This window comes from Anser cygnoides, chromosome 4 (genome assembly GCF_040182565.1).
Source record: "Anser cygnoides isolate HZ-2024a breed goose chromosome 4, Taihu_goose_T2T_genome, whole genome shotgun sequence".
Lineage (NCBI taxonomy): Eukaryota > Metazoa > Chordata > Aves > Anseriformes > Anatidae > Anser > Anser cygnoides.
This window is the reverse complement of record NC_089876.1, coordinates 10,511,306-10,655,484: the sequence shown is the minus strand read 5'-3', so window position 1 is coordinate 10,655,484 and position 144,179 is coordinate 10,511,306. Positions and strand designations below refer to the sequence as shown.

Here is a 144,179-nt window from a genome sequence, read left to right as displayed (position 1 = left end):
TCCTTTGTGAATACCAAAAATAAATGAACAGTGAATGACAGTGGAACAGGCTCCATATACAATGAAGAAACAAATGAGCACCCACCACCATTATAATTTTGTGTGTAAATTTAAGCACCATACTGATATATATAAATATATATATATATTTCCATTAGCTTTGCTACATGACATTTGCTGCAGAACGGCAATAGAAACAGCTTTGTGAGCTAATAGTGGCACAGTCAATTGAAAAGCCCCATGGAAAAGAAGCTGTGTTAGTATCCAGTTGTTGAAAGATCCTTTCTGTAAAGCAGAATAGATTATTTATTCACTTGTTTAATCTGGCCACTTTAAACATTTGTGGGAGGCTACTGAAATTAAGACTGTTCAAGTGTTGAGGATAACATGGCACAGGCATTTCTACCAGCACTCACAAAGGAAAATGTAGCTTCTCTGTCTCAATTAATAGTAGATCATGGTGTCAGCTTACAGAAAACCTAATGATAGCAACACTGACACCAGGCTAGTAAAATAAATAATCCAAAATAAATAGTACAAGCACTTAGGAAGAAACCAAAAGGATGAGAGAATTTTATAGGCTTTCTCATTATAATGGCAGTTCCTTATTTTCACTGCTACTCTGTGCTCACAGTTGTCCTCATAAACCCTGGAAATCCCCATGAAAATCTGGGGTTCCTGACCGTTGCTTGGTGCCCTGCTTGGGCTTCCTCCACCATGTAGACAGTAAAGAGAGCTGAAGTGCCAGGGATTGAGGTGGGCACCTGGCTTAACAAAAGACTAAACCCTGTCCCTGGTGGGAAATGAGTCGCTGGTGGGCAAGGGGCCATGTCTCTCCACGAGGAGCCTCCAGTATGAATCCCACCAAGGATCTCCTGCCCTTGTTTAGAAAACAAGAAAGAAGTTACCAAATCACAATGCAAGAAGGAAGCATTTGCATGGCAAGGAAAAAACCTGTGTCAAGCCAACCCCCTGGTTAAAAGGGTAGAGAAGAAGAGCATGGCATCCTTCTTGCTGGAGCCTTTCCAGTTTGTATAAATAATTAAATCATCTTTGGAGCAAGGACTTGACCTTGCATCTCTCACATCCCAGGTGAGCACACAAACAACTGGGCAATAGAATCAATCTCTTGTTTTCCTCTCTCTGGCCCAATGAATATTTAATCACCTGTACAAAGTGAAGCAGCTCCAGCGGGAGGGAGTGAAAGCCAGGCACCTTGCAAAGGCTCTGCATCTCAATGGCCCATCTGCTTTTTCCACAAGCATTTGAGTCTCCATGGACAAAAGCCCTTGATATTTGAGAAGGAGGGTTGTGTTGTCTTGACTGGCTGCTCCCCTCCAGCAGAGAGTCCTGAGACAGAGAGAGGCAGCTCCTGTCTTCTGACTTTTACCATCCTCAATGAGTAGTCACCTACACTTTATTTTTTTATTTTTTTTTTTTTTACAGCTGATGATGCTGATGACCACCCTTTATATTTTTACCTAATGATTGGAAATAGTTGTCAAGGCAGGAGAAGACCAAGACGGTGCAGCTGCCAGGGCAAATGTTTCCCCTTCTGCCCAAGTTTGGTGAGAAAGCAGAAAAATGTAGTTGGATAGATGGGAAGGACCATACACCCACTGCTGAGAGCTTATGTCTTGGAAAGGTCTAGTATCCCACATTTTCTGCTTCCAGACCTAGATCCTTACTTTATCTACTGACTGATGCAAAACGCAATCCAAAACATCACAGCAGTAAAAAGCATAAAGAAGAGCTACAGGGAATAAGAATGCAAAGAATAAGGTCATTCTGCCTAAGGCACTTTTTCTTTTCCTTTTTTTTTTTTTTTTTTTTAAATAATTTCGCAGGAAACTAGGCCATCCAGTAAGGTTTTTATAGCTAATGCAGATTTTTAAATGAAAGCCCAACTGAGGGGTTTTTAAAAAATGTGCTGAGCCAGAAAAGAGACTACTCAGGTATTTCTGTAGCCTATCAAGGTCAGAGTGGAATGAGAAGTGCCCTCTGGGAAGAATCACTCCTAGTCTCACAGAATCCTGAACTGTCTCAGCAAATGTTTTCTTGGCATTTTTTTGCTTATAGCAGGCACAAAGAATGTAAAACAAACAAACAAACAAACAAAAACAACTGTTACTTGAAATTGCTCTAGAAACCCAATACTGGGATTGCATAGGAAAAAAGCAGGGAAGATATCTAAACAATTTAATGCAGATAACTGTTTATCTTAAGTCCTTAATTCTGCCAGCATGTTGCTGTATTTCTCCCAATAGACTTGGGAAATTTGGGTATCTATTGTCACTCAAAATAAATCAAAACCCTGCACAAGGTCCCTCAGCCATGTTCAGGGCATGGATCCAGCAGGCTGCAGCCAGGAAAACCATCTTGATTTTATGTTGCTGTGTACCGAATTAGCAAGAAGGCTTCTTGAATTCTGTTCGTTTCCATCGCCCCTGACTCTGGCCTTCTCTGTTTCTGAACACTGGATTGACATCTCAGGATTCCCTGCAAAGGATTCCCTGTCCTCCTGTCATGCTGATTTATTGCTTGGGAGGAGTTCCCAGAGTAACCCTTTCTAATGTTCATGTTGAATCAAGGACAAAGCTAGATGTAACCACAGACTGCTTAATTTGAAGTGCATTGCTTTGGTTTCCAAAGATATTTTAAACTGTCTCACCACCCTCACCGTGAAATATTTCTTCCTTATATCCAATCTAAAGCTACTCTCTTTCAGTGTTTATTATATGTATAATTCTGAGCAACATAGAAGTACAGCTTTGTTCATAGATGTCGTATTTATTTGAGCAGTCACAGCTGGGAGAGTGGAGAAAATGGGGAAGGAGAGCCCACGTACTAGTGTGTAGAAAGCACTTTCAACTTGTGATACTGCTACACAGACACAGGATGCCAGTCGCGTAAGTTGTCATTGTCCTGGCTGGGGGTGAAACACAGGTAAGGCAGCTTGGGCTTGCTTTGTGCAGTCTTTCACCTACAGGAGAGAAAAGCTAACATCCTCCGGTGCTGAGATGTAATACTACTCTTCTGGTAAAATCATTTGCACTATTTTGCTCTTTCCTAGATCTTGGTCTTTTGCTCAGGAAAATCTCATGATATTTTATGAATCTTTGTTGGTGCTGTCAGGGACAAAAGTCCTGCTGAGACAGCAGGGAGGTCGGGCACCATGGCGCTGCCTGAAGGACAATGCACACTGTGGCCGCACTCACCGGTGGCTACGCCCTGGCTCCAACATGCCCTCCGTGCACAGAAAATAACACTTCAAAAGCCAGCAGACTTCTAGAAAATAAAAGAACTAATTGCTGGGGTTGGAAGCATTCAGCCAGTCTCAAGCCATTAGGATCACGGCCGAGCAGGGAATGTCATGGAGCCAATTGGAGCAAAGCTGCCAGAGCTTTGCTGAGCTTAAGACCTAACCTGAGGTTACTCCTCCATCACACGCTGCAGCTCTGATGCTCACGGGTGAGCATCCCCCCTCACCAGGCAGCCCTTTGCTGCTTGGATGCAGCAATGAATACCAAGAATGCTGATTCCACAGTACTTCTGATCACAGACAGGCCAGGCTGTTTAATTTGCCTTCTTTTTTTTTTTTTTTTTTTAGAGGAATCAACAAAAAGACAACCTAGTCTGTCGTGAGATTTCTGACTGATTGTGGAGTAATTTGGGCAGAGTGGAATAGAGCCTGCTCAGTGGTTCATGAATGGCACTTATCCATACTCCATTATTTCCCTTTTAGTTTGCTTTACAAATTAGAAAAGGGCACCAGTGTCAAATTCTTGATGCAAGCCTCTGTGTGAAATGATAAGCTAAATCCTAAATTGAGGTCAAAGCTGTTCATGTGGTTCCTGCTGCTAATAAAAACGCTTTTCTTTGTTCCTCTCTGCTAAGAATGCCTGCCCCATTTATAAACAAGATCTTATCCCTGAAGAGACACCTCTGTGCAGATGTTAGAGGAAAATACGCTGCTTAAACTATATTCTGCTGAAAAATATATTATGTTTTGCGAGTTAAAAAGAAAGTGTCCTTGCATTGAGAGTAATTCATTTATATGACCTAAAATTCTGATTGTGTCTGCATGTGGCATTTCAGGAAATTTTTCTGAGTGGTTCACAATGCAAACCAATAATTGGCAGCATCACAGAATCATGTTCCAGAGACTTGTATTTTGTGAAATCTACATTTATTTTCAGTTCAGAGATGAACGGAATTTTCACCTTATTTTTCCTTCTTTCTTTTTACTTTATTTATTTTATTTTATTTTAATTTAATTTAATTTTATTTTAATTTTATTTTGTTTTGTTTTGTTTTATTTTAAATAGTCCTTTCTAAGTTCACAATAATAATAAAAATAATCATAAAAAGTGGTGATTCAGAACCAGCTTTTTCTACCTGCCAGAACCACTGTGAGATAAACTCTGCTGCCTTTGTGCTCTGCTGGAGGACGATAGAGTGATGTCCTACCTAGGCAGAGGATTTCATGGGCCCAACACTGGGGTGGAAATAACTCAGGAGAGGTTTGGTGTCCCTACCCGAGGAAAAACAGTCTGTCAGAAGGAGGAGGTTGCTTGTTTGGGACAGTTATAATTTTATCTTGAAAATCATTACCTAAAAATAATCATTTTATTTTAACATTTGCATATATCTCGAAAAGCCTTGTTTTCTGAATCTTAAATACTGCAAAAGACAGATCTTCAGTCTTACATTTTCTTTCTGTTTCTGTGAAAAAGGAAATCAATATACCTGTAAATCAAGAAATGCCATTAGTACATGTTGGGGTTAGACAGCTCAAAGTGCTCGTAGGAGCTCGGCATTCCGCAGATAGCAGTATCCATCCTTTTTCTTCCTCTTTTCTTTATCTCCCTGCTGAGCCCTTGGTAACCACAGTGAAATGAATTAAAAGTGTCAGTCTGAAATGGTTGGAAATGAGTATAAATTGGAACTGTCTTGGCTGGGAATTTGGATGAGATGGGATCCAGGCTAGAGGCAAGGGAGGTTGTAAAAGGGCATCACAGCGCACAGCGTGCTGGCTGTGTGCTTGCATGCATGCTCAAAGCTACTACCAGTGTAGTAGAACCACAGTCAGAAGGGTGGAAATCAGACCAGGAAAGTGTCTTTCCCTTTGGTTTATTTCTATGACGTAACTTTCTAATCAGATGTACAGTACTAATAACCTGACAATGCAAAGAATATGTATATTTGTAATGATTTATGCAAGAGTGACATTAGGAAGCAGTGCTCTCCTGCATTGCTCAGAGAATGTAAACTTCATCAACATTACTTTGAAATGGGCTGTCATTGTCACGTCACAGGGCCAGGGACTGCACTCCTCTGCCCTTCTCCCTCTGGAGGACAACGTGCTCCAAAGACAATGTACTCCATAGAAAACTACTGATTTTACTCACTCCAGGCTTGTGAAACATTAGCCTAGTAAAATAACCCAGCAGTGCAAACAGCTCAAGGCTAGATATTTCTGCATGCTCTGCACAAGGATAGCTAATGCTGATCCTCTGCTCTGAAATGTCAGGAGCATACAGCTCTGAAGGTGACAGGCATCTCAGAAAGGTCCATTTTCCCCAAATTTTCTTTAAAGAAGTCCCAGGTTAGTTCACCGCTGGGAATTTTTCACAGCCATAGTAAGTGTTATTTGCAGCACAGCGATGAGGCAGTACTGCTGTGCAAACAGCCCGTTTTCTCCCTGTTGTACTCCAGTCTTCTGCAGAGCATCCCACCTGAGCAAGCACAGAGAGGTGGGGGAGAGCAGCCGAGCAGAGCCCGAGCAGCCTGTCCTCCCCAAACAGTTTGAGCTGTAAAACAGCTTGAGAGTAAAACTCCCCTCACCTCCAGAGACTGAAAATGCCTTGCAGCAGTATTGCCTACTGTGCTGAAATCCCCGCGGGGACACAGGGCTGTCAGCTGAGGAAAGCTAGCCACGTCAGTAGTCCTGGTCCTGGGAGCAGCCCTGCCCAGCCTTCCCTGCTCACCTCCACCCAGCCCAGGCTCAGGCTCAGTGCAGGTGGTTTTGAAGACCGGTGTTAATGATTTTTAATACTGCTTAAACGGGCAAGTTGAGATGCTAGGGCTGAAATATCTTGAGGAGGAGAATACCTCTAGTCTTCCTGTTATCTGCCTTGCTACATGGAATCCTATTTTTTAGTGAACAGATGGAAGATTTTTGGTTTGTTGAACATTTTGTCATTACTATTCAGCACCAGCTAACCTGAAAAATGCACTTGAAAAATACACTGTGGCAGTCTCTGGTCCTTAGTTTTGCAAGAGCAACTTTCCTACTTTGTTCCCATGAATCAAAAGAACTATTTTTTTTTCCTGCCATAAGATCCAAAGAGTGTTCTCTGCCTGTATTAACCAAGATATATTGGTCTAAGTGTCAAAAAAACACTCAAAGTAAGAAAAATGTGATCCTGCCAGAGCAAGAAAACTCTGGAATGAAACTAGGAGGGGCTGAGATTTCTGTTCAGGGAAATCTACCCTCTGTGAAAAATGATTGACAGCCAAAACCAGTTATGATTTATTTATTCATTTATTTATTTTTCCTGTTGGATGTGGTGGTCTCTATTGGCTTTTAAATGTAGAAGTACAAGGAAGCTTAGGTCAGGGACCCTGCTCAGCCTGCAAACTTCACTCATTTGCTTTCCTGATGAACCCATCAGTTTGTGCTCGGCTCAGGCACAGCTTCTGTGGGGCTGCTGTGTCCCTACCAAAAAGACAGGCTGCCTTCCATGAAGGACGTAAAAGACGGACCTCACATGGCTGCCTTCAGGAGGACATTTCCCTGCTGGATCACCATGATGGTTAAAACCTGTTTTCTTTGTATTTTGAATTTGTCTGATTTCATTTTCTGTTGCCGGGTGTTTTAGTTTTTTTTTTTGTTTGTTTGTTTTTGGTTTGTTATTCTTTTCATGATCTTTCCCCTTCCCCTGTTTTCTCCCCTCTCCAACTTTTCAGAAATCTTTTGATTGTGAAAACCAATTCTGGCTAGAGGATTTCTCTATTGATTACAGAACCTTACACACAGGTACAAATCACTCCCCTATTTTTATTCTCTGCTCCTTGGCCAAAAGAGAGCATGCCTATTTCACACATTTGGGTATGATTCACATTGTCACCCACACTCTTTAGAAAATCCAGCTATGTTTTACTACCAGCCTCTCGGAGACATAGCAATAGAAAAGGCTACTTTATAATTTTTATTTACTCTATTGTGACACTTACAATGTGTCAACACAGCCAACGATGGTTGTCTGTGTGTTTTCACATCTACACCTGTTTGAATTTGAGACTCTAAAACCAGCACAGAACTGCAGAGTTGCTGTCAGCTTGTTTTGTATGTGTCATCTGCTATACCTGGCTGTCCTCCAGATCAGGAAAAGAACAAGAAAGAGTAGGAATATGCCTCTAGAACAAAATGAAATTACTGCATTTTTCTAGCAATTTTTAAAAATTCTTTATAATATGCCCTTCGCCCTTTTCCTGATATCCAGTTTTTAAACATTCCTATGTATCTCAGAGTGTAAATGGAACAGGGAAAATAAAAAAAAAAAAAAAGAGGCACACTTTCTACCTTGCTTTGTTAAGACAACAAGGAGACAGTCTCAGAAGGAGTATTAAATGTAGCCTTTCCTATGTGACAGTAATCGTGAATAATCTCCCACTTTGTACGTTATGAGCCCTGAAGAAGACTTTCTCAGTGTTCCCCATGCTTCAGGAAGGCTAAAGAAAAGAATTTTATTTGAGGGGCTCTGTTACAACGATGATTATTTACAGGAAAAAAAAAATCATGCTCCTAAAGAAGTTTTTATGCCTTTTTTTTTTTTTGGTAACTGTCCCGTCCCTCCCCCCCCTCCCTAATTTTCTCTGTGATAAAGTCCAAGACAAACACTCCCATCCACTGCTCCCTGAGGAATAAGGGTGACATGACAGTTTAAGAAGTCTATGACTTAACTGTGAATTCTGATTATGTGAATTTCTGATTTTGCTTTATTTTGAGCATTCATAGAATTCCTGTGCAATTGGGGTCCAGGATATGAGGGCAGGACTGTGCCATATAATTCCCAGACTAGGAATGGTAGAAAATTATCAAACTTTGATACAATCACACAGGGGGGAGCATTCAGGACCATAGCGTGCCTCACTACAAAAGGCAAATTTGTCTGCAGGGACTGGGATTTGGGATTTTGAAGATCCCCATACAGCAACCCAGAGGAGGGGGAAGAGAAGAAAAAAAAATTAAAAAAAAAATAAATGCCAGGAGACACACAGGGTAAGATAGTTTCATGCCACAAAAAGGAAAAAAGAAGATTCATTCTCATTGAAGGTGAGTGAAAGCTCAGTTAGTTCACGATGAAACTTGAAGAGTTGGAAGAAAATATTCAGGAGGGTGACATTACATCTCCAGAAACCTGAATTATACTTAAGAAGTCTGCAGATGGTGAGAAAACTGGAAGGGAACTTCCCTTTCCTCTTTTGTGGCTGAACATTATGCATTTGCTCTCTCTACTGTCCAAATCAAGGGGCTACAGTGTTTAAAACTCTCTAAACCCAGGTGTGTCTGCCTCAGCTACCACACTAAAGAGAAGAACAGTAACCTTGAAATCTTCAAAAGTCTGAAGCTTCAGGAAAGAGTAACAGGGCAAAAAAACATGTCCAGGTAAAAACAGCAAAGTGACTCTGTAGGAACAAGGTGAACATTTATGCAGGATGTTTAAGATGTGATGATTTCAACACATGTAGCCCAATGCATCGGTGCACCAAACGTGTGCTTGGAAGCCACTCTACACCTCTGTGTATCGTCCTTATGGATAATCCTTTGATAGTCTTCAGGATCAGATTTTTCCAGTGTGTTTAACCTCTTTCAACATCTTCCTGAATTTTCCTAGAAATTCTTATTTCCCCATTGCTTCCACTGAGAATAAATAAAAAACTTCTAAGTACTTTCAGGTTTTTATTCAAGGATTTAGAGCTGGAGTCTTCTATTTTATGCAATTCAGAACAGAAAATACCAGATGATTTTAAATGAAAAAATTATTTTAAAGCAAGAAAGGCCATTACTGTAAACCTATCCACCTGAGAGCACAGACCCAAAACTTCATTCAGTAATTCAAATTCAAGTATATCCGAACATATCTTACTAAGTATTCTCTCCCCCAAATCAAGAACTTTAATTTTTAGCACATCTAAATCTGACTATTGCCAAGTTGAAAATTAAACAAATTGTTTAGTGAAATATTTCATCTAAAACTCAATTTCAACAAAATCAATATTCAGTGCAAGAGATTTCCAGTGTCCCTATATATAAAACAGGAAAATGTTTATATTTTCATTATATTAATTTTATTTTTATATTTCAGTTAAGATTATTTCTGTCATTTTTGAATAAGAAATGTAAAAAAATGACAATCTAAATTATTGAAACAAGATATTTTGTTCAACTTTGGTTGTTGTGGGAAGATTTCTATTTAAAAAAAAATGTTCTGATTTAGGTCAAAAACATTTTTCAGATCCATGAAATGCCTCTTGAGGAGTCTTACCAAATATTTTCCAAGCAGCTCCAGTTAAATGAAATTTTTGTTTTTAAATTCATATTTCTGTTTCTGAAATTCTCATTTAAATGAGCATTTGTTTGGTATTTATACTAGAAATGCGCCATGTGGTTTATATGTTTCTTATTATCACCATTGCTGTAGCACTGACTGCAGATGCATTAGGGGAATGTTCTCTGAGCCCAAATTTAATCTTACTTTTACCACTGTAAATATGTTGAGAAGAGATAAGAATTAATGAATCACTATACTCATAGATAAGATGAGAACAGATAAATGTTCTGTCTTCAAACAAAACGAATTAGTGTGTTTTGTTATGAAGATCATATTCCACAGATAGACGAGGGCCTTGCTGAAAGCTCAGTCGGGCAGTGTGAAACAATAGTCTCAGGGACTGAACTGATTTTACTTCTTCTTTTGTGGGGCCATGGAACAGGCACTTCATGAAAATAATTAGTAAATAAGCAGAGGCTGTGTGTCATGATGCCACTACCAGCCATTGCTTTGGGAAAAAGCTGTCCTGAACTCCACATATCCCAGCTGCGACACTGTAGAGGGGAAAGCTGCAAGCCCGGCTGCATTCAAGCCTTGAGTCACAGTCACAGAAGTTCAGAAAACTAAGGTGAATTGTAGTTTCTAAATTATTTTTGTATGGTCGTTTATTTTTATAATCACTAATGAAATTTGCCAGAATAACTGCATGAGGGGAAATTACCTTTATTTTCTGTTTGATTGAATTAATTATAAGTTTATTTGACCTGCATCATTTTATGTGTTAATTTGTATATCCAAGTGGAGGTTACGTGCAGAACTATAAATTATATAAACGTAAAACAGATAATTTACAAACATATCATAACAAATGTATTTAACTGGTTTTTCTTAGCTTTTTTTTTCCTTTTTTTTTTTTTTTGAGCAAGAAGAAGAATAAAACTGTATAAATTTCACTGTGACAACATTAAACATGGAAGGGTGAGCTGGAGTTTTTTTATTAAAATGAAGTACAATAAATCACTTAGATTTTGAGAGAGATTTATATTAATATTTCCTTTTCAGTCTAGTTTGACAGACTACTGTGGTCCTGTTAAATCGATGTTAACTGTCATGTTGGGGCAGGAATAAGAAAATTCTAAGACATTGTGTTGCTACTTAAGCCAGATTTTCTGTTTCCTGTAAGACAAGTAAATGCAAACACAAAGAAGAGGGGACAGAAATAAGGGAAACTTTATCTTCTCTCTCTCTCCATGCATCTTTCCCTCCTCAGCTACTGCTGGAGACCTGAGTCCAACCCATAATCAGTGCAAACCTGCCTCAGTTGTGCTGATTTTAGCTCTCAGGGTTGGTCTGCATGAACAGCACTGCTGAAGGACACAGTCTGGTAGCAGCTGACTGAAACAGCAAATTGGAAGGTAACAGCAACAACTACAAAATGTAAGGGATTAAAAAAAAAATAGAAACAGAAGAAAAGCAAAGAACTCAACTGTTGTCAGGACGCAGCCAAAGCCAGAGAGGAAGGGACTCCTTTTCTTTCATCTCCTGTCATTGCTGTCTTCAGAGTCAGGATAGGATCAGAGCCAACTGGGAGCTAGAAAGCAGAGAGGGACTGCAGGCACGATATGAGGGGCTGCTCTGAGTCTTCCCCCTCTGTTTTACCTCATCATATGCTTAAAGTTAAGCAATGAAGTAAATCAGGCCCACAATTGTGTCTGGCAGCAAATGGTTTTCAGCTCTATGGAAAATTATTCATGCAGTTTTCTCTGCTCCACTTCTTTATAAAGCTTTTGAAAATGCAAAGTTGCCCAAACGCTGGAAAAACACCATTCACCAAGTCATGGGGAGCCTCTGCTGGTCCCAGTGACAATCATGGAAACAGCTTGTCAGCAGCTGACACAGGCTCTTTGTTTCACCACTGTCTTGTTCCCAGAGAGGAAGGCTTTTAGCTGTCTTCTGCTCTTCTCCTGTCCAGTCTGTCCACGTAACACTGCATGGTTTTCAGAGCACCCTCCTAAATTAAGCTCGTAGGTGTCAAGAGGACGATAACCTTTCAAAGGAAGAAAAAAACAACCAAGCATGGCTTGGTGTCATTGGTAAATAGTGTCACTGCTAACAGTATAGCCTTTTTGATTCCTGGGAGCCAATGCCTGGCAAAGGTTTTGCAGGCAGGGAAGGTCTACAGAGCAGCTGTTCCTAGTTCTGCTTTTCACCTTCCTATTTCAGGGAGGAAACAATGTTTTCCCACTGTAAGGTGTCTAGGGGCAGCGTGCTGTGCCCAGGCAGCCACCCCAGCACCAGCACTGCCTCACTCTCCAGGACCAACTGGGAACACCAGGCTGCAAGCAGACAATGGCACAGGGTAGACTGCTTTGTTCCCCATGGGATACTAGTGCCAGCCCTAGGAGCCAAGGTCTTGTGCATCACTGCTGCAACGGTTACAAAGCTTCCTGGTACCACCACCAGGAGCCTTTCAGATTGCTGGGGAGGGACTTTTCTTGGGGCGAGTGCTGGGAGCTTGGCTCCCATGCCCATTACTGAATCCTTTGCAGAAACTGCCAGCAAGGATGGCAATTATGCTAATTGGGATTTTTTTTTTTTTAATATGTGGACACATGTCTACTGGGAACCTGAGTGGTAGACTGAGACAAATGACTCATTTTGCTGTTGCAACAAAGCAACTATTGTATAATTTGGGGTTCAAAAAAATAAACAAACAAAAACCCACAGCAGACCCCACCTTCTCCCAGAACAACCAAAGAGCTTTGCCATCACTGGAGGAGGGAGTTTTACCTTTGGATGTTGGGCACTTGACCTAGCAGTTAAGTATTGCATCACCTTTGGGTGCTCTTGTCCAGGAAGAACACCTTACTGGGCAAAAATATTGCCAAATTTATTGCTGCTGGTCTTAGCAGCACCTTAGAAACATATTTCAAGTTTTTCTTCCTTATGGTCTGTTTAAGGATACTTAGTTTGAGTTTTATGTCAGTACTGAAGCCAGTTTTCAACTATTTCATTCTTTCCAAACACCCACCTATCATTGATACATGGCAAGCTGAAGAGCAAAGCAATATATATGCTTCTCTGATGAGAAACCACTTGTACAGGAGGCAGCTGACAGCTCCATTATGAACTAGTCAGAAATCAGCTGCATCTAAAAAAGGACACCAGCCCCGGGTCTCCTCTCCAGCACGAGGCAGCCAAGGATCAAAGACAGACAACACACAGCAAAGGTGAGGGACCCCAAATGAAATTTTCAGCTGCTCATCCAGAGAAGTAGGTAGCCTGCCTAAGGCATCATTCTTGAACAATTCTGTCGGCAGGGAAACTGGTTTTGAAAAATGCTGCTCATTTGTTTTTTCTTTCCCTGACCTGTGGCCCTAATGTGTAGATCATATGCAAAGGCGAGATCAGAGATGACAGATCAGTTTTGCTCTCAGATACAGTCAGGTAGATGAATAAATTCAGCTCACTGAGTTTTAGCATTCAGGAGCAACAGCTGGAAAATTCCTTTTAGCACTTCCTTGACATACATGGTTGAAAACCAGGAGGGTTTTCTTGCAAGCTGATCGGCAGCACCAGTGCCTCCATTCAAGCCCCAGCTGCCCCCAGCCTGGCAGCACAGAGCCCAGCCTGCCCAGGGGAGCTACAGGGACAAATCTGATGCTTGAGTTTTCTCATGCACTTTGATTAGCAGAAGTTAGGAAGGGCTTTGGAAAATTTTCTGTTGTTTTTAAGCATTCTCTTTGTATCTATCACTTGATTTTTAATTTAAATGTAATATCACATACAGAAATCTAAGAGGTGTTCCTTGAATCTCACTTAATACCCCAGGAGAATGAAGAAGACCAGGCCACCTGCCTGGTCAGGAGACACTTTCACTCCATGGTCTTATTTCCTTGTAGCAGTGAGAATTGTTAAAGTAGGTGGGATCTGGCAATTTTTAAACACTAAACTCACTGGATCTTTTTCATATTTTCTATAAGGTTTGAAAGGTGTTCTTTACAACCAGAAAGGCTAGAAACACCTGTTACAAATGAAAATAAAAGGCTGAAGTTTCTCAAGTGATGTAGCAGAGACTGACAGACAAAACAGAGAGTGCTCCAACAGTGTCCAGTGGGATTGGGAAGAATCACAGATTCCAGTGCTAATTTTTCCTTCCTGGCTTGGTATTTCATCAGCAGAGGGGCTGCTAGTAGAAAGCAAACTGTCTGGTAACCCATAAACATCCAGGCACAAGAAGTTATAGTGATATTTCTCTACCCTTTGCCTGTCCTAACCCTGTCCCAGCCACTGCAGGTTGCTCCTCATAGACCTCTGCAGTGGTTCACTCTCTAGAGGGTCACCTCTGCTGCAAACAAAATAAAATATCTCCCTGCACTGCTACAATCCTTTCAAGCATATCATTCTTGTCTAAACCTAAGCTGGACTCCTGTCTATCAAGCCCCAGAAGGAATGGCTTTCCACTCAGGAATATGAAAATATTCTCTTCCTCTTATGAGCCTACTGGTCATGATATGACTTAATGATTCAAAGCCTGTAGGTCCAATGACTTGAAAGAAAAAGCATCTGGAAAAAAAATAATAAAGTTTGCATCCCAGTATAGTAGTTAGCCTTTAATAGATGCAGCTCTCTGCTTTGCTACATGTGCTGAAGCAGAGGAAGGGAGATGCTACAGGTTCAGCTACTAGGAAAAGGAGTGCCCACAGAAAAGGTCACCAAAGCAGGCATTTCTTTTCCTCTCATACGTTAAAAAAATCACGCTTATTTTTTTCTTACAAGTACCAGCTTGCTAATAACCTTGAAACATATTTTGCTGTATTGTTGGTGAACTTAAAAAAAATAATGCTAATTGTAAGATTCTTAGCAAGTCATCCATCGGAACAGACATTTTCTGACCATTTACTCTGGAACTAGTTGTTGATCGGTTGTTGCTAACTGCATTGTTTTTGCTAATTATACAGGACAACCTTGCCAAACTAGTCATGTCCCCCCCCCACCCAGATGATTCATGCACACGTTTATTGCATACATTCAGATGCAGCACTTAAAATGTTGTTTGCTTCCTGACATGGATGGCTTCCAATCCTGTCCAGTAATGAACTAGAATTAGCTATATGTATACCACAAGAAATCAGAGACTTTTCCTGTTTTTTAATCAGTAAGGTGTGTCAATGAAAGGTACTTTGTGTTTCTGTCTCAGTGCACTGAGCTGCCCTCGTGCTGGTCAACACTCCACGAGGGGCTTGGGCTGCCTGTCTACCGTGATGAAGAGCCCCACGCACAGTACTACTCTTGGCATCTATAAGGGACTCAGGAGATAATTCAAGGCAGAGGTGTGAACCTTGCTGAGCTGAACAAGATGTTCCAGTGCTCAGGTTGCCAACAGCTCACAGCATTTGGGAAATGCCTGGTGCAGCTCTTAGCACGCACAGGTAGGCAAGGGCAGCCCTGGGCAGCCCTTTGCCCATAACAGCTGGGGAAGGTCAACTGGGAGCCCCAGAGAGTGCACAGTGCCTCAGGTTCTTCTGTCTCCTCCTTGTCTTCAGCTTTCAGCAGGCACAAGCATTTTTTAGCAGCACTCAGATCAGTACCATCAGCAGAGCCAGAGCAGCCTCTACCATCTGTATGTCTCACCCATGACATTGCTCACGTGTGTGCTTTTCCTAAAAAAAAAGGAAAAAGAAACAGCTGCAGGCACACACAGTGCCTGCTCCTAAAGCAGCCACCTTCCTGGAGGTATGGCCACACATGTGCTTGGGTGCCAGACAGAGACACAAGAGCCGCTTGCTTCTTCAAGCCAGACCTGAGCCTGGGAACGGCATATACCCTCTGAGAACCACAAACACCCGTTTTCACTTGGTACAAGAAGCAGTCAGTGCATCATGACGTTCTCTCTTCCTGACGTCTGTTCACATTATCTGTAAAGTATTTCTGTCAGCGTGCCAAGGAAAACCTTCAGACCCCCTCTGCCTTTCAGCCTGCAAACCAGAGACAACTAGGCCTATGTGGCAACTTAATAGGTCTATCAGCTATTAGGCAAATGAGTGCGTTCCAGTGACAGACACTTGAGAGTGATTTGGGTGAGACAGGGCTGTGGTGCTATGGATTATGAGCTTTTGTGGAGTTTCTCTAATAGTGTTTCCAATAACAATATTCCAGCTTCACTATAATTAAGTTATTGATAAAGTGAAGTGGCTTCCATTGCATTATACACTGGCACGGTGACATGTTACTGCTGAAATACCACCCAGACAGACAGTAAATTGGAAGAGATTTCAGATTCCAGTGAGAACTCTGCAATTATTTAAATTGTTGAGGGAATAAACCGTGTTGTTTTCAAAGGAAAAAAATATCTTTTGAAGATCTTTTGATTTAAATTGCGATCTGAGAATGTTTTTACCTTCAGTTAAAAAATAGTTACCAAATTTCACGCTCACATAAGATATCCCAAAATGAAACTGCGAACTTGTATTATTTGTCATGCAATTTAAACACAAGTTTATCAGCTCTGTTATCTTTCTGTTGTTATGATAATGCTGGTTCCCAGCCAGCTTTTTCATAACATATTTTGTGTAGGATTTCAGTGGGTACTGAATTTATGAAGACCCACAAGATTGTATGAAGCTAAGGATTTGTCCCAAGTTCACTGAAGACCAGAGCATAAAGACTAAAAAAGCAGAAGCTCAGAGGGAAAGAGACGCTGTCTATAAACACAGCAAGGAATTAAGTATTGATGACAACTACTTGAGCCAAAGAAATTCCTTAACTACAGGAGGGAAAAAAAAAATATTGGCTGGCCATGACTATGCAGAGAGCAAACTAGATCTTTTTCTCCCTAGTCAATACATTTCATTTCCATGAAAAATATATTTTAAGCTACAAAGACGTGAACACAGGAACAAGTTGCCCAGAGAGGCTGTGGAGTCTCCATCCTCAGAGATACTCAAAACCTTGCTGGCCACAGTCCTGAGCAACTCACTGCAGTTGACCTTGCTCTGGGCATGGGGGCTGGACTAAATAACCTCCAGAGGCTCCTTCTAACCTTGATGATTTTCTGAGATAATACACATATAACTATATATAATTTATACAGAATAATGTGATCCCAATTTATAACCAGTATTCCTCAAACTCAGTATTTCAGCAATATTCAATCTGCTTTCATTAACATTTAGTAGAGAACAGTGTAAGAACTAACAGGAGGAAAAAAACAAACCAAATGAATTGAAAATGGAGAGAAGATCTCTGCTACAATGACAGACTTCACACTCAGGAGACCCTAGTTCCAGTCTTCCTCAGTTTTTGCCTTTAATTGTTCTCTCAAGGTAGAACAGTGGAAATCTCACCTAAGATCACAGCATAGTTAGGGGATGGAAGAAGACTTCAGTCCAGGCCTGTGCTACAAAATTGGTCTTTGACATCTTCAAAGGATTCTTTAATTGCTGAACAATCCATCAGCCATGTCAGATGTGACACATCAAGATAAAGGAGTCCCTAGAGTTATCCCATGTAGTATGGATTTTCAGGTCAGGCCTTCTCCTGAAATCTTCTAAAAAGAAGATGGAGGTATTTTCCAGTTCAGTTTGTTGCTCTTGCCAAAAATACATTTTTATTTTTTTTTTCCCTCCTGCGCGCCAGCTGGGAAACTTGAGACTCTTAGTTGTCTGAATCAGAAACTCCAAACCAATATAACAGTAACACCATAGGTAAATCCCACTAAGGACAGGCAGCAGGAGCTCCTGAGAGACAAGACTCCTTAGAGACAAGAAGCATTATTCTGCTTACTATCTCTCTCTTTACACAGACTTAAAAGAAATTTAAATTAAATGCTTAAATGTTAGCATTTGAATAATACCATTATAATTCAGAAGTGAGCTTAAAATCTTCATTGTCAATTTCAGAAATCAAAACATAGCCATCCTTTTCCCTGATTCTAGATCCATATACCACTAAAACAACAACATGTACAACAGTTTTAGGGTAACATGTAGCTTGTTTTGATATGTGGTCTTATCTGGTAGTACAGAAATTAACAGTCCACTTACCACCACATTTTGGTCCACCCCCACCTAACGTGTTTTAAAACATCCCATTTCAAGACAAAAACCAAGCTCTCAAGTCCAATTCTTTCCTTTTATCAGTACAGTTGCTAATATCCCAAAGATGCTCTAACTTACCAGCTAGGTAACCACAGCTGCAAGCACACTAGCCTAATCAGAGATATGTTCCAAAATAGATGATCTCTATAGATTTTTTTTAATGTCCTGTTTAAAACCAACACTAATTCTACACATTTATGTTTCCATGTTTTTTGAGACTATTAAATCTGACAATTAACCCATTGCTTCAAGTGCCGTTTCTCCCTGCCTGTCTACATTAGGTCATTGCGTGAGAAGGCTCCAGCACAGAAACCCACATTGTCTGCAAAATGGACAGCCCCGAGGTTTAAGAGATTATACTGGATCAGTCATTACCCAAGATATACTTCTGGCCAACTGTTTCGATAAGTAGTAATGCTTCCTCCAGACAAAAGTTCCCCAGAAACTGGCACCTCGACATTTCCTAGCCTGTCAACAACAGCCCCCAGCAAGCAATGCCACCAAGCACTGCCACCAAGAGCTGGTAAATACCAGGATTTACAAACAGCAGCGAAAGGGAGCTATAATGAGATCAATGTTGAGGATTGCAGCAAATGGCCTATAAAGCAATTTTTAAATGGGATTTCCTGCAACAAAAGCCAGCTCCCAATAACATTTCCCCATAATGCTAGGTGAAAGGGATTAGATTTGAATTGTAATACCCAATACTGAGGCATGGACAGAAAGCTTTGTATTCCCTTTACAGACGACTGCTCAGGCTATTTGTTAACCTCTCATCAGAGAAACCTTAGATCTGTACAGGTACATCGAAGCCCAAATTATTGTGCTGTGAGAATCCAGCATTGTACTAGATGACAAATCAAATAGAAACAATAAAGCCACAAATGATAGCAAGCAGTGAGCACAGACTATTTGTTCCCCTTTCTTTATTCTGTTGCAGATTGCAGTTCCCAAGGGGGAAAAAAATGTTATTAATAAACTTTGTGAAGTATATAACTGAAATAAACGTTTTTCTTTCACAACTTCCTAGGTAAGAGTGGCACACAGAGCAGCAGAATTTCCAGGCACTAAAATGCTCTTATTTAAGATTCGGCAAAAGATTTCTTACCTGGAAATAAAAGCCCCTTTATTTCTCAGGGCCGATATTTCCCTCCGCCTGCAAACCCGCTCTTACAGCCAAATTTTTGCTGCTGCTCCCAGAGGGCAGGGAAGTGGGGCACAAGGACACCAGCACCCCACGGCGCCTGCCTTGCGCGCAGCACAGAGATGTCACCGCCTCCCCTTCCAGCTCCCGGCCAAACACGGGGTTTGTCCCGCGGTATTAAAAAAATAAATAATAATAAAATTAAAAAAAAGCAAAGACACAGATGCCCGGCAGCCTCTCCAGGGGGTATAGCCGCTGCACACAGCACAGGTTCGCCCTGGAGTAGCGCAGCTCTTTGCGCTGTATTTTCAGAGCTGCTTCCGCCCAGTTGCGCTGCCGTTTTGCCCCATCTCTACGCAGTCACACATGTGCTAAAATCAAAATAGGTAAATAAATAAATAAAATAAATAAAGCTATTTCAGAAACTTTCTTTTTCCAGTTGTGCTTAAAAGGAGATTTTAGCGGAGAGAACAAGGCGCCTCTTTATGTACATCTGGTCATGATTTTCCGGCGCTGCGTTCCCATGAGACTGTAGTTAAAAATAAAATAGAAATCAAAGGCGGGGAATGCGGAGTAAGGAGTTTTCGCGTTTCGCTGCTGCCCAGGCTGCTTTTCTGGTAGTTAAACTGAATTTGTAACACTTGAGGATTTCTTTCCACGTGGGGGCTATTAGCGCGGTATTTAGGGGCTATCACCGCGGGGTTTGTTCTTGTTAACGGTAATGCCAATTTTAAAAAATACTTGTGGCTTCACAAACTTTTAAATTGCTAATCTCTTTTTTGCAAAAGGGGAAAGGTGCCCTTTGGAAAAGTAACTACCAGTATTCCCTGCTGTAGGGCTTTTCTGCTCGATAGCGGCGTGCTGCCCGGTGGTGATAGGGAAGTGTAAATTCTGGAAGAGCCTCAATTCCAAACGTTTGGGGATGTATATATATACATATATATTACTTGTAAGAGGAACGAGTGCCTGGATTGTACCAATGGGTAGGAAGTTTTCAGGAAAGTTATCGAGGACTTACCACTGCTGTCGATATTGCTTTGGACAGTGAACTAACTGCAAAGGCGAGCAGCGACAATTTGAGCATCCGAGCTGGGTCCCTCTTTCAGCCCTGCCCACTGCCTTCACTGGGGTCGGGGGGGTTGCTTGGTTTTAGATTTCACCCTACTTGAACTCCCCCGGGTCGGTACATCTCAGGGAGCGGCCGGAGCCTCTTTTTTAACCGGTCACAAGCAGCGTGGTGTTGTCCACTGGTGTTGTCCCTGCTGTCCCCTGGGAAACTTGGGGCTTCCTAGGGGTGACCCTGGTTCTTCCTCCTTGCGTTTCCCTGGTCTGTCCGGACTGTCCCTTCGTCTAGGTGCCCCCTAGGATGGGGGCACGGGTTGACCTGAATCTCTGCTAATCGCTCCTGTGGCTGCTCTGGGAAAGCATACAGGGCAGCGAGGGGATGGGAGGGGGGAGAGGACAGGTTCTTCCCTGGGAAATAGCTGGGGATGCTAAATTTGCAAAGTGGGAGCATTGCCGGACCCGGGGAGCCTGCAAAGAGCAGGGTTGGGCTCCTCCGCCCCCCCAGTCAGCGGGAACAATCTCCCCTATGCCCTCTCCCTCCCCGACCCGCTTGAGGATGAGCAGTATGGATGGGGCAGAAAGGGGTTGGGGGTGGCGGGGAGGTGGAGGGGACCAAACTGGTCATTAAAGTGCCTTCAGAGTCCGTCACCCCGCTGATCTGGCCCCTCTGCTCCTCGGGGGGAGGCGGCTGCCCCAGCCCCCGGCTTCAGCCAGGGACCCCCGTCGGTGGCTCCGGCACGGCTGCGAGGACCAGCAGGCAGGGGCAGCTGAAGCCCCCTTGGGACATTCTCCCTGCTCTGCTGGTGCAGTCCCTGGCTCCCCCCCTGCCATGTGTGTGCGCTGGTGCGGACCCTCGCCAGGAGAGCCCTTTTTAACCAGAGCAGGGCGAGCACAAGGGAAGGGCTGCAAGGCAGCGCGGCGGCGGTCCCAAACCAAACCAAACCTTTCCCCTCTTGGTTTCAAGGCAGGATGCCGAGAAGCGCCACGCTGCTCCCCCTCCGCGGAAACAAAGCAACGAACCCCGGCACTAAACAAACAAACAAAACCAAAACAAACACAGGAAAACCAAACCAAACCCCGCTCAGCCCCAGATTTATAAGGTGCTCAGGGACGCAGTTTCTTTTTTCTCTTTTCTTCATTTCTTCCTTCCTTTCTTCCTTCCTTTATTTCTTCCTTTTATTTTCTTTTTCTTTTCCTGTTTTTTTTTTTTCTTTCTTTCTGTCTCTCTGTCCTTCTCAGTGGCGTGTTTGCGGCACGCTGGTGCTACAGATGCTCTCCCACTCACGGATGTGCGAAGAAGCCGGCGTATCGCTGCGGGTGTTCCCAGGGACGCCAGCAAGCACTTGGCTGCCGTTTTATTCCCCTTTCCTGAGAGGAAGGGACTATTTATATTTATTTATATTGTCCTTCCTTCCTTCCTTCCTTCCTTCCTTCCTTCCTTCCTTCCTTCCTTCCTTCCTTCCTTCCGCCCCCTATTTTCTCTTCCTTTTTCCCTCCGTTATTCCTTCCTTCCCTCCTTAGTCTTCCTCTTCCTCCCTTCTCTCTCCCTTTCAGTCTTTCACCCTCTGTCTCATTCTTCTTTCCAGTCGGTGGCTCTGGCTGAAGGAGATGTGATGTGATTAAACTCACAGGGCGTTGGAGGGCAGAAGTAAATTAAGCCGAAGCGACAGAAAAGATGAAAGAAGCTTGCTCAACTCGAGTGCCCGAGGACAGCTGCCTTCCTCTGTCCTCCTCTGGGTCATGTAGGCTCCCCGCCACCTCACCCGGGATCCTTCTCCTGCCCGGGCAATGCTTCTTGCGACGACACCGAGAAGGATTCATTTATTTGTTCCCCTTCTGGTTTATTCATTTATTTGTTCCCCTTTTGGTTACTTCTTGCGCAGAGGGGGGAAAGAAGGGGTAAAAAAAAAAGCGAGAGGCGGCCGGACTACAGTTTTGACTTCGCTTAAACCCAACTTAAATCTTAACTGCTATTAGCGCAGGAAAAAAGAATAATAATAATAATAATAATAATAATAATAGCACGGACCTATTCCAATTTAATATTCCAATTTAAATTTCCTTCTTATATAGAGACCGTGTTACCGAAGTCCCGAAATGCAGCGACGGAAAAAGACGAAGCCGGTTGCTAATTTTGGTGGGTCCCTGTTTGCCTTTTGGAGAATCACGGGAAAAGCCCAAATGACAGGACGAACAGCTGCAGTCCCGAGCAGTGAAGACCCGAGGCATAAATAATTTTCGGGGTGCTGGCACGGCGATGCAAATTCATCTAAACGGACGGGAGGCTGAATTTTAAAGTTGGTCGGTGCGCAGCCATCTGCTGAAGTGCTCGCAGCTTTGCAGATAATCCGAGCTCTGTTCGTTTCCCCAAAATAATATATGAGACAGGGCGTGAGTTTTTTTTTTTTTTTTTGTTGTTTGTTTGTTTTTTTTTTTCCTAGACATAACGAAATCAAGCTATCGAAGAGAGAGAACCGTGTTAACCAGGGGCGCTGGGATACGTGAGAGCTGATATCAGATAATAAAACTGCCGTGCAGCAAAATAGCGGGCAGTTATTTAGAACAACAACAAAATTGCAAATTTTGAGGAACAAAAAGTACAATGCAAAACAAACAATACAGTGCAATACAATACAAAGTTAGCAGCTACTTCCCATCTTAACGGCTGCATGTTTCAAGCGACGGAAGGAGAAGTTGCACATGGAGCGATCAATTCTGTGTTAAAACAGCTCGGGCAGAGAGCTCTGGAGGACTGAGCTATTTGGGTTGTGTCACTAATGTGTTTTAATCGGATTTTTTTACGAGGTAAATATGCAATATTTTATTTATTTTATAACAATTGAAGAGAAATAATTAAACAAATACAAAATAGACCTAACTCTTTAAATGGAAAAACAAATTAGTTGGGTGTGGAGTTGTTCATATCTTGATTTAATTCTGAAGAATCATTTCTCCAAAGAGTGTTAAATAGGAAAAAAAATCAGGTGGATTTTCCCCAGTGAAAGAAGGTCTTGAGCTCCACTCCCGTGTCAACCCGCCCCCCCAAATGCAGGGCTTTTCTGGCTGGAAACCCATGTGTGATTTACAGCACAGCCACGGCTCTCTCCTGGTGACTGCTCCCTCCCTGCCTGAGTCTGCTTAATTTGTAAATAAGTTTCAGGGCCTCTTTTCACAGAATCCAGTTGAGCAGGTAATTTGTTGTTAGTGCTTGTTTAAATGTTGTGAACCATGCACTCAAAAATTGGAAAACTATACACAAAAGAAGCAAACATGGGAACACAACTGGAAATTATTGAGTTATAAAAATGTCAAAGAAGAGCAATTTGCAAAGAGGCATCAGTAATTGTAATCTACATTAACGGAAATGATTTGCCAAGCCCAACCCTTTTGTTCTCCCCAGGCTGGACGGGCGCTTCGCCATCGACCTCAATGGGACTGGATCAGGCCCTTTGCATCAGGCCCTCAGCCCAGGGAGGTACTCCCAGGCCCTGGAGCCAGATCCTGCCGTGGATTGCATTCCCTGAGAGGGTTTTCAGGACTCTCCAGTGGATTTATGGCAGGCTGGATGGGAAGAAAACGCAGATATCTGTGTGGGAGCAGAAAGCAGCCCCAGATTTGAGGGCATCTCCCAAGGATTCAAGAAGAGCACCATCAGCTGTGTTAATAACAGTGATGAATGGAAAGCACAGTTTGTTGAATGGGCTCCAGCAGGCCTGGGAATGACATGCTGTGGCCCCATTCTCACTGGCATGGGGTGATGTGCTGTGGTCAGTCCAGGACCCCTGGGTGTTCCTACTACCCAGAAAAAAAGAATGCAGGAATATTTTAAAAAGTCCATCCCCTGCTATTGAGCTCTATCATCTTCCTCAAACTTTATCTCAGAAATGAACAACCATTACAAAGCTGGGCTAGCTTCTCAGCCTGCAAAGATCCCTGTTCCTTTCTGGAGCATGGTGAAGTACCTGCTAGTGCTCACACAGGCTTCCACCACTCTGTGGGGCTCTATGGGGTGACACAGCCTCTTCTGCCTTATTTAGGGCACCTTGAACTTTAGATTTGGTGGGCTGGGAGAAAACCTCTCCCATTCAGAGCCATTAGCTCCAGGTTTTGCCTGACTGAATCTGCTCCCCTAGATTCAGGTTTTTGTTTGTGTCTCCCCCCCAAAAAAAACAAAAACAAAACCAAAAACTTTTGTTGCATCCACATAGTCTAAAAAGTAAACAAAACAAACCCCCAAAGCTAGAGGCTGATGTGGTCATATGGCTGCAAGTGCTGAGGTGGTTATATGCTGTATTTCTGATGAGGGTTTCTAATCATTCATGTTTACATCTGCAGGGCTCTGCCTGGGCCCTTCCATGTGTTTTGATGAGGAATATTTTGCACAGACTGGGAGACAGTAAAGTGTATCTGGGGTTAGGGCTACCAGAAAGATTTTATCTCAGATTTAATGTCAAGGGAAGAATAAAACCAACATCAATTATACAACACTGCACTGTAAAAAATAAAGCATATGAATGTATAATATACCAAAGTGCTATGATAGTTTAAAAGCAAAGCAACTTGTGTAATTTGTTGCTGGTGAGAGCTGCAGTCAAACCTCCTCTGACTGCACCCAAGTCAGAATTTTGGCTGAAATCTTTGCCTATGTTTTCATTGCTGGAGACATATCAACAAGTCTAACTAACCAACAGCTCCACGTATATTAATTTTCTAAAAGAGTGTGCATTTGCCTTCTTAATGCAAAAAAATGTGTATAAAATAAAACATTCAAAGTTCAGACATGAAGTTCCCTTTAATGACTGGATTAGTATCTGGTATGCTAACCAATTAAAAAAAATGTCATCACATGATCAAACTGCGTTGATTTCAGGTAGAAATCCTTTCCTTCCTTCTTCCTTCTCCCTTGCTGTGGATATTTTTCTAACTTAAAAGGAAAAGGAATATTTTACACTTATCCTACTGAGGATTTTTCTTTTAAGCTGATTTATTGTATCCCATGAATAGCATTAAACAACAAGATAATATGGTTTTTCCCCGCTGAAATTTATAAAGTGGGATTACAGGACTGCTTGGGTCCTGATCCTGTCCTGCATTCTTCAGACCGCTCTGCCTGGTACCAGGGAGCTGAGCAGTCGGTGAAGCCCCTGCCGAGCAGCCTCCAGCCCCGCAGCTGTGAGCCAAGAACTGCGCCGCTGGCCTCTGCAGCAAGCATCGCCCAGCCGCCCTGCTGCCAGAGCCCCAAACCCACCCGGAAACAAAAATACTGTCAAGAGCCTTGCTTAGAAGAAATGTGACGTGTTAATTTGCTTTGATTTGTGCTGTTCTGCTTAGGGAATTCACGGAGATCTCTGGATTTTGGTGGCCTCGCTCACAGATGCTGCACTTTGCCTTTCATCTGTTCCGGTGGGATGGTCTGACAAAAATTCCCGCGTACAAACGGGTGTGTTGTTCAGGCTGGACAGAGGAAATCCAGAAATGGGCTAGTAATTTTCAAGCATGTCCTTTGATATTCGGCACATGGGGAAAGTCAGCCTTAGTCAGGCTCACGGGTGTATTAGGCCAGGCATAGGTATTAGTGGGGGTAGCTGAGACAAAAGGAAAGCCAGCCGCGCATGGGTATGAAGACTAACTTTGGCTGACATTTCCCATTTTGAAACAACCTTCTGACCTGATGCTTGGAACTTTTGCCTGAATTTTACTTTGACAGAAAAGAAAAGGAATATCTTTTGGCAGGGAAAACAATGCATCGGATATTAACATACACAGTGAGGATTATTGCAGATGGCCAAATGTTTGCTGCGATGAAGTAGTTATTTCTGGGCAGACCATTCAGCTCCCAGAAATATTCCTCAAATAAAAATAACAGCAATAATTATATCTGTAATAATAATTTACAGCAGCAAGAATATCACTGCTACCACTGCTAGGAACCCTGTGCTCACACTGAGCAGGCAGGCAGCTCTCCCACACTGAGCAGTGCTCAACAGGTAAGAAAAATAAAGAAAAACAAATGTTCAAAAAAAGAATTACCTTGAAAACTTTTCTGAAGAATAAATTAATTATTTGCTAACCACTCTGTAAATGCAGATCAAAGCTTTATAAGGAGGCAAAGGAAATTAAGGGATTTAGACCCCATTGATATTCAATGGCTGTTTTAACTCCTTTAGATATCTTTGAAAGTTTTCCTGTAAATCTTGCAACAATGCCTCATGCCTCAGATAATTAAAATGCATCAATTACCAGTGGGCCCGAATTTGAAGAGAAACTTCCAGCTCTATAACAGTTTACTATTGATTTAAGAAACCAGGATTGAACCCTTCCCAGTGTGCCTCTATTTGTTTCAGATAGTTTATGAATTGACAGATACATTTAATGTACTGGTAGTGAGTATTAACTTATAGCACTTTTCTGTTTCTAAGAAAATACAACTGAATAAACTTTTTAAAAGATCTGAAACATGTTTAAGTGAATTCAAACCCTCTTTTAAAAGAAAATTTCACCATCTCTCACTGAGTTTGGTAAGGTGGGGGGAAAATAAATGTGATATATGTGTGGGCATGAGGAGGAGGAAACCAGCTATCTGCAGATCATTTGTTTAACATGGATTATTTTTTTTTATACAGTTATTTAAATTTGGATTTATAATTTGCACTCACTGATTGGCAGAACTGATGAATCCACTTACTTTGTTTTTACTTTTTTTTTTCTTTGTCTTTTTTTTTCTTTTTTCTGCACGTCCTTTCAAAAGGCTAGTCATCTCTTTTTTTTCCACCAGATTTGTTAAGGTTCGTTTTTTGATTTACCAGTTTGCCCTGTAGTCAGAGCAACTGAATCCAGCTGACAGAAGGAATTTCGATAGCATTGAGAGATTTTTAGGAGTTGTGGTACTACTGACATAATCCTCTGACAACCAGACGCATCTGATGATGAGTCAGAGCATGTCATGTCTCCTACCTTGTCTAATGATCAGCAGTAAATGTGCACATATTGCTGCCTTTCAGCTTGAGCCTGATAATCTGCAGTGATACAGCTGTATCTGCAAGATGCCCGTGTTAGGCTGCCATGGATATTTGCAGCAACCTATTGCTTCCATGTTACGTGAAGGTCTTGATGAATTTCTTTGTAGAAAGTTTGGCAGGAGATGATTATCAGGTAGTGGAAACAAACTGGGATGCTCTATATGGTCTATCTCACAATAAGGTGAAACTTTTGTGCTTAAATAAATATTCATGTAAAGTAAGGATACCTAGCATAAAATTTGCAGAGGTACTTTTTTTTTCCTTATAAACACATGCTCAATTTTAATGACTAAATGCTTTATTTCCCACTGATAATTTACATCTCTACAAACTCCACCTGACACCATAACTGTTTCATTCTTATTTAACACCATCCTTGCTAACAAAATCTCAGGTTTAGATAGTATAATCTAGAGCTGTAGAATGGGTGATTAGCATCCTATCCAACATCCTCAGCTGTGTCCTCATTTTACCCATTCCTGGGATGTCTCTAGGCAGTTATAATCTCCTTGTAAACTACCCTGAGAGCTTCACTTCCCTTTCTTTTTGAGATACATCAGTATTAAGCTCAGCAAGTATACTTGTGTGAATTGCAGGGACCAGGAGGTAAGCTAATTTTAAAATGCAGGAGTTCTTTTTCTTCAATCTGTCCCTATGGGAGACTGTACGTGCAATGGTCTGTCTTGAACTTTTATGCATCTTGTTTAGTCAATGTTTTTCAAAGTAAGGTAGTTGCATACAGAATTGAAGGAGTACGTATGCACTATAGGTTTATTAAAGTGAACACTGTACACTGAAATGATCCTTTCAAATATTTATGCAAATGACCCATCCTTTCCAGAGTGATAATAGCTGGGTCAGAGCTAAGCACTATGTACATTTACATGTTGATGTGCCTTTGCTTATGTATGTGTGTATATATAAAGTGTTGCATTGTTATCTATGTGCATGAGTTTTTATTCTTCACTTTCAAATTTGCCATTTTATTATCAAATCATTTTTATTAAAAGTGTTAAAATATACTTCTGAAATGTTTCATAGATGATTTTAATTCTGACCACTCCAGACAATTTCTTATCATCAAAAAACTGCTACCAGACTACTCACCTCCTTTGCAGACCTTTCACAAATATGTTGAACATCTGGATGCCTGTGGATTTCAGTAGTGATTGCTTTCTCCCATTTATCACTACTTTTTGTTACAAATCTTTTGAGTAGTTATTAATCCACAGGAGGATCTTCCCTCTTATCTCATTAAATCTTATCTGCTTTAAATGGTTCTGATAACTGACCTCATCAAAAGCTTTTTAGAAATTTAAGAACGTTACATCAAGTATGTGACCTTTACCCACAGGCTCATTTTCTGCTTTGAAGAACTTTACTACACTTAGGAGACATCTATGGCTATATGAAAGCATATCAACTTCAATTTCAATTTTTTTATCAATTTCTACCAAAGTCTGAGAGAGAAGTCACACACACTAATCTCTGATTTTCCAGTATGCAACAGACCCTTTAAACCCCTGAGTCCCTTTTCCTTCCTCTGGTCAAGGGGCTGATTTCGATAACTCATTTAGGAGTTTCAAATGTAAATTTCTTTGGGACTCTTGGGGGAACACTGAGTGTCCCAGAGATTTGCTACCATTTGCTGTATTGTCCTGTTCTGTAATTTCCGCTGGCTCTGAGAATGATCTACAGGCTACAGTTAGGTAACCGTGTACAAGGGAAGAAATGTGGTTTGAATTTCCTCAAACAGTTGAAGGAATGGGATGTGGATCTCCTTCCAGCATGAGAACCTTAATCCCTATTGACTAGCAGGATGTGCTACATTTTGCATTCTGCTGTGTCTGCCTAGATCAAACCCTTTGTGAGGTGGATAGGCTGAGGAACAGCTATTTTACAGCTCTTGACTGGGTGTAGGTGTAAGTTAAGAAGCCCAGTCCTGTGGAGGATGAGGTGATTCTGAGTGAGCACAGATACAGAAGCTCAGCTGTTTAGGGACTTTAATATTAAAAAATGATGTATCTGTAGAGTTTAGGAGTTGCACACTTGAGTTCTGCTTAAGTCTTCTATATATCTTTTACTTTATTTCTGCACCTGTAGTCAGCTGAGAGGAGTGGACTGACTTATTAAATGAAAAGATACTTTTTTTCACATGCTTTGGTAAAGCACATAGAAGTGGAGTAATGAGATTTTCATCATGAATATGCATCTCATACCCAGAACTTTACTGCTATGAAGAAACATATATCAATCACTCATTTCTACAAGAGTTCTTGTCAGATTCCTCTTGAAATCTGGCCTTTGTATTTGCCGTGCTTCACTACCATATGTAAATAAAAGCAGCAGAACATCATGACGTTCAGATGCTTTGAGTGTTGAAAAAGAAGCATTTAGATGTTGTGGATTATGTGGGGTGACATACTATCATTGGCAGGTCTGGGCAAACAGCAACAAGATGTTTTCAGTAAAACAATAAAAGGTGAAGAAACTTAAAATTTTTTGTTTGTTTGTTTGTTTTTGTTTTTGTTTCTGGGGTAGAGGGGAGAGAGGAAGGGAGAGGAAGTACTGGAGTTGCAATGCAGTATCACTGTCTACCCTACTGCATTATACCAAAATCAAATCCCATACATCTGTTGTTAAATGAAATTTTGCAATAATTATCTATGTGTAGCCAGGTATTGCAGGGAAAAAATAATAATATATATATATATATATATGTATTGTTGTTGTTGTTAAATGTTTTATTTGATTTCATATGAATTAAATTCAAGGTCACATTTCAGGATACAACACATTTAAGTGAATAAAAGTCACGGGATCATCTGTAATTTTATTTGTAAGGGGCAGTATAGACCAGTGGGTACAAACCAGCCAGACGGTGGATCCCGCTGGGACCTCCATGGAGCTACATTCCTGCCTGCTGCACAATTCCCATTTGTCACTCCACTTCTGTCAGCCCAGCGCAGATGGACAACTTCTACATTTTCAAACTGTGCAAATGATTGCAGATCACTGAAGGTGCCATTGTCAAATGTATTATTTCACTCTTGATCTTAATGTACATGTAAGAGTGTCTCTTAACATATATGTTTTAAAGAGCTTAATCTAAGAGACAGCTCATAACAACAGCTTTCATGGTCTCTATCTTGTAGTAGTTACTGTCACATATTTCATACCTTTTGTATTTTTTTCTAACTATGGTCTGTGTAATGATCTAATAACAAAATATTGTATTAACATGGTATTATAGGAACAGGACATGTTTGCAGTAATGGATTTTCATTTTAAAATATTGTGACCAAGGTTTTCAAAAGCAGCTAACATTATTTACCATTATCTGAATTCTGCCTTAGTTTCTTCAGGAATTAAGTTGTCATTTCCCTCGGAACAATCTTTACAGATTTTTCTTTCTGTCCTCTAAGTCTGGATGATTTTCTCATGATGTACTAAAGTGGTGGAAAAGGGCTTATGTCATCGAACCCACAAGGTCCACACCAGGCCCATGTGGGGACAGTTTTTCAGAGCACTATGACAACACAGGGAAAGCTGACATCAGGGGATGAGGTGAGGGTGCTGACAGAAGGAAGAGAAGTTTTATGCCCAGAAGTAGGAATTCTATTGTAATCATGATGAATCCTCCTCAGAGGAAATACAAACCCTATAACTACAGTTGTCCATGCTTCTGTCCTGCCTGAATCCCAAAACCCGAAGGCAGTAAACCTAGCTGGCACTTTACCCACGTGGGGAAGTCCCAACTTAAGGGTTGTTAAAAATATGGAGAGTCTCAATTTACACAGTACTTCACAGCTTCCTTTCTGAAGAGAATAAATCATGTAGTAGGTGGAATTAATTTGCATTGATTTGATTGAATATCTACAGAAACAGGATAGACCCAAAGCAAGAGGAAAAGTAAGTTTGGGCCTGAAGAGTTGAGAACTGGGCTAGGGAAACTACAATAAGTACAGACTCCAGTCAATCACTGTGTGTGAAAAGATTGGTCTCAGACCAAGAATGCAACATAACAAAGTGCAGAGTTGAGTCACTGCTGTGGAAAGTGAGAGGAAGGAAAACGTAGCTGTAGAAGTCCCTGTAGTGCCGCATTCCCATACATGGTGTATTGTGTGCAGAGGTAACTTTGCAGAAAATCCTGCAGATATTTGGGATATTGGAGTATTGGCGGTACTCCTTAGATCAATAGGGCTTTCATTCCATGCAGCACAAAATCATAGAAAAGTGGATGTAAAGGGAAATATTTATCTACCTCAAGTCCTAAACCACAGGCAGGGTAGATGTCTTTTGCTTATCTACAGGCAGGTAGCTAGGTAGAAGTCATAGGGAGAATTTTTTTGTGTACCAGTGTCAGAAATCAGGCAAAAAAATTACCTTGCTGTTATTCTGGGCAGAAGAAAAAGCATCTGATATATTCAGCTTGTCATGAATAATGTTCTGGGGAAAAAAATATCAGATGCTACTCACAAAAGCCACTTCAGCTTTGCATGTGTGGGTTAATTTTAATCTGACACACTGTAAAATGAAAACCATTACAGCATACTTGTATGCTGTTGAAACACTACCCTAATTCTTACAATAATTGATGGAAAACTGATTTCTAACCCTGTATGAACTCCTGACACTAAAGAGCACTAATACCGTATGCTACGGGTGAAGGAGGAGGCTATTTTGATATTTTCCTGTGTGATTCCCGAAAGGCAGAGCCAGCGCCATGCTCAGCTCCACAGAATAATGGGGAAGTTCGACAAAACAAAAATAAAATGCAGGCAGACATATAAGCAAATATTAAGGATCCCTAACTGAACAGCATAATTTTTAAGTGGTGAGATACCAATATACACCCACTAAAGTTGGGGATGGACATGTGTGCTCTGCGGTTTAGAGCAGAAAATATTTATTTATCTTAGAGAATATTAAAAATACAAAGTACTAAGATCCTTAAGACACAACCTGTCTGTTCCTCTGAAAATCTTGCCCTAAAACTCTTAACTTTGGATATATATATATATATATATATACATATATATACATATATATATATATTTTTTTTCCCTCAATCTTGACCTTACTGCATTCCAGGGACTCTTAGCAGTGGATTAAGGGCATATTTAGCTGTGACAAATCCATTACAGCTGAACTTCTGAGTTGGCCGCAGTCTCCTGACTGGTGTGAATTGATGCTTGCCAATGTAAATGTCTCCCTTCGTAACTTCTATTTATTCTGTGATGCTTATTGCCACTCTAAGTTTATTTCTGATTTATCCTTCAGGAAAGAAAATCTTTCACATGAATGATTTCCCATTTCCCCCCAAAATTTCTGAATTTTTATTGACTGAAAATACAGGAAGAAATAAGGTCATCCTCCTCCTCTGTCCCCCTCTTTCTTTTAAGCAATTTTTGCAATAAGAATTTTCTTTTCCAACCCATTGTCACTGACTTGTGTTTTAAAACATAAATTTTGGTTCACTTTGTTTCCAGCATTATCCTAAGCAAGAAAGACACAAAAATTTTGATGAAAACTCCTATAAAATTTGTAGACTTGTAGACTTTTGCTCATATAATTAATCATTTGAAGAGAGAAAATATATGGTATGTGATTTCCTAACCCCAAGATGTTCTTCTTGGTAGGTGAGTGCACACAGCCACAACACATCTGGCTTACAGATACATGCACTTTGTGAGTTTGGGGTAAGCTGGTGGGGTCCCCTTATCTGTTGCAGCTCGAGTGTAAGTGCATTATTTTCCAGGAAACAGAATCTGTGCAATTCTGAGGAAATGGAAATGCTTGAGTGTCCTTTATTTCCACTTGAAACCATTCAAGACCATAGAGATGTCTTTTTTTTTTTTTTTTTTTAATAAAAACAGGCATCCCCAAATCTTAGCACAGTTCTGATGGCCAGCCTTACTTTCAGTAAAGCTTAGGAAAGAAGAACGCCTGGGATATGGGTCAGCATGTGCCTTTCTTATGGAATGGCACTGAAATGCATCATGCTCTGTACCTTGGCACAGGTGAATTTGGAAGGAGAGTAATATTCACTAAAACGCAAATACAGTTGGTTGTCCCATTCCTAAGAGGATGAAAATGCATATTTTCTCACTGTCCTATAAGTAAATATTGCCAATGTCATCCCAAACAACTGCTAACACTCTAGAAAGAAAAATCTGAACTCCCTTTTTATAAATGGAAAATTTGCCTTCATTTTAAAGGGTTCAGGAATTAACAGATAATAGGCATTGTGCAAGCAGCTTATCTATTCTCTTATGTGTGTGTACCAGATACTGGTTATCAGATAAATGAAAAAGTCACTGGAATTAACTTGAAAATGGTCAATGTTCTTACTATTAGCTAAAAACAGAAGAAATAAATCCCTTAAAAATTTTCTTGCTCTTTACATTCACTCCTATATTTGCATTTCACATAATGAAAAGTAGCCAATTAATTATGAAAACACTGAAAGGATTTGTTATAAGACTCTTACATGTTTTCACGTCTTACCAGATCACTGGTAAGAACTGGTAAGAAACCATCACAGATGGTTTCCATCTAATCTCTCAGATGCAAGTCTTGATTTTGAAAAAATAGCAGAAATGCTTGTATTCACAGATTTCAGACACTCCCCAATAACTTGGGTGGTGTATGGGGTGAAGTATGCTGCTAGTACCCACAGAAATTCCACAGCCCCGTAGCTTTGTTGTTGCACTGAGCTGATCCCCTTCTCTACAACACTAATGACATCTAGCGGCTAACTGAGATTATTCACAAATTTAGCAAACAATAATTAAAAAGTTATCCTATCTGTTTCTACCAAATATTTGTAGGCACCTGTTCCCAATCTAAGAAACTGCTTTCACAATGGGTTCCGACAACGACCTGGCTACAAAGACTCTCCCTAAACTGGAGTTACTATGTGAAATTGCACATGATTTGTTGCATTTTTAGGCCAATAATGTCAAAGGAATATGTGAAGATGAAATCTGTGAAGATGAATGAATACATGGAGTTTAAGATGGTGCATTTCCCTCATTCAAGATTAAGTGCTACAATCTCATGGTGATCAAAATTTGTTTTACTGAAGAATAACTTGATCCCCAAAAAAGCAAGAGAAGGATGGATTAAGGACTTAAGCTAAAACCAAACATTTCTCCCTGAGAAGCTTTCCATATCTTCCACAAAAGCTACAGAAGCTCCAAGGGGAGGGCAGCAGGGAAAGGGGAAATGAGAGGGGGGCCAGACCATCTAACCACAGGAGAGATTTTAGAATCAGAGATGTCTGCCTCACTTGGAATTACCCCACTGACACTGCCTCTTCTGACCTCTTCTGCCTTTGTTGGTCCTGGCCTTTGTTGGTCAGCAAGGTAAGTGTGATGCTGTGATAAACAGAAAGAGAGGCACCATATCATGTCCAGTGGCTTGGACTATAGCCCTTCCTTTCTTTTTTACTGTGAATAAATTTAGAAGCAAAGCCCATCTAATTTATCTTTGCTATCCATCTGAGTATCTTTTTTATCTCCTTCCTAAATTACACTGTGGAAATAATTTCCTTACCCCTCTTTGTGGAAGTTCTTGTTATTAACACAGGAGCAGAGCCTTGGTGGCCTAGCCACAGACTGAGGACATGAGGTACTCTGTTAGCAGTGAAAAGCTGACCTACATTACATAGTCCAAGTATGAGTTTGATCTCTGGAAGACATCTTCCCAAAGGCTCCTCACGCTCACTGTAATGCATTTGCAGCCATCTGAGATCCATCAACTGTATTGAGCATTATTTGGCATACTCCTTAAAGAAGCATCTCTCTTGCCTTATTCTTGCTATAATCACAGTACCTAAGACAAGAATTTTATATATATATATTGACAGATAAAAGTATGAGGGGAGCAAAATAAAGTAACAGGGCAATTCTTTCAAGGTATAAATTATACTCTCTCAAAGTTTTCTGATAGATTAGGTTTTCTTGGCTTTGATTGAAATTAGTGAAAGAGAGTGAGTCATATTCATGCAATTTGACCCCAAAACACTTTGAAACACTATATGGCATAATTTCTACAGAGGAGATTGTGATGATGATATTCCCACTTTTTCGGGATTTCCCATTTGTTAGGTAATATTGACTTTAAATTTTTAGTTGGGGTGAAAGAAACATTTGAAGCCATCAGAATTTTCTTTGAAGTAGGAAACTTTAATTTCAGATGGACTCTACTGAAAATAATAGTGAATATAATGGCTATTTTGGATTTCCTTGTTGTGTTTTATAAGTAGTAGATCCTATTCAGTAGTAAGGATCTCCTCCTCTAGAACAAACTGATAACATCGGCTGAGATTCAGAACCATTTGACTCTACAGTATTTGCAAAAACAACAGATACCCAGGAAAGAAAAAGGAAGCATGATCTTAATGTATAGATCTAAGAGATCTTTTTGAAGATCTGCTAAAAACTGCTGTACAATTTTGAGTCCTGAGAGACTAATAAGATGATCTGCTGTGCCCAGTTCAGCAATGATCACTAACCTAATTGATGACCGAAGAAGAACAACAGCTCTCAAGCTTTACTGATTCATGTACTACTCCCAATAAATTGTTGTAAAATGAAACAGTGGAACATTAAACTCATCCATCATTATGAGCTCATCTACAGCAGCTTGCAAACTGCTGTAATGGAGTTGCTCTCAGCCTTCTCAGCACGATTTAAATGCTCAGAGCAGGTTCCTGTTGTTATGTGACCCTAGATAAAGAGTAAACAGGGAATTTCAGTCTGGAAAGTACTGCTGCTTCCAAAAAACCACCAGCAGCATCTCTCTACAGCAAGTAAGTATGCAGCAGCAGACCTGTCTCTGGGGTTCCCTGCACACAAGTAACTTGTGCTCTATATCTTCTGCAAAGCTCTCTCTTGGTTAGATTTGTACTCTTGTATTTTTTCCTGTCCCTCCCCAAGCTCTTCAAACTGCACTTATTGTCAGTGGCTTCACACAGTCCTGTAATCAAAAGACAAGGATAATATTTTTTAATTTGTTGACAAGTGTATGAGTAGAAATGGAATTATTTTTAGACTAGCAAAAAAAGAGGAGGAGGAAGTGATCAGACAAGATAAGCAATGGGCAAAAGTGGAATTTGAGCTGAGGTAATATACTTCAGTTCTGCACAGACTGTACCTCACTGCTGCATTTGAAGAGGGTCATGCATAGCAGGCTAGACAGGAGTCAGCACTGCAATCTCTGTTATTAAAAGTGAAATGTACTATGCTTGGAAGCAGTTTCTGAACTATAGCTACTCATTGGGAATGAGAGCTTGGGGTTATAGGATGACTTCAGCTTAGCATAAAGACATCTCCATTAATAGAGATCATTTCTAAATCCTTGTGATTTTGGCTCAGTACATGTCCTGCCAGCCACAGACATGGAGAACAGAATACCACCCCCCCCCCTTTTTTTTTTCAGTAGGCCTTTCCATACCTGAAGAGGTGTGTGCCTCAGTCTGTCTCTCAGTTCTCTTTCCGCTTGTAGCCTTTTTGAGTCTGTTTCCACACTTCTGAATAAATTTTTATTGTTTTCACCCTGACTGTTTTCTACTAGGTCATATTCGGTGCGGAAGAAGTACTCAAACACCAAGCAGAGCAGAATGTCCCCTGTAGATCTGGCTAGGTTGCTTACATACCTGGATGTGTTATTGATGCAGCAGGATGTGGTTAACTCATATTTGCTCTGTGTTTCACCATGATCCCATATATTCTTTTCCAGCCAGTTTTAACCACCCACTCCTTGTCTCTCAGAGCTTTGATCAGATCCCACTGAATTCTATCTCTGCCCTGCAACTTGCTGAAGAACTACAAGTTTGGGGCAGTCTGCAAAACATAGGCCTATTGAACAGAGCAGGAGCCAGGATGTGTGTATCACATTTTGACGATAATCTGCTGAGACATGCTTTTCCTGACAAGTAGTGTATCTACCCATGGAAGTTTTATCAAGATTAAATTTCCTTTTCTTGTTAGAAGAAAAATGTCATGTAATACAGTGACAAAATATCACTTTACTGCTTTCTTATCCACAAGACAATAACAAGTTCCACCATTAAAATAAACCAAACTGAATTATTACACAACGTGTTAAGATTCAAATGGTGGGAGGTAAGGAAAATGTAGGAAGTTGTATCCAAAGCTTTTTGTGCAGTAGCCAACTCTTGTAATCACAAGAAAATAACAACAGATACGTTAAGGGTATCACAGTGGCAATTCTCTTGTTACATCTGCTTGCACTTGTTACCCTCTATGACAAAGAGATGGACAATTATTCCTGCCTGTATTCTTTGCTTGAGCCCATCTCCAGAGTTTAGCTAGTGTACTTTCTGGTTGCTTGCACTATACTTGCAATTTACTGAGTATTTATCCTTAATAGGAGTTCATTTTCAGTAAGGGCTCCAGAGCCCAAACTGACTCAGCTCAATTAATTTATTGATGAGGACTATAAGGACCTTAATCAATCAGGCAGACAGTTGCTCATTAGAAATGCAAAAGGTGCTGGGAGTCTTCTCAGTAGCTGCAGCAACAGAGCAAGTTCAGTCAGGTTTTAACACCGTGCTTCTATAAAGGAACCAGCAGAAAATGGTTTATGTTAACAGAGTCTTGCAAAAATGGTGTTGTTGAAAGTACACAAAATTGTGGTGTAAGGGTTTTTGTTTGTTTGTTTGTTTGTTTTTTTTTTAAATTTCTTTTTACTACTACCATGCTAATCCAAAAATAGTAATAAGAATAAATTTCCATGGACATGTCTTTACTCTCTGGCTTACTCATATAACATATGAAAAGCCATCCCAAGCAAAATTAAAGACTCTGGCTAAACAGGCAAATATTAAATATTGCCACTTCTCATGCAGTCAGTATGAACGTGCTCCCGCAACTGGGCAGGACTTAGAGAGGATTACTACTGTGTTCTTTATGCCTGCCTTTTTGGACTGCTTGACGTGTCTGTACTTCTGTGCAATCCAGCTGTTGGGTAATCACCCTCGTTCTTTTGATTTGCCCCAATTTTGAAACTGTCACTAATCCAAAATTGGTATTCAGAATAATACAGGAATATTGGGTCAACACATAAGCTCGCCAATTTTTTCACTGTCTAGAGCACTACTTTTTCTCTGTTAATTTAGGTATATGCACAGTGCTCATACACACACACACACCATCTGTTTTCTAAGGTTAAGTACTTGCCTCATCTGAGGATACTGTATTATTTACTACCTTGTTGGTTCAGAGTAATTTCTAACATTGAGAATACTGTTCACAGGCCAAAGAAAGTTATGGACATGTGGCGTATTTATTAAGCAAGTTCTGTTGCTTCTGGGTCCTTCTTATAAAGTTTTCTGCTTTTGTTTTGTGCACAGGCAAAAACACAAAGCACAAGAAGATATCATCGTAAAAAAAAATCAACCTTTTTCATAGTTTTTATTTATACCAAAAATATTCATGACTAACTGAAGCGTTTGAGAGTGGTTTTACATGGCAATGGAGAACTGAGACCTTGGTCAAGGGCACTCATACAACACAAGTGAAAAGTTAATCATTGCAACATTCAGCTAACAACAGAAGAAAGTGCAAGAAGTGACTAAGAAGGTGAAGAGAAGCAGTAAGAGGTGAGTTTTCATATATTCAGCAAGTTATAGAAACGACACTTTCAGAATAGCAGATGGCTCTGAATATATTTAGTTTAGAAGAGTGAAGAAAGTATTGTCCTCATGCAAAGTGAAAATCAGAATCTGAAAGCTGGAGTTCATAGCCGCTGTACTGCCATAAGTGTGTTCACAAAAGACCAGAAAATGAAAGCAAGACTCTGCTTTTAAACTGAAAAGGTTAAGCAAAAAAATAAAAAAAATAAAAGGCAGTTCAAAGGGAAGAGTAAATTATAAATCATGAGCTATAGTGAAGGACAAATGACATGGTTTAACATAGAGTAATGACAAAGCAGTCTCTGATTAGATATCTAATAGATACCTAGATATCCCCAGTAACTATCATATCTTGCACCAACCCAACTATAAGAGGGCCAGTCACACACATTTATGGGCTTAGTCTGTGAAGTAGTGACCTTAGAGTGGAGGAATTTTCTGCAGCTGAGCAAAGGGCCGTTGGTGTCCAAAATGTTCTCATCCAGATGTCCACAGAAGTTCCTTTCACGTGACTGTATGCAGCTGTTAATGGAGTGTGAACGAAGAACTGAGGGAGCTGTGCCCAAAGGAGCTTTGTATAGTTCATTCAGTGGAAATTCTCTGGATTATTGTTGCTTTAAGCAACTTTGATTGATGGTTGACATGGGCAGATGAACTTGGCATCAGATGAACCACAGTTTTTATACTTTTTTCTTACAATAGAAAGTATGGCTACATCCTTAACAAACAGAAAAAACATTTGTTTTAAAACTGCTCTGAGCCTTCTCAGTTCTCTTTACTTTGATTTTCATCTTGTGTTTGGAAATCAATTTGTAAAATGTTAAAACCCAGTCATTTCTAGACTTCTTCTCTCTGCAGAATTACAAGCTTGTGAGTGGGAAAGATTTCAATGACACCTATTTAAAGACTTCAACAAAAAAAGCAATTAAGTAGGCGATGAGATTTTTTTTTTAAGGAATCAAACTAATTCCTTCTGAGCAATTAAAAAAGTTAAGTTTGATCTGCTCAGACAGGAACATTTCTATTTAATTGCAGATCAGCTATATTAGTTTATTAAATTCTGGAGAACAGATATTATTTAAGGATAATACATACTGTCCAGTGAGTAAATGGAACAATAAGCTAGAAAACATGGTAATTTTCAGGGTTACAGAAACTGCTCTACAAACAATTCTGTGTTTCTTCCTTAAAGAGAAAGCAGAATATATGATCCTGTTGGTACTAACAGTGCAGATTTTGCTGCTACCTATTTTCTAAGTATGGTCTGATAAACTGTCGTCGGAAGTACTTGAAAAGGAGCTATTGAACACTGACAACAACATTACATGGATATTCAGTCTTTGCATTAGAGTTTTATCTCTAAGTAAATGAACCAAAGAAAAGCACCTAAAGACTGAACACCTAACCCTACATTACACCTGGCGATCACTCTTCCTCACTGAAATCCTATTTTAAAGCAGGCACAAAGACTAGCACAGAGCAATCTCCTAAAAGGTACTTTTTCCTCTTGTCATTGAAATCAGTGCAAGATTTAATTGTCCAGACCACTCTGATTCTGCTCAAGAACTGACGTGTGCCAACCCCCACTGCCAAACAGAAAATTCAGGATCTTCATGTGCGTGCAGGACTCTCTGGACCTCTGTGCAGAGACGCAGTACCAAATTGAAATCACAATCCAAGCAAGGTCAAAGCTTTCAGCGTACGAACTGTGAAACAGAAGCAAAATGTTTGGCTTAAGAGATGAACAACTGTGGATGGATTTTTAAGGAAGCTCTTCCTGGATTTCAGGAACTGTTGTAGAAACCTTTAAAGACCCTTCTTCAACCACTATTCTTTTTCAGTAAGCTTGCACATACTGCAGTTTCAATAATGTCTCTGTGCTTTTGAGCAGCAGCTATATAAATATTAAATCCATCCATTAAATGTTCTGAAACAATACACTGGTTGGCTAATTATATCTGCTTTATAATGAGAGAATATATTCTTGCTTTGACAGAGGCTTAACTAAAAGATATATATATAAAGATATATATATATATATATTTGCCAAACTACTTTGCAATTAATTATTGTAAGAAGAATGGTCCTATCTAAGACAGATTGCTAACACTCATAAAAAGGGTGAGGAAAGCCATCACATCTTTGCCTCAACAGCTATAAAGCTGCTGTAGGCTACTAGTTTGTGCTTTTGAGAAGTCAGCAAGTGGTTTTCTGCTTCCTAGAGGTGGTATATGTATTATATTCTTAACTTATTGCTAAGAAACTTTTAGTTGAATAATTTTGCTTCCCAGTTCATAAAAAGTAAACTCCAGTGGTGACTTCGTTCATATACACTTTTCAATATGATAAAACCATGCAGTGTTATTTAAAACAATGTTATCTGTGATTTGCCTTGCGTAAGCCCCTGTATGAACAGAGCGCAATTATATGAAACATTACACAGACATAATAAATAACATTATACATTGTCCACAAAAACATACACCCATTAAATTGCTTTATATAAAGACATATTAACAAGTAGTAGGTGTGCACAGCTTCAAGCTTTTCACAATGACAATATCCGTATCCTCTCTAGCCAGTATTATCAAAATGCAAGATACACACCATTACAAGAGTTACAGTACAATGATTAAAACCTTAAGAAATAAATATCCAAACAGCTATACATGCCCTTAGCAAGGTTCTTGAAGACAAACAAAATTGTTTCATGTGTCATTTTTTAATATAAATGATCAATAGAGGGCAGCAAATTCCTTGTAAAATCCAGGAGTGCTATAGATTTAAGAGACTAGATATGGAAAAGTATATTAACAAATATGTTACTTAGATTCAAGAAGCAACGAGGGAAGTACATGATTTACAAAGTATCTGCTGTTAACTCAGCAAGCTCTCAAGCGTTTTGGTATATCAGCAGTCCTTAGCTGGTGAGGTATAAAGGCTCTAATTCAACACAGCACTTCCCGATATGCTAAATTTCTGCTCAGTGAAATTTAAGCTTGATAAAGTGTCTGTTTAAAGATAGATTCCTGAAACTGGGAAAGAGTGAAAATGTGGGAGGACTTTAGGGATTTAATGTTCAGTTTTGAGAAACATTCACTGGTTGTCATGGTTTTTGGAATGAAGTGAGAAACCTACCCCTGTCCAGCACCCATACCACCCAGCCCCAGCACTAGTCACTGTCTCCCCAGCTAAGCTCATGCAACAAATCTAAGTACCCATTTTTTAAAAATTAATTACTATTATTATTAATTTATTTAAGCATTTTAATGACTTGTATTTATCTATTCAGTTATGTCCTCCTGGCAGGCATCTCAGGAATGCTCACATTACTAACACAGTAGAATTTATTTACTTATTTATTCATATATTCATTTATTTAATTTTGTATTTCTCCTGCACAAAACCCAAATCAGGGATGTGGCTTGAACTTGTGGCTGCTGGTACCACTAGGGTACCACAGACTATTGCTCTAATACACCAGTTATTTAATAGCAGCTTTAGCAATCCATTCTAAATGCTACCTGTTGAAAATGCTGAAGATACTCTGACAGGATACCCCCAAGGAGAAAGATTGCAGAGCTAGCTTTTTTATTCCCTGTTCAATTCACTACAGAGATAGAAATAGCTTCATGTTTGCTGAATTTTACCATAAAGTTTATGTGATGAAGTCCAAACTACTCCCCTCTAAGGGTTTTGCTAAGTTGTTTGAATGGAGAGACAAGAAAATTCAGGAAATACTTCTATATCAGACCCTATCACCATTCATCTCCCCAAGCACCTTCGTCCCTACCCTGTTCCTCTTTCTATGCTGTGAGAGGGCTGCATCCCTCAGCATGTCCAGAGAACCCTCTTGCCCTTTCTTCTGCCCAATCAACATGCAAGAAAGCAGTACAAGTTTTAGACAAATTTGGGCAGCAACCCACACAGCTAGCAAAAATGACATGGAAGCAATAAGAAACTATTTAAACAGTCACTAGGAAGTTAAAGCAAACTTAAACGAAACTTTAGTGGGGAAAAAAAAAAAAGAAACAAACAAAAACCAACCCAAGAGCTAAATAAAGCATGGAGAAAGAAGGAAGAAAGCAAACATTTGGGAAGCATATTAAGTTAGCTTGTTTGGGTGAGGCTGCACGGAAACAGACTCAGCTTTGCTCCTGAGCTCTCCGAAAAACAGGATTGTAACAACCACATACTTGCCAAATCCTGCACAGATAACAGCTGTTAGGGACACTCCTTTACTCAAAGTGGAGCCAAGATCCGAGATCTGTTGAAAGGTAACACATTTATCTACTTCTGTATAAGAGAAATGCACAAATAAGCTCCTCTAACTGCGCTGTTGCTGAAGGTGGAATATTTATAAACTAATCATGAGGCATTTCCTGGTGAAAGGTCCTTCCCAGTTGAAAAATGGGAGAGTTAGGTTAGGTTATGTGAAGGTGATGTGAAGTCCTTTTTGGACTAGCTAAGCCAAGCTGGAACAACCAAGTACAGCAGGACCCAGCAAAAGTTCATCTCTTAAATAAGGGCAGGTGAACATAAGGGATTCTCTTTAGAGTGTAAAAGCAGGAGTGAATGGTTGATTGAGGAAGCCTGAGTTTTACTTTAATTTTACGTAAGGACACTGTGTAAAGCAACTATTTTAACAAGGAATTAGATCTGAGTTTTCTGACTTATGTGGATTAAAGTCATATAAAGAAGCTAGAATCCTTTCTAATGAGGTTTTTTTTTTTTGGTACCATCACTTATAATAGACAAAGCTTTTGTGATTGTACTTTAAATACTATAATTCAATTTCTTCCTTTCATTACTTAAAAACTGAACTTGGATCCCTATATTGTTGTTTTCTGAGGCTGACTTTCCTGTAGGCGAGTATTGGTTTGCACTTAAAATGGATGGTTTGATATGGAGATTTTTTGTATGTGTTGGTATATAATGTGGAAGACAGATTTTAAGCCACTGAAGTACCTGTGTTTGGCTTAGCTTTTTGTGTTTAACAATTGGTGACGTCTAGTACCTTTCAGTTATAGGGGGGCAGGGGAGAGACAGAAGGGTTGAAATAAGTAAACTAAAACCATGATCCAAGGGTCTTAAAGGATCTTTGAGCCTGCTTTAAGATATGATTTTTTTTTTCTTTTTTCTAGAATGTTTGAATTCTATCATATAACTATTTGATGTTTTTAATCATATCCTTCAACTGCTTAAATGATCATTCTCCAGGGAATGAAAGTTTTAGAAGAGAAACTTAAAATTATATCAAATGTATTCATCATAAAATCTGCTAACCTGATTAGCTCTTTTGACTGTAATGACTCATGTGTCACTTGACAGAGACTAGTGCTTTGGATCCTCACTGGTAAAGCAGTACCCATGCAATTCCTGATGTGTCTGCCCAACCTAAGGAAACATGCATTAAATGTACAATGACCTATGTTGGTGATTAAGGAAGAGTGAATCCCTGTTATAATTTTTCCTCTCTTCTGTGGGTAAGGTCTATTTGATTATGGTAATGTTAGAGAAAAAGGACAGTTGCATAGCCTACTTTCCTAGAAAATGTGATGAAATAGATTTCATGTCAGTGGAAGAGAGAGGAATCATGCTTAGAGTAACTAAAGAAAAAGGCAAGGGCAATTCTGTTTTCTTATGTTGATGTGGAAAACACGAGGACATGCTAACAAATATCTTTCTTATCTGGGTGACTGTGGTCACCCAGATATTGTTATTTATATGGTATAATGTCAGTGAAAGAAGTTATGGAGGTAGCACTGCCCCTAGTTCTGGACATCTCAGATGGTGCTTGTGACCTAGACCCACAGTTAGATATGGTAGGAACATCTCTGAAAGCTGTATTCCATCTTGGTCTAGTCAAAATATATTCTATTCCAGAAAGGGAAGGCATTGGGGTGGTAAAGCTGAGGGGACTGGCTATACATCCCTCTGAGCCAGACCTTGGATCTGTGTCCTCTACCACCTAGCTGTGTAGCTGGGCTGTGGACACCCTACTGTCCTGCTACTGGAACTGTGGAGCAGGGAAAGTAAGTTTCAAAGAGTAGCTGTTGTTTTCTGGTCAGCTGAAGTTTTAGCACCTTTCTGGAGTTCAGCTTGCTTAAGCTAGCTAAGCTGAGCAATAAGGATGCAACAACTGGGCACCTTATGTAGCTGCCAAAGGGGTAAGAAAAGAGATCAAATTTTCACAAAGAGTCGAGTAAAGGAGGGGTATAACTTTCTCCCCACTGACTGATACATCTCATGCAGATGTATTTGGTACCCTGTTGTATAAGGTAGTGCCCAATCCTGTATTTACTTAACCAGATACACCACATCAATGGCTTCTAAGTAGCATACCTTGAAAGACATGTTTCATGAGGAAAAAAAAAAAAGGAAAAAAAAATGTATAACATGGATATTTGATTATTTAACACTTATAAGAGAAAATGTCTAAGCACTCAACTATTTACAATGCAATTTCATTATCTTTGCCTTTTTGAAGATTGTTTACATTTGAAAACTCATTGTTGTGTGTTTTTTTGCTCTTTTTTTTTTTTTTCTTTTTTACTCCTGTGCCTTTCTGATCATAGGTATGTTTATCTGGATGGTAGCATATCAGACTGGTTGTTTATTGTGCAGGTGTTCTGCATGTGTGTTTTGAAGCCGTCATTTTTAAATAGCAGTTTTAAAGACTTCTCTTACTTCCTTTTAAATGTAACCATGTATAGACCTACATGACTTTGAGTAATTTATCCCATTATATCTGCAGGTTGTTGCTCTTCATTACTCAGGTTTTCAAGGATAAAGAACAAGCAGCTAAAATCAGAGTAACTGGATATGTTTCAGCTCTCTCTCTGGTGGTGAATGTAGAACAAATGATTAGTTACACTGCACTGTAGTTTAGTTCAGACCTTACGTTCAGTGCTAAAGTACTTTGTCTTAATTTAGACCTTGGGCATATAAGCACTTGAGCTTGTGTCTAGAATTACTTACATAAGTAAAGCTATTGACTTCAAAGTTATTGACTACCTGTATGAATAAAGTTCAGTTTTTATAAGGTCAAAGTTCTGGAGCCATTTTTTCTTGACTGTGCAATAAAAGGAGGCTCAGAAAGCTGTGGCTTTTTTACCATTAACAGATTTTTTAACTTTTTATTTTTCTCGTGGCTATGGATCTACAATGAAAATAGCTTTTTATGTTGTTATTCTGGAGATGAACAGAAGAGCAAGAATATCTTTCCCTTCCAGAAATCTCACTCAGTGTGTTCAAGTTACTCAATTTTTTTAGTAGTCTTGTGAAGGTTCTCCTCTGCAGGCTTGGCGGTTTGAAGTAGTGAGGCCTGATCCAAACCTAGTCAAAGCCAGTAGAAAGGCTTTTCCCTCGTTTTTTTTTTTTTTTTTTTAATATTTTTTTCTTTTTTTTTTCTTCTTTTTTTTCTTTTTTTTTCCTTCAGGGACTGTCTTCCGGGATAGACTGTGGTGCTTCCCATTCAAAATGACCATTTGGGCCTGGCCACCCAACCAGTTTGTAACCTAGCAGACAGTACATCTATCCAAGCCATGACCAGCCAGTTTCTCCAAGAGGAGGCTCTGGGAAACAGTATGAAATGTCTTCCTAAAGTCCAAGTAAATAACATCCACACCCTTTCCCTCATTGACTCAGCAGGTCATCTTCTTTTAAAAGGAGATCAGGTTTGTCAGGTAGGCCTTACTTAAACTCATGCTGACTGGGTCTGATCACCAGGTTGTCCTGTTGATGCTATTTGATGACCTTCCTGGCACTGAGGTAGACGACAGGCCAGTAAATCCCCAGATCCTCATTTCTGCCTTTTTTGTAGATGGGCATCACATTTGCTAACTTTGAATCAACTGGGACATCCTCTGTTATCTGGGACTGCTGATAAATTATTGAAAGTGGCTTGGTGAGCACTTCTGCCAGCTCCTTCAGTACCCTTGGTTGTACCTCAAATGTCCTGGTTGCATTGCTGACAGCTACCATCAAAGCTGGGAGGACTCTAACAAGTGCTGACCCTGAGCCCTCGCACCTACAGTGTAAGCTGCAGACATCCCTCCCTCACAATTCCTACTCCATGCTCTTGGCAGACCACTTGACAGCAGGACCTCTGGGTCTGCCCCACTCCTCGTGTGTCCTTCTCACCTCCTAGACAGAGCCATCCCAGCACACAGAAGGTCGGGGAATGAGTGTGATGAGGACTGGCCACCACCAGTGGCTGGTGGAAGCTCTGCTGCAGAAGTCAACTCTGAAGAGAGAGAAGTTCCCCAAAAAACATTACAGGGCTGAAAGTTGTGGTCTTTCTTCAGGTGACAGTTGATGGGAGAGGCTTCAATACCTTGATGAAGGCCTGAGTTGGAGAAACCACCTTAGAAAACTGCCATAGACAGGCATGTGGGGTGGGGTGTTACGTACTGAGAGTGTGGAGGGCCTTGTACACTGTTGAGCCTGAAGGTGGTAAATGGAGCTTTGAACAGAACAAGGAGAATGCTGTAATTGAGATGAAAGAGACATTCTGAAATAAAAGAAAACAATTCTTCAAATAACCAGATAGTTGAAGGAGTGAAATGTTTGTCTGTAATGGGCTTGTCCAGTCCCTGAACTAAGAAAAAATCAATGTCTGAAGTGAGTGCCAAAAAATATAATAAGGAACAGGCAAAGCATTAATCGTCTTTATTAAACGATATTGAATGTCTACAGTCCTTACCAGCCCCAGCTATACTGGCTGCTGAACTAACACAGACTTACCCGCCGTAGCTCACAGGCGGGTTCACTGCCACAGCAGCATGAAAACTCAATGAAAAGACTGCAAATACCTACAAGCACTACTTGGAAATGATTTAGTTTTCTTAGTCAAATCTCATCTTGAATCCATCACTTCATTTTCTTCATATCAATTACTTTCTCAAACAATAACGATGTTTTGCCATAGTAACTTGCTTACTCTGCAGCACAGACTAGCACTTTCTTCAGGATTTTTTTCCCTCTTGCAGGTGGTATTGCAGACACCCAATGCATATCCAAACTACCATGAGAACACAGGATGGCTGTTATAAGCCTTTTTTTTGTCCCTTTTTTTTGGTTTGTTTGGTTGGTTGTTTCATTGCATGTTCTATTCCTGATTTTAAAGTAGTTGAGGAGGTCTCCAGCTTGAAGGAAGGAGGTTTTGTACTTCATTGAACCAGAAAGCTACAGGAATGATGAAGTCTATCTTTAGTGGGGCAATATCAGCTTTTTAGAGTCCCATCCTGCTTAGCTGCTGTCTGAAAAACTTTTTTTGTGAGAGCATCTTGCACACTAATCCTCTATCACCTGAGCATAAGATTGTAGCAGGGAAGCTTTTTCTTCTCTGAATGAAAATCTGATAGAAGTAGACAGGTGCATGGGCACCAGTGAGAAGTTTACCACCTGAGAGGGACTGTGGCCTGTGCCCCTGAGGGACCAGAGCAGCAGGAAAGCCAGGAATCCTTACATGGCAGAAGACACTATCACACATACCAGCTCCTTTGCTGAATGTTGCCTCCTTCAATTCAGGAGTCTGGCTGGACTAAGTGTACCTACAGCAAAACCAAGAGACATGAAGCCTAAGTAAGGGGGAAGAGAGGTGTTTATGTTAGTGTCTTTTTGACTGTGTGTGTCAGTCATCTTCCCAACACCTAAATCAGTTATAAGACACTTGTGTTGACTGGCAGTAAATTACACAAATTTTTCATCTCAGGACTAGGTTATAAAATGGCATGGGATGACTCTAAGAAGTCCATCTGAGGTATCTACTGTTATCCCACTCATCTTGATACGGGCTTTTTGAGCTGGTTGAGTTACCATGCATCAATTCAGAAGTAAAAACACACGGAAATGATAAGTACATAACAAGAACTCCTATTTCTTGTGTTTGTTCCCTTCTAGCAGCAATGAGTTTTTGCAGACATGAAGCTTTTTCCAGTAGTTAGTTTGCACATCACAGTTCTTATGGACTTAAGTTACATCAAAAGAAGGCCTGATATGTACTCCAGCATGGCTTGTTTTTGTGGGTTTTTCTTTTCTTTCATGTTTTGTTATAGCTGGGAAGAAAAACGAAACATTATTTTGTTAAATGTAGACTTTGTTCTTGTAGGATCACCACTTCCTTAATTTTATCAGTTATTCTTTAAACAGATATTTTTACAAAGAAATGGCCTTTTTGTTTTGTTTTCTTTTTTTTTTTTTTCTTGTATCCTCTTTTCTTAATGTCACTGTTCTGTGTGCCTGAGTCACCATCAAAGGCATAATGCTGTTCTGTAAATTTGTTTTCCCTTTTTTTCACATGAACTTCTGGGAAGCCGGAAAAGTACTTGGGCTAAGAACTTCTATAGTCCAGCACTTTGTTCAGTGCACAGGGAAAGGAGGGCAGGGAAGTACATAAGAGGTGGTTATGTGACACTTCATTCCTTGTATTTGAGTGCATGCCTGTAGAAACACTTCACAACACAACACTTGTAGCTGGCGGTAGTGGCTCAGTCATATGACTGTAATGCAATCATCCAAACAACACACTGGATCTGAATCCTCTAATCCCATACATGATAGCCTTCCCCTAATCCCCATAATGTTATTTATGCAACAGAGTTGTACTCTTTCCAAAACTCTCCGTTTTATATTATATGTTTTGTTGTTGTTGCTCTTTGTTTGTTTTTCCCCTGTGGCTTTCCATTCACAGATTGCAAACTGGAATAACTTGGCTTTAATGTCATTGGAAGGACTGAAGTGCTGCAAGTCTTGAGCAGTCTTGATGGTGTTTCTGGTCAGTTGTGTTTGCAGGAGCACACAGGAATGCCAGCTTTTCCAGTTCATCTCTGGTGTCTTTGAGGAAAGTGAAAGCAAATGACAGAAAGTGTAGCTCTAACATGGATGGTGGGCATATCTGAGACAAACTTACATGGTGCAAACTATGTTCATTTCTGTATATATGTCTCTTTGCAGAACTTCATCCCCACAGGATGCAGTAGAAGGTAAGAATTTACTAAGAGAGGCTTATAGCAGAAAGCTGGAGCAGTTAATGGAAAACAAATCTACAAAAGGGTTGCTAAATGGAGGAAAATATCCATGTTGGGAAGTCAATGAGCTGAAAGTAGTTAGGGGCTGGGGGTTCTGAGGGAATACACCACCCTTGCTCTTCCCTTGGCATTCAACAGTGGCTCTAGGTGAAGAGGAAGGTGTTAGACTAGATGGGCCCTTGCTCTGACTATAAAGCTCGTATAATCTAAATATCAGAAAAAATATTGCAAGTACATTCTCTACTGCCAGAACAATGTTGCTGTCTCTCGATATTTTGTCTTAAACACTGAATGAACAATTAGGGTGTCACATGCTTTGAGGGCTTGGTGAGAGAAACATCTCCTGATAATGGTGGAGAATGATGAATTTTTTCTCCTATACTCAAAAGCAGGTTGGTCCCTTAAAATGGATCTTCCTTTTCTATAACGGACTGCTTTCTGAAGGAAGAGGGGGAAGGAACTTTGATACAAGTGGTAGGTAGCAGGTGGATTCGTGTTACAAAGAGAAGTTCAGAAAGACAGTTCAGTGTGACAGTTCAGGCAGGTGTATGTAGAAACGCTGTCAGGCAATGCTTAAGTCATACCAGGACCTATTATTCTTTAAATGATTTGATCTTGATATAAAATTGCTAAATTATCCCTTGGCTCTGGCTAAAAAAGGCATGACATGGGGCTAACAACCACAACTTGGGCTAAGAAGGTTCATTTAATTTAAATTTGGGTACACTGAGATAAGCTGTTTAAACACATAATTCTGGGAAATAGGACAACATTAACTTTCACCTTTTGAAAGGCTAATTATTGTATTATTTAGAGAACTGAATATATAACAAGGCTAAACAATGCTCAGGTGACCCAGTATTTGTTTGTTTGTTTGTTTTAATTAAATAGTGAAACTTCATAGCATAGGTAGTAGACTACTGTTGGAAAGTAGTAAAATAGCCTTTACTATAAAATTCATATTTGTGTACTTAAGGGGAAAATATTCTATAACATTGTCAAGGGTTCTTAATAGCAAAAGAGAATGTGTTTCATTTGATCGGCTGATATGACTCTTGCCCTCAATGGTCAGGTCCTAAACGTCAGCACGAACTCAAGGAGTTTGAGTTGAGTAGTTGAACTTTTTACCCCCAATGTCTTATGAGTAAAGTTGAGCTGACATATATAATTCCACAAGGAGACAATGGAAAACTGCGTAAAAACAGAAATGAGACTTAAGGGCTTAGAGCAGTAGAACTAGACACAGTACGAGCTGCTCTATAACTCTCTTGAGTTCCTATATTTCTTAGATTAAAATAGTGTCTTGTTCTGGCATAAATTCCAGCCTGTATATCTATGATGCAATGAAAAGGAGAGAAGAAATTCAGCTGTGAACGTAAACTGGAGAGTATGAAGAATACAGATATATTAGGGTTTATAAAAAATTTCTTGGTGTCTGAATGAAAACTGAGTAGGAGAGGATACCTCTTGTGCAAGAGGAGACTGTTCTACAAAAACTGGTTAAATTTATCACTTCATTTTTGGTCATTTATTTCAGTGAAAGCCCAAGGAGCTTTGAAACAAAGGGCTGAACTTGCAGGGGAATTTATAGCTTTTCACAAAATACATGATAGTAGTAGTGTCTTCCTTTGTTTCTTTGCACTTTTGTTTAAGAATGTCACTTAGACCACAAGAGATTAAGTCAGATCCCTTCCCTTTTCAAATTCGTCCTGAAGAAACCTAATTATAGGTCTGAAATTACAGGGCTAATGGGTATGCCAGGATGGTCTCTTTTGTATCTTGCTAAAAATATTGTGGCTTGTTGTTTTAGTCTTGTAACTAGAATATAACTTGAGGTCAAAGGGAATCTCAGAGTATTCATTTGGCTGGAACATTGATGGGGGTAGGAAGAGAAGAGAGATGGTTCTCAGTGTGCTGTTTTCCATAATGATTTATACAGCTCACAAAACTGTTGGGAATGTTTAGAAACAAAGTTTATTCCTCTCAATATTTCTTTTTTTGGTAATTGCGTATTAAATCCAAATCACATAGTTTGGACTTGCCTATTTTTGGTGAGAAATGATTTGCCAATCAATTTCTTTGTAATTTTTCTCCTGTACTGCCTGTAGCTTACCTTGGAAAACATATTGATCACTTTCTAAGCAGGGAAGCAACTACTGGGAGAGGTGAACAAATAAAATTCAAAGGTTGGATTTCTGTTCTCTAGAACTGCTCTGTCCTATGAGCTCTTTTGTTTAGAAGAAAATAATTAAGCTCTAACTCTCTTGAGTCTTGATCCCTCTCCATACAAGATGAGGTTAAGTATGTCTGTCTCACTTATTGGCTGCATAATTGCAATAATAGAAGTTTATAGATACATTTATTTAATCTGCATAAATTGTTGAGATTTTTTTCTTGTTCACTATAAGTGTTTCCAAATGTAAACTACTTGGAAAAATTGCAAACAAGTTTAAGCTTATTCCTGATGAGCAAAAGCAGCTGTCTGGGGAGTGGGTTGGTTCTCTTATTTCTAACTGCTGCTTACTGCAATAGGGAAATGGTTGTCTCTTCTAATGCTACATAACAGCGAACCTTATACCTTCTAGACTTATCATTCTATACTCGCTGGACTCTCCCCCACTAGTGTTCACTTGTATTGAATGTTGCTGGAAAAGACATCCAGTTTTTCCCTGGCAAAAATTTATCTGAACAAAATGTTTGTGGGATATACTTCCATTTCTGAATGCTGTCATTGTACTTCTTATATAAAGCCATGGCACTGATCTGTAGATCACAGTTGATGACTTTCAGACTTTCTCCTCTCAAATTGGTCTTAGCCAGCTGTATCCCATAAAAGGTATCTTGAACAGACAGAAGTCTTATGCATCCTTGCACAGACTGCATGTAAGGCCAAATTGTTCTTTCACTTACCTACAATTCCATGTACTATGAAGCCAACATACTAATTGATGCACGAGCTTTTGAATTATTAGCCGCATTCTTCAGTTCTGCAAGTGGGATTTAAATATATCACTTGATGCTGGTTTAAGGATTGGAACTTGACTTTCAAGTCAAGAGCGAGTTTGCAGGGTTTTGAGTAAAACTAGTTAATTAAAGAGATCTTGAAAGAGATCTCGTGAATGTTTTCATCTGCCTGAATGTTGTTTCAGGGGTATTATGATTCACCAGAGTATTAATTATTGATGACCTTATAAGCAATTATTTGGTATGTATTACAAATTATTTATGAAAGTCTATAAAAAAAGTTAATGTTGAAGGGTGGTGGGGGCATACACTTAATCAACTAGTAATGTAACTGGGTCTGTTCAAACTCTCTGCTCAAAGATTTGAAATATTTTGCAAGTTAAAACTAGTCTAAACAAAATGGTGAATATTTACCAAGTAAGCATAACTGCAGAGATATTAGGACCTTTTTAAACTTACCAGGTACAGGAGAAGCTAGCTATTTTGGATCAAATAGTAATATTTGATGTAGATAATAATTTAAAAAAGAAATGGTGGAGCTCTCCATTACCAGGGGCATTATCGTATATGGTTTCCAGATTGCATCTTGCAGCTTCTGCCTCATACCAATTCTCTTATTTACGCAGTTGCAGATTTCACTTATGCTCAGATTTACAGGTGAAACTGATTGGCTTACTTTGGGCAACAATGTTGGTTTAAGCCTTGAAAGCAATAGCATGGATCAGACTGATGGTCTCTGCTAGTAGGGACAGAGAGAGAATCTTAGGGAAGACTACAAGAAGCAGTGTGTTTGTGCACACAGAAAAGTTCATTTTCCTGTTCAGCCTAAGACATTTTCAGTCCAGGTCTGTACCTGTCATGTTATTTATTGATCGACCTAACCTCAAAGAAACCAGCTCTTTCTGAAGCAATTCATACTTATGCCCTTTAGCCATTCTATTTGTACTTTGAGGAGATGCAAAACAAGCTGAAAATTTGGCACCAAGCTAAGTTTCAGCACTGAAGAGCCTGGACACATGTGAGAACTTCAAGGATTCTACAGATTGCTGAACAAAATAACTCTGCTTTCAAGCTTTTGTCTTGCTACTAAGAAGTGCTTGCCTGAGGAATAAACTGTAATGCAACAGCCCCAAGTGACCTGTACCCTGCTTCTCTGCTGTGTTCCAGTGAGAATGGAAGCAAATATAAAAGGCTCTTTGGCGTTTTACATAAGGGGTTTCAAGGCATATATGCAGTGTTATCTTTACTGGCCTCAAACAAATCTAGCCTGTAAGATCACTCAGAAGTGTTAGTTATTCACCATCAACTTTGATTCAAATCTTGGTGCTCAGACTTTGAGGAAATGAACATTTACTTTGCATAGTTCAAAAGTAATTTTCAGTAGCATCACTACACTTCTACTGAACTCTTTCCAAAACCTCACTCTGAATTAATTATTGTACAGATAAATGGTTACTTGCTGGAAATTGGCTTGCTTATTTGCATCTAAGAGAAGAAATCAATTAAATAATTAACTGCTGTGTATTTGACAAGACATTATTATAGATAATTAGTTCTTTCATGAATATATAATTGATGTTATTTTTTTCATATTTTTTGTGACAAATAATGAAAAAAAAATATGTACTTTTAAACTGAAACATAATTTAAGCTGTAAGCCTAGGTAGTGTGCACTGGAACAAATTTCCCACAATTTATGAAAAAAGATGTATGCTATATGCCTGACTTTAATGCACACAGATACATTTGAGGCCTGCAATGATTTTAATATTGTTGTTATTAATTTCAAGAAGTTTACTTCAGTAAGTTTTTTTTTTTTTCAGACAAAATTTTTCATTTTTTTATGAGATCAAGAAAATGCTGCTTGCTCCTCTACCTGTTCTTCCCACTGAGAGCTCTTTCAAACAAGATCCAGCTGAGATATATCTGTTATTTGTATTGCTATCTAGGATATCAAATTCTACAAATTACATTAATATCAAAAGCTATGCAAAGACAGATTTGTTTTACTCATGTGGTAGGAAAAGCTGCTCAGCTTCAGTACCAGAGATCTAGCAGCATGGCACCAGAGGCATTGTTAATTATGCTCCATAAGAAACTGCTTGTTGATAGTCACAACAGAAACATTACCAGGACAAGATAACAATCTGAAGAGGAGTTCTCTGCTCACCTTCTGTTGGGACTGAGTTCCAGGAAAAGGCTGGCAGGTTTGCTGGCCAGAGTATTTCAGAGAGCACGAATGCCTGCTGGGCTGCTGCAGACTACTAGACTCATTGTGTGCATGTTACCAAACAGCAATGAGTTGATTATTTATGTGTGCATGACCCTGAGTAGAGTTTGATTTTAATTGACAACCTGCATACTATTAAGCAAACAGAAGAGCATAAAAAACTTGCTAGAATGCAATATTTCACAGAATCACAGAAAAATCTAGCAGTTATTCTTCCTCAATGCAAATGTATTCTGATTTCTAGAATGTGATTTCTACGTTATTTTATGCATTTTGAAACAAGTAATTTCAGTTGATTTCCCTGGGTAATATTTCATATATTAGAATTTGAGTCCCTCAGTGATCTCAAACCATAAACAGTGAATGGCCAGATACTTCTGAACTACTGCTTGTCCAGCTTCCTTTTCTCTGGCTCTTTTTAAGCACATACTTGCTAATAGTCTTCCACAAGGGTTATGCTTTTAGGCCAAAGTATGTGTATATATGTATATATATATATACACATATATATGTATTATTTAAGAACTGAGCAGATTATTTTATTTTCATAAAATTTAAAGCAAAACACAACCCTGTTTTTCAGGGGGATAAACCTGAGATCTTACCAAATGGAAGCAGAGTTCAGTTCAGTATGAAGAGAAACTCACTAGCTTAGTTAGGTACCTCAGACATGCTTAACCCCATTCCTCATCTTAAGCTAATTACAACTTTCTTGACAGCTGTCCATAGTTGTTATGTTATGATCACTTCCAATTAGCTGGCTTGAACTACTTACAGAAAAAGATATAAGCAGATGTTTACAAAGGAAGAAGCAGTTGCTGACAGATGAGTTCTGTAAGACCACAAATTTGTTAGTAACACTGCTTTTAAAATATGTATTTTAGTGCTACACTGTTTTGTCTCAAAACTGAATTCCACCAGATTGAAAGGCAGATTTCCTTGATTTACAGGATGTTTTTCATTAGTTTTTGGAGGTCTTGGTATTTATGAAGATGACAATGCCAGCAGGAACATTAGATTACAAAGGTAACTCTGAAAAGGTCAGCACGTCTGACATGCAATTTGTCTTGTTCAATTAGGCTTTGTATTGATATCCTGTCTGTCTGATCTGTATAAATGATGTGTGGGAAATTGTATGTTTTTGTGGCAAAAGGGTTAAAATGACAATCAGAGCATTGAACACCTCTAATGACAAAGCCGATACACATTTAAGCTACAGTATGTGATTCTGTGTTGGCTTTGAACATTAGCTCTTGTAGTCTACTTGATTTAAGAATTTAAAAGGTAAAAGAAGTGTCCAGCTAAGGCATCTGTAAATCAGTTAAGAAATATTTGGTTTTCATTATTTAACAGAATGAACAGATATCTAGAATTAATCATTAATGCATAAGGCATACTCACTGCATCTTTCTTAATCTGTCTGTTGCTATGATTCCGCATCGTATTGTAGAATTCAAAATATATCGACCTATATAATCCACCAGAATGCTTGCTCCACGTATTTACTGTCTGCTTTTCAGTGGAACATAAAGAACAGCTGTCTAAATTGATTTGCTAGGAGAACTGAAGGGACTATAAGTGCCTCAAGTTTAAATAAAATAGGTGTAAGCAGCAAATAATTCAGGGGAATTAGAATTTCAAATCCAATCCATTTCAATTATCTATTGTGGTTTGCCACTATCCGAGGATTTTCTACATTTGTTGTAACTTCGTGTTCCAACAACTCTGAACTTAAATAGGAAATGATGAGAAAGAGTGGGAGGTAATCTTCCCCGTGTGGTCGCAGCAACCTGCCTGATTATTTTGTGGGATGGACCTTCTTCATCTTAATGAAACAGAAATACTCATTTATTATTCCACTTTACAAAAGAACATTGCAGCAATTCAAGTCAATTGGAATAAAACTTATGACAGTTTACTTCCTGCTAGTCCTAAAGCTACTGGGGAGCATAAAAGATTAATATTTGAAACAAACAACTATGGTTCTTAAATCTTTCAGAAGGTATTTAAAACTAATATTTGAAGCTTCTTTTATGGACTATTTACTTATAAAATGACATTGAAAGTTTGTTTTAATCATCTTTTATGACTCATTTTGAATTCATTACTCTTTTTGGTGACTAAAATATTGAAAACACTTACCAGCTCATAGAAAATCACGTTTATTTTAATTTATTTAATATTCCTGTAATATCGATTAAAGTGTCTAAGTATTTAAAAACTTTTGGACTATCTGGACTATTGTCCTCTTGTACCAAACCACTTTTAATCTCACATAACTTGCCTTACTCCAATTTGTCTCATAAGCAATCAAAAAGCCTGTGTGTGTCTGAAAGCTGAATATCACTTTGACCCTGATTATGCAACCATTTTTTTGGGGAGAGTCAGTCAAGAGAAGAAAGATAATGTACTTCTCTCTGAGAAGAGAGGCTCCAGCCTTGCCTGTTGGTGGCTGGGATGGCACTGTGTTAAGTGATTACACAATGTAACTGATGTTACTCAAAAACTTTGCCTCAGTCTTCACGCCAGTCAGGCTTCCCACATCTCTCATTACACCTGTAGATGAGGGCTGGGGGAGCAAAGTCCTTTCCACTGTAAGCAAAGAGCATATTTGAGACCAACTGATGAAACTGAACAAGTACAAGTCAATGGTGTCTGATCCAAGGATAAATCATACCTGACCAATTTGGTGGCCTTCAATGTTAGTGACTGCATCAGTTGACAAGGGAAGACGGACTGATGTCATCTACCTAGAATTCTGTAAGGCCTTTGATACCATATAACCATATAACATCCTGATCTCTAAATTGGTGAGATACGGATTTGATGGGTGGACCATTTAGTGGATAAGGAATTGGCTTGAAGGTTACACCCAGAGAGTGATGGTCAATGCCTCTATGCCCAAGTGGAGGCTGGTGATGAGCGGTGTACCTTGGGGGTCGGTCCTGGGACCAGTACTGTTTAATGTTTAATGTCTTTATCAACCACATAGACAGTGGGATTGAGTTCACCCTCAGCTAGTTTGCAGATGACACAAAGCTGAGTGGTGCAGTTGATATAATAGAAGGAAGGCATGCCATCCAAAGGGACCTGGACAAGCTTGAGGGTGGTGAGGCTCTGGCACAGGCTGCCCAGAGAGGTTGTGGATGCCCCATCCCTGGAAATGTTCAAGGCCAGGCTGGATGAGGCTTTGGGCAACCTGGTCTAGTGGGAGGTGTCCCTGCCCATGACAAGGGGGCTGGAACTAAATGATCTTTATGGCCCCTTCCAACTCAAGCCATTCTATGATTTTATGATTTTCCTTTTTTTTTTTTTTCTTTTCCTCTTTTTTTTGGGGGGGGGTGGGGGTGGGGGATTGGGTGGGTGGGTGGGTGGGTGGGTGAGGGGGGTGGGATGGGGGAGTAATGAAACCAGAACACTGAGTCTTAGATCAGGCTAGAAAGATTCTGCTTCCCTCACTGGAAACTGGCTGTAGGAATTCACATTTCTTGTGCGTTGTATCAGGAACTGAGAAAGAGGTTGGTTGCTTGTACTTCATATGGTCCTTTAATAATTGGATACATTCTGTATCCCTTTGTAATTGAAAAGGATGCAATGCTGTTCAGGATGCTAGTTCTGTTCCTGTTGTTGCTAAGGTTTTGCAACATTGGATAAAACTTGTTAAATTCTTCTCACATTATGAATACCTCTATTTTAATTGTCTAGGTAGGAGAAGGAACCCCTCTGAATATAAATGGTGGATCAAAAAGTTAAAGATGCTCTTGAAAGCTTCTATTAGCTCTTTCTATGTTGTACATATCTTTAGAAATCAAAGTAAATGGGTAAGAAGAAATTTCAGATATTTCCAATATCCATTTATGAATTAGAAAGTAGTAGTATTTCATTACTCTGTGGGTCTTGCTGCTTTGAAAGCATGTCAGAAACTTTAAGTAGATGAGAACTGAGTCTTCCAATGACTGGAAATAGTGGCCTTACAAGGAACACTGGAGAGGTGTCTGTGATTTTAATCAATCTTGAGAGATGAACAGGGTATAACTGCCTTTATGGGAGGAATATATCCAGAGCTAAGGGGCTCTTGTTGGTGAAGTAAGGGGACTTATAGTGAAACTTTAACAAGAACTTACATTTGAGAAGTTGATCCAAGGCAAGACTTGGACTAAATAAAAATAACATTCTTGTCCCCTCTTACCTCCCTCATAAAGACTACAATTATTCCAAAGACTAAAATACTAAAAGTAAAAAGCCCTTTTGGAAGAGATAATGATAAACTTATTTAATTTTCTTTTTGTCTCTTGTTGACTTTGGCATGCTCGTGGAGAAGGACTGTAAGAATCGTAGTAATAAGAAAACTACAAATGTAATAAAATAAGGTTGGTATCTATTTTGAGTAAAATATGTTAGAGGTGTGAACGCTTGCTTTTTTTGATTTAGCCTTATACAAATGCCAGCTCTGTAGAAAGTAGAAGAAGTATGGGAAGAAAAATATTTTTGACTTCCCATTATATCTTATGCAGCTAATGAAATCTTACTGTATATTAAAAATAATAACAATAATAATAATAATAATAATTACCACACCTGAAAACAATTAAGAAACCAATTCAGAACAACATATTTGCTATGAACTTTTTTCATCTACCCAAATGTTTTGATGTATTTTAGTAGAAAGAAGAATCCACTGGTGGTCTTCAGACAGAAACTACTTAGGAAGTGTTTTGTCTTGTAAGACAGGAGTACCAACTCTTCCCAAGATGCAATTATTTTGAATTGAAAGTATTGCATTTGCAAATATTTAACAATCCACAGGGTTAATCCACAGGGACCCAGATATCCTGAGAACACTAGGAAGGTTTTATTGAAGCCCTGGTGTCTGACATTAGTCTGTCCATCTATGCTAAAAAGAGCACTTCATGGAAACATATCCTGTAAAATAATGTATATGGAACACATGATCTTCTGAAAGACTGTTCAGTTTTGAATGAAATATGTTAAGCTTATGTCCTATATGCAATAACATCTGAGAAGTAGTTGTTAGTAGGCAGCAGAAGGACTATACTCCAGGAAGAGCCCTGCTCACCTACAAAACAGAGCCTTTTTTTTTTTTTTCGGTCTGTAAGTTAAAAGCCAAATGTGTCAGCAAAACAGTTCACTTTGTGCAAGCCTGTCTATAAAAATTGACTGTCTCTGTACTCAGTCCCTGCCCACCAGACCATCTGCTGTTGGACTGCTCTTGGGAGCAGTGAATGAACTGAGAACATAGACCTGTGAAGGATGACAGATTGCTGTTTGGGTGGATTTGGGGACATGTTTTGGTGGGGATGCAGAAGCTTGGCTTCATTCTGCATCCCAGCAAAGTTAAAGCATCCAGATTCTCTGCAGGGCAATCTGACATGGGTTTTCTCTGGCTTACTGGGAATCATGCACTTAATACTTGGAATATTTTTGATGACTGATAAATAACTGTAATTTGAAAGGACTGGAATGCTTCATTCTGGAAAAATGCCATAATATCACACTAATTGGAGTTTTCTGTGAAAAAAAAAATAAATCAAATTCTGGAAAAAATAATGAATTTTCAGGCTTTTTCAAGGGAAGGCATATGCTGACATGCTGATGGCTCTAATCAAAATGATAGTAAAGCTTAGTATTCACTCTTTGGTGGAGGTAGTTCCATCATTAGGTTTTTAACTTGTTTAGAAAGTAAATTATGATATCTGAGCATTCTGTGGGTTTAGCCGTGCCAGGAATGTACAACCTAAGTTAAAGGTAGTATTAGATAAACAGTTCTTGAGAAAGTTTTGGAAAAGACTCTCAGCACATTACCTGTCTTACACCACAGTGAGTCTGTGATATGCCACGCCTGCCCTGCTTATACCGAGAGCTGTTATCTATCATTCATTGCAAGGGATACCCAGATAGAAGGCTCCTTGATTCTGGTAAACTAACTTCTTGCTAAACTTCCATGACAAAAAATAAATAGTTTCTTGTGAGGGGAGGTTTTTAGTATAGGTGCATATGCATAAGTCTGTATAACTAATATGGGGTAGTAATTAAATGTAATAGCCTTCAAGTTTTAAAATAATGAAGGGAAAGTGACCAGATCTTGCCCGTATAGGCTCTGCAGTTTTTGTGGGTAAAATCTTTGTTCTATTGACACTAAGCACCTTCAGAGTCAATGGTTAAATTTTTTGCATTACCTGTAACCCAAGTTATGACAATTCAAAACCTTCTGACACTTCAGTTGGCTTCACTTGTTCGTGACCGAGAGGATGCTGCTGGGGAATCTCTGCTGCAGCGCTGGACTTCACTGGTATTTTTTCAAATTATTTATTTGTCTACACAGTGATTGTGAATCATGTGAGAAATAATAATGTAAACAGGTTTCTCTACTGTTAGACACCTGAAGTCAGTGGGTCAAATGGAAGGACTTTTTGAATGACTGCTTAGATTCTAACTCTTCAAATCTGTATTCAATTTTTATAATTACCATGATGTAACAGATAAGTTTTTGGTCAATGTGAAAGCTAAGAAAATAAACTAATTAGTATTTGTATGGCCTTGCTCTTTCTATTTACACCATCCACTCCTAAATATGGTGCTTCTGGTAGACTCCACCTGTGCATGTGTTACTGGTCTAATACATTTAGTAGCTTAAAACCTTTAAAATAGGAGATCTCATATTTCCTCTTTTTTCCTAAGAAAATCTCTTTTCTTTCTCTGGAAACTACTTCTAGATGATGATATGCATTCTCATTCTAAATGATGCAGCAGTTTAATTAAGTTAATAAATCTTATTTAATGTCCAGAATTACATATGGATTTTCTAGGTTTCATCTAAAGTTGTTCTGCAGGAGGCAATTCACTGCTTCTGGAATAAAGTGTTTTTTTTTTTTTTTTTTTTTTTTTTCCAGAAAGACTTGGTCTGTTTCTTAATTGATAGCTTACTGCTTAGCTTACTGTCTCGTTGATCAGTGAGTTAGTCATGGGCAATGACTGTTCTACTAAATAACACAAGGCCATGGCACAGATGTAAGCTGTGTTACATCACAATTATCAGTACTGTTCAGTTTGTTCACATGATCTCTGGTGTCCTTCTGGGGCCTGTAGCAGCTAGCACTGGCCCAGAATGCCATCAGAGCAACTTTCACATGCAGATCTTTTTCGTCAATAGGTTTCAAATATGAGCACACCAATATGCATCCAGCAACTATGGATGAGTGACAGTACAGTTGAGACACTACAGCCTTGGTCAGCAAGGAGAAAGGGTATTTTTCTCTACTAGTGCCTTCCTCCTTTGAATATAGCTGGTGGGCATCTCAGGACTGTGATGAACAATACACGGCTCAGATACACCTCTAGGCATAGGAAAACAATGGTTGATTGTGCTTATCTCTTCAAACTTCTACTGATTATTCTGAGTTCGTGGCTGCTTGGCTCTCAAGAGGAAATCATTTTGAATCCTAGTATTGTAAAAATATTTGTAGTAAAATATTTGGGTAATGGGCTAGAGAGAAACGAGCAACCCACTGGAAAGTAGTTTATCACCAGCACTGACCCTGCCACCCAGCCACATGGCAGAGCTCTAGGGAGACAAGTTATAGTTTCTATGCTTGCTCTACCTGACTGTAAAGGATCTACCGATATAGACTGGAAGGAAGTAGCTCCTGACTCAGTTTCTGGAGCAGTTTCCAGGGAGCCACTGTACTGCTCATACAGGCACAGACCACATCTCTGTCAGGACCAGGTCCTGCTCAGTGAACAAGCTATGCTGGGAGACAGAGCAGTCTGATTAGGTAGGTGGGATGTCTCCTGCACCATCATCTGCTTGCCTGGATGTACAGTGCTAATATACTTGGCCAGATGGGACTGAAGTCCCAGGCTGCTGAAATAGAAACTAGGAAGGAAAACAGGAACTTTTCCTTACCTGTTCCTATGCATACTTGGATGATATCTAATTAAATAATAGCTAAATATATATATTTTTCCTCCCCCTCCCTTGTGTTGATGAAATAGCTTTTTAAAAGATTATTTGAAGAGAGCAGTTGTAAATAGCTAAGAGCTGTGTCATTCGCTTTCAACTGGGGAGTTACAGAGACTGCTGCTGGTGGGATGCTGGCAGGATCTTGTGTAGGGAAAGCGTGAGCAGAGAGATTGTAGTGAGTTGTATGTCAAGAATAGAGAAAAGGGGATTGGAATGCAGACCCTCAAGTATAACAGTGGTCTGCATGACTCATGAAAAAGAAGAGTTGACAGTTGGGACTGTCAGAATGAATTTAATCTCTTCCTTGTATATAGCATGCGGAAAGGCAAGGCACGGGCAGAAAAGAAGCTGTGTTTGTTTAGAGAGAGAGGGGGTGAATGCTGCAAATTGCTTGTGAGGGTTTTAATGGAAGTATGCCTCATCCAAACTACCATCTCTGGTCCTGGAATTAGAAGAGGCAGACAAGTGTGCAAGGCCATCTGTGCCAATGAAGACAGGCAGGATGTATGGGAAATTGAAAGTCCAGTCCTGCTGTGATCCCTTTGCCTTGTATGAGGCTGCTGATGAGCAATTGTGTTGTACAGAAGGCAATGACATTATGAACATTGTTGATTGCATGACTTTCTAGGCTGTCTCTGTGTTCACCACCTTGTGGCCAACCAGCTGGACACATGCTCCACTGAAACTAGTTGTTGCAAACTGGCACTAGAACCTATGGTCAGAAAGGGAAAACAATGTTTTGTGTGTTATTGTATACAGCCAACATTCTCAGCAACATCCTGTAATTCGAGGCAGGAAGAGAATATGCCCTGTGTAGGTCTCAAAAAAATAAATAATAAAAAAAAATGGAGCATTGCTATTGACACAAATTAGAAAACCTATGGGAACTCTAGATATGGAAGAAATGAGTAAGCTATGAAGCCCCTAACTGAGTGCATCTTGCCAGACTCCAACCTGAAGAAGGGGGCAGGACTACAGATAGACTATGGAAGACATCTAAGGATGTCTCTCAAACATAATGAGAAAATGCAGGAATAGCTGTAATACCCATGGCAGATGGCAGGATGTTGTCACACCCAGTGCTCAGCACAGATTTCAAGCCTACAAGCATAGAACAAGGTGTGATGAATGATTTCATGCTCTACCATCTGCTTTATCAATGGACCATGGTAAGTGTGACCACCCATAGAGCTGTGAAGATTAATAAGGGCTAAAATATATCAGAGGTACACTGAGCCAGGGCTGGCTACCAATGATTTGCGACTTGGATGTAATGATTGTTTTGGGTGTGACTTTCAGCTGTGTGGGTATGTATCAGTCTGTGCCATTTGGCCCTGGAGCCCAAGAGGTGGTTCTTGGCCATCTTTTTGTCAATATAAATAAGTTTGTCTGGATTTACTAAGCTTTACCTTTTCTTCACCTGAATCTGTTTCCATTCTCAGAGCTCTAACTGCATGTCTTTGAGAATGCATAGAGAACAGGTGGAGTACGAAAGAAAAAGTAAAGGGCAGATTATAGGGGAAAGGAGTTTGTAGAATTATTGACTTGTCAGCTTAACTTCAGATAAGAGAAAAATTCTGGAATGGAAAAAATCAAACCATCTGTAAGCTCCTGGAAAATCATCAAAGAGATGAGTAGCCGCCAACATGGTTCATTTGTTCAACCCAGTTCCCTTCTGTGACAGAGTAACTGGCCAGTGGATAAAGGAGAAGCATTAGATGTTATATTTTGAGATTTGTAAGTCTTTTGCAACTCCCTTGCATCACACTTTCAAAAATATGCATGGAAATTAAATTACAGGGTGTAATGTCAAACCAGTTGGATAATTATGCCCAGAAAATTAATCAAATATCTGACCCAACAAAAACATGAAATGAGGTTTCACAGGGTCTTCTGAACAGAATAGTGAGTTAGCTTATTCTTTATGATTTTAATAGCAAGATAGAAGCAAGCAGAGTGATGTTATTACTGAGCTAGTCCTTCAGTCTTGATAAACTCAGGATATAATAAAGAGATAAAAATTGAATTTAGAGGGGGAAGTGTAAGGTATTCAGTTGGGACAATCAATAGAACAAAAATGTGATGGGTAATGTTGTGTGGTTCAGAAAGTTTCCTGGAAAAGGAGATGGGGAAACAGGGGATTTGGCATGTGATAGTAATCAGAAGTGTCATGTTGTTTTTTTGGCATAGGAAAGAAGCAAATGTCACACCAATAAACAAACATTTATGTTGTCTGCAAAATACAGACTGTACTTCCGTTATGCTCAACATTATCAAGGTCTTAGCTGTAGTGTTATGCCTACTTTTGGGCAGTACACTTCAAAGAAAATTCAGAATGGAGATTTTCCAGAGGAGAGAGATTGGAATTATCATTTGTTTTTAGAAGTGGTGTTCTTGGATGAGAGAAGGCTGAATGTGACAGGTCTTCTAAAAGAAAAAAAAAACTGTTATGAATCTGTTCATCGAGACTGTTACACACAAGATGATAAACTTTATTAGTGGGTTCAGATCACAGGAAGGATGTTCAGTACGTATTTTCATTTCCTATCTTTCCTGAGCTTACTGGTAAGGCATTGTAACAATGCAATGGGTTGCTGGAAGTCTGTGGTCTCTCTGCCTTGGATATCTTATAGGTGAGACTAAAGAAGGAAGCTTAGCCCAGTGTTTTGACTGTTTTATGCAGAACTACTTATCGACCAATATTCATTACAATTTTGCTAGTTTATGCAAAGGACAAATTCTTAACAAGTTGAACAAAAATTCTTATTTTGATATCAGGAGTCTTCCTGGATGAATTTTAGTCTGGTTAGGGAAAGCAAGAACTTGAGGCAAAAAGAAGAAAATGAAACAGGAGAGGAAGGGAGATAGCTGGTTAATTCTGAGGAAAGATGAGAATAGTATATGTTAACTGGGTTCAAGAAAGTCTTCTGAATGTGTCCACAATGCTCTTGCTTAATTCCTTTTGCTTCTTAAATATATCAAATTCTTCATATGTACTGGACCTCTCAGGGCGCAAGGTCCAAAAAATATGCAGATCTCTTTATCCTGGGGCCTTATTCAGGACTATATGGACTTGCATCTGTGCAAACCACCTCCGTAACCTGCCAGAAGGTGACCTGGGGGTTTTGCATTTCTTGTTAGGTGTGCGACCCTGACCAATACTGCTTCTAATGCAAGCAAATACATGTGGCTCTACAGCAGTGCCAAAAATAGACATGGTACAGCTTTGCTGCTGTGAAGTTACATAGGACCTGAATAAGCTTCTGGTCCAATAGCAAATCCCTGAGTTTGGGGCCAGGCCTATACTTTCAGCAAGAGGAGAAAGTACTGGAAAATCCAGCATTCCAGCCAGTCTCCTGATATTTGCCACCTTGCACCCTATCGAAATTTAAAGTCTGGCTGACTATTTGCATATTGCTGCACAGCCCGTGTTAGGACTAGTTAAAAGGCATCTGTACAGTGTGATGCAGCTCTTGGGACTCAGATTGGCTTATACCTGCAGACGGAAGGGGTGTATACTGGTGATACAGCTCTCTTGCGAACAAATGTTGGCTGATCAGACCTCCATCACAATCCAGCTAATGTTAAGTCTTAGATGTCCACTGGCTGGTGACAGTTTAGCTGGAAAGGCTATGGAGGGAGAGGAGAACCTCTCCTCTACTGGTCTGGCTTCTCACTAGGGGGTGGGTTTTCCTTTGAGAATGCTTCAGGGACACTTCCATGTCTTCTTGCTGAAAGTATTGGACACTACTTGCAAGTCTGTTGGGTGTGACCATGAATTTTAGAGAAAACATGTTATGCATAGTACATTCAACAAGTGCTAGAGTGTCACGCACATTATATACAACATTATATAGGCTATGCATCGGGTTAGGAATTTTTTTTTTCACACTATGTGACAGTGAGGTTATAGACAGCTCACCCTGCAAGAAAGGGCCAGCCTATCCTTAACTAAGTCTGCAGTATTTGGCTGGCAGGATGGAGTGCTCCCCCTTGCTGGTATGTTCCACAGTAAATATTGATCCTGCTTTGTTGGGCTGATACAGCCTTTCCATGATTTGGCACAGGAATTTAAGCTTTGGGAGCATTGCAAAGATGTACTTCTTTTTATCTTCTGTAAGTGTGCTGAAACATAGCCAAGTTACCAGGCTTCATGCTGCTACTGCCCTGCTTGAGGGAAGGCAGAATGGTTCTTGCTGGTCACTAGAAAACAGCAGCATTTATATCCATCGATTGCACCTCAGCACCTCTCTTTGTTGATGCAGCTACCATGGGCTGGCCTGACTGTAGCTAAGTCTGTAAGGTACAAACAGGTATATAAATAGTCATCTCTGTTAATGCCATCGCTTGGCAGCAGAAGAGAGGACGGGGTGTAGAGGTCTCATTGGCTCTTATCTAGAGCGGAGCTCGAGCTTTTTAAAACTTGACTTACTTACAATAAAGAGCTAATGACCTTCAGAGGTCTGAGTTTATTAGGAAGAGTGTTGTCAACAAAAGTGTTCAGGGATAGATTGCTACTGTTCAGACAGCCTGTCATCTGTACATGAACCATTTTTTCCCCTCCTGCCTACTCTTTTCTGGATAGAAGGAAGAGAAAGAACCACTCCAGTCTGAATTGTGCAAGGAAGAGGACATGGAGTTTAAAAAGGGGCCCCAAGGAGAGAAAGGGGTTTTAGGAGAAGAGAAGAGCTAAACAAGAGCACACGCGAGTGAAAACCTGGAAATTTAACCAGAAGTTTTGTGTCTCTGTAAAGTAGTAAGTATCTGCAAAGTGCAGGGGCTTCCAAACCTTGATATCCTGGCAGGGTATCTATTAGCCTTAAATGTCAGAAGCACAAAATTGCATGTTGGCTAGTGGTGTGGTAACCCTCCTGCTGCTGTGGTTCACCTTTGTAGAAGATAACCCTGTTACTGCCAATTTGTTAGGTCTGTGGTCTGGTCCTCAAGGTCAGTGCATGACTCAATTCTTGATGAAAGAAGAGATTAGTATCCTACGTTACACCCTACACGTTGCATGACATACTCCCTAGTTTATCTGTTTTTACCAATTTTTTTCCTGCCTATGTGAGCAGATTAATGTGCATATATGCAGAGCTGAGCTTGCAATAAATGTCCCATGAAAAATCTCATTTTTGCATCCTCAGGGCATGCTTTTATTTATTTATTTAAACAAATAATCTCTGAAGTCTGTAGAAGACATACATAAGTATGTGTTGTGGTGTAACCTGCGAGCCTGTTTACTGAGATATAACTCTTTATTTATTGCTTTGACAAAGTAAGATGATGTTTATCATGAAAAGCTACATTGACCTCTCACTGAGTGCTAACTCATGGGCTTGCACATATTTCCTGTGATGAAAGTAGAAAGAGACCTTGACCCATGTTGTTTTTTGAAGCTTTGAAGTTGGTCTTAGTCTATTACTAGTTGTAGTTGAAGTTCAAAGTATATGTGGGATGCTGCTTGAGATTCTTATGTGCTATAGTTTTGTCTTTAAGTTTTAGTGTCTTCTCTAGGCATCTGCTGTGTTTTTAAAGAGCATGGCTTGTACTTGTGTGGTTTGTCTAACACTATACATGCCAGGAATCGTGTGGTTAGACTCATGCTTTTTGACACGGGAGGAGTTCAGCTGGATTAAAGAATGGAAGAACTTCAAAGCTGTCTTGAAGTAAGTTCTCTATACATTCTCTATTTAATATTAAACTTGATCTAAACATCACTATCCAGCTCTGAGACTTTGTGAGTTTTTCTTGTTGTTTGTTTTGTTTTGTTTTGTTTATCCCTTTGAAGTGGGAGCCTCTTTATACCACTATTTCAGAAACTTTATTTTATGGATTCTTGTAGCTCATCTGTAAAAATAAAACTTTTTATTAGACAGGAAAGTTCTTCTGCCAATTTCCAACTTCTGCCAGTGTTTCTTCTTTTTGTAGCAGTAATAGTAGAGAAGAGAATATTTTAACTCTTGCTGTAGAGAAACATATTATTGTCGTCTCTGTGAGACAGGGAGCTGCTTTTCTAATAAAAAATAATAAATATATATATATATAAATGCTTACATCATGGCACTCCAGGTTTCTCTCACTTAGTATAAATCTGTACCATTGGAAAACTGTGCACAGTTAGCATGAACATCTGGCTGTTCTCCTGCTGTCCTCAATAAAAGTGATCTTCTGTCTTGAAGCTTACTTTTCAGCCAAAGGTCAACAACTGTGTTTGACAAATGTTTTTACATTATATTTGTCTTAGGTTTGTATCCCCACAGCTCATGAAGGAGGAAAGGAAAGACAATCACAGTAATCTTTTCCTACAGATATTTTGGAGAGTACTTCAAAATCAAATAAAAACCTAATGACTAGGCCTCCACTCATATTGTTACTTTTTTTTTTTTTCCTTTTTCTTTTGGAAGTGTTTTAAGATTGGTTCAGCACCACAGGGATGGATAATAAGATTGTAGCTGATAGAGGGGAACTAAGGACTTCAACGTTTCTAGCACATTTAGACCAACTCACTTATTCTGCCTATTCCAGACAAGCAGGTCTATAGTGGTAACCATATTTTGGAGTTTCTTTTAAACTAATCCCGATGAATTAATGGGTCAAGTACTAACCATCATAAAAAGAGTATCTGACTCTTTGTCATGAGGGAACCTCAAAACTTGTCTTAGATTTCCCTTCTTGCAGTAGGTAACATTGAAACCAGTAGCTGTGCGTAACTTGGTACGTTTCCTGACCTAACTTTGATTCTCAATTGCAGGCTGATAAGATTTTTCCACTGACCTTAGACAGTAAGTCTCACAGTCATGTTAGTGAAAAATCTCATGGTCTGTCTATCATTTCTAATCAAGGTAAAAGTGCAAGTCTAACTTCTTACTAGCAGTAAGAAAAAAAAAGTCTCTGCTGTCCTGCTAGTCAAGCAGCAGTGAACTTCTGTCTCTTTAGGAGGAGCTTTTTTAATCTAGAGAGTTACTCTACAGTTGACCTCCTCAAGTCCCTGTATGAGACACAGGAATTTAGTGTATGCTCTCTTCTTGCTGAGCTCAGTCACTTTAAATCTGCCAACACTTTTGCTTAGCTTTCCTTTTAGAGCAAAGCTAGATGATTTTCTAGGTCTCTAGAGCATCCATATGTTCTCTTAAACTCTCCTAATAGTTTTAACTAGAAAACAAGGAAAGTAGATAGACTATTTCCCATAGCAAAGGTTTAACAAGCTTGGGTATTACTGCATTGCTCAGATGGGCCCCAGGTCATAGTTCAATCCCTGCTTCACCTTATTTGAGGCTTCATCAGACCTTTGTTCATGCTCTGTTCCCAAAGCAATGCTGGCTTGTGTCAGTACTCTGAAACAGCTCACCCACTCTTTGAATTTTTGAGAGACAGTAGCAGTTGAATGAAAACTGGTTATTCTGCAATGACTTCTTGCTACCCATTTTATCCAGGAAAAAGGGGAACTGTTTATGCTCTCACTCAGAAATTAAATGAGTTAACAAGACATGTTTGAATACAGAAATGGAAATCACAAAGGATCACAATGGAAACTAGAAAGGGTAAGGAAAGAACTCTGCTAAGCCATTAATCAGAGGAAAAGACAAAAAAATTGTTACTGATCTAGGGATTTTTTCCCCCCTTTTCAAAATAAGAAACTCATGTTTAGGGTTAAAGAAAACTGTTTTTTAAGAAGTGAAACAACAATTTCATAAAAGGGGAATGATACTAAACAGAAGCCAGAGGAGATAAGAGGTAAGCAAGTTTTATTCACCTTGCAACTGTGAGATTTGGTCACTGACCATGGACTTTATTCCATGCCTTGATGAAGGATGCATGAATCTGTGCATCTCCCAGAATTACACTGTTGAGACCAAGTGGTCATCTCCTAAGTGAATACACCTGTTTACAAAGTTGTTCTTCCCCTCCTACTCTCAGCACAATGAGTAATCAAATATCCTACCACTGAGTTAAACAACATCAAACAGAAGATTATTTCTGTACACTATTTTAGCCTGTTATATCTGGGGTGCCTGTCAAAGATGAAGTTGGTGTATTTGAAGACAGAAATGAATGTGTGTGTGATATACTAAGCACTACTGAGCTACTTGACTGTGTTCATCCTATTAGGATGGAAACAAAGAACTGCAAAGGATGTTTTGAGCAAACCAGTATAGCAAAAGGGCTGGGTGTTTTTTTGTCATTATGACTGTGGGTTTATTTTCTGATTTATTATTTTTTTCTTTCTCCCCAGACATTACTGTTGACTGAGTAAAGTGACTTTCCTGGAGCATTTTTTTTTTCCTCATGGAATAAGGAAAGTAACTGATGGTAAAATTTATATAGGGAAGAATCTCAGAACTAAAATATTCACCAAGCGTCCAGATACCGGATAAAGGATTTTTATTTGTTTGTTTGGGATTGCCTAGTTTTGTCTTAAGTTAATGCCTTCTTGAAATGGGCAAAATTATTTGAATATGTATTTCTGAATTCATTTTCATGTTTCTGAATTTTAAATGTTTGCTTCTCTTCTTGTTGAAATTTTTTTTCCCCTCAAATGCTTAGCTTCTTTGAAAAATTTTCCTTCTATAAACATAAATTTATGTGCATAAAAATGATGAAAATGGCTGCAGAGATTGCTAAAGAAATTGAACTTGTTCTTTTATGGATAAGCATACATTTGTACAGCTCAGACAGACATTGTTTTTCCTTGTTTCACCTTGCAGCCTTGAGATCGGTTTCATTGTTTGTTGCCTTCCTGCTGAGTATAGAAGATCCTAACTTGGAAAAACAGTCTAGAAAGCTAATGAATGTTTTTATTTGAAAACATAGTGTGAAAACAGGTTTCTTGTGAGTTACAACATTGTAGTGGGTTTACGTGGCAAGGCTTTGGTAGCAGGGGGCCATAGGGGTGGCTTCTGTGAGAAGAATCTAGAAGCTGCCCCATGTTAGGTAAGGGCCCCACTGCTGACCAGAGCTGAGCCAATAAGCGATGTTGTTTTTTACCTCTGTGAGAGCATATTTAAGACAGGGGAAAAAAAAAAAAAACGCTGCGCCACACAGCAGCTGGGAGAGTGAGAGGAGTGAGGAACAGCCTTGCAGGCACCAAGGTCAGTGAAGAAGGAGGGGGAGAGGTGCTCCAGGCGCCGGAGCAGAAGTCCCCTGCGGCCTGTGGTGAGGACCATGGTGAAGCAGGCAGACCCCCTGCAGCCCATGGAGTACCACGGAGGAGTAGGGTTCCATGCTGCAGCCCGTGGAGGAGACCACGGTGGAGCAGGTGGACCTGCACCGACGGAGACTGCGGCCTGTGGAAGACCCCTGCTGGAGCAGATTCCGGGCCGGACCTGTAGCCCGTGGAGAGGAGACCACGCAGCAGCAGGTGACATGGCAGGGGCTGCTGCCCGTGGGGGATCCAGGTTGGAGCAGTTCGCTCCTGAGGGATGGACCCCGTGGTACGGACCCATATCTGGAGCACTTCTTGAAGAGCTGCTGCCTGTGGGCAGCCCACGCCGGATCAGTTCAGCAAGGACTGCATCCCGTGGGAGGGTCCCCACAGCACAGGGGACGAGAGTGACCGAGAAGGAGCGGCGGCGAAGAAGCGCTATAGACTGACCATAACCCCCATTCCCCCATTCCCTTGCGCCGCTCAGGGGGTGGAGGTAGAAGAGGGTGGATGGGGGGGAAGGTGCTTTTGGTTTCTTTCCTTTGTTTCTCACTTCTCTAGTTTGTTAGTAATTAGCAATAAATCTCACTATCTCCCTATGCTGAGTCTGTTTTGCCCGTCACAATAATTACTGCGCGATCTCGCTGTCCTTATCTCAAACCTTGAGCCCTTTTCATAGTATTTTCTCCCTGTTCCTCTTTGAGGAGGGGGAGTGAGAGAGCAATTGTGGTGGAGCTTGGCTGCCCACCTGAGTAAAACCACCACAAACATTCAAACAGGAATTCTGGACCTGTCAGCTGTCCCAAGACCTCTCTTTCTTAGACCTTATTTTGTTGATTTTCTTGGATGTGAAATAATAAGCCAAATATAGTTTTTGAATAGTGTTCAATATTATGATTTGATGTAAAGACATTGCATTTTCAGTTTTCTTTTCCCTTCTTAATGAAGCCTGTTTTTGACTGTTTAAACAAGCACCTCTTAGTGAGCTGGAGTGATAATGCATAAGTCTTTTCACTGAAATGTGAAATGTTGATCAGAAATTAACGGTATGTGGGTTGTTTTTTTCACTTAACATTTTGTTCTCCTGTTTTAATATTTCATTGCCCCAGTTTATTTTGGCCTTCTTTATAACCTTACTGTGACCTGTGTCATCAGTATGGTATTTTTTTTCTCTGCCTCATGTCTCTCCTCTGTTTACTTCAGAGAACTGAAGTAGACCAATGTTGATCTGAATATCTATTCGCAGCTATGTTTTTTGGCAGTATTTTCCCATAACAAAATTATTTTCTTTTCTCTGTTTTTTAACCAGTTCCTAATCTATAACAAGGCTTGATTTTCTAACCAGTTACCCTACTTTCCCCTTCCCAATTGTCTTTAATAGTTCTGTCCAAAATTAGCATTATATGCTTACAAACTGCTTTTAGATATTTGTCTAGTAATGTCTTTCGTGATCTTAGACTTGTAGGGAGGATCTCTGGATCCATAGCACCCAGATGGAAAGAGATACCCAGCCTAGAATATTTAAGGCAAGTAGTGGTATCCATGCCATATCACTGTCAGTCTTCCAGAGTTGAGGATGAGGAAGAAACTTCTCCAGAAGACCGCTTTTTCTGAAGTGATAAAACTCCTGTAGTGAGTTAGAAAGCATGAAAATCTTCCTCTGTCAAGAGTACCTGCTTCTAAAACTTTAATTCAGCCAAGTTACTTCTAACTGAAGTGTTACCTTTTCTCTGAAGCATGGTTTTCTCCATGCAGTGGGTTAGCCTCGTTTTTAGTAGGACAAGACAAGGAAGTTCTGAAAGTACTAATGTAGCTGTTCTCCCTCTTTATTATGAACTGATAGACCTGCAGTGTAGCAGGAAACTGCAGAAGTCTCTTCAGCCTGGGGGCCACATTATTCATGGATCTCTTGCAGTCCATATCATTCGACCCTGAAGGAGTAGTTCAGAAGAATTTCTATTCAGTTGTCTACTATTACGTTTTCTTATACAAAGGCATAGGCTGGTGCCTACCAGCATATACCAGTGAGTATAAGTTTATTTTTTGTCTACATGAATGCTAGTATTTATTCCTCTTATGAGAGGCAAGTCTGCTACTAAATCAATGGATCCTAACAGAAGACATCAAAATGTCAGCCCCAAGTTAATTTAGCATGATAATTCAGATAATAATTTTGAGATCCTGCACACAAAACCCATATCTTGTTCTCCTAGTGGAGAGAAAGAGAGAAGAGCATCAACAAGAAGAGATGTAATCTGCCCTATCCTGAGGAACTGTATCACATCAGGAAGCTTCCTCCCAGAACTGATATGGATTTGTGCAATTTTCATCCAGCACTTATATATAGTGCTGTGTTTTCCAGTTCCTAATTGTGGTGTTGCCATTTCTATTTAAATATCCATACATGACAGATGAAGCATTTTCATTCCCATTTCTGTTTAAATATCCCCATCCTCTCCTGGAAATGGCCACAGCAGCTATACAAATTGTTTTCCTTCCCTAGCCTCAGAATACTGCTCTTACTGATAGCTTATGATAGAAACAAATTATTTTTGAGCCCAAAATAACTTAACTTAGCATGAAATTTGGATTAATTTAATACTCCTATGTACTGCTAAATCAAAGAGGTTGCAACCTTTATTTCAGAGTTGTCTGTACATATATCTCTTAAACCCATGCCCATTTTCTGTCTGAAGAAAATAAATTGTAGTTGAGCAAACTTGTTTATAATCTGTTGCAGTTAAATAGTTTTGGAGCTATGTTTTGTTGATTTGAAAAGACTTTTTGAACAGCAGCCTGCTTGCAATAATATTTACTGTGAAGAATCTTTTGTCATTTGACTTTCTGAAAAAAAATATGTGGCGCATTTTTGAGCACTTCTCCCTTTGGCTGCTCGAACCTCCAACCCTCTGTTAAAACTGCACTTTGGTTTACCACAGTGTGACTGGGACAGCAGCGTGTTCAAGAGTGGTGTGCCATGACAATGGGAGAAGGTACTTCTGCACATGAAGGTCTCACCTGAGCTGAATCCCAGTTAGCTGTAATGAGCTGTGTAATAAAAACTATAGCTAAGGACAGTCACAACCTTCATCTCTGCCTTTCCCCTTTAGGTTTAGAGCTGTTTGTTCAGTCTCCAAAGATATTTAGGATGGAGACTGTGTTTCTCTACTTATCTGTACGGAATCCAGTAGAGTTTTGAAAAGTTACTGTGATGCAAATAGCAATTCCATACTATTAGCTGGCTTGCAAGGCAGACAGCTCTCAACCTAGTTCAAGGTGAAGGCTCCTAACCACTGCAGGAGGAGGGTAGTTTTGATCTTGTACCTCCAGGCTGTTTATTGTTTACAGACCAGTTATCCAGAGCTAAATCTGTGACACAACAATGTTATTTGTAGGACTGGCTTGGATTGTGTTGTCAATTCTCAGAAAGAAAAGAAGTATATTCTCACATCTTGGAATGAGATTTAAGAACCACCGAGATGTCTTCAAATCTGAAATTTCTCAGTCTAAACACAGATTTTGGAAGACAAGCAAGTATTTGTTCTTTTAATGTTTCATTTAAACAAACAAATATATGCAGTATTTCGGAGTCCCTTAGTCTGCCAGAAAACATCCATTATAGATTTGAATTTTAAACTTTAGAAGATACTGAACTCTATAATAGACCACCTGCAAGTCAGAAATGATTAACAGGTTGAAGAAATATCTGCTGTTTGAAATGGGTAACATTCTTGGTTAGCAAAGCCAATAGGAGAAAAGACAAAATTAGGCATGACAGATGCAGTGTTTGCTCTCCCAGATAGGAAAAGTAATTCCAGTGTGTGAGGAGTGGGGAGCATGTAGAGTGGAATATTCTTTACTCTTTGCAAAATTGTCTTACTTGTTCAGTATCATAATTTTCTTTAGCCCTGTTCCCCCCTCCTCCCCCACCTCTGGGTTATTAACTTCTTCCCTGATTTAGAAAAACATTGAAGACATACTCATTGTCACTCACTAAGAAAGTTCTGCATCATTCCTCAGTCAGCTTTCTGGAAATTAGTTTTGTGGGAACACAAAATTTCAGCTTCTTTACAAATCTTAAGTGGAATGAAACTTTGAAATGCAGCAACAGATGCAAAGTGTCACAGAGGCATTGTTTCAGCTAACCTCTGCCTTTTGGTAGAATTTAAGTCTTTTCCAGATGTCAACTGGGGAGAATATAATGATGGAAACTTAATCTCATTTAGACGGAACCGGTCTAAACACCATTTAGGCTCATTAAAACACTCCTAACAATAGCAGCAACTGCCTCCTATTTATGTTTTGAAATGAAAGCAGCAGTGATTTTACTTTCTGAAGGTTCTGATTATCTTTCTGTAGGTGTACTTTGTCTGACAAATGAAAATTTTGTCATGCCCTACATCCTGCTCTGCTCATTTCTGGAGTAGAAACTTACTTATGAGTCCTAAGCAATGTCCAGAACAAAAATGTAATCATGAAGACAAAGATAAAATCAAAACAGGGAGAAGGTTAGGCATTAAGTATAAATTTAGGGGTCCTAAATTTGGTTGGAAGTTTTGGTCTGAAGAATTAATATTCATACAAATCAATAATTTTTGCTTAATTAAAATGGACCAAAATACATATAGTAAAATGAAATACATTAACTGTAAAATAATGTTTATTCTCTTTTGGAAGAAAGATTTTTTTGTTTGGGGATTACAGAAATCTCTTAAAAGATCTCAGAAAAGTCCTAAATTTCTGACAAGCATGGGATATGTCATAATTTCACATTTTCACAGGTAGTAGTATTTTGCAATGAAACTTGGGCAAGGAAAATGTTGGTGGTCATTTGGCTGACAGCAACTCAGAAGTCCCTAAAACAGGGTAAAGTCTGGGGTGTTTTAAGGATCCTGAGCTAGAGGTGGGAAATCATTTTATTTTCTCCATCTTTACAAATTGAAAAGTTGAGCAGATTGAATTGTTGCTGATGTAGAGCACTTGAGGAAACTATTGCTTTTCATAATTTATTCAACCTAAATGCAAAATGAGCATTTGTTTGGGAATGTAATGACTTAAGGTCAAACTAATTTTTTTTCTTTACTGTGAACAAATCACTTGAGCCTCATACTTGCTTTTGGCAGCTGTTAAAATGCTTATGTTTTCTATTCTTCATGCCAAGACTGACATGTGAAAAGAGAACTTTCCAGTAATGTTCTTGCCACAAAGAGAAGCTTGAACTTTCCGTGTTAGTTAGCACTTTATTTTTCAAATCCTCTGGGAGGTTTTGGCATTTCCTTGTGCTCTCTATTATGCTCTCTATTAAAAATATTTAAAGCCGCCTATATAACTTTTTCTTTTTTTTTTTTAAGAGAAGTATTTCTCCTTAGATCAAAGACAGAATTCTGCAACAAATACAAGATGTTGCTTAGCGGCCTTAATAGTCTTTTGCAATCAAGCTGCCAAAAAAAAAAAGAAATCATGTATGTGAGATTTCTGAAACATTGGGACTACAAAAAAGGTATAAAATTGATTGTTTTCAGTAAAATAATAAGCTTTCAGGATATGTAAGTGAGTTTACTATTTTTCCTTTTAAATTCTCCAAGTATTTTTCTCACTTCTAAAATTTAGCTTGGCAAGTGATATCTGAATTTGGCTTGTTCTGAACCAAAGTATTTTTGACTCTCGTGAGATCACAGAAATTGATTCAGTTAAGTAGAATAGTTGAGATACTCTTTTCTTTATCTAAAACCCTAACTCTAATTTCTTCCATGGGTGTTCATTTTATTTTAGGAAAAATTTATCATCTAAGATGATGAAAGCTACAATTTTCTCAGCAAGCTGTCAAACAACTGTTCTATTATCCTGTCATTTACACATGAATAAAATGTCTGTTAGATCTAATAATAAATTTGCCTGCATTTTAATGAGACTACTGATGTACTGCTCAAGGAAGACTGCAGAATACTATAGGAAACCCAAACTGAAAAGGCAGTGAATGTCATTTTATCCCATCTTCTGATATGTGGGAAACCCATCACCATCTGCAAATGCTTGTTTATGCATGTAAAGTAGGAGCAATGAAGACCTACCTAAACTAGTGTTTGTTTAACTACTATGATTCAGGCATGATAATAGGTGAGTTGGAATATCCTAACTCATGTGGATTGCTGGGCAAATCATCAATTAATGTGACAGGAGATTCTCTGTAAGTTTATCACTGTTATTGGCCTTTTGTTGTTTTGCTTTTTTACAGTGTGCTGTGAATATTTCTAAAAGGCATGATTTTTTTTTTTTAACGTTATCTTAAATATTTGAGGGAGATAGCCATGTGAGCATGCTCAGTGTAAATACATAACATTCTACATTCTATTTCAGATTTGGGGGGTTTGGGAATGAGGTTAGTGAAAGGGAGGCGGGGAGGGAGGGAGGGAGAAGGGAGAGCCTGCAGTCATCTGGAGAAAAGATTAAACATTCTTGGATCATAAGCAGCGGGACTGACCTTCCCATACTGTGTCCTGCAGCTCTGACTTTAAAGAGCTAGGGCTGAGAAATACAGACATTCCTCTTTTTCTCCAGAAGCAGATTATGCCACCTGGAACACAGAGGACTGGATTTACTGGAAGGTTTAAAGCAGGACTGCCTTGCCACAGGTGCAGGTTTCTAGGAGCAGGTCCATAGCCACATTGCCTGCACTGTGATGCAGATGTATTCAGTCTTCATGGGGCCACAGCTGGAATCAGAAGGTCTGTAAAACCACGATCTTATGCTGTCCCACCTCTTCCTGTGCTTTATGTTTCAATGGGTGTTATATAAAGCTGTAAAAAACTTGCAGATGGCTGAACTGGAGGAAGGAGTGTTTTGCACAAAACATGATTGTCTGATTGCTGACTTCTGGCACAGTATGTCTCTAGGATCATGCAGGCCCTTGACATTTGGGCAATGCCAGCCAGATGTGTTTATTCCTAATATAGTACATGGGCAAAGTATGGGCATGTACGCCCCCATGTGCCATCAATATCAGAATACAGAGGAGGCAAGTGTGGCACCTACTCAGATACTTTTCTACATCACTACTGCATTTTGCACAAGGCAAAGAACGTGTAGCTACTTCTGAACTGCCTATAATGACAAGCCAAAATTACACCAGAAAATCAGAACAAGAGCAGTCTTAGCCTTCCCAAAGGCATTTCTTGTCATTCATCAAACTATGTTCAGGTTATGGGGCACAGTCAAAGTTAAGTTTAATGTAAAGGAATTAAGACATAACTCTACTCTAACCTTGCTTATGAAAGAGGATGGTTTCTGATCCATTTTTAATCTACCTTGCAATGTAGCAGGTACATACACACTTTGAAAAAAGTATTTCTAGCCTCATAAATATGTGGATTGGTGCAGCAAGTGTAAGTAGCTCAACTACTGCCATGTGATTAATATTTTTCTTAAATTTCATCTCTTACTCAGTTTTTCTTGTAAGCATGAAAAGAAATATTATAAAAGGGCTAATCTTTAGAACCAGACATAATATCTGATCGCAAACAAAGTGCAGAGAATTTCTGTGAGAAGCTGAGCTGGTCTCCCACCCCATTTAGCTCCTATCCCTTTTTAGACCACTTTTTAATACACAGCAATGAGGGATCCTTGATTAGAAATATGATTCTTGTGTTGTTTACAGAACTGTGGAGTTAAATCAGAGTTCAACTTTTAATAATAACAAAAGTGGTTTACAAATATTTTTGATCTGTATAACCCATTTAGGGCATAGAAATAGTACAGTTATTCTCTTAAAAAGAGAATAGAAATTGTGAGAAAATTGAATTTATTTCTGTGTTAACAGCTGTGAAACTTAAGTGAGTTTTAAGTATGAAACTCAGGTTTGTCTTTTAGTTATTATGAAGCTGAGTGCCAAGGCTGTGCCTGTATGAATAACCAGTACACTTCTGTCATAAACTCCTTGGCTAGCTGAAGAACTCTGGGGTTCCCCATGAGCACAGCTGAGATAACTGACAGGTTTGAGAAGATGAATCAACTTTACTATCTCTTGAGTCAATCATCTTACTTCATCTTCTCAACAAATTATTTGATTAATTGGTACAATCTCTAGCTGGGAATGTCATAACAACCTGAAGACTCCTTCCAGGCAGATTCTACTGTACCTAGATTAATTTCTGTACTTGAATATTTTGATTAAGCTCCTAGGACAATCTGGTTCTTCCACCCACAGACTCGACTCCACTAGAGGCTTCTGCTGCAAAATTGATCAAATTATAAATAGATAAGATGCTTTCAAATGGTCAGTAGAAGCTCTTCCTGCAGATGAAAAAATGATCATGTAGAACATAGTCTTCGGCATTTAGTTACAATGGTCTGTAGTAGTGGATCCAGCATATGCTGGGATGGTTATGCAGGACCATGGGCCAGTTGGATTACAAAGGTTCAGGAGAGCAGTGGTTCAAAGAGTCTCACATAATCCAAAGATCCTTACAAGAAAGACTCCTGTTGCCATCTGGACAAAAATGAGACATGCTGTTCAAAATTTTAATTCTACTCATCGACATTATCCTATGCCAACATCTTAAGATGTTGCTTTATTTAATTTTAACAAACACTCTGTCCATGAGTGCCTATATAATGTTTCCTCTAGGAACTCCTAGAACTTTTAGTTGTACTTTCAAGGCAGTCCTGAGCTCTAGATTATTCTTTGTGTCTTGTTGGGTGTTTCACAGCACTAGCTTGAGCTGGAACTTAGAGTCTGAGCTCAAAAGTGACTCATGTTCATGTTGCCTGGAAGAAATAGACTTTGGTTCTGTGGAACCCATTTCTGACTTCAGCTTTTATAAGTGGTAGTAAAACACATCAGAAAAAAAAAAAAAAAATCCAAACTGTTCTAATCACTATAGAATTGGAAATAGAGTTTAAAGTTCATCTAGAATCACTTTCAATTTCTACATCAAGTGTTGAAAGAAATGACATGTTCTCACAAAACTGTCAATTACTTTTCATAGTCAGTAGACATATCTCAAACAGCAAGCATTTTGAACTGAGGATTTGATGGAAAACTTGGAGTGAAGAGTTCATGAACAATTTACAGGAAACAGCTGAAGAAGTTCCAAATAAGAGGTATTTGAACTTCTTGGTTACTGAGTTTAGATGTGTTGCTGTTCTGTTTTACTTGTTTATATTTCACATTTGCACAACAGCATGTTTGGAGTAGGGGTTGTAAATCAGAATGTCTCCCACTTAACAGAATTTCCTAAATCACCAGAAGGAGAAGCTGTGCAATCTTTTATGATAGCTGGCTGGGTTGATGGGCGTCAACTCCATGACCCTTCCCCTCCAAGAGTTTTGGCTGAAAAAAAAATCTATAGGTGGTGTCTTACATCTTAGATGTATTATCTTATTTATCCTATTTATTCAGTAGGAAAGATATCACCCACACTCAACAGAGTGTTTCAGTGTTCACTGTATAAAGAATTTTTCTGACAAAAGAAATTACATATATGACAAGCAACTGGTGAGAACTAGGAAATAAGCTATATAAAAAATATTGAAGTATGCTTGTCTTATTGATGTTAATTAGAACTGAAAGAATTCTTAGTTTTCTTTCCTCTGCTAGAGAATGGAAATCTCTAGTAACTAAGACAGTAAGATTTTTTTTTTTTTTTAATGGGTTGGCTCCTTTCTTCTTCCAGGTTTTTGCTTTCTCCACCTCCTTTTTGATCCATTGTCTAAGCTGTAACATTATCAGTAGCGCTTGATTTGAAGAGATGTTTGTAGAGTAGTGTTATGGCCTCTAGATTTGTTATAGTCTTGTAAATTTTGTTGTAATTTTCCTGCAGAACGGCATGATATTCAATGTGCACTTCTCAATTTTTGTGGAAGATATTTTACATGTAGAAAGTCTGGTCTTTAGGAGTGTGTCTGCTTGATTTGTATAAACAGTTCTGTTTTTTCCCCAGTTCTGTTTCTTGTGGGGAAATGCAGATTCAAACTGTCTGATTTAGTTTTATTACTAATCAGTTCAACTACTTATTCATAGTACAACAAAATGGAATAAGTAGCACATCTTATTATATAGATACCAATTCTTTTTCAATAAATGTTTACTCTCTTCAGTGTCTATTTATTCCTTCTGTTTCATTCATCATGTAAATAAAGTTAACAGCTAACGCATGCAAAGGACATAATTTCCCTCTTCCTTATGTTGCTGGTTGTTTTTCTAATATGATCGCAGGCTATAAATCCCCTTCAGATCTTGGCAGAAACTTAGAGCTCAAGAAACTCCATTTCATGCTTATAGTGATGCCAGACAGGAAGAATAAGGCCAAAGGATGCTTTGCATTCCCAAGCTTCTCTCTGCTCTTAAACAGTTTCTGGTACCATCATTGTATATGTATGTGGCAGTAAGAATAAATCTCGTTTATTAAATACCTGATGGAAAAAATCTCCTGCCTCTGAGAATACTGGATTACATTTTTATCAACCATTTATACATTTTCTCTTGGTTGGTCTTTTCTGGCTTTGAAAACGTAAAACCCTTCACTGCTCTACTTTAAAAAGGCAAGAAATAAAACTGTTACATCAGAGTGTGAAGATGAAAAGATTTTCTATCCAAAACTTCAGAAATCAGAGAGCATTTCTTGTTTCCACTTAGTCAGCACTTCTATCATTATAACTGCCAGGGATCAATTCTGATCAGGCCCAAATGAAAGCTGCTGTGCAGCTAAGTGTGCCTGTCTGAGGGAGGACTTGTCTCAAACCATTTGCTCAACCACAGACTTTGCGTGAGACTTTGAGTAAATGTGCTTGGATTTAAAAATAAAATAAAATAATAACAATAATAATAGAATTTAAAGCATTTCATCAGTCTACCTGTCTCATTATTATTAGTTTTTAATCCAAAATGCAGAAATTTTTAAGAGATAAAAAATATGATGTTTCTGTAAGTACTCTATACAGCTCAGAGGACAAGAAATAGCAGTTGGTGATTATCCACCAGTGTCAGTCTTGGGATTTGTCTTCCATGCTCTTGTGTTTTCCTAGTATTGATGATGAACTGAAATTGGGGCACTGTAAGAAACTGCTTTCAAATTCCATTTGCATGTCGACTCAAGAAGTGCTGTTCTTACGTTTGTGCCCCTGGAGAGGGATAGGTTTTTCGGAGACCCTGTAGTTGTGGTGCGTGTGTGCAGTGGTGCTAGAACATGATGACTGGTAATCTTGAAGAGGGCATTATCACTATATATTTTAGCTGTTTCCTTTCATATGAATGTGTAAAACTATTATGAGACCATATTCTTAGAATGAAAGGCTGGTGAGATCTTTGGGAAAGGTTTGTTTTTATCTACCTTCATTATCTGTCAGTACAATCTGACATGCTTTGTCATAGTTCAATAAGAAAAAAGGTGAACAAAGTGTGGTTTTTTATTATTTAAATTTGCTTGCTTTTTTCCATACCAGCAGCTATGCTTTTGTACAGTCCTAAAATTGGGGTTATGCTCTTATTGTTTGCTTCTGAGTAATAACTCTGAAAATTTGCTTTGATACACAAAGCAAGATTTGCTCTAAGCCTCTCGGTGTTTGTTTTGAGGGGCATTTGTGGCTTACAGTAAAATAAACATAAAGCTACATTGTTTGTCACCTGGAGAGAAGTTCCCAAAGTCAAGTTAACCAGTACATTGTGAGAAAGCACAACATGGTCACTGTTTCATCACTATTTGATCTGATCTGACTGCCAGAGCTTGCTCAGTCCTTCCCTGCATGATGCTGCCACCTTCTTTCCAGTGGCCCCAGAACTTGTAACACCTTCTCATGTGCCAGTTTAGTTCATTAAACCAGCAGAAACATTATCTTGTTTGTTTGTTTGTTCTGCTCAGCTGCTGAGCTGAATCTGTTCATAGGAGCATCCAGCAGCTGCCAGATCTGGTGCAGGTTAAGTTGTGACTGAGCATAGCTTGCAATATGGAAAAAGAGAAAAGACGGATAAGATGAGCAAGGTCAGAGATACCTCCCAACAGCTGTTTTTGTGGGTGATTGACTGGCTTACCTTGTGCTAGGAGACAGCTCATGGTAAGAGGAGTCAAAAAAGCTAAACATTAGATTAAAGCTTCTCATCTGCCATGGCTCGCAAGAGTCACTGGAGGGGGACCGTGCTCTAGGTGCTAAGTGAGAGAACAAAATGTCAATTAACCTCTTGTCACAAATCAGCATCTTTGCTCAAGCAGGGCCACCGAGAGCAGGTTACCCAGGACCACGTCCAGGTGGCTTTTGAATATGTCCCAGGAAGGGTACTCCACCACCTCTCTGGCAGTCTGTTCCAATGTTGTCACCTGCACAGTAAGGAAGCATTTCCTTTTTCTCTCATCTTCTCTACAGCTGAGATTCTGTTTTCCAATTTACACTTTTAAACTTTGATTTAATTTGCATCTCCTGAATAATATAATGTCTTAGGAATTCTCAAATATTACACCAAAAATAGAGACAGAAAGTAGTTACAAAGCTATGGCATACTTTGTCTTCTCAAATAACTCTCTTTTACTCTGTAATTGAGAAGACTTTTCATTCTTTTTGTTATTATTTCAAGAAATTGAACATTGATCGATGGGAAAAAAAATCTATTTTATAAAATCTGGGCACATGGAATAATAGTTAAAATTTTAAAACAAATGCAGAACTAAAGTCTGGAAGGTACCTTGTCTGCTTTGGTGTGTGTAGGTCAGATATTCTCATGGTGAGTGGGCAAGGGCTTAGGCTGAGGGATTAATTAAACATCAAATAAACACTGTCTCAAAGGTAAGCAGAGCCAGTTGTTTGAGATATTGTAATATCTATGAGTAGGAACCATAACAGAAAGTGGATGGATTTCAAAATGAAATGGACTTAAATGTTTTACTATTGTCTTTGATTACAATTAGGGAAGGGGGGAAGAAGTGCTTATGCACAAGTGCTGCCTTGCTTATATTGCTACGACTACTGCAAACAGACAGCCTCAGAGTCCTGAACATATCAATCCATCTTCATGGGGTGTTTTGAAGTGCTGTTGGGTGAATAACTGAGATACAGGGAGACCAAGGGACCCAGACAGCCCAAGGCAATCCACACAGTAGGCTCAACAGTCATGAGTCAGATAAATTTCTTTGAAATGCTAGGAGAGAGCTAGCCTTCTTGGAAAGGAATTGGGAAAGTTTAGGATCCTGAGCAGAGAGCTAGTTATTACAGCTCTGCAATCAGCACTGCCAGATCTGCATTGCACTGAGCTTCCTGCTACAAATATAGCTGAGAGAAGAACGAGGAGATTTGGAACAGCTGGAATGGATTCACCAAGGTTAAATCATGCCTGACTGCCCTGACTGCCTTTGTGATAAAATGACTAGTTTTATGGATTAGGCAATGACAGTGAATGTCAGCTACCTTGATGTTAGCAATGCTTCCGTATATTCTTGTGTCAGAGCTGGGACATCACAGTCTGGGTGAGTAGGCAACTGGGTAGGTAGGTAACTGGTTGGATAGTCAGGCTTGGATGGTCAGGTTTAGAGGGTAGTGGTTAAGGAGTCATATACAGCATGGAGCTGATGGTAGGTGGAATACTGCAGTAATCTGTCCTGGCACCTCTCATGTGTAACATCTTTTATCTTTGAAACTGAGAGAGCTGGGTTTGTTCAGCCTAGAGATAAGAAGGCTTTAGGGGGACTCAGTAGCAGTCTTTCTGTAAGAAGATTATTGAGAGGATGTAGCCAGGCTCTTCACAGTGGCAAGCTCTCTCACATGGCAAGAGAACAAGAGACAGTTAACATAAACATAAGGACATTTTTTTTTACTGTGAGGACAGTCAAGCCTGGAGAACCTTTTGCTACAGTCATCAAGGTGACTTCAGAGAGAGATGTGGCCTTGAATGTTTGGTAAAGATTGAATTTATTCACCAAATTACATTTGGGTTTATGACTTTTGGGGGAAGACAGACATCTTCCATAGCTAGCTCTTTTATGGAGTCATTCTTAGCTCATGTTAAGATTATCTGCATTTAGTTCCAAGGCAGAAAAATAGGGGCCTGTAAGTTCCCATATTTGCTTGTGTAGTTATATCCTCTAAATGCAATCTATACATAAGCCATGGATCTTAATGGAAATATATTTTACTCCTACCAAAATGCAGTAGCTATTGTCTCTTGTGGCTGAGAATAAAACTCAGTGTGACTATATAAATTGTTTTTTTTTCTTCTTAAATTTACATTCTGGTGTTGCACCACATCTTGTCAAATTTTCTGGTCCTAATCCCTTACCAGTGTTGCACATGACTTTGAATGAGTAAGAATTTAAATACATAAAAAAAAAAATCGTCTTCTAACCACAAAATGAGGCATAAAAACATCTTTACCTTTACTTTTTTATAGAAAAAAAAAAAGTGAGTATAAAAGGCTGTCTTCTTTATATCTTGAATCAGGCCCAGAAATGTGTCTGTTTTTCCTACATCTAAGCTACCAGTCCTGAGGTTTGCTATAATGGTGCTATCAATTTCTCCTCTCTTATGACAATATGGAGGAGGAAAAACTGCTTTTTGTCTTTTTTAGCTTCTATAATTTAGGTGTCTTTTTTTTTTTTTTTCCCATGAATTAATCTTGCATTTGTTTATCTGGTAACCAAAAAATTAGCTCTTTGTTCTGGGATTCTCTGTCATGTTTCACATCCTTAAAGTATAAAGGATTTATTAGCTCATCTGGATTGACCTGTTCATTTCTTAAAATCATTCAGTTTCCTTAACACACCAGAATTTCATTTTAACCAAAACCCTTCATTCTCTCAGGAATTCCATTATATTCCATTATATGCACTATACTATGTGCTATAAACAGAAACTCCAAGCAGCAGTTAGCTTGTCTTTAGCCAGACAACTGCTGCTTCACATCTAAAGAAAAGCTTGTGTCATTTTAGTTGTTTGCTTGTAGTTTTTACTCCTGGCTATACTGGTTAGTCTAGCAACATTCCCACCCACCTTCCACCCCCACCCCCCTCCCTGCCCCATGAGTTTTACCTCTTTTATGGGCTTTAAAATAATATGGCTAAATCGATGGTTTATTGGCCTTTGCTGCTGTTAAATAGTAGTATTATTTTCAGAGTTATCAGCAGTGGGAGGAAATACATGGAAGTCCAGGTTGGTATTTGTGCTTCAGAGCAATGTGGAAAAACAGCATCCTTCTTATGTGGTGCAAGAGAAATATTTGCAGGACTTCTGGGATATTTTAAAGAAACTAAAGAATACCAGTTCTCACTGCAAGGGAATAAAGCTTATTCACTGCAGCCCACGGTGTTTTACTATCATTTTTTTATTTCAGACTGCAAAACTCAAACTTCAAATGAAATATAAAAATGTTCCATTACACACTTTCCTCTTTCTTTAGAGCACGCTGGAAAATAAGCATGACATCTCAGGCCCTTTTTGTAAGGTTACTAAGAAATAAAAACTGACCCAGTCCCTAGTGTACCATGCCGTCTACAAACAGAACAAAAATACCCTTACTTTCCTCCATAAAATGGCTATGTAAACATAGGAGGTAGCAGTTGCATTCAGACAAACAGAAAAATGCACCCAAGCAGCAAGACTGCACTCAACAGCGGACACTCGATAGTTTCTCCCTAACAATGGCCAGTCTTAGGAGTTTGCACGTTGTACAAAGCCCCAAAGGCACATTTGCATCCACTACAGTAAATGCTGTAGATGAAGAAGCTGTCTCAGTTACTGATGTTACCTGCTGGTGCAAGAGCTGCCTGCCCTTTTCCAGACCTCCTATATCACTCTTTTGGTGTGCATTTTATGGGTACTCTCAAAGCCACTTCATAAATGTCTCTCTTAGTCTTGGAAAGACACAGGAAAAGTGCTTAAAATAACTGAAGAGCTGAGAGTGAGTACTAAGGTCTCAAATCCCACCATGATTTTGATTTATTGAAATGAGAGTGTTTTTTATTGTCACTGAAAAAGCAGCAGGGTGCGGTAGAGGAAGATGTTTTTGCATTTCTAGTTTTGACTGTCTTGATGTGTTTAGCGTGCATATTTATTCCATCACACGTTCATTGTGAGTTGCTGCTCTGCAATCTGTGTGCATCCTCCAGGGCTGTCAGTTAAAATTGGGGTCTCTGCAAAAAGGAGATTTGCCTACTGTGGAATAGCTCAAATATTGTGGTTGAAATATTATAGTTGTGCAATCTGTAACCGTGAATGAAATCTGGTATTCTGCCTCAAAACAAGATTAGAACTACATAAGGTCAAGCAGAAACCCATAACCTTCTGGCTCTGCCCCCAGTAACTGGTCCTGGCTTTTCATACCTCATTCAGAGCCAGAGAAAGTAAGACCACTTGGCTCTTGTGAATCTCACAGGACCGTGAGTGCAAAGGAGCTGAGGAAAAGGAAAGAACACATGAACTGAAATTTTTAGGCTTTATTAGGTGTATATTTGTTGTATTACATAGTGTTGTATGCTTACAGCACGAGAGGGATGCTGCCACTGTTGTTTGTTACACCACTGCTGCCTCAGCCTCCTATCCTTGTGCTTCTTCATTCTGGCTTTCAATTATTGCAAATTTAACTTAAAAGCACATAGGGATGGAGCCTCTCTGTATGTATATATATGTACATACCCAATACAGGAAGGCTCTTTGGTGTCAGGGTCTCTACCACTGTATGAGGCCATTATCAAAGAGCTGCTGCTTCTCCTTCAGTGACCAGAGAGCGTAGGTCAGTGTGGGACAGCAATGGGTTGGAGAGCAATGACACCATACCATTCTCTGTTTTCTCCACCTCAGTTACTTGGATGTCATGGGCAAAGGCTTCTAAAGCAGTTGGAAATTTGTCTTTCAAGTGTCCAGTTTATTTCCCTTTTAACATAAATATTTTTGCTGTCTTCATCACAAAATAAGTGGGATTTTTTTTTTCTTGTCAAGCTTTGGGAACAGCTGCTGATGGGCAGCTCTCCCATCTTATCTTCAGCTGAGTTTTTTATGCTCAGCACTAGTCTCTGCTAAAAGATGGCATCTCCCCACTCTGCAGTGCACTCTGATTTCGCAGTGCACTTCCATACATCGGCTCAAGTGTTGACTCCCTCTTTGTCAGCCTCATTTGGCAGTTCTGATATCAGTTCTCTTCAGCTGATCTGCATTTCCCCCTTTTTATGGAGGAAGAAAATATTCCCAGATGTTTTTTGTCATTTTTAAACTTTCAGAGAGTGTAGAAGATTTAGGGTGAAATTTTATACCTTGTAGGAAACAGAAGGTCAGGGCACTTTCAAACCATGCAGATTCTTTGCAATGCCCTGATGATGCTTAACAGGCTTTGCAAGATATCAAGAGACAGCAAAGTCAAAAGTGTACCTGAATGGTCTTGGCTTGTAGTGATCTCAATGACTTCTCCATTGCTTTCAAAAGTACCTTCAAAGATATGATGCCTGTGTTCTGTGCCATGCCTTTTAGGTTTCTAATGGAACCGCAGCACACTCCCGTCATTCTCTGTAGTGCTTCTCTTCCTGCCTTTCACAGTACTTTGAAGGTTTTTACTCGATTTGAGAATTAAATGCATAATCCCCATAAAGGCATTTATAGGTCTCCTAAATATTCAAAACTGAGATGAGACTGAACAGGACATAATTCCTTTTGATGTCAAGTGGTGCTGAGTACTTCTAAACTGACAAGAATAAACTTCAGAATGCTCAAGAGTTTGCATTCACCAATTAGCTTCATGATGCACAACAGCAGGCTGAAATCATTGATTCCACCTCCCTGTCATATGGATTGCCCTCCAAGGGCAATACATTTATATCAGCAAGGATATATTCCTAGATAAGGGACAGCCTTTAAATTAGGAATAGAAGAAAAGCACTGCCAAAGCTGAACTACCACTAGAACATACTTTATGGAATAACAGCAGTAGTCCTACCACTTACATGGTGCTTTTAATCTTCAAAGTGCTTAAAAATATTAACTGCTAAGTGACTACATCAGAAGATTGATTCCCATCTACAATAGGGCTTTCTGACTCCACTCTGGTGAATAGAAGCCTTCAGGTGGAGGTAATTGATGTCACAAGTACTTTTCAAAGTATTTGGCCGTTGTAGATTGTTGGAATATAGAAGAAGCTTAGCATGAGGGAGCACTAGATTTGTTTGGTGTCTGTTGGCCTCAGATCAGCTTTTAAATGATCAGTATAATCACAAAGATAAAGAAGAAGAATTCAGAATAATATGTCTTAAGGTGTGGGTGGTACTGGCCTCCCTCCCTCCCTCCCTCCCTCCCTCCCTCCCTCCCTCCCTCCCTAATCTCTCTTTTTTCCTTTTCTCTGGCTGCCTGCTCCTCATCTGCCCAGTCTGGCACTTTCTTCTGCCTGGGTTACCCTTGTTCACCCCTCTCAGTAGATGTTTCTGTCTGCAATGTCAAGCTTTCATTCCTGCAACTTCTGCAAAGACTTACTCTCACCATACTCCACTATGAGTTAAAGAAGATGGTAAAATAGGTTTGAAATTAAGGAAGAATTCTTTTGGTCTAATTCAAATAGTTGTTTATTGGGTAATAGGTATAATAGAGAAATTATGTGCATTTACCAGCAAAAATGAGCAAAACTGTTGGAGCACTGGCTCAGTCAGTATTACTTATTAAGGTTTTGGCTGGGAGAAATAATGCAATTTGGAAATGCTTTCATTATTTTTTCCAAGAAATCACTACCATATTTTCGAGGTAGAGTTAGTGATGCCAAAGCCACAGTGAAGCACTAGAAGGTGGTGTGTTTTGAAAACAACAAATCAAATAGCACATGATTACAATGAGCTCATTATGTAGTCTTTTTTCCCAGGTAATGCTCATGCATTTTTTTCACTCTCACTGTGTCTATCATTGTTAAACATCTGAGAGCATAGTCTGCCTTACATATACTTTTGTGTTGTGCTGTAGGAGTGTCTCAGAACTTTTACTGATACTCCCCTAAGTGAGCTTTCCTTATTCCTTCTTATGTGTGTTTCTCTTCTGCCACTGCACAGACTTACTAATTCACTAGCACTGTACAGCATCAACATAATGTATTAAAGGTATACTCAGAGGCAAAAGTCGCAGAAGTTTTTGAGAAAGGAGCATGTGTTTTCTTAAGTCTGTCTCTTATTGTGCTCTTTCTACAGCATAATTTGAAACTACCAGAGAAGCACAGCATGGGCGTGAGTCAACAGCAGGCGAGGACATGGCTTGTTTAGCACTGGCTTGTCACACAAGTATTTAGGGTTCACATTTCTGTGTATTTCATGAAGCTAAAATAACTCAGTGCTTGTAACTCACAAATATATAATTCTATTCAGTGAAGAGTTCAAGTCTTGTGAATTAGAGGATGAGAGGATGGAACATGTTTTAGAGGAATCTTTCAAATGTCCTTTTAGTCAACAGCAGGTATGGATTTTTTTTTTCCTCTTGCACTGTTGGATATAATAAGTAAAATTAGGTTATAAAAGGAGATAAAGAAATAGATCTAATGGCAGTGCACAGCTTAGGAGTTGAGATGCTATCTGCGAGGAGCTTTTGAAGATGCTAACTGATAAAAGCAAGAAGGGTTAGAGAAAGGAGCACTCTCCTAATTCTCTGTGGCTTACACATCATCTTAAGCAGTGGTCAGTGCTGAAAACAAGGTTCTGGCCTGGATGGACCTGCTGCATGACCCGACATGGTTGTCTTCTGTGTGTGTTATAACTCAGCTTATGAATTGGTAGGAGAGGTGGGATTTAAACTGGCAAGTACATTGTAGTAAGAACACACAGTGAAACATGAGTGTGGGAGATACACTGGGATCCAAACCATTAAAAAGCTAATGGAGAGGTGCTACTACATCTCTCCTGGTCTTACCAGGAGACTGTGTATACCCTCATGGATAGTGTCTTATCCTTGTTTTTGTTGGTCTCTGATGAATAAAGTATGAAACAGCAAGAAGAGAGCTGCCCAACCTGCCCTGAGTTCTTATTTCTGTTCTTCAGTAATTAGAGGCTGTCCCAGCTCTTACAGAACTGAGAGTCTTTGCTAACAGATGAATCTTCACACTGCAAACAGAAATGTCCTTGTAAATTAAAAAGTGAAGCCAAAGAAACACTACCCTTTTCGACCCTCAAAAGAGGAGTCCACTAATTATATGTTTGTTTCTAGTCACCTGTTTTCTTCAAGCGAAGGAGGGAAACATGGCTTGACTGGGAAGAAATCCTATGAATTAGAGTTAGTCATAGGAATGGCGATGAGTGAAATTTAAATAAGAAAGAGGTTTGCTTAACAGCTAGTGAGCTCTCCATAGAAGTGATGCCATTGAAGAAGGAACATAATTATAGGTTAATCATTCTGAAATAACATTCATAACTTTTTTTTTCTTAGTTCAGCAAATGTAATGTGAGGACTGTGAAGAGGAGTTAAATTAAGTACCTTCTGAAAACCCTAAGTGAGCTGTTTCCTTCCAAGATATTATACTTTAATAACACCATACCTGCCATCCAGAGGAATGATATTCAAAGATGTTACTAATACAGACATAAATCCTGCATATTTGTGTTAAAATCATATTCACCTAGGCAGAGATCTGATGTGTTTTGTAATATACTATCTGAACCTGTCATTTTTGAAATGATAAATCAGACTGAGCAGAAAGTAAAAGAAAACCTATTCGTGCAACTATCTTGTGCAGAGAGAATCTCTCCCAAGTTTTCCTTCTGTGAAGGAACTGGACCACATAGCCTTACTTAATTGGTATTGGTGGTGTCAGGGTGGCTCATTTCCTTCTGCTCAGGGACAGAAATAAAGTGGCTTCTGACACTGTGAACTAATCCAACAAGAGAAAGATCCTCTTCAGTCTCTGCAGGTAGTTGAACTGCTGTCACCAAAGATTATGTAAAATGAATTTGTTTTTAATTCTTAAATCTCTGTACCTGCCCTTTGAAATGAGGGCTTGCAACTAGACACCTGTTGTTTATATTTTTCTGTGGCAAGTCAGGGTGTAAGGGCTGTGAGTCAACACCAAGTCTGGCATGCAGCCACACTAGCATAGATTCAAAATGGGCTGGAACAAGCTTTCAGGGTTTGGATGCTTATTTGAAGCTTTTTCATATTGTCTCAAAAGTTATTTTTTTAATGTCTTAAAACTGCACTTGCAGTTCTTCATAGCTAGCTGCTGTATGGTGTAGTGGTGGAGATACCTCCTTTTCATCTACTTCAAGCATCAGTGTCCCAGGCAGAACTGTGTATGTCTGCCGTGCACAAGCGTGAAGTGAAAATGATGCAAACCAGAGCCAAATGCTTCACAGTCTCCATAGCTAAATTTAAGCTGAGCTTGTTTGTACAGCTGAACACTGGCTCTGGAAGGGATGTCAAGCAAAAGAAATTGGGGTGTTACTGGTTTGGTTGCTAGTAACAGCTTTCCAGTCACCCTGAAATGCCCTGGAAGGGTGGTGGGAGTAAACTTGCACTATGCATGGGTTGTTATACATCTGTTTTAGGAGAAAAATAAGTCATTTCAGTTACTGTCATCCTGGCACTATCTCTAAGCATTTGATTCATTGAAAAATAGCTTTCCCTAAACAAATCTTTTTATTATTGCTGTGACTTTTTGTATCTGGATCCAGGCTGTGGCATGTGGCAGATGTAATTGCTTGGCATTAGAGATAGCTGGAAGTTCCCATTTTCATTCTCTGTCCCTAAAATAATACTAATAACAAATAAATAAATAAAATGAAATCCTGTCTTTTCTCGAATGGTCCACTGTGATATCTCCATCCATAGATCCACATTCATGTATTTGATATAAAATTCAACATCCAGTAACAAAAGGTATAGCTAGTCATGGTTAGTCACTTGCCGGTTGTCTTTTTCCATACCCAAATTGACTTGCTACATGTGTTTTCCCATCTGGGTGAAGCTGTGCAATATGTTGTCTTTGTGCAATGGGATATTGAAGTCCCACAGATGAAGGCTGATATTACTTGATCAAATCTTTTAAGTGAACAAGTTGAATTCAGCCTCCCAGACAATTCTATTCATGCATTCATTTTCAAGAGTTTGGCCAATATACATAATATTTTGAAGATCACTTGCATTGCTTTTTGTCTGTTATTTAATAACTTGTAATAACGTGTAATAATCATTTACAGTCAGAGCTGAATGGATTGCTACATCTCAATCTAGCATCTTAATATTGTTTTAACTGTCATCTATTTGAGAATGCTCGAATGTTTCAATGTTAAAAAATAGATAGATGCATACAAATATACAATGCTTTTTTTTCTTTTTTCCCCCATATGTATTCATTATTCATAATTCATAGAATAGTTCAAGTGAACAAATTGCAGTCTATGGGTACTTTCTGAATTATTGATTGTAAACTACTGGGCATTTGTGGCATTTTATTGAAATAAACTCTTCTGTGGATGGAACTTCTGAATTTCAGAAAATAAAATCAGAAAAATAGTAAATAACTAACAGAAGATTTATGGTGTTGAAAATAAAATCAAAAAATAGTAAATAATTAACAGAAGATTTATGGTGTTAATTTTATTTAAATAAATTTATGTCATGCTTTGTGGACCTTGAATGTTTTGCCAAAGAGCTAGTTTGATCCTGCAAAACCATCGTGTCTGTCACACTTATTTGCAGAAACTACTTGAAAATTTCCATAATTATTTTTTAATCTAAGGACATAAAAAGTAAAGTGATGATATAACAGACTGACTGCTATGCTTCAGGTCTGTTTTTAGACCTGCAAAATATATTCAGTTCAAACTGTTTGTCTGTTTTACTATAGGCTTCACAATAAGGATATGCTAGAGAGAATTGTTGGTTTTAGTTAATGTTTTCTGGTTCTTTTGTTGTTGTTTTCCACATGAATTTACCACAGACAGAATTTCAGTCTGTGATATTCAACAGAGAGCAACATACTGAATTATTTTATTTCAATGTGTTGGCATTTCCCACTGGCACTTTCACAGTGGAAAAATACTGGATAAAATTGTTATGGCTTTCACCAAGCTCAGAAGTGAGGCTGGGTCAACACCCTCAGAGGGTTTACCTTTAATGGGCTCTCCTTGGATTGCTCCTTTGATGACAACAGAGTTGTATAAAATTGAATATAAAATAAATTTGAATGTATTTATATTGTGACTTTAAGGTAGTAAGTTAGCTTCACTTTCCAGGAGAACCTAATAAAATACCTCTGGTTTTCCTTGGACTGATTGGACTGATGCCTGAAGATACTGGGGAGCCAGTACCTCTTGTCTGCAACGCTGTGCCCTGCCTGGGTCAACAGATTACTGGTGGAGCTCCCATAGACATCTCCTTGATACAGGGATTGGTGTTACACATTTCTGGAGCGAAACTAAGGATGACTTTCAATTCAGGAGAATTGTTTCTGTGTGAGCTGAACGTATTTATTTTGGATTAATGGCTCGTTTATACAGCTGTAATTTTCTCCCCACAAGAGAAATGTAGGAAAGATTCTCCTAGCAGGCATTAGTGACCTGGGAGGCTTAGTACTCAGTTATCTACAGGTTACAACAAGTAAACTACCTACCTTACCCAGAAAAAAAGGATGGTGAAAGCACAGGTACCCAGCCACAGACTTTAAAGCAAATGTTTGCTTTTCCTAGGGAAACGTATTCTGTGCAATTACTATTTCTACTGGCTGCTGCAATTATGTTTGATACCAGCAAAACCTCATGGTTCAGTCACTGTCATTTTCACAGAGGTTATGAAGTATTAACTTCAGCTGAACTGTTTACAAACGCACATCACCATGAGAGACGGCAGAATCAGCCTTCAGGGAGGAGAGCATAACTTCTTTTCCCAAGTTGAGAAATTATTTATCTTTGCTTCATATGTTGTAGAAACAATAAAACCAAGTTCTTGTTCTTCTTTTACAGTAGAGATAACATGCATTATTAAATAGAGCATCTATTCATGTTATACTCTTTAATTTATTAATTTCACTTTTGCAAAATCCTATTCACACACATCCTTTGGGCATTTTTTTTCTTAGTGAGGTGAGTAAAATATAATTGTTTTCTCATCATTGTTATGCGTTATGGTAAAAGGCAGGCAAGTACATTCTGCTCCTGTGCTCATAAACTTTAAAGAAACATTTGTTTGACTGATTTTATTATTTCCTCAGAGTTATTTCAACTCCATTCTAAGTATGGATAAGTAATAAGATAATTGTATCAGAGTTCAAGTAATCAAATGTGTAAGAACAGTCTGAAATGCATATACTCAATCTCAATAATGTTGAACATTAGAAATAACATTCTCCTGAACTCTGCTGTTCCCCTTCCTCTGCCCTCAGCCCAGATCTTATTATCTGTCTACCTATCAGAGCTCAGATCTTTTTTCTGTGTGCGTCTATTTCTTAATACCTACTTCAAATCCATTTAAGGGAGGGGAATTTGTAGATTGCCTAGGAGAGTAACAATTAAAAGTTGTGGGAACAACATTCTCCCTATGCCCCTCATGAGGATGCAGACCCACACGAAGCTTCTGTTTTCAGTCTGGACACAGGAACAGAGTTATACTAGACTTAGGAGGTGTTTAGCTTGCACTCTCTCTTCAGGAAACAGGCACGGTGGGAGTGCATGGGCAGTGGAAGTAGGGACATGTGGCCTGGGAAGAATACAGGGATGTTGTCCATATGTGCAGGGATGGGATCAGAAAAAACAAGGCACAGATGGACCTGAGCTTGGAAAGGGATGCAAAGAATAACAAGAAGGGGTTCTATAGGTACATTAGCTGGAAAAGAAAGGCCTAGGAGAGTGTTCCCCCTCTGATAAATGAGAAGGGAGAACTGGTAACAAAAGACGTGCAAAAGGTTGTGGTACTCAACAACTTCTTTGCCTCAGTCTTCACTGCCAGTCAGGCTTCCCATGGCTCTCGTTTCCCTGAACCCATAGATATGGACTGGGGGAACAAAGTCCCTCCCACTGTAAGCAAAGAGCAGGTTCAAAACCACCTGATGAAACTGAAAAGGTACAAGTCTAGGGGGCCTGATGCCATGCGTTTCAGGGTCCTGAGGGAACTGGCTGATGGAGTTTCTAAGCCACTTCAGTCTGGGGATGTTTGGCCTGAAGAAGAGAAGGCTCCAGGGTGACCTTATTGCAGCCTTTCAATATTTGAATGGGTATACAAAAAAGGTGGAGAGCAATTTTTTACTTGGACAGAGAATGACAGGACAAAGGGCAATGGTTTTAAATGAAAAGAGGGGAGATATTGATTAGATACAAGGAAGAAATTATTTTCTCAGAGGTGGTGAGGCACAATTTTTCACAGAGGTGGCACAGGCTGCCCAGAGAAGCTGTGGATGTCCCATCCCTGGAGGTGCTCAAGACCAGGTTGGATGGGGCCCTGGACAACCTGATCTAGTGTGTGGCATCCTGTGCATAGCAGGGGGCTAGAATTAGATGATCTTTACAGTCCCTTCCAACTCTAGCCCTTCTGTGGTTCTATGAAATGTGCTGTTGTTACTGTTGAATCTCTGAACTTTTGTGCTTCAAAATTTCTTGAAGATTGAGCAGTATTTCAAGCCAGCAGAGGCTGATTGTGACCTCTTCGGTCAAGTTCCCTGGCAGAGACTGTGTTTAGTGCCACTTTCAGATGGTTTCTTTGCAAAGAGCAAATCCTCCAGGCTCCCTTCATTCTCACATGTTCTCCTAAATGTTCCACACTAGAGACAATGCTGCTATATGGTTTAACATTCAAGGAATGGATGAAAGAAACCTTCTAATAACCCATTTCAGACCACCTCTAAAGAAAAACAAATAGCCCAAACCCAGAAAAGTATTTTTTTTTTTTTTTTTTCCCTTGATTCCTCACTGCTTCAGGAATTCTTTGGGTTTAAGGACAGTGTTTTCACCAAAAATTCAAGACATGTCAGCAGCCCTCTTCTTCCTCCTCCCTCCTCTGCAGATACATCATTTCCTTCAAAAGGACATGTTGAAGCTAGAGTATAATCATTTAATAGAGGTCCTCAGCACTTACATAGTTCCTGCTTCCTCCTTCTGCCAATCTTCCCCATTCGGTATGCCAGTGCTGCCACATGGCACTTCTGTAACAGCAGCTATGGTAGCGTGGTAAACTTCTTGGGCAAATTGTCTCAAGTGAGAAGACAGTTTCCAGAAACCCCAGCCCTTTATTTGAGATGTTTATAACTGATCAGGCTATCTGTGCAGAAGTTTGTCTCCAACACATGACGACTGGAAAAAAAAAAAAAAAAATTGTTTGCTTTCTTCCCATACACAGGGCAGTTCAGCAGCACAGGCAGTCTTTGGAGCATGAAAAATCAAAGGGATTTGACAGAGAGCTTCTGCCAAATATTGATGGGGCAGTTAAGATATCCTGGTTCAGGATAGCTCAGTAGAATTCAAAGTGGGGCAAGAGAAAGATAGAAAGATGTTTTTTTTACTTCTTTTTTTTTTCTTGTCTAGGTCCCAGAAAGCTGCCCCTGTACTGTATAGTCATTATGATATCTTGTACATCTGCGGAAACATATAAGCCCTTTCAAGTTATAAGTAGCCAGCAAATTCTCAGTAAGGCAGAATAAAATGGTGGCCATGTTAACAGAACCAAAATTTTAGCTTGTTGATGAAATTGCTTCTAACTGTTAGAGTGGACCCTATGTAAATAAGCAGACTGAGACTTCTGATGAAAGTAGGAAAGGAAATGTCTTTTTTCTTCCTTACTCAATACAAAAGTGAAACAGAGACTTTCATCTTATGGAACAGCATGTAGTCTAAGACAAATGAAAAAAATGAAAAGAGAAAAAAATGAAAGAGGGAACAAAATTTAGAGCTGCTTGTTGTGGTACTTAGTGCTCAGCTTCTATTTATCCATGGTATGGGAAGGATGTGCACATATACAGACATGAGCATGTGATTGGATTAAACTTCTGTAAATAGAGTCTTCCTTTTCAGTCCGAAAATGATATGCTTTTGTGTGTGTTTATATATATATAATCTATATAGCTGTGCTTTTATCTCTGTTAAAGATCACTTATTATCCAAGACTTTACTGCAGTGGAGTGATACAGCTCTGACAGCTCTTGGCACATGATGTTAGCTATAGGGGGGGAAAAATGACATAGTCTCGGAAAGAGTTTGCAAAGATAACCTTGCACTCTTAATCAGGGACTTTATGGCTTGTGTTGTGCAAAGGCTGGCTGTCAAAGCCAACCTGTAACCCTGGCTGAGGAAAGGTGTTTCTGCAGAAATAATGCAAATCTGTGAGACCCAAGATAAGCAGAGTAGGAAACACAAAATATGTGACTACCAGGTAGCTGAGCAGTGATGATCAGGTGGAGAAGAGGGCCTAGTCCTGTGTGCCCTGAAATAAGTAGGAGTTTTACCAATGACAGCCTGAGAGTTGATTGAATGAGGTCTTGTCAAGGGAAAGGAAAAGAGGAAAAAACTAAAGAGAGATGTGAAGGAAAGAAAAGGGAAAAGGACGGGAAGAATTCATGTAGCAAAATTAACACATGAAGTATTCAAGAGAAAGATAAACAGAAGGGAGTGGGAGGAAGAGAAAAAGAAGGCAAAATTCAAAATTTACAAGGAGAAATGTTATCTTTAAAAAAAAACAACTTTGTGAGCAGCTAGCATATTGTGAATCTGGTTAAATATCTAGTAGAGCAGAACTTGTGCAACTGAATGCACTGAAATAAAACTGACTAGAAAGAAAGAAGGAAAGAAAAATTTTTTGTATCTTTATCTGTAAGGCTTGAATAGAAGAGACCCTCTTCTCAAAGAATAATTTAGATGGAGGAATTGGAGGCAAAGAGAAGCCACATGACCTCTTCAAGGTCATCTCACAGGCACCAGGCAAAGAGAAAAAGCTAGGAGTTATGTTGCATAGTGAATTAAATGGCAAAGCTGATGGAGAGCTGGCATACTTTAATCCAGCTTTGCTTTTTCTTTCTCCTCAGATAGAGTTCAAACATCAGGACTTTGTTTTTCTTGCCTTTAGAAACTCTTTTATTTTAAAAATGAAATGGATGTTCCAGTGCTGTCCAAAGTCTCACAATGCTGCCTAGGATGGTCCTTCTCAATGTATGCTTCCTATCCAAAGCACAATCTTTATAATTAAGGACAAATTTTGATCTGAATCATGGCTAAGGGTATACTAAGTTAGCTAACATAACATCAGTGCCCCAGTGATGCCCAGTAAAGAATGGAAAGTGATACAACAGATTCCTCCCTATGGAGTTTCCTCCTCACAATCTTCTTTCTATAGTTATATTGATTAATATTTCTAAAGACAAAAAGTAATGTAAGCATCAGATAGTGGAGGCCAAATTTCAGTTTAATGCCAAAACACTAATCAGAACTTGAAGAAGAATTCACCTTAAAATATATTAATGTGAGAGAGGACATTTTGCAAAGGACCACATAAATATATATATGTAAATATTTTGAACTATAGCAAACTGTATCTGGTTTAAACAGTATTTGTGCCTTCAGGTTAAAGCATTAGCAAATTATATTAAATATTTTTTTTTTCTAAAAACCCTTTGATAGAGTATGCTTCTAAATATAATTTAGTTAAACCTTTTACTGAAATTACAAGATTTTTCTTTATTAAGTCTTAGATCTCCTAGGATAGTCCTCAAAGTGCAGTTCTAGTGTTGTGTCTTCTAAGTAAGAAGACATTTAAACCTCTTATATTCCTAGAATACTTTCCTGATTCAGGACACCATTCTGGTGAAAAACCCTGTTAACTTATGAAACATTTCTCCATTGAAGACACACGGCACTAATCAAAAAAAAAAGAAAAAAAAAAGTGTCATTATCAAGAAGAATATTCAAGTTTAAGTAGACTGATTACTCACTCCACTTACATTGTTAAAATAAAGAATTACATATTTAGTTTATGTATTTACATATGTATTTTCCTAAACTGTTGCTGTTGCAAAAATGTCTTAGATATTATATACAAATGAGAAATGAGTTTGCTCCTTTTATTGCAAGATGGAGCATAATACTAAAAAAACAAACAAACAAACAACAAAAAAAAAATCCAATAACAAAGCAAGCAACTAAAGATGTTATCATGTAATACACAACATTGTAGTGGGAAGACTGTAGCATCAGTGATTTGTGTACGAGTCTCTCAAACTGAAGTATTCTCAGTGATGATTGTATAGTCATGCCAATAATGAAACTATGAGTACATTGTGCTTATTTAAGGATCATGTTCTTAGGTGACACATTTATACAGTTTTAATGAGGATAGCAATGTTCACATTCAAGTAAAAAGTAGTATATAATATCAAAAGTACAGTAGAAATAAAATACTATTTCTGATAATGTTACATTCCAGGGACTAATAGTAGAATGTTGAAGGATCATGATAAGGATTGAGCTCAATGGGGCAAATGTTTGGGAAATGTGGATGTAGATAGCCACAGCATGTCTAGCGTATCTAGAAATTTTGCAGGGTTCTGAGGAGCCAATGCAAAACCCTGTGGAGACATGAAATATAAAAGCCATTTTAGGCAAACATTGTTAGTCAATAAGACGGCTTTTTTGGTTGCTCTCCATTGGCCATGTTCATATCACAACCAATGGTTCCTTTGTTATTGGCTCAGACTAGAACTTGTAGCTCCTGAAAACAAATCTCTTGGCAAAGTATTTCTATCTCACTTCCAAACAAGCTGAAATCGATCCCAAATATAACCATTTTAAGATTAAAATATACAAGCCACTTGACTTGACCTTTCATACTAATCATGAAATGGAGTCATGAGAAAGAGATTCAGTGTCTCCTTCTCCTCCCAGTCTAAGACCTAGTAGATGGTCAAGCATAAACTAAATTTTAAAAAATATTATTTAAAGCAATCACATGGCTTTAGAAGGAAATGGAGTTTCCCTTATCCAGATGATAAATTCCAGTTTTGTGTCTACAACCCCTAGCTTTGAGATTGTTTTATTTTGGGGGCAGAAGACCTTTTGAGTCAATGGGCCTAATTTGGGAATTATATTCATGTAAATAAATAAAGTCAGACTTCTACAGGACTACATCTGTTGTAAGGACAGTTAGATGCAAGCGAAAATATAGTCTTGCCCATTTCATACAATTACATGTGAAGCATCTTTACCAATTTCCTAATCAAGGCAAACACATTATACATATAATATATATATGTATATATATATATTGTCACAGGTGGCTGAAAACTGTGATCTTCTGCTTCTGACGTAGGCAGGAATCCTCTCAGTGTATGAGACATCCTGCCAGATGTCACGTTGAGTTTCATGACCCTGAGCAGTTCCCTTATTACTCTGCAAATTAGTTTCAAGTGCCCTTTTTCTAGTTGGACTGTGATCTACCCTACCATTATTTCCCTCCCAACCAGTGAACTCACCTCTCTCAGTACGTCACTAGCACAGACTCTGCTGAAGGTAGCTGAGCTACCTTTAAAACACATGATCTGGACTGTATCTGGATTCATAGCTCTTTTACTAGAACTCAATCTTAGCAGTTTTGCCTTAATGCAGAGCATTGGTGGTAACTTTTTGACACAGGTGGTGGAGGAGCCAATGAGGAGATGTGTGCTGATGGACCTTGTACTGACAAACAAGGAAGGACTGGCCGGAGGTGTGAAGGCTGGGGGCAGACTTGGCTGCAGTGACCACAAGATCACAGAGTTCAGGATCCTGAATGGAGGAAGTAGGGCAACAAGTAGGATTGCAAAGCTGGACTTCAGGAGTGCTTCCTCATAGGTAAGCTCAGGAAGTATGAACAATGAGGAGGATTAAGAACTGGCTGAATGGCAGGTCTCAGAAGGCTGTGATCAGTAGTGCAGAGTCTGGAGGTCTGTAGCTAGTGGTGTCCCCCAGGGGTCAGTACTGGGTCCAGACCTTTTCAATTTATTCATCAGTGACTTGGATGAAGGGACAGAGTGCATCCTCAGCAAGTTTGTTGATGATACAAGACTGGGAGGAGTGGCTGATACACCAAAAGGCTTTGCTGCCATTCAGAGAGAACTGGACAGGCTGGAGAGATGGAGAGGAACCTCATGAAGTTCAACAAAGACAAGTGCAATGTCCTACATGTAGGGAGGACTAACCCCATGCACCAGTACAGGCTGGGGGTTGACTTGCTGGAAAGCAGCTCTGTAGAAAAGAGACTTGCTGTCTGGTGGACAACAAGTTGCCCATGAGACAGCATTGTTCCTTTGTGGCCAAGAAGGCCAATGGTATTCTGGGGTGTAATAGGAAAAGCATTGCCAGCAGGTTGAGGGAGGTTATCTTCACCCTCTACTCAGCCCTGGTAAGGCCGCATCTGGAGTGCTCTGTCTAGTTCTGGGCTCCCCCATACAAGAGAGACGTGGAACTACTGGAGACAGTACAGCAGAGGGCTACAAATGTGATCAGGGGACTGGAATCTCTCTCCTTCGAGAGGCTAAGAGAGCTGGGCCTGTTTAGCCTGGAAAAGAGAAGAATTTACTTCTTGTATACAAGAAGGGGGAATCTTGTATACAAATATCTTGGGAGGGGTGTTAAGATGGTGGGGACAGACTCTTTTCAGTGTTCCCCAGCAACAGGATAAAAGGCAATGGACACAAACTGAAACACAGGAAGTTCCGTCTGAATATGAGGAAAAACTTCTTTTGTATGGGAGTGACAGGGCACTGGAACAGTTTGCCTGGAGATGCTGTAGAGTCTCCTTGCCTGGAGTGGACTTTCCTTCCCTAGAGATAACCCACCTGGATGTGATCCTGTGCAAAGTGCTCTATGTGACTTTGCTTTTCCAGGGGAGTTGAACTAGATGATCTCCAGAGGCCCCTTCCAACCTCAACCGCTCTGAGACTGTGTCTCTGTGACTATAGATATTTATTCATGATGGCATGTTATTATATTGAGACTTCAGCTATGATAGATCCCAAGACTTGTTTGAAGTATGGCTATTATAGATTCAGTTAAGCTTTTGGCCACATGGGACTTCACTGGAATTATTTTGAATTTATGTAACTGTAACTGAAACTAGAATTTGTCCCCATGGCAATTAAACATTTCAGAGTCTGGCTTGCTGATGATTAGTAAACTAATGCATTTGAAAAATAGCTCACACAAATGTATATTAATTGTATTTTCATGTTCAATTACAGGATCAGTTTTAGCCTGTAGGGAAATATCTACTGTATAACACCATTTTCACAATTAATGCTTTCTAAATGAAAGTGATTTTTAGTTTGTTTTTCAAATCAGGAGAATGACAAGTCATTATTTGAAAATGAAAGATGAGACAATTTGACAGGCTTGAGCTACCCAAAAGAGCTAATATCTAAGGTGTGAACATACACATAAAACCCACTAGTGTGGGCAGAAGATATATTCCCTAATCTAGCAAAATTTAAATTAGAACAGTCAAATTCTAAGCAAGTTCTTAATGGAAATGTCAGTATAGCTGTAATCATGGCAGCAGTAGCAGGAACCATTTCAAGAAATAACCAAATAAAAAAGGCAAGCAAGACAGAGAAAGACAGTAAAATACTACTATACAATATGAGACAAAATTTCCTGTATTATCTATCTACCTGCGTGTTGACATTATAAAGCAACTCCTCTGATTAATCCAACGAGGACATGTACCTTAAATACTTTCCAGTTAAGAATGCTTTATTTCTATTGCCTAGCCTGTAGGCCAACTAAAATCATAGGAGTGTAAGACTGGGAAAGTCTACAACATCAAACAAAACTTTCCAAAATTGCAGAAGCCATATAATGGCTACTGTATTCACAGTACACGTGTTTCACACACCATCACCAAACCCATTCAAAGACCTGGACCAAAAGAACATGTTGAAACTAAAGTACATTGAGAAATTCATTAAGACTAAGAGCTTTCCCAGTGCTCTGTGTCTTTGCAATAACAGGAATTTGTTAAATCCAGATCTGCAGAGGAAAGCTCCTGGGGGCACAGCTACTCTGACTTTGAGGAATAAAAGAAGTTCCTCCTGACTACAAATCTAGCAGTGAGTATTTCATCCATCAAAACAGTGGGACATTTTTGTTGGTTTGGTTTGGTTTGGCTTTTTCGGTGTTAATGAAATGCTCATGGCAGTGAGTAAAATGGGTGCATCTTAATAATGCAAGATCAGTTGGAGTTATTTATTACAACAAAGGTAGCATACACTTTTCTTAATCAGCCACATCATCAGCACATCTTGGATGTAGCTGACTACAGATTACAAGTTGACTCTGAGGTAGCTGGTCTCTCCTTTGAAAAAGGAATGCTTTAAATCATCTTCTCATTTTCTCATGTGGTACCCAAACTTGTGCATATGTGCACACAGGTAGACTTTATTTCCTTTGCAATTTAGCCAAGATTTGGATCCTCTCCAACAGCTATTAAATCATTCTGTCTTCTGTAGACTTCAGCAGAGAGGGGCAATTTTATCCTCTTATGAAAGGAAATGCTTCTGTGTAATCGTTTCATCAACAGGAGAATCAAACTCAAGTTACACATGGCTGTGATTTATTCCAGTTCATGTGTTGTGTCTGTAACAATGGCATTGGTCTTGCTGGCACTGAAATTTCACTAATTTCTCTTTCTCCCTCCTTTCCTTCTCTCCTCCCTTTTTCTGTTCCTTAGCAACAGGTGGAAGAAAATAGCTTGTTTAGATTATAGTCCATTTACCTTTTGTGTGCAGATTGATCATACTTTTTCTCTTCCTTAGCAGAAGGTGCCAGAAAATATTTACATCCTTCTTAGTAAACTTTTGGGTCTTAGAGTGGGTGAGGGTCAAACTTAACTCCTATTCACGTTCTTTGGTTTCCTTCTGTAGTCTTAGATGGATCCAACAGTACTTACAAACATCTTTACAGAAGGCTGTGTGCAGGTCTGGATCAATGCATGTAGGGAATAAAGAGCCTGAATTTATCTGCGTGAAAAGAAGAGTCCGCAAAGCCAGATGAATCTGAAAAACTGGAGAAAAGAGGTAACTGACACAATGCTGTCAGACAACTTTTAAACTTGTGTCTCCCACCTGATAGGAGAGAGCAGGAAAATATGTGGCTGCAGATTGGGTTGTGAGATGTTCATTTTTGCTCCAGGACATATGCTAAACATCCCTCAGTTAAGGATTTTCCTAATTGAAGGAAACTTTTCTGTGTCCAAAATTGATGTCAGCATGATTTTGGCAAGTGTCTCAAAAATAATGTTGTCAAAAAGAAGGCAGGAACAGTCATGTTATAATACCAATATATACTGAGCAACTTAAACTGAGCTATATTTTCAATAAGTACTAAATGTCACCATGAACGTATATAAGATCACATTGCCTTTCTTTAAATTTAACTAATTTATTTGTTTATTTAATTATTCAAGTTGGAAATGGACTACATCAGAAGAATTGCGACAGATCTTCAACTACATATTCAAAATTTGGGCAGTGTGGGGTGGGGGTGTCACATAGTATAATGCCAAACCAACAGATTAAGTCAGGAGTGAATCTCATTCCAGTTAAAAAAAATGATTTTTTTCTTCATTCTTCCATTTCATTGCACTTTGAAGAAAAAGCTTTTGTGTGTTCGTATTTCATGACTATTCATAACAGATATAGTGATCACAGCTTAACTTCAATTGCCTGAAAATATCATCGCTTAGGTGGTTTAACTTAAACTCTGCTCACTACCATGGGAAAAAATCCCTGAGTAGTGAATCTGCTTTCTGGTAGTTTTTCCTTCTCTGTTATATCCTGTTGCTATCAGAGTTCAATTATATGCTCTCAGGTTACTTTTCATAGCACTCTTGACCAATTTAAGAAGTCTGCTGTCAATGTGCAGACTTCCGAGTCTGTAATATCATAAAGATAAGCACTGTTGTTGCCAAGAGAAGCGTCCCTGTCTCTCGCTTAGGCTTTTTTGTAAAGTAGAAAAAGTGAGATAATAATATTATGTGAAATATGATTAATATGGTAATCCTATTTGTCATCTCAGAAGCATTCTATTAGCTCTTCTTCTGGTTCAGACAAGGGACTCTCTTCTCATTTTCTTCCATGCTTTATCTTTTTAAAAGGGAAAAAGTAAATAAATTTTGCTGAAGAAGGGTGTCCTTATTTAGTTTATAACTCTGTGAAAGGAATATTTTACTATGTAAACCTCAAAGGACAGAGACTGTCATGCAGGGTGTACCAACATGTTTTGTATCGAGTGTGTTTGTATGATCAGTGTGAGACTGGCCAAAAATATTTCCATGTTAACATGATTAAGCTTGATTAGAGATGCATTCACAGGAAATACCATATTTCTTGTTGCTCAGACTCTGGTCAGTCAACCATATATTTATGGGGCTCTTCTCCAGACTGATTTCAAGGGTCTGTTTATGGCCTAGATCCAGCAAAGCACTTAGGCACGTACTTAGGATTTCATGTGCATCTAAAGTTGTGCTAGATTTAAAAAGAATTGGAGGTATATAATGCCATCATCTTTGGACAGCAGTCTATATTAATGCTGGTAGAAATTTCTACATCAAAGTCTGTGGTAAGTGCTTACCAGTGCCACCATATAGGCGAACAGACTGCTACAACTCATGTTTGAAAAGGTACTTTTGGAGAATATAATTTCTATGAGCTGCAGCATATAATGGGTTTAAGATATCCCTGTTGTGGCTTACATCAAAAAAGAAACTTCTTATTAGTGTACATTTTTTGCTTTTCCTTTATATGCAGATCTAATCTCCTAGTAATTCACTTAGTTATTTAGGGAAAGGCTGGTTCTGTGTCCCTTTGTATGTACTCATATACCTGTTACAGCTCAGGGGAACTTTGTTCAAAGAAATCCTCTGACAAAATCAGGTCTTCAAACACTAAAATCTGAGGCATAGAAGTAAGAATTTGCAGTATATCTGTACTTACTGTACTGCTGCGGGGAACAGAAAAAGTGGGTAAGATGCACTAGTGAGAGCTGAAAGCTGACTGCTGTTGAAAGCATCTAAGGTAGATCAAACCAAGGCCAATCAGGCGCTCTTCAAACAGCTTCTCAGAACCAGTGTTGTACAAGGGCACAGGCATCCTGGTACTTCACAGCCGTGAACTTCAGAAAAGCCTTTTATAAAACAAAGGCCTACAAGGCTTCTGCCTACAAATTAGACGTTTAACTTTTTAAGAAAACTTTTAAGCAACTCTGTGTTGGCATCCACTTGCAGCAAAGGTTTAGGCTCTTCTGCTGATAACAGAAAGTCCTCTGACCTTCCCAATAAAAGGTCAAATGCTACAATTGTGCTGAACACCTGTAATTTTCATTACAATCAACCTCTGAATGTTATGTACCTTTGAGGACTTGGCAGAAATACTTGCTACAGAAGAATGTGTTGGAGGAACTGGATTTTGACATCCCAATCAGGACAGGTGGGTTTTTCAAGATAAAACCAACTGATTAGAAAAAATACTTTTGATGATTTCAAAATCTTTAACATTATCACCTACTACAGACCAATATGTCTTTGATTTGCCCTGTGATGGGAAAGAAATGCCATGTGTACCATAAGGAACCTGGCCAGCAAATGAATGAGTGGGAACAAACTCTGAAAAGAGTTGTCCCCACTTCCTCTTGGCTGGGAAGATCTGGTCTGTGTCAGTAGCCTTGGCACTGTCGAGTTAGGCAGATTGAGGAAAAAATATGCAAAACACAGGCAATGCCAACATGATATGAGACTGGAGCAAGACTGGGTCCCATTAACCTGTATGTATATGATATTCTGACTCCTCAACACTGAGGCAAAAGTGCTGCATATGTCACCAGAGAAGGAAAAATATTTAAAAGACAAGTAAAAATGCAATAGTGGCTTAACATAGCGGCACAATAATTTCATCCTTCCAGCTGCACAACAACAACAACACGCACAACAACAACAAAAAACACAAACCAGCACTCATATATAATTCTCTTAATTGAATTATGTTTTTCTGTGGGTTTACGGAGAAGTTACACAATATAGTTTCAGCAGAGAATTATATCCATTTTTGAAATGGCACATAATTCTTGAACTGAAATCTACGGATTGGCTCAGAAAACTGATATATTAATTTCCATATTAGAGAAAATCCTTTAAAGGGAAATGCAAATATATTAATGGTAATGTTAGGAAGAAAAAGCAAGGAAAGCTTTTGGTAGCAGACAAAGCTTTTACTAAATAAGATCAAATTAGCTGGTCAAATACAAGAGTTTCATCAGAAAGATAGTTGGAGATGTTCTGAATTTTCTAATAGGTGCTAAACTTTATTTACTTGTGCCAACCTCACAGAAGTTTGGATACAGGTCCATATTTTCCCTCTAATGCAAACATGCCTCCTTGACATCAGTCACCTCTCAAACACCAACTTTACTTGGGAAGACAGGGTTAATGAATTTCTCCAGTTCTAAAGACTGATGCAAAATAAGTTGCAGTATGTTAGAAATTCCCTAAGCACTTAAAAGCACTTTTAGGGCAGTGCTTCAGCTGTCTTTCTGCCTTGACTCCCTGAGAGGAGCCAGCTACAAACTGAAAGCGTGTGTGAACAGAAGTTATTTGAGATTACCTCTAGTGATCTTTGGTGGTCTGGTTACTGTGTCCATGCTTTCCAAAGTTATTATAGAAAACAAAATGCCAAGATGTGTCCTTATGAATCTCTGTTTCTTAAGGTCTTAATTAAAGAAAAGAACATCAGTGAGTGCAACACTTTCTCTAGAAGGTATACATTTCAATAATGAGTAAATCAGTCATAAAGATGAGTATCAATGAAAAGTTTTCTTCGTTTAATATCATTTTTCCTTAAGCAAATCTGATAGGAGAAGTGAAAAAGTCACTTGATTTTTCTTATCACAGTATTCCCTACCCTTACCCTGTAACAGGGAGCCTCTCCAAGGGCTGTGAAAAAAAACACATCTGTGCCAGTGAGGTGGCAGAATATGCAGCATCTGGTTCCAGAGGCTACTTACATTTGAAGAAAAGCCTTATGTAGTATGAGAGACCTTTTAAAATAACTACATGCTTAAAATCAGTTGATGTTTATGAAATCCTGCTAGGTCAATTTGGTCATTTTGCTACTGGAAAATATGAAACTTTGCTTGTGTGCTCTTTTTATCTTGCTGGAGATCATGGTCTGCTATATGAGATGTTGGATAATGGAAAAACATTAGAAATCTTTAGACTATTTATTGCTATAGTGGCCCGGTCACTTGTGTTTATTTTGCACATTTTCTTCCTAACAAAGAGTCAGGTGCTTCAGCCACATTATCACCAAAAAGTGCCAAAAGGACCCTGACTGTATCTTTGGACATCTTCATGCTTTTGAAAGTGCAGTGGGATTAATTTTTTTTTTGAAGAATTTTCTGTGTCTTAAAATATCTAAACTGCAGCCAAAACTCCAGTGTCCTCTAAGTAGACCTGAGATCACCTTAAAATATCAGACACTGATAGAATGGCTCTACACATCATATCTTAAAGCAGTAGGAATTCATTGGTTCTCATCACATGATGAAGCCCTGTGGTTACTGTTTTACCAAAGTACCTAAGCCAGGATGCTCATTTTGCTAAAGCATGTGATGAGGCTATCGAAGGGCTGATGAGAATCGAATCTCTCTGATGAGAATCTTTTGAAGTTGCTCTTTGAAGGCAAGTGATGAGCACTTCTGTGTAAATAAGTTTAAAAAGCTGTGTGCTGGTGGCTGCACTAGATACCTCAACTGGAGTGGATGAGTTGACGTTCTTTTGTTGGCTTTTTACAGAACTTTTGAAAGCAGAGGGTTTTTTTGTGTTTTTATTTTTTTGTTTGTTTGGTTGGTTGTTGTTGTTGTTGTTGTTTTCCTTTGTTTCTTCTGCATGGCTGTGCTGTGTCACATGCCTGAATCTTTGCTCTGTCTGTTCACCCAAGCTATAGGCTCTGGCATTAAGATGTGGGAAATCATACAGAAAGATCAATGTTTTTCTCCATGTCTTTTTTTTTACCTTTTCTCCAGAACAACTGCTGTGTCTGTGTCTTTTCTGCCTAAGTTCCTTTCCTTGACACATATATTTATCGAGGTCACTGCCTCAGCCATTGCCATCTATACTGTTTTGTTATCACTACCTGGTCTTTCCTTCCATGTAACTCTTTGACCTTGTATTTATTCTGCTAAGGTGTCACATTTAACTTACTTAACTTTTTGTGCTTTTCTTTCTTCCCTCCTTCCTTCCTTCCTTCCTTCCTTCCTTCCTTCCTTCCTTCCTTCCTTCCTTCCTTCCTTCCTTCCTTCCTTCCTTCCTTCCTTCCTTCCTTCCTTTCTTTCCTTTCTTTCCTTTCTTTTTCCTTCTTTCCTTCTTTCCTTCTTTCCTTCTTTCTTTCTTTCTTTTATTATATTATTATATATTATATATTATATTATTTATTATATTATTATTTATTATATATCCCTATTATTTTAGGGATATTTTTAAGCTTTGAGCATGTTTATTCCTTTCTTAAAACTTCTCTTCAGGAATGAAAAAGGCAGTTTTTCACTCTGGCCTGTTTTGTCCTTGCTTGCTGGAAGGATCCTGAGACTAGGATTCAGCTTCTGGGCTTGTTGCAGGTCCTTTTGATACCCTCTACCAGCAAACTGCTCTATTGCTATGAAAGGCAGGCAGTCAACTTCCTCTCCTTTCCTGTTTTTTCTTTTCTTTTTTCTTTTCTCTTTTCCTTTCTTTTCTTTTCCTTTCTTTTCTTTTCTTTTCTTTTCTTTTCTTTTCTTTTCTTTTCTTTTCTTTTTTCTTTTCTTTTCTTTTCTTTTCTTTTCTTTTCTTTTCTTTTCTTTTCTTTTCTTTTCTTTTCTTTTCTTTTCTTTTCTTTTCTTTTCTTTTCTTTTCTTTTCTTTTCTTTTCTTTCTCTTCTCTTCTCTTCTCTCTTCTCTTCTCTTCTCTTCTCTTCTCTTCTCTTCTCTTCTCTTCTCTTCTCTTCTCTTCTCTTCTCTTCTCTTCTCTTCTCTTCTCTTCTCTTCTCTTCTCTTCTCTTCTCTTCTCTTCTTCTCTTCTCTTCTCTCTTCTCTTCTCTTCTCTTCTCTTCTCTTCTCTTCTCTTCTCTTCTCTTCTCTTCTCTTCTCTTCTCTTCTCTTCTCTTCTCTTCTCTTCTCTTCTCTTCTCTTCTCTCTCTTCTCTTCTCTTCTCTTCTCTTCTCTTCTCTTCTCTTCTCTTCTCTTCTCTTCTCTTCTCTTCTCTTCTCTTCTCTTCTCTTCTCTTCTCTTCTCTTCTCTTCTCTTCTCTTCTCTTCTCTTCTCTTCTCTTCTCTTCTCTTTTTTTTTTTTCTTTTCAAAATGACTTGTTGCTCTGGGCAAGGAGGCTTTCCTCCATTTTGTTTGTGTAGGACCTCACACAGAATTAGATGCTGGTATATCAATACAATTACCCTGATGAGCACAGCTGTTCTGTTGGTACATTTTTGCCTCCTTTCCTTTCCTTTCCTTTCCTTTCCTTTCCTTTCCTTTCCTTTCCTTTCCTTTCCTTTCCTTTCCTTTCCTTTCCTTTCCTTTCCTTTCCTTTCCTTTCCTTTCCTTTCCTTTTCCTTTCCTTTCCTTTCCTTTCCTTTCCTTTCCTTTCCTTTCCTTTCCTTTCCTTTCCTTTCCTTTCCTTTCCTTTCCTTTCCTTTCCTTTCCTTTCCTTTCCTTTCCTTTCCTTTCCTTCCTTCCCTTCCCTTCCCCCTTCCCTTCCCCCTTCCCTTCCCTTCCCTTCCCTTCCTTCCCTTCCCTTCCCTTCCCTTCCCTTCCCTTCCCTTCCCTTCCCTTCCCTTCCCTTCCTTCCCTTCCCTTCCCTTCCCTTCCCTTCCCTTCCCTTCCCTTCCCTTCCCTTCCCTTCCCTTCCCTTCCCTTCCCTTCCCTTCCCTTCCCTTCCCTTCCCTTCCCTTCCCTTCCCTTCCCTTCCCTTCCCTTCCCTTCCCCCTTCCCTTCCCTTCCCTTCCCTTCCCTTCCCTTCCCTTCCCTTCCTCCCTTCCCTTCCCTTCCCTTCCTTCCCTTCCCTTCCCTTCCCTTCCCTTCCCTTCCCTTCCCTTCCCTTCCCTTCCCTTCCTTCCCTTCCCTTCCCTTCCCTTCCCTTCCCTTCCCTTCCCTTCCCTTCCTTCCCTTCCCTTCCCTTCCCTTCCCTTCCCTTCCCTTCCCTTCCCTTCCCTTCCCTTCCCTTCCCTTCCCTTCCCTTCCCTTCCCTTCCCTTCCCTTCCCTTCCCTTCCCTTCCCTTCCTTCCTTCCCTTCCCTTCCCTTCCCTTCCCTTCCCTTCCCTTCCCTTCCCTTCCCTTCCCTTCCCTTCCCTTCCCTTCCCTTTCCCTTTCCCTTTCCCTTCCCTTTCCCTTCCCTTTCCCTTCCCTTTCCCTTCCCTTTCCCCCTTCCCTTTCCCTTCCCTTTCCCTTCCCTTCCCCTTCCCTTTCCCTTCCCTTCCCTTCCCTTCCCTTCCCTTCCCTTCCCTTCCCTTCCCTTCCCTTCCCTTCCCTTCCTTCCTTCCCTTCCCTTCTTCCCTTCCCTTCCCTTCCTTCCCTTCCCTTCCCTTCCCTTCCCTTCCCTTCCCTTCCCTTCCCTTCCCTTCCCTTCCCTTCCCTTCCCTTCCTTCCTTCCCTTCCCTTCCCTTCCCTTCCCTTCCCTTCCCCCTTCCCCCCTTCCCTTCCTTCCCCTTCCCCTTCCCCTTCCCCTTCCCCTTCCCCTTCCCCTTCCCCTTCCCCTTCCCCTTCCCCTTCCCCTTCCCCTTCCCCTTCCCCTTCCCCTTCCCCTTCCCTTCCCCTTCCCTTCCCCTTCCCTTCCCCTTCCCCTTCCCTTCCCCTTCCCTTCCCCTTCCCTTCCCCTTCCCTTCCCCTTCCCTTCCCCTTCCCTTCCCCTTCCCTTCCCTTCCCTTCCCTTCCCCTTCCCTTCCCTTTCCCTTCCCTTTCCCTTCCCTTTCCCTTCCCTTTCCCTTCCCTTTCCCTTCCCTTTCCCTTCCCTTCCCTTCCCTTCCCTTCCCTTCCCTTCCCTTCCCTTCCCTTCCCTTCCCTTCCTTCCCTTCCCTTCCCTTCCCTTCCCTTCCCTTCCCTTCCCTTCCCTTCCCTTCCCTTCCCTTCCCTTCCCTTTCCCTTTTTTTTTTTTTTGAACTTGTGAATTTTGTTACTGCATTCTGTTTTTCACTAAAGGCAACATTTTGAGAAAGAAAATTATTGTAGAAAATTTTACAAGGGTAATTTTCTAAAGAGACAGGTCTATATTACAAGATGAATTTCCACACATATTTGAGACAGTGCCAAGAACTGCATCAGACTGCATAGGATTACCTTTTGAACCACAATATTTTTGTGTCAGAGATGGTGTTTTCAATAACCCACTGGGAGCCAATTAAGTTTTTTTATATATTCTGGCCTGTTTTAGCAGTGACAGCTCCTGAGTTCAGGTCAGGTCAAGTTTGCCTGAACCATACTGTACTTTTTCTGCACAAGATTCATGCGAGTATTCACAGGCCATCACATTGACCTTTGGTAGCAAACCCCCTCATACAGTTTACAGGCCTTTTCAAAAGTAAGAGAAGTGAAGGTTGTCTGGACATTTTGACTTCTGCTATGCCCTTATTGTTCCTTTTGCAAGACTCTAGCCCTTTGCTTGACCAAATCCTTTGTGACCTGATAGCTCTTTTGCCAGGCACCACCTTTCCTGCTCCAATTAATATCTATGCTAGTGGAGATCTGGTTCATTATATGTAGAAGGCTTGATAAGAGAGCCGTGCACCAGAAAACAAAAGAAGGAGGAATGACCTAAATCTCATCAAAGAAAAAAATGAATCCATTATCCCTTGCTACCTGTTTTTTAGTACCACATCTCAAAAGGTAGAAACATCCTTACAGCTCCCCTTACACAGGCCTGACTCCTCCCGTGTTTTCTGTCTCCTGTCTGGCTGTTGATTTTCAAGGAGGTTGTAAGTGACTTTGAGATCTTTGTCCCCCTCCCATTAGAATTCAGTTGGTGTAAACAGTCTTATGTATAAACTAGGTGAAGAAGTAGTATGTCATAATACATCTCTCATTTCAATTAGTGCATGTAGATTTGTGTCAGGAGGAGAGTAGTCAACCTTTTTGTTTGACTGGAGGCTACCCTAGATAGGAACAGAGCTGTCCCTAAAACAGGGAAGCACTACGTGGAGGTGACACCACTTTTCCTTCATCTTTCACTCCTGTGAGGACCAGAATTGAGAATGGGGGAACCTCCATCATTATGATCAAGTCAGAATTCCTTCTTGCTCATAAGGAGTCCAGAAACAGGCAAAAACACTGTTTCTGATGTAAACAGGGTCATCAGAAAGGCATCCTCTGTTTATAATTTAGAAAACTCTGTGACGTTCTTCTGAAAAGAGGAGCCAATATGGGGAAAACATTTATTTCCCAAGGAAAGTTTTCTGACGGGCATTGAATTCAGAAAACAGCAGCTACTATGAATATAAGCAAAAAGTCTGACTTCTGTGCTGTTTGGATGTCCTCAGTAGCTGAAGACACTTTTTTTTTTTCTTTTTTTCCTGAGTAATTACGTTTTCCCATGGTGTATAATACCAAAATGATACTAGTTTGGCTGAGTCTTAGCCTAAAGAGACTGTGCTGTTTTCAAGTCCTTATACCCAGTACAGTCCTTTGAGGGCTTGATACTGGAAAGTACAGGGCACACACAGTTCACATGACAAGCAATGAGAAGAGCAGGTGTTCAGTCCTAATCAGGACATAATGGATAACAAGGGAGACATTTGGTGCAAGGCCAAGCATATATGGATATTCAGGATTCCTCAAGAAAAATTTCATACTATTGAGGCATTGTTGTATCAAAGTTGACCTAAGCTTTAATTATAATTTGAGGACTATTAATGCAAAAATGAAATGAAAACTCTCATTTCAATTAACTCAAAATTACTTGTTATCCTGGGATGTAATGACTGGCATTTCAATTTCATTAAGAAAATACATTGATTGAGTCAGATGTTAAAAATCATTTTTTTTTTTTTTAAACAAACAAGCTTCCTCACAGTCATATGCAAGGCATTTCTATAATAAAGTAATGATATTTTTATTGTGAAGAATGGTAGTACACTATAATTACTACTAATAAAAACGGGGCACTATCTATTATAGGATTTAATAAAATAATTGCTTGGCAAAATTAATTAACTTTTTCAGATTTTTCAAAAGAGATATATTTTAACATTCCATTTATGGAATATGAAAAATTGGGTTGAGTTTAGGACCATTTACTTTGCCAGCTTTGCCTTTAATTCAAAATATTTTCAAAGAAGGAACTTCAGATACTGGAATTGAAGCTGCGATATGAAATGTGTGGATTATTTCAGAAATAGTCCAGTAAGATATCTCTTAATATGGTAGGCTATTTTCAAAGCTACTCTATATATGAGTTTACATAGCCAGGAATCTTGGTTAGTCATTTTGCAGCAACTGCTGCCTCACCAGTTGCTGTTTTTCTGCTTACTCGTGACTGTGCAGTTCAACACGTCAGGATGCAGCCTGGCGGCTTTAAAGGACTTTAAAGGTTTAGGACTAGCCTGACTGTGATCCTAAGCCATTTTCTGCGTCAAGTGCATCTCAGGAAAAAGACTGTCAGTGGGAAGCTGCGATTTGTGGTTTACATGCATGGTGAGCTGGCCAGCATATTTTATGGAGAACAGTCTGAGCGATCCCATAAGTCCTAGTGCTACCTGGAACCTCTATTTATAGAGTTCCTCTATTTACAGTTCTGAATCTGTTTTTTTTTTTTCCTCTCTCTCTTTTTTTTTCTTTCTTTTTTTTTTTTTTTCTCAGGTGCCCAAAGAGTTTTTCATTGTTTTGTTTGTATACAAGGGTATTTTTGAGTAGGCACATGAAATGTCAGTGAATTGGTAGAGATTGATTGAAGTCCTCAGCAGCTTTCACTGTGATATTTTAATATTCAGAGTTTCAGAGCAACTTCACTCTAAGCATTGTAAATCTGTTCATTCACGGGATGTTTGCATGGGAACTGAATAGGAGATCATTATATTTCTCCAGTCTCAGTACTGCTTGTAATTCCTCCTAATTCTGTTTCTTCTGCAGATGTTACATATTTGCAATTTATTCCTTTTTGATGTGATTATATAAAATCAGGTACAACAACAATTTCAGATTGTCTGCTAAATATTTTGGGCAGCTGAGGAACAGTGCAAATGTTGAGCAAGGAACAGGCTGAAGAAGAAAATTACAGTTATATGGAAGAATGGATGACATTTCAAGGATATTATTTGATATTTTCACTGAAAGTCTGGTATGTGTGTGCTAACAAAATATTCTGGTAACAGAAATGGAAGTTTTATCAATAGACAGAGAATCAAAATACAGTACAGAAAGAACTAGGCAGCTGTGAGAGCTGGCATATTAAAAAACAAATTGCAGGTCATGCTCTGAGGAATTAATCCCACAAAGAAATCAGGTACTTGTAGTTTGCAATAATCGGCATAGAAAAGACCTGCATGTATCTTCAGATGTTATTTCAAGAACAAATAGGTACAAAGCTGCCATAAATAAAAAGAGAAAATTCTTTCAATCTTTGTAGTGTAGTAGCACAGTCAAAATCCCTCATTCTTTAAATCAGAATTTGATACATTTACATAAGGGTTTGGATGACATGTTTCTAGCTCTAGCAGGGCATGTTGCAGACATTGACCCAAGAGTGCTACTAAAATAGCTTCTTGTATACCTCCGCCTCATCTTTCACCATTCCTTGCTAAGGTTAATGGTGTTTATACAATTATCCTGTATTATATTGATGTGTTTCAATCTGCAGTCCCCATACGGTTAAAAACTTCTAATGTTATGTAAAATTGAATCCTCTGGTCAAAAATAGAGATCTGCTGGTTCTGGTTTTTGTAGCGCTGACATAGTCATGCACTGTCTAGGCTGACAAGGTTGAACTATAACAATGGGACTGTGGATTTAAAACAAAATTATAATGGATGTAGCAAACTTAGTTCATGAGCTAAAGGTCACTATTTTAGGGAGCCACTGTATAAATTCACATCGTTACTGACTCATATGCATTCTTTAGTATGGATTACTCATGTTTCTGTTAATGTAATTGGGGGTGGTTTGCAATTGAGACTGTTTGGCTGCTGTCAGCTAGGATAGAGGTGCTTATTAATGTTCCTTTAAGGGTGAGTGGGTGTGTGCACGTTTCAGAAACATCTCAGTCTTGGAATTCAATTCAGTGCTACACATTTAAAGAATCTTGCATTATTTGTTTCAGCTGGACTCTTTCCAGTAATTTTCTCATGCTTCTGTGAACATCCATCAAAATTATCTCAGACAGCTCTAAACAATATATTATAATAAGCACTTGAATATTCAAGATCAACCCTCAAAATTGTTGTAGCATAGCATGTCTTTCATTCTTTTCCAAAGTGTTCACACTAACTGGTGGACATATAATCAAATCCTGAGCACATGGAAAAATAATCTATAGCGTTGTTAGTGAATAATTTTAAGATACTTTCAGGATGACTGATCTCTTCTTTTGTTATTGCTAAAGAAGAGAGTTCAAACAAACAAACAAAAAAAAACACAGAATGTAACACAAAGAGACTGTCATATAAAATTTATCCACATCTATAACAATTGCAGTAGTAAGGATTCCAAACTGAATATTGAGCAACTGTTACTTTCGTTATTGGCTCATTAGCAAGTTGCCGTGGTGTGGTGAAAATGACTTGGTGGTGGTGGTGGGATATTCATTAATTTAGTGTCTGGCCTAAGACTTTTTTATTTTGGTTTGTTTTATTATTAATTATTATTATTATTATTATTACTAGTGCTGAAGTCACTGCATGTGACAGATTCATTCTGCATGTGTGGAACATGCAGGGTGAGCCGCGGGACTTGTCAGAGCCCCTTGCAGTACATATTTCCACTTGCATGAAAATATAGATCAGTCAGTGATCAACAGATGTGTGAGAATTTTGTGAGTCCTGGCAGATGGTGAGCACACATAAAGGATTAAAGCTTATGATAAGGAATGTGTTGTATCCCACAGCAATCTGTATCATAATGATTCTGTTAAATCATCTAACAGCCACATATTTTGTTTGACCTAAATTTGCATTTACAGTCATCAAAACCTCAGAGGAAATGATTTTAAACTAAGATGAAATATCCACATTCATGTTTTAATACTAAAGTTAAATTCAAAACTTTGGCATGTAGATGACTGTACTGACATATTCCTTTTTTTTCATTGCTTTACTTCATACAATAAAGCTAAAATAGTCTGTTTATACAAAAAAATAAATAAATTGGGGGGCTTAGTGTTCAGCCTAAATACAACAGTTATCCTGAATTTGTGTTTTTGAGAAAGATACAAACTTTAGAAATAATCAGGCAAGAAAGAGAAAGCCTGAAGTTAATAGATAATGTTTAGCTACTTACTGTCAGAGAGAATTATTAGGATAATAATCTGGTGTCCTCAGAGGGCGGGTTGAACAACCTTTCCTTGTACTTGCAATATATTCAGACCCATTAAATAAGCAAACAAACAAACAAAAAACAAGCATAAAACTAGTGTACAACAGCATCTGACTAATGGAGAGCATACAAGCAATTACTGAACAGAAAGCTGGAATGAGACTTAGTCTGAAAATATTTGTTTTGAATATTAGTATTACAGCAATATTTCATCAGTATTTCATTATTAGTATTTTACTAGTATTTTTTTTTTTGACAAAATGTGTTGTCAGAAAAGACTGCAAAACTATACCCATAGTGTTGGTTTTTTTTCCTTAAAATAAATCACAGAAAAATGGTACAAAACTATATTGTCCTTCTTGTACATTAAGGTGGCTCTAACACCAGGGCCAAATCCTTTTCTGAGCATTTAACTTCAGCAGAAAGTAAAAATTTGGAAAATCTGCTTCCATTTCCATCTTTAGAACTGAGACCAAGACCTGATCAATTGTTCTATTTAGTTTTGTATTAACTTTACACCTTCTGCAAACTCGATCCATTGATGATGGAGTGACGAAGCCTTTTCAAAATCCTGTGTCGAGCTACTTTCCAGTACAATATAATTTTAATTTGTTATGTATATTTTGGGCTCTGTGGAGCTGTTAGAATTTGTCTTCGTCTACCCGGTGAAGACAACCCATAATTTCTTTACTCCAAAATAGATCTTGACTTCTCATGACATTTTGCACATGGGAACATCTCCCTACTATTACTGTCTGATATTTAAATAGTATGCATTTTCTCACAGGAAGGGCTTGCTGGGAACGTCGAAACTTTCCGAACATGCACGACTTTCTCTTCTCAACGTTCAAGTCCACCCACTCATCGAGTGGGAGCCTCATAACACAGGTAATTGGAGCGTCAAGCGCTGCAGAACTGGGAGGAGGAAGGTTTGGGTGAAGATACTGGTGCGGACCAATGCCTTTGAATCTAACACGCTCGTGAAGAGCAGGAGGTCTTACATCTTGGTCACAGTACTCCTGAATGGTCAAATTTCCCTCATATCAGTTATATAGATTTGGACTGTATCTGAACTGGATGTTCAAATGTTTGTATTATCTTTTCTTGCTGGGGGAAGGAAAGAGGTGGTTAACTGAATAGTAAGGTGAAAAAAAAACTACTTTTGTATAATAAATCTATATAAATTATGTTTCAAGTAGACAACATTTGTTTGCTATAAACTGACTCAGTTTCTGTGGAAGTGTGCTCATTTTTGTTTGTTTCAATTTAGTGAGAGAAGAACAATCCTCACAATCTCTGTTTCTCATCTCTCGCAATGTTTATTAACATTCATAAACAACAAATTGGAATATTTAATTTATTACTCCTAGCAGCAAAGAAGCTGTAGGACTTCACCATGATGCCAACTTCACTTAGATGCGTCTTTATCATTCAAAATATATTTGATAATCTAATATGAATAGTTGAAATACTAGACAGAGAAGCAGATCTTTGGGAGCTTGTGTTTATATCAACTCCAGATCCTGCTATGAGAGCCATGCATAAATATGTCTAAATATATTGCAAAATAATGTAATCCTTAAAGCATTCTTTTGGAAGTGGAAAAAAAAATAGAACAAGAGGAGGCAAGATTTTTAGTTTTTACAGTATCAGTTTAAATGTATTGGATTTGATCTGGAGTAAATCCTGGCTGTATTTTGTGTTGGTTTTTGCTTTTACCACAGAGGCAATGATTACTGAACATACAGAAGATTCAAAATGTCTTTTTATTACATGTGGTCATTCAGTTTGTAGTTTTAAAGATGACAATATCCAGAATGTGCAAAGAGTCATTCTGAGGACTGCTATCTAATAATCTGAGAGGGATACCACCATAGCCACATACACTTTTATTAAAGATGGTCTCAATCTATAATGAGTTAGCGAGAACTTTTGTGTACAGTATTCTTTCAGCTTTCTCTTTGCAAGATACTTATACCTCATATGTTAATAATAGGTGTACTATTTTCTAGAATAAGCTCAGGCTATGGAAGTTCAACTTTCAATACAGTATTGAATGTTATATATACTTCAGTGGTTTACAACTCTTTGAGACCCCTTTGTGGACAAGAAATATCACTATAAGACTCTGGGGCCAAAAACCTATTGCACTTTCTTACCTACCAAGGCCCCTGCAAGTTTTTGCCTCCCAAAATTTTAAGCAGACCTGAAAAAGGGCAGTGAGTGAAGTCTCTCTTTACCCTGGGGCCAGTTCTGTCCTCCTTTTGAGAGCCTCCTTGTTAATGCAGTTGGTTCTCCAGCTGCAATGGCAGCTGTTTGTGCTAACGTGTTTCTGAGTCATAAAACAGTGCCTGAAAAAGCAATTTCCTTATTCCTTTTCCTTTAAGAGAAAGCTTAGGAAATAAAGTAAAATGGCAAGCATGAAAGTTGCTTATGTCACTTGAATTTATCCTGAACTGTGGATACAGTGTGATATTGGATGGAGTTGCATGATTGTGCATTTTCTCCATGCAGTGCTGATCCCATCAGATACACAAGGTAGACTAACAGAACAGGGATCACTGCAACTTCCAGGTTTACAAATATTTAGTCTGAAACCTGAGTGAGTCTACTTTGACAGAAAGGGATTAATTGGTATGTGCTTTTTACTGTTTTTGAAAGCCTGTTACCTGCCTTCATTTAAGTGAGGCAGAGACCTTATTGAGCACAGTTAAAAATCAGAAAGAGTGCTAGTAGTCTATGTGACCAAGTCTGACTGGTTTCAACAAAGACTATCAACCAGGTGCTATCTGTAGAGATATGGTCAAGCAGGATGTGAGGAATGAGCCCTGGTTAGGTCTGAAAGTGATTTTTTTACAGCTGCCTGTGCTATTAGAGATGCTGAAAGATAAAAGAATAGTCTTCAAAAGTGTGCCACGTTTTCTGAATACAAGAATGAAAGGTATGGTACTAATTTTATCTTAGCTCCTGTTTTGCTGATTTTTGGCATTTTTTACTGATATTCTGACAGTTTTTTTTACTGATATTCTGACTTTTTTTTTTTTTTTTACTGATATTCTCTGCCTTGATTAACCTTCTGAAAGTGAAATTAAAGAAGTATGTAGTTGCGAGGGGTCTATACCTTCTGATGGTCCCAGCTGTAGCTACTGCTATTTACCTAAGCAAACTGAGCAGTTTTATGGTCAGAGTAGTTCCAGCCAAACATCTCCATTGTTGTGGGTGATGTTTTACATGTATTGCTGCACAACAGCATGTTCATTACAACCTGAATCACCCAAAGGGAGCATTTACAATGGCATTCTCATGCAAGTCATTTTTCATTACTGCAAACTATATATACTACCCCATATATCAACTAGAATTAATTACACAGGCTTAGTATGGTATGATTAGGAGCCAGATGCGGGAATATTTTATATTAACTTTGACAAGTTTTCTGAGAGCAGTCCTATGAAAAACAAAATGTGAACATGAATGTGGTACTACATCTATCATGTAAAAATTTTTCAATAGAAAATCATCTTTTTAACATCTTATTTACATTAATACTTCAGATGTGACTCCAAAAAATTCCTGGCATTATTGCTTGCCTCAGCAATGAAACACTGCTATGTAAACTGCTTAATATACAATTTGGGGATTTAATTGCTTACAATAATCTATGAAGTTACAACTAAATGTTTGTTTAATATGCTAATTTTAAGACTGACAAATGTATCTGACTGATTTTAATTACATATTTCTGTTATGTTTATGTTTCTTAAAAATAAAGAAATAGCATAATATCCTTAGTTGCTAAGTGCATGGGTAAAATTAACTAATTTATTATTTACCCAGAGACAGCCTCTCAATGTTTAATGTGAATATATCACTAGTTAGAAGTTATTTTTTTATAGGCTTCTATGCTACAGCCAGCCATCACACTGTTTGAGTGATATGTTATCGCCAGAGGCAACATCAGCATGGAAAGAAAGGTGTTCTGCCTGCATAACACTCATCTGGAGTGGCATTACTCAATACCTTGCAAAAGGTGTGGGATGCCAGAGAGTTTGAAAAGACGTTCTCACAGCACCTTGCGGTAATGGAGCAGGAAGGAGTGAAATGAGTTTGTTGAATCCTATATTCGCAAATGTGGGTGGAATTCTCTGAATAATTTTGGCTGAAATGAAGCCTTTGTTCAATTTCCTTCCTTGCCTAGGGGAAGTGAACCTATACCCCAAGTGGTACTTCTTTATTCAGAAGGCTACCACTTCTTCTGGGGTAGGGTTCACTTGTCCCCTCTTTTGCAGGATATAATGACACATTGGTTTATCTGAAGAAGAATGGGATGGGAGAGACTCAACAGCCCAGAGATTATGGCACTCATCTGGGAAAAATTTAGCTGACTTTTCTCTAAAACAGCCAGAAAATGGAGTCGAACCTATGGCTGCTATTTAGTCACCCATCCTAAGAACCAAAGCAAGTCAGGTGACATCCACTCTGGTAGTTGGAGGTCACCATGAAAGTATAACAGCATAACAGCAGAAAATAGGTTGGTCATTTCATCTAAAATCATTTCATTAATTTATCAGAGAAGGATCTGATTCTGCAGTTCAATAGGAGATAACATTATCTGAAAAAAATCCTTAGTATGCCACAGTTTGCTTCAAATACTTTATTATTAATAATTTGTGCACAGATCTCCAAAAAAAAATCATTATTTTGAACCCTGTCTCAGAGAGAACAAGTGCAACAGTGAGTGTTGCAGGATTCGTTCAACGAATCTGAGCCATCAATTTGTAGTGAACAATATGTGAAAGAAAAAAAATCATTAAAAATATGTGGACCAACATATTACGGCCCTTATGCATCCTGAAAATTTCTTGCTTTATCACACAGAACATCATAAAATTAAATTGGTTGTCCAGATGCTCAGATCATGCCTATTTGAAAAGAAATAATATTATCTAGATTTCCATACTACGTAGATTGAAACCAAATGAATTTTATGGGTTATGATACAATGTTAGATAAACATTCTGGGATGAATGTAATTAGATTGTTTTTCCCCAAAAACCTAATTGAATGACATTAATGCTTCTTGCAAAATCTTACTTCAAAAAGTATTTTTATGTACTCATTCAACTGTACAATTTACCACCTAAATGCTGTAACTATCTCTTGAGTTTTATACAGTGGCTTTCATACTGTTGCAGACTCTGCAAGCTCAAAGATAATGAGTCATATCATACTCTTCCTTACAAAGAGTAATAATTGCGCCACAGGCTTAAAAATCATGGCATGTAATTATGCATTTGCATGGGTGGAAATTACCTCCTGTTTTTTGAAGCTTTCTAGGGAAGTTACTGGACTCTAAGTAATGTATGCAAGAGAAGTGAAGGATCAAAATCCAAATACAAACATGCATCCATAAAATGCCCTCCCTTTTTGCTCATGAGAGGATTTAATCTGTGCATGGCACAGAATATAGGAGACCAGCCAACTTCTGTCTGTCACTTCTGTCAATGCTGTCTGTGCTCATATTTTCTCATATTTTTCTTCAGGTATATGTTCTTTTAAATTCTTCATCTAAAGGCAGTACCAGGAACTGATGGGGTGTGTGTCATGGGAACACAGAGAAGTTAGTGATGTGAAAAGTGAGAACATTTCCAAGTACTAGTCCTCCTAGGCTGCAGTCCTGGGATCTGCAATTTACATTTTTAGCATCTCTTCTCAAGCCATCTTGCTACAGCATGTGAAACAATATATCATTTGCTAACATTTGTGAGGTATTTGTGGATGGTTTGTCTGAAATGTCCTGGAACCTCTCACAGAAATCAGAGATATTTGTTTTCCTGGCTCTGCTAGTGCTAAATTACAAGCACTTAAAAACTGAACACAATTATTGCAAGACTGATGGCCTGAATATACTAGCTGTTACTGCATTGAAGCAATCAATTGGCTCTCTAGGATTCTGCTCTGACTTTAGATTACAATAAGAGCCTGAGCCAGTAGAAGTTCCCTCATACTGTGGTTATTTTTTCTAGGGCTAAATGGGTAAAGAATAATCTTTTGTTATATTAAAGGTTTATAAATAGATGCAGGTCCATTGATTTAAATGGCATTTTGTCCACTCACTGGCCCAGAGCTTGCCCTGAGATATAATCTAGTTTGGCATAGCAGTGAGAGGCCTGGTGGAATACACAACTGTCACTGTCTGGATGAAGCAGGTAAATCCGTCAATTTCACCAGCAGATCCTTGCTCAGCCATGCCGGTTTCCAGCCTTCCCTGCTTGCTTTCTTATGCATGGGGATGGAGGGCCCTTGCACTCTAAGAAAAGAGTTCTTAAAGAGTTTCCAGCTCTGATCACTTCCTCTGTCCCTAAGGACAGTGTCCCAGGGGAACTCATTCGCTAGGTCCTTATATGGATGGAAATTGACTCTTCTAAAGTTCAGGGTCCTGACTTTGCTCTTTGCCAGGCCCATATTCCTTGAGATCACAGTACAGTGATCAACTGTAGAGTATAACTCTACAGTAGCATGGCTGCTGCAGCCCAGACTGCCTCCAGTCTTACACTCTTTAATGAGTTCATCCACATTGGTTAGCACCAGGTCCAGTAATGCTTCACTTTCACTGATATTGCAGTCAGATTTTCTGACTTTATCTATCTATCTATCTATCTATTTATTAATTTATTTTGCTTGGGAAGTGTATCTGAAGCTGCATGAACCCAGGGATTTGTTACATGCTGCTGGGAAATAATATTTTGTCACTTTCATCCCTCAAGTTTATTGTAAATCTGTGTGCATGTGGGCTTAGATGTCTCCTGGGTTTCCCCTTACCCAACCTGATGTCTTCATCTCACTGTGAAGAAGATAAAAAGCTTACCCTCTTCTCTACAACACTCCTTTCTGCAGGGATTGACTTAGGGCTTCCTAAACCTCTTTTATGAAATATAAAGGATATTTGGCACTTACCACCTACTTAATTGTCATCTTCCCAAATCAGGCTGAAAAGTCTGTGTTTAATTTACAGACATTTTTGGTTTTTCATCAGGTACAGAGATATGAAGCTTTTGATAGAGAACATGCACTGCTGGTGGCAAAGTGATGGACTGGACTGGACTAAGATCCTGCACTAAGGATTCCTCCCTGCCATTCTCAGAAATAATTTGAAGTTATCAGCACAGCCTCTGCTTACCGAGCAACAGGAAGACTTCATTTTTTACTTCTGTGATCTCCTTCATAAGTTTGTTTATTTGTTTGTTTTAATAATAAAATAATGCATACAAAATCTAGAATCTTGGTGCTGTCAAATGTAGTGTTGAAATTGATTGATTTTACTCAACTGAAGGTTTTCAGCCCAACCTTTTAACATGTAGCACTCAGTCTGTTCACATCACTGATGTGTAGTCTTCCTGGGGTTCCAAAATATCCAGCAAAATTTGTAATAGCAGTGCAGACGCCTGAATGGTTAATTTAAATCTGCAGAAAACAAATTTGCTTTTCTCAGTTGCTTTTTGAAAATGTTTCAGACCACATATTGAAAACTAGTTGTCAATGTTATCTCCCATGCCTGTTGGGTTTTAGTGTGCAATGGTCAAATTATGCAATTTGAAAAAGACAGGCAAAACATAACTGGAAGCTTCTCTCCTTTTCCAAGAAAAAAAAAAAAATATATATATATATCCTTAAAACATTTCATACTCTTTCCTCTGATCAAATTAGAAATGAAAGTTTATTTCCTGTTTCTTCAACTGTAATGAGATGGTAAATACTCTCAATGAATGAAAAATAGAAAATATTAATATGAAATATTCCACTCTAACAACAGAGAAGAAAATCATATAAAGGTGATAAAAGAAATGCAAATCAAGAGCCTTCTGTTTGCTAATCGTGAAAATGAAAATCTTCATTTTGTCTAATCACAGTGATGCAGTATTATATTAATAAGTTAATAATAAAACGGAGCTGAAACCCAGGCATTTGCATCATAAATCTTAATTATAGTCATAAGAAAATTAATATTTCAGTAATAGTGTTTTGCTTCGTGACCTCAGAGCCATTCATTAACAAAGTAGGAGGCTTGTAGTTTTCAGCCATATGTCAGGGTGAGAAGTCAATGCTAAATTCATAAACAAGAATTTAATATGGCACATTTTTCTGCAGGTATTATAGCGTTGGTTTTACTGACGAGACTACTGAATGGAAATTTAATTGTGGCATTAAAACCTCATGTTTAACAAAGTGACCAAGGTGATAAAGATGTTCATAGATTTGTTTGTAAAGTTGGTGTAGATAACTCAATCCTGACAAAGTGAGAAATAAAAAGAAGCATTCAACAGTTTGGATCAAAAACAGAGGTAAGTAATAATGGAAAGATTTAAATGTAGAAGGTCTGGAAAGGCAAAAAATCAACCTCCAAATTTACTAATGTACAGGGAAAACTACATATCTAAAGCAACTGAAACAGCTAGTTAGTACTGCTCTAGACCCATCGTGGAAATGCATGATTGTATTAGAGCTTCTTTTCTCCTTCCTCTGCACATTTCTTTTATCTTGTGTGAAATTACTGAGGTGTAGACTGGCTTTGGTGTGTGCATTGTCCAGATGACTTTGCACTGGAACTCAATTCCTACTTATTCCATTTGATGCTTTTATAGTATAATTAATAATTTCAGAAGACCGAAAGGAAAAATGTTTTGTATGTGAAATACCCTCAAGCAAAAAAACCCAAACACTGCAAATTCTAATTAATTAAGCCTCACACCCCCAAAAGAAGCAGGCAAATATCACAGACACTGTTTTCCAACTGAATGAACTAAGGAATAGAGCAATTATTACAGGTTTCTGCCTTTACAGCTGCTAATAGCCCTATTTATCCTGCCACACTTCAGTATTACAGCAAATCCTCCAATCCTCTCAGCGTTTGCAGGACTTAGTACATCAGAGATCATACAGGAAATTTGTGAATGCAGGAGGCCCAGCTCACCAAAATGCATTCAAGTGTTGAGCCCACTTAGCCCTAGTGTTACACCATCTGAGTTGCTTTCAGTTTTAGACAATTTTAGTGTTTGCATTAGTAGGAAAACAAGGAAATCTCATGTTGTAAATACAGACCCTGCTGCATAAACTTCAATTTACTTTATCATAAACTTGAAGCTAGAAGAGCTATGAAGAGCTATCTAGAAGAGCTATCTATGAAGAGCTAGCTAGAAGAGCTAGAAGAGCTATGAAAAACAAATATTTTGAATATTTAAATCAGTTGCAAGTTTATTATAAAGAGAAGGATGTGTTGGCTTTAGTAGATGGGTTGGCTTTAGTAGATGGGTTGTTATGTTGCACCAAGGTAATAGTACAGGATCTGTGTTTGTGTTCCCCTCTGAAGTGTGTGGGAAATGTTTAATGCATCAGCAATGCACAGAAATGAAAGCACCCCTCTATTTAAGCACATGAGTTGAGCCTTGCTCTCATGGTAGCTTTCGCATTGACTGCAGAAAGAAAATGCTCAGGCTTCAAAGACTGGAACCTGGTACAGAGAGGCAGGAGTTTGTCTTGATTTGTGTTATGTTGCAAAGGCCACTGCAATGGATCAATCTGCAAGTGTGTGCCCTTGTCAGTAGGTAAAAGATGAATTTTCAAGTTCAACGCACTCTTCTATCGGGAGCTGATGCTAAGCTAATACTATCTGCTAGAAGTAGGTAGTACTAAGATATAAACATTAATTAGATATGCAAGGTCTGGGCAGAGAAATCCTGCCTGAAAGAATACATAGTAGAAATCTGATATCAACAAGATTCACCTGGAGAGGAATAGGTTCAAAAGTAGTCAATACTATTTCTGTGTAGCCCTGGGAACGATCAGTTTGCTTTTGCTGGTGGTATATCAATGAATGCAGACAGTAGTGAGACAGCTGGTCAAAAATGAGACAATTTTGATGAACATTTTCTTAAATTGCTTTTTTGATTGTTGAAACGTTTTGGGGGGGTTAGTGGAGGGTGTTTTTTGTCCCACATTGTTTTGTTCCATGAAAGACTAAATGAGTTTCATTTTCTGGATTTGTGGATCCCCTGATGTCTTATGGCTTCAGATGTTCTGTTTTCCTCTAAAAGAGAGATGGTACTTGATTGCCTGGTTTCCTTGGGACTATTTAGAATATTACTGACTGTGTATCGTATAATGATACGCAAGTGTAAGGCAAAATGTCTCGTAAAGTACATGTGCTTTACATTCATATATGTAGGAAAGGCTTCTATTTGGTGGTATCAGAAATGCTCAACTGTAAAAGAAAAAGGTGGCTGAAAGACCAAATTTTATGCAACATGGTGGTTTGTAGCTTCACAGCAAAAAGGCTGTTGGAACACAGATCAGCCTGGAAGAGTACCTAGCTCCCAGCACTGGAGTTAACAGCAAATCCATTTCTAACACCTGTCATCCAGTTCACTGTGTCACAGAAATTTCTCTCTCTTTCACTGTCTTCAGCAGATTTAATTCAAATTTTCACCACTCTTAAAGGGAAAGATCACTACAGAAACATTCGTGTTTTAGTAGTTCAATACACTTAGCCAGTAGGATTGTTTCCCTTGATGATCTCTCTGCTTGTCTTTCTACTTCTCTCACCCCTTCCAATATACAAAGACTGTAAGGAATATAGCAAACTTTTTAACTCTTAGCTTCCATGTAGAATACTAGAGATTGGACAGCATAATAAAAAAGGAATAGCAGGAATCACAAAAACATGTCCCCGAACCAGAAACCCTAAATTAAATTTGTCAACTTACCTAAGGACTAAAAGCTATCTCTGAATTCTGCCCTGCAACTTAAAAATTGAATTAACCACTTCCATCATGATGTTTTTGTAGCACTAAAGCCAATCCAACTTCATAAAAAGAAAGTCACAATCAATACAAAAGTGCAATTCTTAGAGTTTGGATAAGTATGTTACCAAGTTGGTGGAAATAATGAGAAATTACAGTCTCTAAATTCTTTGAAAGCAGGGCCAGCATCCTTCAGTGAGGCCTGAAAGCTTCACTTGATTTCATTAGGACATAAACATAAGCAGTATTATCCTTCCTAAGGGTGCTTTCAGGGCCTTTTAATGTTTGAGCATACGGACAAGTGCGGTTTAAGCTAAGGTGCCCTTAATATCTTCTATCTCTTGAAGTCAAATAATACAACTGTATCATCTCACCCACCACTTAGGTTTTAAGGGTGACATTAAAAATGACTAGAACCACAGGAGACAAAATGCCTGATATCTTCCAGACTTCCCCCAAAAGACCAAATATTTTGAATTACTTGAAGATTTCAGGTAGGATCTGAGCCAAACCATCTCACTCATTGTTAGAGCTATGGGATGATAGGAATTAGATAGTAAAGGAAATCCATTAGCTGATAGAAAGGGAAGTCTAATTTGGAATTACACTCTGGCTTTCCTAAGAGTTTGGTCTTTCAGAGATGTTAAAAGCATCACACAGTACACATACCTAGTACGTTTGAACACTGAGAGGACCTCATTAATCATCCTGGGTGGTTTAAACACTCGATCTCTTGCTGACCCAATCCCATCTCTTTTCGCTTATCATTCACAAAAACCTATCATTTGGTATCTGACTTCAGGTTTTTTTTCTGAAAGTGACTGATAGGTTTTCAGCCTTGTGGTGTAAAACCTGTCAGTTTCAATCCCAAATGTGCTTAAGACCATGTGAATAATTTTCCAAGCCTTAGTATCAGAATGAATTTCTTTGAGTGAGAGTAGTATAGATGAGATTCTGGTTTAATGCCTATCATTAGGGACCCAAACCTTAGCTACACAGCAGTGAGAGAAGCCTGACCATGCAGAAAGATATAATCAGGCTAAGACCTAAAGTAGAAATCGTATAGTAGTAGATGAGAGAATTACAGAGGGGGTGAAAGAATGATGAGAAAACATATGAAAGAATATTCACTAGGTACCTTGTGATCAAACCACTGTTTCCTTTCATCTCTGCTGCTCACTTCCAGCAGCACTCACTTGTAAGGGTTGAAGTAATCTCATTTTGTTTCTTTGTGGCAGTTTCTGAGACAAAGATGCTCTTTATGCATTATTTCTTTCTTCCTTTCTTTCTGCTACATCAGTGCCACACAAGTTTGGATTTCTCCTTCTTGCACATGCTTGCATTCTTATATCCTTAATAGAAAGCATTTAGTGCCATCTTGTCATACAGAAGACACTGCTTGTTTGTCTGACTCTGCTGTTTTTCCTTCAAACTGTCATCTTGGTTAACAACTGTGAAGGCTTAAGTGAAACTAGCTCTTAGCAGTGTCCTGCCATTGTATGTTTGACATAAAAGGTCACAAGAAAGACATGTGAAAAGCACTTATATTTTTGTTTCCAAAATCCATTGATTTGATTTCTAACCTTTTTTCTAAGCAATGGGTATAAATCATCTTTTACATACATAGTTCAAGGCAGTCATATCCTCCTTGTCAGAAAGACTAGCCATATCTCTTCTTTGGAAAGCTTTAAAAATACTGGACAAACTTATCCCAAAACTAGATGTATTTCTCAAGCTGCCTTTCCAGGAAGCTCTCTACTCAGCTTCCATACTGATCCCAGGTATCCTCCCCTTGGCCATGAAGGTTTCCACTTCAGTAGTAAGTTTCAAATTGAGAGCTAGTATGCAGACTGGAGAAAAATAATAAATATATAGGTTTATTCTCATGAAAGCTTGAAAGTTATTAAACAGAGCCCTTTTGCATATGGGCACCCTCATTCAGCTGCACCTCAAAATCTAAGTTATGCTTTTTTCCACATTTCAGAGTATTTATATCTATGAGATGTTCAATAGAAGGTAAACCGATAACTTTCCAATCTAATAGAGAGGACAGAGAAATTAGAATCTGAATTTTACAAATTATATCATCAAGTGGCTGTGGGGTCAATCATTACAAATCTCCACAGAAGATCAAAAGAAAAAAAATCTTCACAATATTTCCTTACCTTCATCTTCATTATGTGTATGTGCCTTTATCTTGGTTTCATTGCTATTTAATGTAAATTTATTTTAATTAGTATTGGAAGCATTATTTTGTTTGTCTGTAAGTAACAACCTAGAAGAAATAAAGTCTTCTACAAAGCCATCTATGCTAGGAAAAAAAAAAAAACTTACACTTTTTGAACGTTTCAATAGGCTTAGCGGTAGAATCTCCCTTAATAAGAGCATTTAGATCAGGTTTTTAATCACAAATGATTCATGGTGATACCTATTTTGAGGCTGAGAAATGGACAAGGTGTGTTCTTTAAGATCCCTTCCTTACCTTAGATGACTTAAAAGATTGCTCCTCATACTGAAACCTCCCTGAGGGCAGCCAGTTTAATTTCTGTGCACTCAACACTTAAAACAACTAGTTTAAAGTTTCAATTTTTATATTTTTAACTTTTCTCATGAAACGTCCCAAGACTTCTATGAAGAGGAGGTTCTTGACTGCTTTTATTTTTTTATTTATTTATTCCATGAAGAACACCATTCTCACTGATCACATACAGGGTAAGGGAGAATGCAGAGGCAAGGTTCTGATTGAAAGACTCTAAAGCAGATGTTATGCCACTAACATCTGCCCTCAGCCAGGATTAAATGATATATGCATAGGTTTCTACAGACAGTAAAGGCTGTTATGATAGTCTAGCCTGACTCCACTGCATAACACAGAGGAAAGACCTTCACCAATCATTTCTGCATCAAGACTGTAACACTAAGCTATAATCACTCTATTAAAAAAAGCACTGTAACTTGACTGGAAGATCTGTCACATTCCTTAATAAGTTGCCCCAACTATTAGCTACCCTCACTTAAAGTTTTCTATGCCTACATTCTATTTGAACATATCAAGCTTCATCCTCTAAATTTTGAAACACTCTGTTCTGCATTAAACAGTCATAATCCTTCCACAATTAGATTGATCACTTGATTGTGATCTTCATCTTTTAACCTTTTGAATTGACTAAATAGACTGTTTTCTGTTATGTCTTCATGATAAAGACAATTTTTCAGAACTCATATAATTCTTGTAACACTTCTCTAGCTCTTTTCAGTTTCTCTTCTCTTTGAACTCCTGACCCTGGAAAAGATAATGGTCTCATTTGATGTCACCATTCCAAGAAAATGTCAATCACTACATTTGCAACAGAGGACCAGTTGGTAAAAGCACTAGTATGCTTAAATAATGAAACCTAATGGCATGGACAAACATTGCACTAAATATTTAAGCCAAAAAGGCAATTACCAGAACTTAGAGAAGCCTTTCTTCATTACTGCACCCCTCTGGTAATGTCTGACAGCCTATAAATAACCATACGCTAAGCAAATTGAGTATGGTTAAGTGTTAGAAACAGCTGATGTGATTAAACCCATGTATTCATTCTGCTGACATCCAGTATTCCCCATACCCAGGAAAATGAATAATGAGTGTGGTGCTCTGTAGTTGTGCATTGGCCATGCTAGACCACATACCATGTAAATGCATGATTGTTTGAACCTTAAGGCAGAGTTCATAAAATAGAGCCTGGATTCTTACATTAACTGGCAAAATATGCAATTTAGCTTATTCATGAGGGTCCTATGTTTCAAGATGTGATGACATATTCTCCTGTGCTTACAGAAGGATGTGTAATGCTAACAATGACTAAGATTTCTTTAGATGTTCCATCTGTGTTCCACATCCTCTTGTAGGTTATGAAGCCTGAAACTAACCAGAGAGATCTCACCCAAGCAAAATCCTGTATCAATTTTTTTAAAGCCTTTTATAGTTTAACATTATAATTTTTCCCTATCTACAAATGTGGAATATAAAATGTTTCTTATTCATTTGAAAACTTCAGACATTTTCTTTGATTAAAAAAAAATAAAACTAAAAAAAAATAATAAAATTCTTCTTAGGTCTTCCTTAGTTACAACACTCTAAAAAATTACCTACAGTATAAGATGTAACATCACCAATGTTACCATTCCTTTTAATAATGTCAGCTTGAAAGCTCTCAGATACATCATATTGTGTTGTGGAACCTTCTCATTCAGATCTGATAGTTCTGGGTGCAGTATAACATCACGGTGAGAGACGGAAAAAGACCCCTACCGTATCAGATCCTGTAGTATTACAATGGAAGAATATAGATACTTGTACTAGTGACAACTACCACTTCTTGCCACCTTCATGGATTTTGTGATATAGCTCTGATAAACACCAGTGCACATCCTTTCATATTACTCTCTTTGTCTATCCAGATATATCACACTGTCATTTTTACAGAACTGTTACAGGTGCAAGAATGTTCTTTTTTCCTGCTTCTTCATGGAGATTAAACCTGCTCAGGAAAGGACATAAATCCTTAAAGCACCAATATTCGTTGCCTAATTTTAAAGGTCTTGATAGATTTTCCAGATTATGTTTTTATGACAATATCAAAAGTACTCAATTTTAAGGCACAGCCCTAGTAGAATAAACATTCCACAAACACATAGATGGCGTTTCAGCCCTGATACATATGTAATTGTGAGGTCAGATAAAAAAAGGGGAGAAGGAAATAGCTGTTTTAAAATAAATGTAGGGAACAGAGATACAGTAATCTTTTAAAAAGATAATTGTTCTGATGCAGTGCCAAGAAATGAACAGAGAGCTCCTGGTTTCCATTCGATCATAAGAAAATATTACTTCCTCTAGAAGTTAGATATGAGGCTGGGGAATGAATGTGTCTCCTGATAAAACAAGGAAGAGTGGATTCAGAAAGGTTGGAGGTAGTGCCAAAGCAGGACTGGCGGGACCTGTCTCTGATATTTAGCACACCTTTTTAAGGACTCTTGCTTCTGAATGATTTCATTTTTGTGATGGACAAAATAACATTTTTCCATGACATCATTTTCTGAAATGACAGAAATACTGTGGTTTATATTTTCTAAAAATATTTCAGTATACATACATAGATACATAGAAATCATGTATCTCAAAAGCAGAGATGTATCAATGTTATAAGCAACTGAAACCAGGAATATTTAATCCAAGTTGTTGTGAACCCTCAAATAAGTGGTGTTACTAAGCCCACCTGTAATATGATCAAAGGATAAAAATGTACAGAGATCAGGAGAGTGATGACTCCCATTCACATATAAAATACCTTGAAATTCAGAAACTGTTTTTAGAAGTCATGGTAAGTAAAAAAAAATTAAGTGATAGCATGCACAAATGCTGGTGATCCAGTCCTGAGGATCAAAAGTTTATAATGACTCATCCTAGCTTCAAAAATACTGATAAGTATTATTTTACAAGCACTGCATGCAACGATTCTGTGGTGGGTTTAACCTGGCTGGCTGCCAGACACCCACGCAGCTGCTCTCTCACTCTCCTTAATCAACAGGGAGGGGGGATAATGTAAGAAAAGAAAGTTCCTTGGGTCAAGATAAAAACAGGGAGATCACTTACCAATTACTGTCATGGAAAAACAAACAAACAAACAAAAAACAAAAAACAGACATGTTGGGGAAAATTAATTTAATTTATTGCAATTTTAATTGATTTAGATAGTGAGAAATGAAAACAAAATTAAAACACCACCTTCCCCTCATCACTATTTTTAACCCGGGTCAACTTTGCACCAGTGTGGGGGTTCTCCATGGGCTGCAGTGTGGATATCTGCTCTGGCACGGTCCTCTCCATGGACTTAAGGGGGGCAGCCTTAAGTCTTGCCATGGTATTACCCTGCGCTGTAGGCAAATCTCTGCTCCATCACCTGGAGCACCTCCTCCTACTCCTCCTTTCCTGACCCTCATATTTGCAGGGTTATTTCTTACATTTTTTTCCTCATTCTTCTCTCTGTTATATAGCATATTGCACTTTCTTAAATACATTTTCCCAGTGGAGTCTTCAGTTTGGTTGATGAGCTCAGCTCTGTCCTTTGATGGGTCCATTGCAGAACTGTCTGGAACTGGCTGTGTCTGGCATAGCACACCCCCTAGTCTCTTCTCATAGAGGCCATCCCACTGACAACACTTGCCATGGACATCCAAACAAGATTCATTGCAGGTGTGCATCTGTTTTACAAACAAATGAATGAGTCCTACTCAAGAAATGAGGGATTGTTGCTATTTATACTGTGATTAGGTCAAAAAAATTTAAAGAATGGGTTACTCTCTGATCTTGAGTCATCATGTCTCCTGGAGCACCTTAAATGGGATGCAAGTACTCTCCCTAGGCACAGTTATTCTCTACCTGGCTGTCTTCCATCACCAGTAGAACTGGATGGATGCAGAAGGAGCTATCCTCATGGGATCTGTAGTCTTGGAAGAGCAGATGCTAATATAGTGATTTGCATGAAAACCTATAGATTCCGTAGTCGTCTTGTCATCAGACCCTGTATGACCTGATGTATAAGGTTGAACACAGGAAACAGCTTGATAATTTTAGAACCTAGACACTAAATATGAAGTACTCAATTGTCTGAAATGGAAGGTTGCATTATGAGAATCGTAGTGCAATGTATAGCAGAATCTCTTGGTGGTTGTTGGCATTTTCTAATCAAATCAAATCAGTGTGAATCACTTTTACTCCCAGATCGTCTGCTTCAGTGCACATATTCAAAGGCACAACAAAAGAAATAAGAAATTCTACCAGATGCCTCCAACAAATTGTTCAGTCCTCCCTGTGCAGTGGCTTGAACAAACCATGGCATCCCAGCTCACCTACATCTGCTCTTTTGGTTTCACATGGTGGCATTGACCTCTATAACCAAGATGCCCTCTCCAGCAGGGGTTAAAGAGATGCAGGAGATGCTGGTGAAGGAAGTAAGGTTGCATTGTACAGGCTTTGCACAGCATATGTGCAACATGGAGCATATTCTGAAGTGTCCTGGTTTCAACTGGGATAAAGTTAATTTTCTTCCTAGTAGCTGGTATTGTGCTGTGTTTTGGATTTAGGATGAGAATAATGCTGGTAACACACTTGTGTTTTAGTTGTTGCTGAGCATTGCTTACACTACATCAAGGAAGTTTCAGCTTATGCTGCCCTGCCAGTGAGGAGGCTGGGGGTGCACAAGGAGCTGGAAGGGGACACAACCAAGACAGCTGACCCAGACTGACCAAAGGTTTGTCCCATACCATAGGACATCATGTTCAACAATAAAACCAGGGGGACTTGGCCACTGGGTCCTACCATTGCTCAGTTCGCTGATGGTGAACAATTGTGTTGTCCATCACTTGTTTTGTGCAATATTTTTCCCCTTTTCTTTCCTATTGAACTGTCCTTATCTCAACCTACAAGTATTGCTATTTTTTTCTTTTATTTATTTATTTATTTATTTATTTATTTTTTCTTCTGATTCTCTCCCCTGTCCCTCTGCAGGAGGAGTGAGTGAATGGCTATGTGGTGCTTAACTGCCTACTGTGCTAAAACCACAACATGTGGTGAAATAGCTGCACTGCAGTATTGCTTTATTTCATTATTTATGTAATTGAAAACTATGTTTCAAGGAAGCAGAAGGGAAGGTGCCTGATGTGTGATACCTCCGTTGTATTTAGTTTTTGTTTGTTTGTTTCTGAAATTTGAAATCTTATTTACAAATTAAAGTAGATTGCAGCTCTTGTAAGATCTCAAAATCACCAGCCACAGCAAGCCAGCTTCCCATTCAAAAGAGAAACAATGAATCAGAGAGGTTTTTCAGATGAATGTGCATGTTTATGTGAAATGTCTTCCAGTCTTAGTTGTTTGAACAGAAAGAGGATAGCGATCAATTGTCTTGCGTGCCTGCTGGGAGGAACAAAGTGAAATAGGTTTAATTTGGAACAGAGAAGATTCTGGCTGGAAACTGGGAAAAACTTTGTAACTGGTAGGGAGGCAAGAGTCCAAGTCAGGACAATGTGCCATTAAGTGCTTTCAAGAAGAAGTTAGGCAAGCATCTGTGAGGGCTGATGCAGGAGCTGTTATGCTGCACCAGTCCAGGGATGTGGCCTAAACAACCTTTTGAAGTCTTGTTTTTCCTTCGTTTTATGGTTTTCTCTGTGCAAACCATAAATAGCTAGTGTTTAATCTTAATGTACACAAAAAGAGTGTCTTTTCCTGGTATGAATTCAATTATATATTTGGGGGAAAAAAAAAAATCCAACAAAATGAACCCTCCAAACCAAATTGTGTTAAACCAGAAAACAGCTCTGATTTTGACAAGCCGTTTGATCCTGGGCACTCATATCTCCTCGATGGGCTACATGACTTCTGAGCTGAGAAAGGATATTCTCTATGTGGATATAAAGCAGAAAACACTCTACAGTCAGTCAAGCTTCAAAGACTCCTTGTAAGACAGAAGTACTTGTGATGATACCAAGTTGCATGTGGAGCTGTGAGTTTCTCCTTTTCCCTTCTCAACAATATTCCCATTTAATTGTCCCCCTTGCAGCACTTATGCGCCTATCTCAGGGATTTGAATTTCACTGTTACAAGTCCCAAAAAGTATAACAATACAATTGTCATCTCAGTACATTTACTGTGGCGATGCCACTGATGTGCCCAGGTCCCCTAGATTTCTCTACAACAGGATTTTCTTTCAGATGACTGCAGATCATAATTAACCATCCTTATCAACCAATTGATAAAGCAAGGTGACTCAGTGGTAAAGCCAACTGATGTGTGAAGTCAAAGAAGGCTGAGAACTTTTGCTTCTGAGTAGAACTGGCAATTTTCAATTTTCAATTTCATTAATTGAGATTTTAATTTTAATATTGTTAATCAAATAAAAACAAGTGCAAGATCTAAAAATAGAGCTGTATCATTAAATGTATTGTGTTCTGACAAAAAAAATTTGTTCTGATAAAAATGGCCATCTGCTCTAGTCTCACTTTTCTTTCGCCTGGAAGAATTTTAGGTACATCTTAAAATAAGCTGAATTAGAGAACTGTAAGTTTCTACCCAAAGCAAATTGTGAAATAGAAATTTCCTGTGTAACAAGGAATCTTCTCATAAGTTTTACAACTAGTAGCAAAAAATCATTCACTTGGAAAAACATTTAAAACTGCATTAAGATAGCAAAAAAATGTTTGTTCAAGTAACTTATTTTAGAACTGGGTGAACTAGTCATAGAAAAGACAATTTTTATTGCTATTTATGTTTAACGTGAAAGAAACAAGAGGCTTCCATATAATTGGGACCTCATTGTTAGGCAAGATAAATATAGAAAATAATTCTTTGCTAAGGAAAAGAGGATAAAAGAGATTTAAAAGTATATATTCATGCACATAAGGATAGGATAAGGTGATTAAAGGAACCGCCTGAAAGACTTTGGCACAAAGAGCCTTTTGGAATACATTACTAAAAAAAACTCAAAACTATCAGGAATGACTCTGAGTGTGTCCTTCCATGTGGAGCTCTCTATAAAAGTAGAGTCTCTAAAAGCTACAATTATAGACTGACATGGGGAAGACTTTGCTCTCTCTCTGCTACTAAGTAACTGGAGAACCTGACTTGGGTAACTGGAGAACCTGACTTGTGCCACTGTTAACCTGGGGCAACTTTGCAGACTTCAGTAGAGTGATGTTGTGTGAAAGGTGCAGCGGTGAACAAAAAGATCCTTGGCTTGTAACACCCAAGTTCATTAGTTTAACACCACTGGCCCTCAAATACAGCCACTAAACCAGACACTCACTCTGAGAAGTCTCATTTTTCTAGCAGAATGTGGTTGCTCTGATATAGCAGAGAAAGTTGAGTACAAATATCACCGGTGACTGAATCTATATTTATGCTACCATATTTTACTTCACAAATTTAAGTTATGAACAACAACAAAAAATTGCAATATTTGCTTTTGTATGGTACAGCACAAATGCAACAGTTTTGCCTTTCTCCTGAGTGCTTGCACAGATTCACACACAGGGTAAGGTTTTACTTCTCAAATGGAAATGGTTACAAGAGGAGGAGGCGAACATAAGGCTTAGAACAATAAGCGTGATAATGAGCAATCTGGATGCTGACCACACTCACTGCCAACTGCTTTTATGAGCATTATCAAATCAAAGGGAAAATGTGCTAAGGGGAATAAGGATGAATCAATGCGTGGAAAACTGAGGGCAGTGTAACACATACTTTGATCCTATGGTAACTGAATTATTTAGACTTAAGATGGGAAAATGATCTGTCTGCATAATTTCACTAGCAATCTCGAAACCAAAGAACATTTCATTTCCTTACTTCATTACCTCATTCAATAGATAGAAACAGTAGCAGTAAAATGATCACCATAAATGATATGTATATATATATATTTATTTAATAAAGTTTCTTTTAATATACACAAACAATCCCGTTTACAAGGTGAACAATATAGAGGGATGGAATTGGCATTACAGCTCAATATTCTCAATAATATAGAGGGCTTATTCATAAAAGCAACAGCGGGACAAATCCTTCAGGAAGGGTCTCTTGGATGTGCCATCAGACTGCTGGTGAAATCCTGTGTGCAGTCTGTTCGGTCAAACAAGCTTTGCACTTTTCACGGTAAATTCAGTCCAGTCAGATCTGGGGCCACGGTCATTATTCACAAAATATATGGGAAAATATTAATACCTCCCTCCTCCCACCCTCTTTTCAGGGCTGTGGATGATCTCTCTTCTACCCTTGGAGTCTACCTGCTGCATGACTGACAGCCTTGCTAAAAGCTCTCTGCATGTGTGTGTTCCTGCCTGCCTCTTATTTGTTTTTGTCAAAACTGTTCCCTGCTGAATAAAATTACATGCTTGTTGGGCCACAGAAAGTGTGGCTTTCTTCCTGCTTCAGCCTAAGCATTAAAGAGTGCAGGGCTGAAGGTCAGGTTTCCCCTTTCAGTTTGTGAATGCTGTAACACTGGAGGTTCCGGGTTGCACTCACTCTTTACTCTGGACAAATTGATATTTAAATTATTCCCCGTATGGGGGGAATTGGAATAAAGAGTTGCCACCTGTGAATGACAGAGGCTCTGCCCTGTCAGATTGCCCCGCAGAGCTGTGGTCAGAGCAAAGTCATGAGAAATAAGGGTCAAACTACTGCAGTGAACTTGAGCAACCAGGAAAGAAAGCACAATTTCTACCCCCAATTTACTTCATCACAGGAAATTGACCTTTCCTGTAAATACCAAGGAAAGAGAGGTGCTCTCCTGAAGCCCAATTAGCTGCTCAATACCCTGAGAAAATGTCTTTCCACTCCCCGCTAAGGATTTCTCCAGCACCTTTGCATGTGCTTTTGCAGACTCTCATTCGTACTCTCCCGTTTTCATTACATGTCCTCTCTGCTCTCATGCAATATATAGGGGAGACGATGATTGATTTGAGGGTTTATGAGTTACACTGGAGTTCAGCACAGTACAGATTTGAGTACTGCGAAGCCAAGCCCCTTCACAGAGCTGGCTGTCAATGAATGATGCCCCTGACTATATCCATGAGTGTTACCATTGCATCAGCATAAAAGTTTCCTGTTTTAAAATTTAAATCCTTAAGTTTATTTGTCTGTAGGATTATTTTGTGTACAGCTTTATATTTAGAGCATGACTGAGAGGTTTACTAGGATTACATATATGTCAGCATAAAAATAATATTACTTAAGGACCATTTAAATGCACCAGAAGTGTATCCTTGATTGAATCTCACTTCATGGCCTGGGAGGGCATCTTCTGTGGGATTGATTATGCACTCCTGAGCTAGCAGGAAACATGCATGCAAGAGCACATGACATAAATAAAGCTCAGATGCAAAAAGGTTCAGAACAGAGCTCTTGGTGGGGATATTTCCTACAGACAGCTCTTGGCATTGCCTTTGCTTAGAAAGGACTCATGATCTTACAGAAAAAGAATTTAGCTTCTAAGCACATTGTGTGCTTGGAAATGCAGAGAACTTTGTCTCTGGCATCTTTGATGGCTTGTCAAATTTAAGTTGCTGTAAGCGTGTGAAATAATATTCAAAGAAATGACCTAAGTCTGCACCTTCTTTTCCTTTTATTAATGTGATAACCCCAAATTATCCCTCCTGTTCTAGTTTCCATTTCCTTTTGAGACAAGATCAATTATCCCTGCAGCTTTTCAGCTGAATGCAACAATATTTCAGTGTACTGCTCACCTATTTACACACTGTACTGCTCTGAAGCTCAAATGCACACACCTCTCGTCTGTCAGTCAACAGTTCTTTAATAATTATGGTACACAAAGAAATGTTGCAGTCATATTCTACAGGACATGTCTAAACCTACTTTGAAGCCTCTTCACGCCCTCTTGACCCTCAGAAAGCTAAAGCCGATTTTGATCCACTAATTGGGAAAGGAGTAAATTTGTCTTCAGCATATTCTTTATACTATTTGTCAAATATTAAAAAATTGTTTCCAAAACCTGTCTGGCTAGGAAAGGAGGTAGGATTATACTGTCTCTTTTTTCATTGCCACCAGCTACTCAAACAACATTTTTTACAATGGCATAGCTGACACCACACACCTGTTCCTACCAGCATAAGTACAATGCATCCAAACAGAAGGAGCAATGTCCCCGAGGCAGTTCAGTCTGTACATTATGACTGAGGACACGTTTGCCCCATGCTGGGAACATGGTATGGAGATTCCTGAGGGGCCCACAGGTTTGCACCAATGTGGCAGGAGCCAAGCAGGCTCATGTCCTGCCACCATGGCTGGAACCAAGCTTCCTTCCTCAATCCAGCATGAGTGTGGACAGAGCCAGTCTTCCACAGACATCATGCAGGCATGCTTTGAAGGTCCCTTTTCATTTTCTGCTCCCTTTTTGCAGAACAACTTACCTCCCAAAGCAACCATCTCTGAAGACATCTGCTGTGGCCAGAAAACTGAAGGCTGCCCCAAGGTCATTCCCAGTGCTTGCCCTCTTTATATGGCAAGTGATGACATGAGGAGGTGCAAAGGGACATGCCCTTCTTCAGTCACGGAAACTGCTTCCTTTGAAAGCCTTCGCTTTCATCACCAGGCCAAAAGCCCCTTTCCAGTAGGTCTCCTCAGTAGCTCAGGGGAAAAGTAAATGTTGCTGCAGCAATGTGCAACTTGCTAGGCTGGTGCTTAGATTTGGCCAGATGCTAGTTTATAAAATGACCCATCAGAAAAAGGTATGGAGAAATGTAAGATGCTGCAGCAAGAGTGGAATTTACTAGGTGAAATTTGTTACTAGTATAGCTCCAAAGAAATATCCCAGCAGGAAACTTGGCCAACAGCCTTTTTTTTTTTTTTTTTTTTTTTAATACAAGACTTTCAGAAGCTTCTGGTAACAGAGAAAGGCAGTTAAAGGGAACAATTAAATAACAGTTGTCCTAAAGCCAACTGGAAATTGCCTTTGATATCAGAATCCATCTGTGCCAATAAGCAAAGCCTACTGGGGAGAAGATGAAACAGAAAGAAATAAAAGTGTCATGACTACTGGCGAACAAGTAGATGAAATTCAATTAGCTTAGCTTGAAACATGCATTCACTATTGTAAATGAAGTTTAACTTTCCTCCCCTCAATACCAGAAGGAAAACTGTTCTATACATCCTGCCCTGAGAATAAAATTTCTGTTTTTTTTTGTTGTTGTTTTTTGGTTTTTTGTTTTGTTTTGTTTTTTTTGGGGGGGAGCTTTCCCCCTAAAACAAATATTTTATTACTACAGGTTGAAATCTCATAATAGATTTCAATATAAATCTATTTTCAATAATAAATGTTTCCATACCTACCAAGGCAAGGTGAAAGTATTTTGCATCATGTAGTAAACGTACATACTAAAGGTATATACTTTATTCAAGCAAAAGTACTCATTAATGTCTATACAGAACACTAGAAATCTGGAAATGTCAATTCTATACAAGTTTCTAAATCAAATTTCTGAATATGTGTCCTCTTGAATGCTTTATCCTCAGCATCTAGCTCTGAATTT

The 144,179-nt window shown here is 39.0% G+C and overlaps 1 long non-coding RNA gene across 2 annotated transcripts; it reads left to right on the top strand.

Moving 5' to 3' along the window:
• The first annotated feature begins 42,414 nt into the window (after positions 1–42,414).
• On the top strand, positions 42,415–127,181 carry LOC125185074 (uncharacterized). Of its 2 annotated transcripts, none has more exons than XR_010830948.1 (3): positions 42,415–42,829; positions 120,089–120,189; positions 126,338–127,181. It is a non-coding gene; the product is annotated as an uncharacterized lncRNA (long non-coding RNA). The 2 variants fall into 2 exon arrangements; XR_010830949.1 differs by lacking the exon at positions 42,415–42,829 and adding an exon at positions 73,799–78,627.
• The last annotated feature ends 16,998 nt before the right edge of the window (positions 127,182–144,179 follow it).